We start from the raw sequence: 144179 nt of genomic DNA, 5'->3' as shown, positions 1-144179 counted from the left end.
ACATCCTGCAGCGCACATCCTGCTGCGCAAATAAATAAAAATAATATTAAAACATTTTTACAAAAAAAAATATTTAAATCAAATTAATAAAAAAATGTGCTTGCACATCCTGTGGGGCGCAAATTATGTGGGGCGCACATCCTGCATCGCACATCCTGCTGCGCACATAAATAAAAATAATATTAAAAACAAATTACAATTTTTTTTTTTTAAATCAAATTAATAAAAAACTGTCCATGCACATCCTGTGGGGCGCAAATTCTGTGGGGCGCACATCCTGCGGCGCACATCCTACTGCGCACATCCTGCTGCGCACATAAATAAAAATTATATTAAAAACAAATTAGAATTTTTTTTTTAAAATCAAATTAATAAAAAAACTGTGCTTGCACATCCTGTGGGGCGCAAATTCTGTGGGGCGCACATGCTGCAGCGCACATCCTGCTGCGCACATAAATAAAAATAATATTAAAAACAATTTACAATTTTTTTTTTTTAAATCAAATTAATAAAAAAACTGTGCTTGCACATCCTGTGGGGCGCAAATTCTGTGGGGCGCACATGCTGCAGCGCACATCCTGCTGCGCACATAAATAAAAATAATATTAAAAACAATTTACAATTTTTTTTTTTTTAAATCAAATTAATAAAAAAACTGTGCTTGCACATCCTGTGGGGCGCAAATTCTGTGGGGCGCACATGCTGCAGCGCACATCCTGCTGCGCACATAAATAAAAATAATATTAAAAACAATTTACAATTTTTTTTTTTTAAATCAAATTAATAAAAAAACTGTGCTTGCACATCCTGTGGGGCGCAAATTCTGTGGGGCGCAAATTCTGTGGGGCGCACATCCTGCGGCGCACATCCTGCTGCGCAAATAAATAAAAATAATATTAAAACATTTTTACAAAAAAAAATATTTAAATCAAATTAATAAAAAAATGTGCTTGCACATCCTCTGGGGCGCAAATTATGTGGGGCGCACATCCTGCAGCGCACATCCTGCTGCGCACATAAATCAAAATAATATTAAAAACAAATTACAATTTTTTTTTTTTAAATCAAATTAATAAAAAAACTGTGGTTGCACATTCTGTGGGGCGCAAATTCTTTAGGGCGCACATCCAGCTGCGCACATTAATAAAAATAGTATTAAAAACAATTTACAATTTTTTTTTTTTTAAATCAAATTAATAAAAAAACTGTGCTTGCACATTCTGTGGGGCGCAAATTCTGTGGGGCGCACATCCTGCGGCGCACATCCTGCTGCGCACATAAATAAAAATAATATTAAAACATTTTTACGAAAAAAAATATTTACATCAAATTATTAAAAAAACTGTGCTTGAACATCCTGTGGGGCGCAAATTCTGTGGGGCGCACATCCTGTGGCGCACATCCTGCTGCGCACATAAATAAAAATAATATTAAAACATTTTTACAAAAAAAATATTTAAATCAAATTAATAAAAAAACTGTCCTTGCACATCCTGTGGGGCGCAAATTCTGTGGGGCGCACATCCTGCGGCGCACATCCTGCTGCGCACATAAATAAAAATAAAATAAAACATTTTTACAAAAAAAAATATTTAAATCAAATTAATAAAAAAACTGTGCTTGCACATCCTGTGGGGCGCAAATTATGTGGTGCGCACATCCTGCAGCGCACATCCTGCTGCGCAAATAAATAAAAATAATATTAAAACATTTTTACAAAAAAAAATATTTAAATCAAATTAATAAAAAAATGTGCTTGCACATCCTGTGGGGCGCAAATTATGTGGGGCGCACATCCTGCATCGCACATCCTGCTGCGCACATAAATAAAAATAATATTAAAAACAAATTACAATTTTTTTTTTTTAAATCAAATTAATAAAAAACTGTCCATGCACATCCTGTGGGGCGCAAATTCTGTGGGGCGCACATCCTGCGGCGCACATCCTACTGCGCACATCCTGCTGCGCACATAAATAAAAATTATATTAAAAACAAATTAGAATTTTTTTTTTAAAATCAAATTAATAAAAAAACTGTGCTTGCACATCCTGTGGGGCGCAAATTCTGTGGGGCGCACATGCTGCAGCGCACATCCTGCTGCGCACATAAATAAAAATAATATTAAAAACAATTTACAATTTTTTTTTTTTAAATCAAATTAATAAAAAAACTGTGCTTGCACATCCTGTGGGGCGCAAATTCTGTGGGGCGCACATGCTGCAGCGCACATCCTGCTGCGCACATAAATAAAAATAATATTAAAAACAATTTACAATTTTTTTTTTTTTAAATCAAATTAATAAAAAAACTGTGCTTGCACATCCTGTGGGGCGCAAATTCTGTGGGGCGCACATGCTGCAGCGCACATCCTGCTGCGCACATAAATAAAAATAATATTAAAAACAATTTACAATTTTTTTTTTTTAAATCAAATTAATAAAAAAACTGTGCTTGCACATCCTGTGGGGCGCAAATTCTGTGGGGCGCAAATTCTGTGGGGCGCACATCCTGCGGCGCACATCCTGCTGCGCAAATAAATAAAAATAATATTAAAACATTTTTACAAAAAAAAATATTTAAATCAAATTAATAAAAAAATGTGCTTGCACATCCTGTGGGGCGCAAATTATGTGGGGCGCACATCCTGCAGCGCACATCCTGCTGCGCACATAAATCAAAATAATATTAAAAACAAATTACAATTTTTTTTTTTTAAATCAAATTAATAAAAAAACTGTGGTTGCACATTCTGTGGGGCGCAAATTCTTTGGGGCGCACATCCAGCTGCGCACATTAATAAAAATAGTATTAAAAACAATTTACAATTTTTTTTTTTAAATCAAATTAATAAAAAACTGTCCATGCACATCCTGTGGGGCGCAAATTATGTGGTGCGCACATCCTGCAGCGCACATCCTGCTGCGCAAATAAATAAAAATAATATTAAAACATTTTTACAAAAAAAAATATTTAAATCAAATTAATAAAAAAATGTGCTTGCACATCCTGTGGGGCGCAAATTATGTGGGGCGCACATCCTGCATCGCACATCCTGCTGCGCACATAAATAAAAATAATATTAAAAACAAATTACAATTTTTTTTTTTTAAATCAAATTAATAAAAAACTGTCCATGCACATCCTGTGGGGCGCAAATTCTGTGGGGCGCACATCCTGCGGCGCACATCCTACTGCGCACATCCTGCTGCGCACATAAATAAAAATTATATTAAAAACAAATTAGAATTTTTTTTTTAAAATCAAATTAATAAAAAAACTGTGCTTGCACATCCTGTGGGGCGCAAATTCTGTGGGGCGCACATGCTGCAGCGCACATCCTGCTGCGCACATAAATAAAAATAATATTAAAAACAATTTACAATTTTTTTTTTTTAAATCAAATTAATAAAAAAACTGTGCTTGCACATCCTGTGGGGCGCAAATTCTGTGGGGCGCACATGCTGCAGCGCACATCCTGCTGCGCACATAAATAAAAATAATATTAAAAACAATTTACAATTTTTTTTTTTTTAAATCAAATTAATAAAAAAACTGTGCTTGCACATCCTGTGGGGCGCAAATTCTGTGGGGCGCACATGCTGCAGCGCACATCCTGCTGCGCACATAAATAAAAATAATATTAAAAACAATTTACAATTTTTTTTTTTTAAATCAAATTAATAAAAAAACTGTGCTTGCACATCCTGTGGGGCGCAAATTCTATGGGGCGCAAATTCTGTGGGGCGCACATCCTGCGGCGCACATCCTGCTGCGCAAATAAATAAAAATAATATTAAAACATTTTTACAAAAAAAAATATTTAAATCAAATTAATAAAAAAATGTGCTTGCACATCCTGTGGGGCGCAAATTATGTGGGGCGCACATCCTGCAGCGCACATCCTGCTGCGCACATAAATCAAAATAATATTAAAAACAAATTACAATTTTTTTTTTTTAAATCAAATTAATAAAAAAACTGTGGTTGCACATTCTGTGGGGCGCAAATTCTTTGGGGCGCACATCCAGCTGCGCACATTAATAAAAATAGTATTAAAAACAATTTACAATTTTTTTTTTTTTAAATCAAATTAATAAAAAAACTGTGCTTGCACATTCTGTGGGGCGCAAATTCTGTGGGGCGCACATCCTGCGGCGCACATCCTGCTGCGCACATAAATAAAAATAATATTAAAACATTTTTACAAAAAAAAATATTTACATCAAATTATTAAAAAAACTGTGCTTGAACATCCTGTGGGGCGCAAATTCTGTGGGGCGCACATCCTGCGGCGCACATCCTGCTGCGCACATAAATAAAAATAATATTAAAACATTTTTACAAAAAAAAATATTTAAATCAAATTAATAAAAAAACTGTGCTTGCACATCCTGTGGGGCGCAAATTATGTGGGGCGCACATCCTGCGGCGCACATCCTGCTGCGCACATAAATAAAAATAATATTAAAAACAATTTACAATTTTTTTTTTTAAATCAAATTAATAAAAAAACTGTCCTTGCACATCCTGTGGGGCGCAAATTCTGTGGGGCGCACATCCTGCGGCGCACATCCTGCTGTGCACATGAATAAAAATAATATTAAAACATTTTTACAAAAAAATATATGTAAATCAAATAAATAAAAAAACTGTGCTTGCACTTCCTGTCGGGCGCAAATTCTGTGGGGCGCACATCCTGCGGCGCACATCCTGCTGCGCACATAAATAAAAATAATATTAAAACATTTTGACAAAAAAAAATATTTAAATATAACTAATAAGAAACCTTGCTTGCACATCCTGTGGGGCGCAAATTCTGTGGGGCGCACATCCTGCGGCGCACATCCTGCTGCGCACATAAATACAAATAATATTAAAACATTTTTACAAAAAAAAATATTTAAATATAACTAATAAAAAACCTTGCTTGCACATCCTGTGGGGCGCAAATTTTGTGGGGCGCACATCCTTCAGCGCACATCCAGCTGCGCACATCCTGCTGCGCACATAGATAAAAATAATATTAAAAACAAATTACAATTTTTTTAAAAAATCAAATTAATAAAAAAACTGTCCTTGCACATCCTGTGGGGCGCAAATTATGTGGGGCACACATCCTGCGGCGCACATCCTGCTGCGCACATAAATAAAAATAATATTAAAAACAAATTACAATTTTTTTTTTTTAAATCAAATTAATAAAAAAACTGTGGTTGCACATCCTGTGGGGCGCAAATTCTGTGGGGCGCACATCCAGCTGCGCAAATTAATAAAAATAATATTAAAAACAATTTACAATTTTTTTTTTTTTTAAATCAAATTATTAAAAAAACTGTGCTTGCACATCCTGTGGGGCGCAAATTCTGTGGGGCGCACATCCTGCGGCGCACATCCTCTTGTGCACATGAATAAAAATAATATTAAAACATTTTTACAAAAAAAAATATTTAAATATAACTAATAAAAAACCTTGCTTGCACATCCTTTGGGGCGCAAATTATGTGGGGCGCACATCCTGCAGCGCACATCCTGCTGCGCACATAAATAAAAATAATATTAAAAACAAATTACAATTTTTTTTTTTAAATCAAATTAATAAAAAAACTGTGCTTGGACATCCTGCGGCGCACATCCTGCTGCGCACATAAATAAAAATAATATTAAAACATTTTTACGAAAAAAAATATTTACATCAAATTATTAAAAAAACTGTGCTTGAACATCCTGTGGGGCGCAAATTCTGTGGGGCGCACATCCTGTGGCGCACATCCTGCTGCGCACATAAATAAAAATAATATTAAAACATTTTTACAAAAAAAATATTTAAATCAAATTAATAAAAAAACTGTCCTTGCACATCCTGTGGGGCGCACATCCTGTGGCGCACATCCTGCAGCGCACATCCTGCTGCGCAAATAAATAAAAATAAAATTAAAAAAAATTTACAATATTTTTTTTTTAAATCAAATTAATAAAAATACTGTCCATGCACATCCTGTGGGGCGCAAATTCTGTGGGGCGCACATCCTGCTGCGCAAATAAATAAAAATAAAATTAAAAAAAATTTACAATATTTTTTTTTTAAATCAAATTAATAAAAAAACTGTCCTTTCACGTCCTGTGGGGCGCAAATTATGTGGGGCGCAAATTCTGTGGGGCGCACATCCAGCTGCGCACATTAATAAAAATAATATTAAAACATTTTTACAAAAAAAAATATTTAAATCAAATTAATAAAAAAATGTGCTTGCACATCCTGTGGGGCGCAAATTCTGTGGGGCGCACATCCTGCGGCGCATATCCTGCTGCGCACATAAATAAAAATAATATTAAAACATTTTTACAAAAAAAATATTTAAATCAAATTAATAAAAAAACTGTCCTTGCACATCCTGTGGGGCGCAAAATCTGGTGGCCGCACATCCTGCGGCGCAAATCCTGCTGCGCACATAAATAAAAATAATATTAAAAACAATTTACAATTTTTTTTTTTTAAATCAAATTAATAAAAAAACTGTGCTTGCACATCCTGTGGGGCGCAAATTCTGTGGGGCGCACATCCTGCGGCGCACATCCTGCGGCGCACATCCTGCTGCGCACATAAATAAAAATAATATTAAAACATTTTTACAAAAAAAATATTTAAATCAAATTAATAAAAAAACTGTCCTTGCACATCCTGTGGGGCGCAAATTCTGTGGGGCGCACATCCTGCGGCGCACATCCTGCTGCGCACATAAATAAAAATAAAATTAAAAAAAATTTACAATTTTTTTTTTTTAAATCAAATTAATAAAAAAACTGTGCTTGCACTTCCTGTGGTGCGCAAATTATGTGGGGCGCAAATTCTGTGGGGCGCACATCCTGCGGCGCACATCCTGCTGCGCACATAAATAAAAATAATATTAAAAACAAATTACAATTTTTTTTCTGAATCAAATTAATAAAAAAACTGTCCTTGCACATCCTGTGGGGCGCAAATTCTGTGGGGCGCACATCCTGCGGCGCACATCCTGCTGCGCAGATAAATAAAAATAATATTAAAACATTTTTACAAAAAAAAATATTTAAATCAAATTAATAGAAAAACTGTGCTTGCACATCCTGTGGGGCGCAAATTCTGTGGGGCGCACATCCTGCGGCGCACATCCTGCTGTGCATATAAATAAAAATAATATTAAAATCAAATTACAATTTTTTTTTAAAAATCAAATTAATAAAAAAACTGTCCTTGCACATCCTGTGGGGCGCAAATTCTGTGGGGCGCACATCCTGCGGCGCACATCCTGCTGCGCACATAAATAAAAATAATATTAAAACATTTTTACAAAAAAAAATATTTAAATCAAATTAATAAAAAAACTGTGCTTGCACATCCTGTGGGTTGCAAATTCTGTGGGGCGCACATCCTGCGGCGCACATCCTGCTGCGCATATAAATAAAAATAATATTAAAAACAAATTACAATTTTTTTTTTTAAATCAAATTAATAAAAAAACTGTGGTTGCACATCCTGTGGGGCGCAAATTCTGTGGGGCGCACATCCAGCTGCGCACATTAATAAAAATAATATTAAAAACAATTTACAATTTTTCTTTTTTTTAAATCAAATTAATAAAAAAACTGTGCTTGCACATTCTGTGGGGCGCAAATTCTGTGGGGCGCAAATCCTGCGGCGCACATCCTGCTGCGCATATAAATAAAAATAATGTTAAAACATTTTTATAAAAAAAAATATATACATCAAATTAATAAAAAAACTGTGCTTGCACATCCTGTGGGGCGCAAATTATGTGGGGCGCACATGCTGCGGCGCACATCCTGCTGCGCACATAAATAAAAATAATATTAAAAACAAATTACAATTTTTTTTTTTAAATCAAATTAATAAAAAAACTGTCCTTGCACATCCTGTGGGGCGCAAATTCTGTGGGGCGCACATCCTGCGGCGCAAATCCTGCTGCGCACATGAATAAAAATAATATTAAAACATTTTTACAAAAAAAAATATTTAAATCAAATTAATAAAAAAACTGTGCTTGCACATCCTGTGGGGCGCAAATTCTGTGGGAAGCACATCCTGCGGCGCACATCCAGCTGCGCACATTAATACAAATAATATTAAAACATTTTTACAAAAAAAAATATTTAAATATAACTAATAAAAAAACTGTGCTTGCACATCCTGTGGGGCGCAAATTATGTGGGGCGCACATCCTGCGGCGCACATCCTGCTGTGCACATGAATAAAAATAATATTAAAAACAAATTACAATTTTTTTTTTAAAATCAAATTAATACAAAAACTGTGCTTGCACATCCTGTGGGGCGCAAATTCTGTGGGGCGCACATCCTGCGGCGCACATCCTGCTGTGCACATGAATATAAATAATATTAAAACATTTTTACAAAAAAAAATATTTAAATATAACTAATAAAAAACCTTGCTTGCACATCCTGTGGGGCGCAAATTCTGTGGGGCGCACATCCTGTGGCGCACATCCTGCAGCGCACATCCTGCTAAGCAAATAAATAAAAATAAAATTAAAAAAAATTTACAATATTTTTTTTTTAAATCAAATTAATAAAAATACTGTCCATGCACATCCTGTGGGGCGCAAATTCTGTGGGGCGCACATCCTGCTGCGCACATAAATAAAAATAATATTAAAAACAAATTACAATTTTTTTTCTGAATCAAATTAATAAAAAAACTGTCCTTGCACATCCTGTGGGGCGCAAATTCTGTGGGGCGCACATCCTGCGGCGCACATCCTGCTGCGCAGATAAATAAAAATAATATTAAAACATTTTTACAAAAAAAAATATTTAAATCAAATTAATAGAAAAACTGTGCTTGCACATCCTGTGGGGCGCAAATTCTGTGGGGCGCACATCCTGCGGCGCACATCCTGCTGTGCATATAAATAAAAATAATATTAAAATCAAATTACAATTTTTTTTTAAAAATCAAATTAATAAAAAAACTGTGCTTGCACATCCTGTGGGTCGCATATCCTGCGGCGCACATCCTGCTGCGCAAATAAATAAAAATAATATTAAAACATTTTTACAAAAAAAAATATTTAAATCAAATTAATAAAAAAATGTGCTTGCACATCCTGTGGGGCGCAAATTCTGTGGGGCGCACATCCTGCGGCGCATATCCTGCTGCGCACATAAATAAAAATAATATTAAAACATTTTTACAAAAAAAATATTTAAATCAAATTAATAAAAAAACTGTCCTTGCACATCCTGTGGGGCGCAAAATCTGGTGGCCGCACATCCTGCGGCGCAAATCCTGCTGCGCACATAAATAAAAATAATATTAAAAACAAATTACAATTTTTTTTTTTAAATCAAATTAATAAAAAAACTGTCCTTGCACATCCTGTGGGGCGCAAATTCTGTGGGGCGCACATCCTGCGGCGCACATCCTGCTGCGCACATAAATAAAAATAATATTAAAACATTTTTACAAAAAAAAATATTTAAATCAAATTAATAAAAAAACTGTGCTTGCACATCCTGTGGGTTGCAAATTCTGTGGGGCGCACATCCTGCGGCGCACATCCTGCTGCGCATATAAATAAAAATAATATTAAAAACAAATTACAATTTTTTTTTTTAAATCAAATTAATAAAAAAACTGTGGTTGCACATCCTGTGGGGCGCAAATTCTGTGGGGCGCACATCCAGCTGCGCACATTAATAAAAATAATATTAAAAACAATTTACAATTTTTCTTTTTTTTAAATCAAATTAATAAAAAAACTGTGCTTGCACATTCTGTGGGGCGCAAATTCTGTGGGGCGCAAATCCTGCGGCGCACATCCTGCTGCGCATATAAATAAAAATAATGTTAAAACATTTTTATAAAAAAAAATATATAAATCAAATTAATAAAAAAACTGTGCTTGCACATCCTGTGGGGCGCAAATTATGTGGGGCGCACATGCTGCGGCGCACATCCTGCTGCGCACATAAATAAAAATAATATTAAAAACAAATTACAATTTTTTTTTTTAAATCAAATTAATAAAAAAACTGTCCTTGCACATCCTGTGGGGCGCAAATTCTGTGGGGCGCACATCCTGCGGCGCAAATCCTGCTGCGCACATGAATAAAAATAATATTAAAACATTTTTACAAAAAAAAATATTTAAATCAAATTAATAAAAAAACTGTGCTTGCACATCCTGTGGGGCGCAAATTCTGTGGGAAGCACATCCTGCGGCGCACATCCAGCTGCGCACATTAATACAAATAATATTAAAACATTTTTACAAAAAAAAATATTTAAATATAACTAATAAAAAAACTGTGCTTGCACATCCTGTGGGGCGCAAATTATGTGGGGCGCACATCCTGCGGCGCACATCCTGCTGTGCACATGAATAAAAATAATATTAAAAACAAATTACAATTTTTTTTTTAAAATCAAATTAATACAAAAACTGTGCTTGCACATCCTGTGGGGCGCAAATTCTGTGGGGCGCACATCCTGCGGCGCACATCCTGCAGCGCACATCCTGCTGCGCAAATAAATAAAAATACAATTAAAAAAAATTTACAATATTTTTTTTTTAAATCAAATTAATAAAAATACTGTCCATGCACATCCTGTGGGGCGCAAATTCTGTGGGGCGCACATCCTGCTGCGCAAATAAATAAAAATAAAATTAAAAAAAATTTACAATATTTTTTTTTTAAATCAAATTAATAAAAAAACTGTCCTTTCACGTCCTGTGGGGCGCAAATTATGTGGGGCGCAAATTCTGTGGGGCGCACATCCTGCGGCGCACATCCTGCTGCGCACATAAATAAAAATGAAATAAAACATTTTTACAAAAAAAAATATTTAAATCAAATTAATAAAAAAAATGTGCTTGCACATCCTGTGGGGCGCAAATTCTGTGGGTCGCACATCCTGCGGTGCACATCCTGCTGCGCACATAAATAAAAATAATATTAAAACATTTTTACAAAAAAAAATATTTAAATCAAATTAATAAAAAAACTGTCCTTGCACATCCTGTGGGGCGCAAATTCTGTGGGGCGCACATCCTGTGGTGCACATCCTGCTGCGCACATAAATAAAAATAATATTAAAAACAATTTACAATTTTTTTTTTTTAAATCAAATTAATAAAAAAACTGTGCTTGCACATCCTGTGGGGCGCAAATTCTGTGGGGCGCACATCCTGCGGCGCACATCCTGCTGCGCACATAAATAAAAATAATATTAAAAACAAATTACAATTTTTTTTTTAAATCAAATTAATAAAAAAACTGTCCTTGCACATCCTGTGGGGCGCAAATTATGTGGGGCGCACATCCTGCGGCGCACATCCTGCTGCGCACATAAATAAAAATAATATTAAAAACAATTTACAATTTTTTTTTTTTAAATCAAATTAATAAAAAAACTGTGCTTGCACATCCTGTGGGGCGCAAATTCTGTGGGAAGCACATCCTGCGGCGCACATCCAGCTGCGCACATTAATACAAATAATATTAAAACATTTTTACAAAAAAAAATATTTAAATATAACTAATAAAAAAACTGTGCTTGCACATCCTGTGGGGCGCAAATTATGTGGGGCGCACATCCTGCGGCGCACATCCTGCTGCGCACATAAATAAAAATAATATTAAAAACAATTTACAATTTTTTTTTTTTAAATCAAATTAATAAAAAAACTGTGCTTGCACATCCTGTGGGGCGCAAATTCTGTGGGGCGCACATCCTGCGGCGCACATCCTGCGGCGCACATCCTGCTGCGCACATAAATAAAAATAATATTAAAACATTTTTACAAAAAAAATATTTAAATCAAATTAATAAAAAAACTGTCCTTGCACATCCTGTGGGGCGCAAATTCTGTGGGGCGCACATCCTGCGGCGCACATCCTGCTGCGCACATAAATACAAATAAAATTAAAAAAAATTTACAATTTTTTTTTTTTAAATCAAATTAATAAAAAAACTGTGCTTGCACTTCCTGTGGTGCGCAAATTATGTGGGGCGCAAATTCTGTGGGGCGCACATCCTGCGGCGCACATCCTGCTGCGCACATAAATAAAAATAATATTAAAAACAAATTACAATTTTTTTTCTGAATCAAATTAATAAAAAAACTGTCCTTGCACATCCTGTGGGGCGCAAATTCTGTGGGGCGCACATCCTGCGGCGCACATCCTGCTGCGCAGATAAATAAAAATAATATTAAAACATTTTTACAAAAAAAAATATTTAAATCAAATTAATAGAAAAACTGTGCTTGCACATCCTGTGGGGCGCAAATTCTGTGGGGCGCACATCCTGCGGCGCACATCCTGCTGTGCATATAAATAAAAATAATATTAAAATCAAATTACAATTTTTTTTTAAAAATCAAATTAATAAAAAAACTGTCCTTGCACATCCTGTGGGGCGCAAATTCTGTGGGGCGCACATCCTGCGGCGCACATCCTGCTGCGCACATAAATAAAAATAATATTAAAACATTTTTACAAAAAAAAATATTTAAATCAAATTAATAAAAAAACTGTGCTTGCACATCCTGTGGGTTGCAAATTCTGTGGGGCGCACATCCTGCGGCGCACATCCTGCTGCGCATATAAATAAAAATAATATTAAAAACAAATTACAATTTTTTTTTTTAAATCAAATTAATAAAAAAACTGTGGTTGCACATCCTGTGGGGCGCAAATTCTGTGGGGCGCACATCCAGCTGCGCACATTAATAAAAATAATATTAAAAACAATTTACAATTTTTCTTTTTTTTAAATCAAATTAATAAAAAAACTGTGCTTGCACATTCTGTGGGGCGCAAATTCTGTGGGGCGCAAATCCTGCGGCGCACATCCTGCTGCGCATATAAATAAAAATAATGTTAAAACATTTTTATAAAAAAAAATATATACATCAAATTAATAAAAAAACTGTGCTTGCACATCCTGTGGGGCGCAAATTATGTGGGGCGCACATGCTGCGGCGCACATCCTGCTGCGCACATAAATAAAAATAATATTAAAAACAAATTACAATTTTTTTTTTTAAATCAAATTAATAAAAAAACTGTCCTTGCACATCCTGTGGGGCGCAAATTCTGTGGGGCGCACATCCTGCGGCGCAAATCCTGCTGCGCACATGAATAAAAATAATATTAAAACATTTTTACAAAAAAAAATATTTAAATCAAATTAATAAAAAAACTGTGCTTGCACATCCTGTGGGGCGCAAATTCTGTGGGAAGCACATCCTGCGGCGCACATCCAGCTGCGCACATTAATACAAATAATATTAAAACATTTTTACAAAAAAAAATATTTAAATATAACTAATAAAAAAACTGTGCTTGCACATCCTGTGGGGCGCAAATTATGTGGGGCGCACATCCTGCGGCGCACATCCTGCTGTGCACATGAATAAAAATAATATTAAAAACAAATTACAATTTTTTTTTTAAAATCAAATTAATACAAAAACTGTGCTTGCACATCCTGTGGGGCGCAAATTCTGTGGGGCGCACATCCTGCGGCGCACATCCTGCTGTGCACATGAATATAAATAATATTAAAACATTTTTACAAAAAAAAATATTTAAATATAACTAATAAAAAACCTTGCTTGCACATTCTGTGGGGCGCAAATTCTGTGGGGCGCAAATCCTGCGGCGCACATCCTGCTGCGCATATAAATAAAAATAATGTTAAAACATTTTTATAAAAAAAAATATATACATCAAATTAATAAAAAAACTGTGCTTGCACATCCTGTGGGGCGCAAATTATGTGGGGCGCACATGCTGCGGCGCACATCCTGCTGCGCACATAAATAAAAATAATATTAAAAACAAATTACAATTTTTTTTTTTAAATCAAATTAATAAAAAAACTGTCCTTGCACATCCTGTGGGGCGCAAATTCTGTGGGGCGCACATCCTGCGGCGCAAATCCTGCTGCGCACATGAATAAAAATAATATTAAAACATTTTTACAAAAAAAAATATTTAAATCAAATTAATAAAAAAACTGTGCTTGCACATCCTGTGGGGCGCAAATTCTGTGGGAAGCACATCCTGCGGCGCACATCCAGCTGCGCACATTAATACAAATAATATTAAAACATTTTTACAAAAAAAAATATTTAAATATAACTAATAAAAAAACTGTGCTTGCACATCCTGTGGGGCGCAAATTATGTGGGGCGCACATCCTGCGGCGCACATCCTGCTGTGCACATGAATAAAAATAATATTAAAAACAAATTACAATTTTTTTTTTAAAATCAAATTAATACAAAAACTGTGCTTGCACATCCTGTGGGGCGCAAATTCTGTGGGGCGCACATCCTGCGGCGCACATCCTGCTGTGCACATGAATATAAATAATATTAAAACATTTTTACAAAAAAAAATATTTAAATATAACTAATAAAAAACCTTGCTTGCACATCCTGTGGGGCGCAAATTCTGTGGGGCGCACATCCTGTGGCGCACATCCTGCAGCGCACATCCTGCTGCGCAAATAAATAAAAATAAAATTAAAAAAAATTTACAATATTTTTTTTTTAAATCAAATTAATAAAAATACTGTCCATGCACATCCTGTGGGGCGCAAATTCTGTGGGGCGCACATCCTGCTGCGCACATAAATAAAAATAATATTAAAAACAAATTACAATTTTTTTTCTGAATCAAATTAATAAAAAAACTGTCCTTGCACATCCTGTGGGGCGCAAATTCTGTGGGGCGCACATCCTGCGGCGCACATCCTGCTGCGCAGATAAATAAAAATAATATTAAAACATTTTTACAAAAAAAAATATTTAAATCAAATTAATAGAAAAACTGTGCTTGCACATCCTGTGGGGCGCAAATTCTGTGGGGCGCACATCCTGCGGCGCACATCCTGCTGTGCATATAAATAAAAATAATATTAAAATCAAATTACAATTTTTTTTTAAAAATCAAATTAATAAAAAAACTGTCCTTGCACATCCTGTGGGGCGCAAATTCTGTGGGGCGCACATCCTGCGGCGCACATCCTGCTGCGCACATAAATAAAAATAATATTAAAACATTTTTACAAAAAAAAATATTTAAATCAAATTAATAAAAAAACTGTGCTTGCACATCCTGTGGGTTGCAAATTCTGTGGGGCGCACATCCTGCGGCGCACATCCTGCTGCGCAAATAAATAAAAATAAAATTAAAAAAAATTTACAATATTTTTTTTTTAAATCAAATTAATAAAAATACTGTCCATGCACATCCTGTGGGGCGCAAATTCTGTGGGGCGCACATCCTGCTGCGCAAATAAATAAAAATAAAATTAAAAAAAATTTACAATATTTTTTTTTTAAATCAAATTAATAAAAAAACTGTCCTTTCACGTCCTGTGGGGCGCAAATTATGTGGGGCGCACATTCTGTGGGGCGCACATCCTGCGGCGCACATCCTGCTGCGCACATAAATAAAAATGAAATAAAACATTTTTACAAAAAAAAATATTTAAATCAAATTAATAAAAAAAATGTGCTTGCACATCCTGTGGGGCGCAAATTCTGTGGGTCGCACATCCTGCGGTGCACATCCTGCTGCGCACATAAATAAAAATAATATTAAAAACAAATTACAATTTTTTTTTTTAAATCAAATTTTTAAAAAAACTGTCCATGCACATCCTGTGGGGCGCAAATTCTGTGGGGCGCACATCCTGCTGCGCACATCCTGCTGCGCAGATAAATAAAAATAATATTAAAAACAATTTACAATTTTTTTTTTTTAAATCAAATTAATAAAAAAACTGTGCTTGCACATCCTGTGAGGCGCAAATTATGTAGGGCGCACATCCTGCAGCGCATATAAATAAAAATAATATTAAAACATTTTTACAAAAAAAAAATATTTAAATCAAATTAATAAAAAAACTGTGCTTGCACATCCTGTGGGGCGCAAATTCTGTGGGGCGCACATCCTGCGGCGCAAATCCTGCTGCGCACATACATAAAAATAATATTAAAAACAAATTACAATTTTTTTTTTTAAATCAAATTAATAAAAAAACTGTGCTTGCACTTCCTGTGGGGCGCAAATTATGTGGGGCGCAAATTCTGTGGGGCGCACATCCTGTGGCGCACATCCTGCTGCGCACATAAATAAAAATAATATTAAAACATTTTTACAAAAAAAATATTTAAATCAAATTAATAAAAAAACTGTCCTTGCACATCCTGTGGGGCGCAAATTCTGTGGGGCGCACATCCTGCGGCGCACATCCTGCTGCTCACATAAATAAAAATAATATTAAAACATTTTTACAAAAAAAAATATTTAAATCAAATTAATAGAAAAACTGTGCTTGCACATCCTGTGGGGCGCAAATTCTGTGGGGCGCACATGAATAAAAATAATATTAAAACATTTTTACAAAAAAAAATATTTAAATCAAATTAATAAAAAAACTGTCCTTGCACATCCTGTGGGGCGCAAATTCTGTGGGGCGCACATCCTGCGGCGCACATCCTGCTGCGCACATAAATCAAAATAATATTAAAAACAAATTACAATTTTTTTTTAAAAATCAAATTAATAAAAAAACTGTCCTTGCACATCCTGTGGGGCGCAAATTCTGTGGGGCGCACATCCTGCGGCGCAAATCCTGCTGCGCACATAAATAAAAATAAAATAAAACATTTTTACAAAAAAAAATATTTAATTCAAATTAATAAAAAAACTGTGCTTGCACATCCTGTGGGGCGCAAATTATGTGGGGCGCACATCCTGCGGCGCAAATCCTGCTGCGCACATAAATAAAAATAAAATAAAACATTTTTACAAAAAAAAATATTTAAATCAAATTAATAAAAAAACTGTGCTTGCACATCCTGTGGGGCGCAAATTATGTGGGGCGCACATCCTGCTGCGCACATAAATAAAAATAATATTAAAACATTTTTACAAAAAAAAATATTTAAATATAACTAATAAAAACCCTTGCTTGCACATACCTGTGGGGCGCAAATTATGTGGGGCGCACATCCTGTGGCGCACAAGAATAAAAATAATATTAAAACATTTTTACAAAAAAAAATATTTAAATCAAATTAATAAAAAAACTGTGCTTGCACATCCTTTGGGGCATAAATGCTGTGGGGCGCACATCCTGCGGCGCACATCCTGCTGCGCACATAAATAAAAATAATATTAAAAAGAAATTACAATTTTTTTTTTTAAATCAAATTAATAAAAAAACTGTCCATGCACATCCTGTGGGGCGCAAATTCTGTGGGGCGCATATGAATAAAAATAATATTAAAACATTTTTACAAAAAAAAATATTTAAATCAAATTAATAAAAAAACTGTGCTTGCACATCCTGTGGGGCATAAATGCTGTGGGGCGCACATCCTGCGGCGCACATCCTGCTGCGCACATAAATAAAAATAATATTAAAAACAAATTACAATTTTTTTTTTAAATCAAATTAATAAAAAAACTGTCCTTGCACATCCTATGGGGCGCAAATTATGTGGGGCGCACACATCCTGCTGCGCACATAAATAAAAATAATATTAAAACATTTTTACAAAAAAAAATATTTAAATCAAATTAATAAAAAAACTGTGCTTGCACATCCTGTGGGGCATAAATTCTCTGGGGCGCACATCCTGCTGCGCATATAAATAAAAATAATATTAAAAACAATTTACAATTTTTTTTTTTAAATCAAATTAATAAAAAAACTGTGCTTGCACATCCTGTGGGGCGCAAATTCTGTGGGGCGCACATCCTGCGGCGCACATCCTGCTGCGCACATAAATAAAAATAATATTAAAACATTTTTACAAAAAAAAATATTTAAATCAAATTAATAAAAAAACTGTGCTTGCACATCCTGTGGGGCATGAATTCTCAGGGGCGCACATCCTGCGGCGCACATCCTGCTGCGCATATAAATAAAAATAATATTAAAAACAAATTACAATTTTTTTTTTAAATCAAATTAATAAAAAAACTGTCCTTGCACATCCTGTGGGGCGCAAATTCTGTGGGGCGCACATGAATAAAAATAATATTAAAACATTTTTACAAAAAAAAATATTTAAATCAAATTAATAAAAAAACTGTGCTTGCACATCTTGTGGGGCGCACATCCTGCGGCGCACATCCTGCTGCGCACATAAATAAAAATAATATTAAAAACAAATTACAATTTTTTTTTTTAAATCAAATTAATAAAAAAACTGTCCTTGCACATCCTGCGGCGCACAACCTGCTGCGCACATAAATAAAAATAATAAAACATTTTTACAAAAAAAATATTTAAATCAAATTAATAAAAAAACTGTGCTTGCACATCCTGTGGGGCGCAAATTCTGTGGGGCGCACATCCTGCGGCGCAAATCCTGCTGCGCACATAAATAAAAATAAAATAAAACATTTTTACAAAAAAAAATATTTAAATCAAATTAATAAAAAAACTGTGCTTGCACATCCTGTGGGTCGCATATCCTGCGGCGCACATCCTGCTGCGCAAATAAATAAAAATAATATTAAAACATTTTTACAAAAAAAAATATTTAAATCAAATTAATAAAAAAATGTGCTTGCACATCCTGTGGGGCGCAAATTATGTGGGTCGCACATCCTGCGGCGCACATCCTGCTGTGCACATGAATAAAAATAATATTAAAACATTTTTACAAAAAAATATATTTAAATCAAATAAATAAAAAAACTGTGCTTGCACATCCTGTGGGGCGCAAATTCTGTGGGGCGCACATCCAGCTGCGCACATTAATAAAAATAATATTAAAAACAAATTACAATTTTTTTTTTTTAAATCAAATTAATAAAAAAACTGTCCTTGCACATCCTGTGGGGCGCAAATTCTCTGGGGCGCACATCCTGCGGCGCACATCCTGCTGCGCACATAAATAAAAATAATATTAAAAACAAATTACAATTTTTTTTTTAAATCAAATTAATAAAAAAACTGTGCTTGCACATCCTGTGGAGCGCAAATTATGTGGGGCGCACATCCTGCGGCGCACATCCTGCTGCGCACATAAATAAAAATAATATTAAAACATTTTTACAAAAAAAAATATTTAAATATAACTAATAAAAAACCTTGCTTGCACATACCTGTGGGGCGCAAATTATGTGGGGCGCACATCCTGCGGCGCACATCCTGCTGCGCACATAAATAAAAATAATATTAAAAACAAATTACAAATTTTTTTTTTTAAATCAAATTAATAAAAAAACTGTCCTTGCACATCCTGTGGGGCGCAAATTCTGTGGGGCGCACATCCTGCGGCGCACATCCTGCTGCGCACATAAATAAAAATAATATTAAAACATTTTTACAAAAAAAAATATTTAAATCAAATTAATAAAAAAACTGTGCTTGCACATCCTGTGGGGCGCAAATTCTGTGGGGCGCACATGAATAAAAATAATATTAAAACATTTTTACAAAAAAAATATTTAAATCAAATTAATAAAAAAACTGTCCTTGCACATCCTGTGGGGCGCAAATTCTGTGGGGCGCACATCCTGCGGCGCACATCCTGCTGCGCACATGAATAAAAATAATACTAAAAACAAATTACAATTTTTTTTTTTAAATCAAATTAATAAAAAAACTGTCCTTGCACATCCTTTGGAGCGCAAATTCTGTGGGGCGCACATCCTGTGGCGCACAAGAATAAAAATAATATTAAAACATTTTTACAAAAAAAAATATTTAAATCAAATTAATAAAAAAACTGTGCTTGCACATCCTGTGGGGCATAAATGCTGTGGGGCGCACATCCTGCGGCGCACATCCTGCTGCGCACATAAATAAAAATAATATTAAAAACAAATTACAATTTTTTTTTTAAATCAAATTAATAAAAAAACTGTCCTTGCACATCCTATGGGGCGCAAATTATGTGGGGCGCACACATCCTGCTGCGCACATAAATAAAAATAATATTAAAACATTTTTACAAAAAAAAATATTTAAATCAAATTAATAAAAAAACTGTGCTTGCACATCCTGTGGGGCATAAATTCTCTGGGGCGCACATCCTGCGGCGCACATCCTGCTGCGCATATAAATAAAAATAATATTAAAAACAATTTACAATTTTTTTTTTTAAATCAAATTAATAAAAAAACTGTGCTTGCACATCCTGTGGGGCGCAAATTCTGTGGGGCGCACATCCTGCGGCGCACATCCTGCTGCGCACATAAATAAAAATAATATTAAAACATTTTTACAAAAAAAAATATTTAAATCAAATTAATAAAAAAACTGTGCTTGCACATCCTGTGGGGCATAAATTCTCAGGGGCGCACATCCTGCGGCGCACATCCTGCTGCGCATATAAATAAAAATAATATTAAAAACAAATTACAATTTTTTTTTTAAATCAAATTAATAAAAAAACTGTCCTTGCACATCCTGTGGGGCGCAAATTCTGTGGGGCGCACATGAATAAAAATAATATTAAAACATTTTTACAAAAAAAAATATTTAAATCAAATTAATAAAAAAACTGTGCTTGCACATCCTGTGGGGCGCACATCCTGCGGCGCACAACCTGCTGCGCACATAAATAAAAATAATAAAACATTTTTACAAAAAAAATATTTAAATCAAATTAATAAAAAAACTGTGCTTGCACATCCTGTGGGGCGCAAATTCTGTGGGGCGCACATCCTGCGGCGCAAATCCTGCTGCGCACATAAATAAAAATAAAATAAAACATTTTTACAAAAAAAAATATTTAAATCAAATTAATAAAAAAACTGTGCTTGCACATCCTGTGGGGCGCAAATTATGTGGGGCGCACATCCTGCGGCGCAAATCCTGCTGCGCACATAAATAAAAATAAAATAAAACATTTTTACAAAAAAAAATATTTAAATCAAATTAATAAAAAAACTGTGCTTGCACATCCTGTGGGGCGCAAATTCTGTGGGGCGCACATCCTGCGGCGCACATCCTGCTGCGCACATAAATACAAATAATATTAAAAACAAATTACAATTTTTTTTAAATCAAATTAATAAAAAAACTGTCCTTGCACATTCTGTGGGGCGCACATCCTGCGGCGCATATCCTGCTGCGCACATAAATAAAAATAATATTAAAACATTTTTACAAAAAAAAATATTTAAATATAACTAAAAAAAAACCTTGCTTGCACATCATGTGGGGCACAAATTCTGTGGGGCGCACATCCTGCAGCGCAAATAAATAAAAATAAAATAAAAAAAAAATTTACAATTTTTTTTTTTTAAATCAAATTAATAAAAAAACTGTGCTTGCACATCCTGTGGGGCGCAAATTATGTGGGGCGCAAATTCTGTGGGGCGCACATCCTGCGGCGCACATCCTGCTGCGCACATAAATAAAAATAATATTAAAACATTTTTACAAAAAAAAATATTTAAATCAAATTAATAAAAAAACTGTGCTTGCACATCCTGTGGGGCGCAAATTCTGTGGGGCGCACATCCTGCAGCACACATCCTGCTGCGCAAATAAATAAAAATAAAATTAAAAAAAATTTACAATTTTTTTTTTTAAATCAAATTAATAAAAAAACTGTGCTTGCACATCCTGTGGGGCGCAATTATGTGGGGCGCAAATTCTGTGGGGCGCACATCTTGCGGCGCACATCCTGCTGCGCACATAAATAAAAATAATATTAAAACATTTTTACAAAAAAAAATATTTAAATCAAATTAATAAAAAAACTGTGCTTGCACATCCTGTGGGGCGCAAATTCTGTGGGGCGCACATCCTTCGGCGCACATCCTGCTGCGCACATAAATAAAAATAATATTAAAAACAAATTACAATTTTTTTTTTAAATCAAATTAATAAAAAAACTGTGCTTGCACATCCTGTGGGGCGCAAATTCTGTGGGGCGCACATCCTTCGGCGCACATCCTGCTGCGCACATAAATAAAAATAATATTAAAAACAAATTACAATTTTTTTTTTTAAATCAAATTAATAAAAAAACTGTGCTTGCACATCCTGTGGGGCGCAATTATGTGGGGCGCAAATTCTGTGGGGCGCACATCTTGCGGCGCACATCCTGCTGCGCACATAAATAAAAATAATATTAAAACATTTTTACAAAAAAAAATATTTAAATCAAATTAATAAAAAAACTGTGCTTGCACATCCTGTGGGGCGCAAATTCTGTGGGGCGCACATCCTGCGGCGCACATCCTGCTGCGCACATAAATAAAAATAATATTAAAAACAAATTACAATTTTTTTTTAAAATCAAATTAATAAAAAAACTGTGCTTGCACATCCTGTGGGGCATAAATGCTGTGGGGCGCACATCCTGCGGCGCACATCCTGCTGCGCACATAAATAAAAATAATATTAAAAACAAATTACAATTTTTTTTTTAAATCAAATTAATAAAAAAACTGTCCTTGCACATCCTATGGGGCGCAAATTATGTGGGGCGCACACATCCTGCTGCGCACATAAATAAAAATAATATTAAAACATTTTTACAAAAAAAAATATTTAAATCAAATTAATAAAAAAACTGTGCTTGCACATCCTGTGGGGCATAAATTCTCTGGGGCGCACATCCTGCGGCGCACATCCTGCTGCGCATATAAATAAAAATAATATTAAAAACAATTTACAATTTTTTTTTTTAAATCAAATTAATAAAAAAACTGTGCTTGCACATCCTGTGGGGCGCAAATTCTGTGGGGCGCACATCCTGCGGCGCACATCCTGCTGCGCACATAAATAAAAATAATATTAAAACATTTTTACAAAAAAAAATATTTAAATCAAATTAATAAAAAAACTGTGCTTGCACATCCTGTGGGGCATAAATTCTCAGGGGCGCACATCCTGCGGCGCACATCCTGCTGCGCATATAAATAAAAATAATATTAAAAACAAATTACAATTTTTTTTTTAAATCAAATTAATAAAAAAACTGTCCTTGCACATCCTGTGGGGCGCAAATTCTGTGGGGCGCACATGAATAAAAATAATATTAAAACATTTTTACAAAAAAAAATATTTAAATCAAATTAATAAAAAAACTGTGCTTGCACATCCTGTGGGGCGCACATCCTGCGGCGCACAACCTGCTGCGCACATAAATAAAAATAATAAAACATTTTTACAAAAAAAATATTTAAATCAAATTAATAAAAAAACTGTGCTTGCACATCCTGTGGGGCGCAAATTCTGTGGGGCGCACATCCTGCGGCGCAAATCCTGCTGCGCACATAAATAAAAATAAAATAAAACATTTTTACAAAAAAAAATATTTAAATCAAATTAATAAAAAAACTGTGCTTGCACATCCTGTGGGGCGCAAATTATGTGGGGCGCACATCCTGCGGCGCAAATCCTGCTGCGCACATAAATAAAAATAAAATAAAACATTTTTACAAAAAAAAATATTTAAATCAAATTAATAAAAAAACTGTGCTTGCACATCCTGTGGGGCGCAAATTCTGTGGGGCGCACATCCTGCGGCGCACATCCTGCTGCGCACATAAATACAAATAATATTAAAAACAAATTACAATTTTTTTTAAATCAAATTAATAAAAAAACTGTCCTTGCACATTCTGTGGGGCGCACATCCTGCGGCGCATATCCTGCTGCGCACATAAATAAAAATAATATTAAAACATTTTTACAAAAAAAAATATTTAAATATAACTAAAAAAAAACCTTGCTTGCACATCATGTGGGGCACAAATTCTGTGGGGCGCACATCCTGCAGCGCAAATAAATAAAAATAAAATAAAAAAAAAATTTACAATTTTTTTTTTTTAAATCAAATTAATAAAAAAACTGTGCTTGCACATCCTGTGGGGCGCAAATTATGTGGGGCGCAAATTCTGTGGGGCGCACATCCTGCGGCGCACATCCTGCTGCGCACATAAATAAAAATAATATTAAAACATTTTTACAAAAAAAAATATTTAAATCAAATTAATAAAAAAACTGTGCTTGCACATCCTGTGGGGCGCAAATTCTGTGGGGCGCACATCCTGCAGCACACATCCTGCTGCGCAAATAAATAAAAATAAAATTAAAAAAAATTTACAATTTTTTTTTTTAAATCAAATTAATAAAAAAACTGTGCTTGCACATCCTGTGGGGCGCAATTATGTGGGGCGCAAATTCTGTGGGGCGCACATCTTGCGGCGCACATCCTGCTGCGCACATAAATAAAAATAATATTAAAACATTTTTACAAAAAAAAATATTTAAATCAAATTAATAAAAAAACTGTGCTTGCACATCCTGTGGGGCGCAAATTCTGTGGGGCGCACATCCTTCGGCGCACATCCTGCTGCGCACATAAATAAAAATAATATTAAAAACAAATTACAATTTTTTTTTAAATCAAATTAATAAAAAAACTGTGCTTGCACATCCTGTGGGGCGCAAATTCTGTGGGGCGCACATCCTTCGGCGCACATCCTGCTGCGCACATAAATAAAAATAATATTAAAAACAAATTACAATTTTTTTTTTTAAATCAAATTAATAAAAAAACTGTGCTTGCACATCCTGTGGGGCGCAATTATGTGGGGCGCAAATTCTGTGGGGCGCACATCTTGCGGCGCACATCCTGCTGCGCACATAAATAAAAATAATATTAAAACATTTTTACAAAAAAAAATATTTAAATCAAATTAATAAAAAAACTGTGCTTGCACATCCTGTGGGGCGCAAATTCTGTGGGGCGCACATCCTGCGGCGCACATCCTGCTGCGCACATAAATAAAAATAATATTAAAAACAAATTACAATTTTTTTTTAAAATCAAATTAATAAAAAAACTGTCCTTGCACATCCTGTGGGGCGCAAATTCTGTGGGGCGCACATCCTGCGGCGCACATCCTGCTGCGCACATAAATAAAAATAATATTAAAACATTTTTACAAAAAAAAATATTTAAATCAAATGAATAAAAAAACTGTGCTTGCACATCCTGTGGGGCGCAAATTCTGTGGGGCGCACATCCTGCAGCGCACATCCTGCTGCGCAAATAAATAAAAATAAAATTAAAAAAAATTTACAATTTTTTTTTTTAAATCAAATTAATAAAAAAACTGTGCTTGCACATCCTGTGGGGCGCAATTATGTGGGGCGCAAATTCTGTGGGGCGCACATCTTGCGGCGCACATCCTGCTGCGCACATAAATAAAAATAATATTAAAACATTTTTACAAAAAAAAATATTTAAATCAAATTAATAAAAAAACTGTGCTTGCACATCCTGTGGGGCGCAAATTCTGTGGGGCGCACATCCTTCGGCGCACATCCTGCTGCGCACATAAATAAAAATAATATTAAAAACAAATTACAATTTTTTTTTTAAATCAAATTAATAAAAAAACTGTGCTTGCACATCCTGTGGGGCGCAAATTCTGTGGGGCGCACATCCTTCGGCGCACATCCTGCTGCGCACATAAATAAAAATAATATTAAAAACAAATTACAATTTTTTTTTTTAAATCAAATTAATAAAAAAACTGTGCTTGCACATCCTGTGGGGCGCAATTATGTGGGGCGCAAATTCTGTGGGGCGCACATCTTGCGGCGCACATCCTGCTGCGCACATAAATAAAAATAATATTAAAACATTTTTACAAAAAAAAATATTTAAATCAAATTAATAAAAAAACTGTGCTTGCACATCCTGTGGGGCGCAAATTCTGTGGGGCGCACATCCTGCGGCGCACATCCTGCTGCGCACATAAATAAAAATAATATTAAAAACAAATTACAATTTTTTTTTAAAATCAAATTAATAAAAAAACTGTCCTTGCACATCCTGTGGGGCGCAAATTCTGTGGGGCGCACATCCTGCGGCGCACATCCTGCTGCGCACATAAATAAAAATAATATTAAAACATTTTTACAAAAAAAAATATTTAAATCAAATGAATAAAAAAACTGTGCTTGCACATCCTGTGGGGCGCAAATTCTGTGGGGCGCACATCCTGCAGCGCACATCCTGCTGCGCAAATAAATAAAAATAAAATTAAAAAAAATTTACAATTTTTTTTTTTAAATCAAATTAATAAAAAAACTGTGCTTGCACATCCTGTGGGGCGCAATTATGTGGGGCGCAAATTCTGTGGGGCGCACATCTTGCGGCGCACATCCTGCTGCGCACATAAATAAAAATAATATTAAAACATTTTTACAAAAAAAAATATTTAAATCAAATTAATAAAAAAACTGTGCTTGCACATCCTGTGGGGCGCAAATTCTGTGGGGCGCACATCCTTCGGCGCACATCCTGCTGCGCACATAAATAAAAATAATATTAAAAACAAATTACAATTTTTTTTTTAAATCAAATTAATAAAAAAACTGTGCTTGCACATCCTGTGGGGCGCAAATTCTGTGGGGCGCACATCCTTCGGCGCACATCCTGCTGCGCACATAAATAAAAATAATATTAAAAACAAATTACTATTTTTTTTTTTAAATCAAATTAATAAAAAAACTGTGCTTGCACATCCTGTGGGGCGCAATTATGTGGGGCGCAAATTCTGTGGGGCGCACATCTTGCGGCGCACATCCTGCTGCGCACATAAATAAAAATAATATTAAAACATTTTTACAAAAAAAAATATTTAAATCAAATTAATAAAAAAACTGTGCTTGCACATCCTGTGGGGCGCAAATTCTGTGGGGCGCACATCCTGCGGCGCACATCCTGCTGCGCACATAAATAAAAATAATATTAAAAACAAATTACAATTTTTTTTTAAAATCAAATTAATAAAAAAACTGTGCTTGCACATCCTGTGGGGCGCAATTATGTGGGGCGCAAATTCTGTGGGGCGCACATCCTGCGGCGCACATCCTGCTGCGCACATAAATAAAAATAATATTAAAACATTTTTACAAAAAAAAATATTTAAATCAAATTAATAAAAAAACTGTGCTTGCACATCCTGTGGGGCGCAATTATGTGGGGCGCAAATTCTGTGGGGCGCACATCCTGCGGCGCACATCCTGCTGCGCACATAAATAAAAATTAAATAAAACATTTTTACAAAAAAAAATATTTAAATCAAATTAATAGAAAAACTGTGCTTGCACATCCTGTGGGGCGCAAATTATGTGGGGCGCACATCCTGCGGCGCACATCCTGCTGTGCATATAAATAAAAATAATATTAAAAACAAATTACAATTTTTTTTTAAAAATCAAATGAATAAAAAAACTGTGCTTGCACATCCTGTGGGGCGCAAATTCTGTGGGGCGCACATCCTGCAGCGCACATCCTGCTGCGCAAATAAATAAAAATAAAATTAAAAAAAATTTACAATTTTTTTTTTTAAATCAAATTAATAAAAAAACTGTGCTTGCACATCCTGTGGGGCGCAATTATGTGGGGCGCAAATTCTGTGGGGCGCACATCCTGCGGCGCACATCCTGCTGCGCACATAAATAAAAATAATATTAAAACATTTTTACAAAAAAAAATATTTAAATCAAATTAATAAAAAAACTGTGCTTGCACATCCTGTGGGGCGCAAATTCTGTGGGGCGCACATCCTTCGGCGCACATCCTGCTGCGCACATAAATAAAAATAATATTAAAAACAAATTACAATTTTTTTTTTAAATCAAATTAATAAAAAAACTGTGCTTGCACATCCTGTGGGGCGCAAATTCTGTGGGGCGCACATCCTGCAGCGCACATCCTGCTGCGCAAATAAATAAAAATAAAATTAAAAAAAATTTACAATTTTTTTTTTTAAATCAAATTAATAAAAAAACTGTGCTTGCACATCCTGTGGGGCGCAATTATGTGGGGCGCAAATTCTGTGGGGTGCACATCCTGCGGCGCACATCCTGCTGCGCACATAAATAAAAATAATATTAAAACATTTTTACAAAAAAAATATTTAAATCAAATTAATAAAAAAACTGTGCTTGCACATCCTGTGCGGCGCAAATTCTGTGGGGCGCACATCCTGCGGCGCACATCCTGCTGCGCACATGAATAAAAATAATATTAAAAACAAATTACAATTTTTTTTTTTAATCAAATTAATAAAAAAACTGTCCTTGCACATCCTGTGGGGCGCAAATTCTGTGGGGCGCACATCCTGCGGCGCACATCCTGCTGCGCACATAAATAAAAATAATATTAAAACATTTTTACAAAAAAAAATATTTAAATCAAATGAATAAAAAAACTGTGCTTGCACATCCTGTGGGGCTCAATTATGTGGGGCGCAAATTCTGTGGGGCGCACATCCTGCGGCGCACATCCTGCTGCGCACATAAATAAAAATAATATTAAAAACAAATTACAATTTTTTTTTTGAATCAAATTAATAAAAAAACTGTCCTTGCACATCCTGTGGGGCGCAAATTATGTGGGGCGCACAACCTGCGGCGCACATCCAGCTGCGCACATTAATACAAATAATATTAAAACATTTTTACAAAAAAAAATATTTAAATATAACTAATAAAAAACCTAAATACAAATATTATTAAAAACAATTTACAATTTTTTTTTTTTAAATCAAATTAATAAAAAAACTGTGCTTGCACATCCTGTGGGGCGCAAATTCTGTGGGGCGCACATCCTGCGGCGCACATCCTGCTGCGCACATAAATAAAAATAATATTAAAACATTTTTACCAAAAAATATTTAAATCAAATTAATAAAAAAACTGTGCTTGCACATCCTGTGGGGCGCAAATTCTGTGGGGCGCATATCCTGCGGCACACATCCTGCTGCGCATATAAATAAAAATAATATTGAAACAAATTTACAAGTTTTTTTTTTTAAATCAAATTAATAAAAAAACTGTGCTTGCACATCCTGTGGGGCGCAAATTCTGTGGGGCGCACATCCTGCGGCGCACATCCTGCTGCGCACATAAATAAAAATAATATTAAAAACAAATTACAATTTTTTTTTTAAATCAAATTAATAAAAAAACTGTCCTTGCACATCCTGTGGGGCGCAAATTATGTGGGGCGCACATCCTGCGGCGCACATCCTGCTGCGCACATAAATAAAAATAATATTAAAAACAATTTACAATTTTTTTTTTTTAAATCAAATTAATAAAAAAACTGTGCTTGCACATCCTGTGGGGCGCAAATTCTGTGGGGCGCACATCCTGCGGCGCAAATCCTTCGGCGCACATCCTGCTGCGCACATAAATAAAAATAATATTAAAACATTTTTACAAAAAAAATATTTAAATCAAATTAATAAAAAAACTGTGCTTGCACATCCTGTGGGGCGCAAATTCTGTGGGGCGCACATCCTTCGGCGCACATCCTGCTGCGCACATAAATAAAAATAATATTAAAAACAAATTACAATTTTTTTTTTAAATCAAATTAATAAAAAAACTGTGCTTGCACATCCTGTGGGGCGCAAATTCTGTGGGGCGCACATCCTGCAGCGCACATCCTGCTGCGCAAATAAATAAAAATAAAATTAAAAAAAATTTACAATTTTTTTTTTTAAATCAAATTAATAAAAAAACTGTGCTTGCACATCCTGTGGGGCGCAATTATGTGGGGCGCAAATTCTGTGGGGTGCACATCCTGCGGCGCACATCCTGCTGCGCACATAAATAAAAATAATATTAAAACATTTTTACAAAAAAAATATTTAAATCAAATTAATAAAAAAACTGTGCTTGCACATCCTGTGCGGCGCAAATTCTGTGGGGCGCACATCCTGCGGCGCACATCCTGCTGCGCACATAAATAAAAATAATATTAAAAACAAATTACAATTTTTTTTTTTAATCAAATTAATAAAAAAACTGTCCTTGCACATCCTGTGGGGCGCAAATTCTGTGGGGCGCACATCCTGCGGCGCACATCCTGCTGCGCACATAAATAAAAATAATATTAAAACATTTTTACAAAAAAAAATATTTAAATCAAATGAATAAAAAAACTGTGCTTGCACATCCTGTGGGGCGCAATTATGTGGGGCGCAAATTCTGTGGGGCGCACATCCTGCGGCGCACATCCTGCTGCGCACATAAATAAAAATAATATTAAAAACAAATTACAATTTTTTTTTTGAATCAAATTAATAAAAAAACTGTCCTTGCACATCCTGTGGGGCGCAAATTATGTGGGGCGCACAACCTGCGGCGCACATCCAGCTGCGCACATTAATACAAATAATATTAAAACATTTTTACAAAAAAAAATATTTAAATATAACTAATAAAAAACCTAAATACAAATATTATTAAAAACAATTTACAATTTTTTTTTTTTAAATCAAATTAATAAAAAAACTGTGCTTGCACATCCTGTGGGGCGCAAATTCTGTGGGGCGCATATCCTGCGGCACACATCCTGCTGCGCATATAAATAAAAATAATATTGAAACAAATTTACAAGTTTTTTTTTTTAAATCAAATTAATAAAAAAACTGTGCTTGCACATCCTGTGGGGCGCAAATTCTGTGGGGCGCACATCCTGCGGCGCACATCCTGCTGCGCACATCCTGCTGCGCACATAAATAAAAATAATATTAAAAACAAATTACAATTTTTTTTTTAAATCAAATTAATAAAAAAACTGTCCTTGCACATCCTGTGGGGCGCAAATTATGTGGGGCGCACATCCTGCGGCGCACATCCTGCTGCGCACATAAATAAAAATAATATTAAAAACAATTTACAATTTTTTTTTTTTAAATCAAATTAATAAAAAAACTGTGCTTGCACATCCTGTGGGGCGCAAATTCTGTGGGGCGCACATCCTGCGGCGCAAATCCTTCGGCGCACATCCTGCTGCGCACATACATAAAAATAATATTAAAAACAAATTACAATTTTTTTTTAAAAATCAATTTAATAAAAAAACTGTCCTTGCACATCCTGTGGGGCGCAAATTCTGTGGGGCGCACATCCTGCGGCGCACATCCTGCTGCGCACATAAATAAAAATAATATTAAAACATTTTTACAAAAAAAATATTTAAATCAAATTAATAAAAAAACTGTGCTTGCACATCCTGTGGGGCGCAAATTCTGTGGGGCGCACATCCTGCGGCGCACATCCTGCTGCGCACATAAATAAAAATAATATTAAAACATTTTTACAAAAAAAAATATTTAAATCAAATTAATAAACAAACTGTGCTTGCACATCCTGTGGGGCGCAAATTATGTGGGGCACAAATTCTGTGGGGCGCACATCCTGCGGCGCACATCCTGCTGCGCACATAAATAAAAATAATATTAAAACATTTTTAAAAAAAAAAAATATTTAAATCAAATTAATAAAAAAACTGTGCTTGCACATCCTGTGGGGCGCAAATTCTGTGGGGCGCACATCCTGCGGCGCACATCCTGCTGCGCACATAAATAAAAAATAATATTAAAAACAAATTACAATTTTTTTTTTAAATCAAATTAATAAAAAAACTGTCCTTGCACATCCTGTGGGGCGCAAATTCTGTGGGGCGCACATCCAGCTGCGCACATTAATAAAAATAATATTAAAACATTTTTACAAAAAAAAATATTTAAATCAAATTAATAAACAAACTGTGCTTGCACATCCTGTGGGGCGCAAATTCTGTGGGGCGCACATCCTGCGTTGCACATCCTGCTGCGCACATAAATAAAAATAATATTAAAAACAAATTACAATTTTTTTTTTAAATCAAATTAATAAAAAAACTGTGGTTGCACATCCTGTGGGGCGCAAATTCTGTGGGGCGCACATCCAGCTGCGCACATTAATAAAAATAATATTAAAAACAAATTACAATTTTTTTTTTTGAATCAAATTAATAAAAAAACTGTCCTTGCACATCCTGTGGGGCGCAAATTCTGTGGGGCGCACATCCTGCAGCGCACATCCTGCTGCGCAAATAAATAAAAATAAAATTAAAAAAAATTTACAATTTTTTTTTTTAAATCAAATTAATAAAAAAACTGTGCTTGCACATCCTGTGGGGCGCAATTATGTGGGGCGCAAATTCTGTGGGGTGCACATCCTGCGGCGCACATCCTGCTGCGCACATAAATAAAAATAATATTAAAACATTTTTACAAAAAAAATATTTAAATCAAATTAATAAAAAAACTGTGCTTGCACATCCTGTGCGGCGCAAATTCTGTGGGGCGCACATCCTGCGGCGCACATCCTGCTGCGCACATAAATAAAAATAATATTAAAAACAAATTACAATTTTTTTTTTTAATCAAATTAATAAAAAAACTGTCCTTGCACATCCTGTGGGGCGCAAATTCTGTGGGGCGCACATCCTGCGGCGCACATCCTGCTGCGCACATAAATAAAAATAATATTAAAACATTTTTACAAAAAAAAATATTTAAATCAAATGAATAAAAAAACTGTGCTTGCACATCCTGTGGGGCGCAATTATGTGGGGCGCAAATTCTGTGGGGCGCACATCCTGCGGCGCACATCCTGCTGCGCACATAAATAAAAATAATATTAAAAACAAATTACAATTTTTTTTTTGAATCAAATTAATAAAAAAACTGTCCTTGCACATCCTGTGGGGCGCAAATTATGTGGGGCGCACAACCTGCGGCGCACATCCAGCTGCGCACATTAATACAAATAATATTAAAACATTTTTACAAAAAAAAATATTTAAATATAACTAATAAAAAACCTAAATACAAATATTATTAAAAACAATTTACAATTTTTTTTTTTTAAATCAAATTAATAAAAAAACTGTGCTTGCACATCCTGTGGGGCGCAAATTCTGTGGGGCGCACATCCTGCGGCGCACATCCTGCTGCGCACATAAATAAAAATAATATTAAAACATTTTTACCAAAAAATATTTAAATCAAATTAATAAAAAAACTGTGCTTGCACATCCTGTGGGGCGCAAATTCTGTGGGGCGCATATCCTGCGGCACACATCCTGCTGCGCATATAAATAAAAATAATATTGAAACAAATTTACAAGTTTTTTTTTTTAAATCAAATTAATAAAAAAACTGTGCTTGCACATCCTGTGGGGCGCAAATTCTGTGGGGCGCACATCCTGCGGCGCACATCCTGCTGCGCACATAAATAAAAATAATATTAAAAACAAATTACAATTTTTTTTTTAAATCAAATTAATAAAAAAACTGTCCTTGCACATCCTGTGGGGCGCAAATTATGTGGGGCGCACATCCTGCGGCGCACATCCTGCTGCGCACATAAATAAAAATAATATTAAAAACAATTTACAATTTTTTTTTTTTAAATCAAATTAATAAAAAAACTGTGCTTGCACATCCTGTGGGGCGCAAATTCTGTGGGGCGCACATCCTGCGGCGCAAATCCTTCGGCGCACATCCTGCTGCGCACATACATAAAAATAATATTAAAAACAAATTACAATTTTTTTTTAAAAATCAATTTAATAAAAAAACTGTCCTTGCACATCCTGTGGGGCGCAAATTCTGTGGGGCGCACATCCTGCGGCGCACATCCTGCTGCGCACATAAATAAAAATAATATTAAAACATTTTTACAAAAAAAATATTTAAATCAAATTAATAAAAAAACTGTGCTTGCACATCCTGTGGGGCGCAAATTCTGTGGGGCGCACATCCTGCGGCGCACATCCTGCTGCGCACATAAATAAAAATAATATTAAAACATTTTTACAAAAAAAAATATTTAAATCAAATTAATAAACAAACTGTGCTTGCACATCCTGTGGGGCGCAAATTATGTGGGGCACAAATTCTGTGGGGCGCACATCCTGCGGCGCACATCCTGCTGCGCACATAAATAAAAATAATATTAAAACATTTTTAAAAAAAAAAAATATTTAAATCAAATTAATAAAAAAACTGTGCTTGCACATCCTGTGGGGCGCAAATTCTGTGGGGCGCACATCCTGCGGCGCACATCCTGCTGCGCACATAAATAAAAAATAATATTAAAAACAAATTACAATTTTTTTTTTAAATCAAATTAATAAAAAAACTGTCCTTGCACATCCTGTGGGGCGCAAATTCTGTGGGGCGCACATCCAGCTGCGCACATTAATAAAAATAATATTAAAACATTTTTACAAAAAAAAATATTTAAATCAAATTAATAAACAAACTGTGCTTGCACATCCTGTGGGGCGCAAATTCTGTGGGGCGCACATCCTGCGTTGCACATCCTGCTGCGCACATAAATAAAAATAATATTAAAAACAAATTACAATTTTTTTTTTAAATCAAATTAATAAAAAAACTGTGGTTGCACATCCTGTGGGGCGCAAATTCTGTGGGGCGCACATCCAGCTGCGCACATTAATAAAAATAATATTAAAAACAAATTACAATTTTTTTTTTTGAATCAAATTAATAAAAAAACTGTCCTTGCACATCCTGTGGGGCGCAAATTCTGTGGGGCGCACATCCTGCGGCGCAAATCCTGCTGCGCACATAAATAAAAATAATATTATAACATTTTTTGAAAAAAAATATTTAAATCAAATTAATAAAAAAACTGTCCTTGCACATCCTGTGGGGCGCAAATTCTGTGGGGCGCACATCCTGCGGCGCACATCCTGCTGCGCAGATAAATAAAAATAATATTAAAACATTTTTACAAAAAAAAATATTTAAATCAAATTAATAGAAAAACTGTGCTTGCACATCCTGTGGGGCGCAAATTCTGTGGGGCGCACATCCTGCGGCGCACATCCTGCTGTGCATATAAATAAAAATAATATTAAAAACAAATTACAATTTTTTTTTAAAAATCAAATTAATAAAAAAACTGTCCTTGCACATCCTGTGGGGCGCAAATTCTGTGGGGCGCACATCCAGCTGCGCACATTAATAAAAATAATATTAAAAACAATTTACAATTTTTTTTTTTTTTAATCAAATTAATAAAAAAACTGTGCTTGCACATTCTGTGGGGCGCAAATTCTGTGGGGCGCAAATCCTGCGGCGCACATCCTGCTGCGCATATAAATAAAAATAATGTTAAAACATTTTTATAAAAAAAAATATATACATCAAATTAATAAAAAAACTGTGCTTGCACATCCTGTGGGGCGCAAATTATGTGGGGCGCACATCATGCGGCGCACATCCTGCTGTTCACATAAATAAAAACAATATTAAAAACAAATTAAATTTTTTTTTTTTAAATCAAATTAATAAAAAACCTGTCCATGCACATCCTGTGGGGCGCAAATTCTGTGGGGCGCACATCCTGCGGCGCACATCCTGCTGCGCACATAAATAAAAATCAAATAAAACTTTTTTACAAAAAAAAATATTTAAATCAAATTAATAAAAAAACTGTGCTTGCACATCCTGTGGGGCGCAAATTCTGTGGGGCGCACATCCTGCGGCGCACATCCTGCTGCGCACATAAATAAAAATAATATTAAAAACAAATTACAATTTTTTTTTTTAAATCAAATTAATAAAAAAAATGTGCTTGCACATCCTGTGGAGCGCAAATTCTGTGGGGCGCACATCCTGCGGCGCACATCCTGCTGCGCACATAAATAGAAATAATATTAAAACATTTTTACAAAAAAAAATATTTAAATATAACTAATAAAAAACCTTGCTTGCACTTCCTGTGGGGCGCAAATTATGTGGGTCGCAAATTCTGTGGGGCGCACATCCTGCGGCGCACATCCTGCTGCGCACATAAATAAAAATAATATTAAAAACAAATTACAATTTTTTTTTTTAAATCAAATTAATAAAAAAAATGTGCTTGCACATCCTGTGGAGCGCAAATTATGTGGGGCGCACATCCTGCGGCGCACATCCTGCTGCGCACATAAATAAAAATAATATTAAAAACAAATTACAATTTTTTTTTTTAAATCAAATTAATAAAAAAAATGTGCTTGCACATCCTGTGGAGCGCAAATTCTGTGGGGCGCACATCCTGCGGCGCACATCCTGCTGCGCACATAAATAGAAATAATATTAAAACATTTTTACAAAAAAAAATATTTAAATATAACTAATAAAAAACCTTGCTTGCACTTCCTGTGGGGCGCAAATTATGTGGGGCGCACATCCTGCGGCGCACATCCTGCTGCGCACATAAATAAAAATAATATTAAAAACAAATTACAATTTTTTTTTTTAAATCAAATTAATAAAAAAACTGTGCTTGCACATCCTGTGGGGCGCAAATTCTGTGGGGCGCACATCCTGTGGCGCACATCCTGCTGCGCACATAAATAAAAATAATATTAAAAACGTTTTTACAAAAAAAAATATTTAAATCAAATTAATAAAAAAACTGTGCTTGCACTTCCTGTGGGGCGCAAATTATGTGGGGCGCAAATTCTGTGGGGCGCACATCCTGCGGCGCACATCCTGCTGCGCACATAAATAAAAATTAAATAAAACATTTTTACAAAAAAAAATATTTAAATCAAATTAATAGAAAAACTGTGCTTGCACATCCTGTGGGGCGCAAATTATGTGGGGCGAAAATTCTGTGGGGCGCACATCCTGCGGCGCACATCCTGCTGCGCACATACATAAAAATAATATTAAAAACAATTTACAATTTTTTTTTTTTTTAATCAAATTAATAAAAAAACTGTGCTTGCACATTCTGTGGGGCGCAAATTCTGTGGGGCGCAAATCCTGCGGCGCACATCCTGCTGCGCATATAAATAAAAATAATGTTAAAACATTTTTATAAAAAAAAATATATACATCAAATTAATAAAAAAACTGTGCTTGCACATCCTGTGGGGCGCAAATTATGTGGGGCGCACATCATGCGGCGCACATCCTGCTGTTCACATAAATAAAAACAATATTAAAAACAAATTAAATTTTTTTTTTTTAAATCAAATTAATAAAAAACCTGTCCATGCACATCCTGTGGGGCGCAAATTCTGTGGGGCGCACATCCTGCGGCGCACATCCTGCTGCGCACATAAATAAAAATCAAATAAAACTTTTTTACAAAAAAAAATATTTAAATCAAATTAATAAAAAAACTGTGCTTGCACATCCTGTGGGGCGCAAATTCTGTGGGGCGCACATCCTGCGGCGCACATCCTGCTGCGCACATAAATAAAAATAATATTAAAAACAAATTACAATTTTTTTTTTTAAATCAAATTAATAAAAAAACTGTGCTTGCACATCCTGTGGGGCGCAAATTATGTGGGGCGAAAATTCTGTGGGGCGCACATCCTGCGGCGCACATCCTGCTGCGCACATACATAAAAATAATATTAAAAACAAATTACAATGTTTTTTTAAAAATCAAATTAATAAAAAAACTGTCCTTGCATATCCTGTGGGGCGCAAATTCTGTGGGGCGCACATCCTGCGGCGCACATAAATAAAAATAATATTAAAACATTTTTACAAAAAAAAATATTTAAATCAAATTAATAAAAAAACTGTGCTTGCACATCCTGTGGGGCGCAAATTCTGTGGGGCGCACATCCTGCTGCGCACATAAATAAAAATAATATTAAAAACAAATTACAATTTTTTTTTTTTAAATCAAATTAATAAAAAAACTGTGCTTGCACATCCTGTGGGGTGCAAATTCTGTGGGGCGCACATCCTGCGGCGCACATCCTGCTGCGCACATAAATAAAAATAATATTAAAAACAATTTACAATTTTTTTTTTTTAAATCAAATTAATAAACAAACTGCTTGCACATCCTGTGGGGCGCAAATTCTGTGGGGCGCACATCCTGCGGCGCACATCCTGCTGCGCACATAAATAAAAATAATATTAAAACATTTTTACAAAAAAAATATTTAAATCAAATTAATAAAAAAACTGTCCTTGCACATCCTGTGGGGCGCAAATTCTGTCGGGCGCACATCCTTCTCACGCACATCCTGCTGCGCACATAAATAAAAATAATATTAAAACATTTTTACAAAAAAAAATATTTAAATCAAATTAATAAAAAAACTGTGCTTGCAAATCCTGTGGGGCGCAAATTCTGTGGGGCGCACATCCTGCGGCGCACATCCTGCTGCGCACATAAATAAAAATAATATTAAAACATTTTTACAAAAAAAAATATTTAAATCAAATTAATAAAAAAACTGTGCTTGCACATCCTGTGGGACGCAAATTATGTGGGGCGCACATCCTGCTGTGCAAATAAATAAAAATAAAATTAAAAAAAATTTACAATTTTTTTTTTTTAAATCAAATTAATAAAAAAAATGTGCTTGCACATCCTGTGGGGTGCAAATTATGTGGGGCGCACATCCTGCGGCGCACATCCTGCTGCGCACATAAATAAAAATAATATTAAAACATTATTACAAAAAAAAAATATTTAAATATAACTAATAAAAAAACTGTGCTTGCACATCCTGTGGGGCAAAAATTATGTGGGGCGCACATCCTGCGGCGCACATCCTGCTGCGCACATAAATAAAAATAATATTAAAAACAATTTACAATTTTTTTTTTTTAAATCAAATTAATAAACAAACTGCTTGCACATCCTGTGGGGCGCAAATTCTGTGGGGCGCACATCCTGCGGCGCACATCCTGCTGCGCACATAAATAAAAATAATATTAAAACATTTTTACAAAAAAAATATTTAAATCAAATTAATAAAAAAACTGTCCTTGCACATCCTGTGGGGCGCAAATTCTGTCGGGCGCACATCCTTCTCACGCACATCCTGCTGCGCACATAAATAAAAATAATATTAAAACATTTTTACAAAAAAAAATATTTAAATCAAATTAATAAAAAAACTGTGCTTGCAAATCCTGTGGGGCGCAAATTCTGTGGGGCGCACATCCTGCGGCGCACATCCTGCTGCGCACATAAATAAAAATAATATTAAAACATTATTACAAAAAAAAAATATTTAAATATAACTAATAAAAAAACTGTGCTTGCACATCCTGTGGGGCAAAAATTATGTGGGGCGCACATCCTGCGGCGCACATCCTGCTGCGCACATAAATAAAAATGATATTAAAAACAAATTACAATTGTTTTTTTAAAAATCAAATTAATAAAAAAACTGTCCTTGCACATCCTGTGGGGCGCAAATTATGTGGGGCGCACATCCTGCGGCGCACATCCTGCTGCGCACATAAATAAAAATAATATTAAAACATTTTTACAAAAAAAATATTTAAATCAAATTAATAAAAAAACTGTCCTTGCACATCCTGTGGGGCGCAAATTCTGTCGGGCGCACATCCTTCTCACGCACATCCTGATGCGCACATAAATAAAAATAATATTAAAACATTTTTACAAAAAAAAATATTTAAATCAAATTAATAAAAAAACTGTGCTTGCACATCCTGTGGGGCGCAAATTCTGTGGGGCGCACATCCTGCGGCGCACATCCTGCTGCGCACATAAATAAAAATAATATTAAAACATTTTTACAAAAAAAAATATTTAAATCAAATTAATAAAACATTTTTACAAAAAATTTTTTTTAAATCAAATTAATAAAAAAACTGTGCTTGCACATCCTGTGGGGCGCAAATTCTGTGGGGCGCACATCCAGCTGGGCAAATTAATAAAAATAATATTAAATTTTTTTTACAATTTTCTTTTTTTAAATCAAATTAATAAAAAAACTGTGCTTGCACATCCTGTGGGGCGCCAATTCTGTGGGGCGCACATCCTGCTGCGCACATAAATCAAAATAATATTAAAACATTTTTACAACAATTTTTTTTTAAATCAAATTAATAAAAAAACTGTGCTTGCACATCCTGTGGGGCGCAAATTCTGTGGGGCGCACATCCTGCGGCGCACATCCTGCTGCGCACATGAATAAAAATAATATTAAAACATTTTTACAAAAAAATATTTAAATCAAATTAATAAAAAAACTGTCCTTGCACATCCTGTGGGGGACAAATTCTGTGGGGCGCACATCCTGCAGCACACATCCTGCTGCGCACATAAGTAAAAATAATATTAAAAACAAACTACAAAAATTTTTTTTTAAATCAAATTAATAAAAAAACTGTGCTTGCACATCCTGTGGGGCGCAAATTCTGTGGGGCGCACATCCTGCTGCGCACATGAATAAAAATAATATTAAAACATTTTTACAAAAAAATATGTTTAAATCAAATTATTAAAAAAACTGTGCTTGCACATCCTGTGGGGCGCTCATCCTGCGGCGCACATCCTGCTGCGCACATGAATAAAAATAATATTACAACATTTTTACAAAAAAATATATTTAAATCAAATTAATAAAAAAACTGTCCTTGCACATCCTGTGGGGGACAAATTCTGTGGGGCGCACATCCTGCAGCACACATCCTGCTGCGCACATAAGTAAAAATAATATTAAAAACAAACTACAAAAAAATTTTTTTAAATCAAATTAATAAAAAAACTGTGCTTGCACATCCTGTGGGGCGCAAATTATGTGGGGCGCACATCCACCAGCGCACATCCTGCTGCGCACATTAATCAAAATAATATTAAAACATTTTTACAACAATTTTTTTTTAAATCAAATTAATAAAAAAACTGTGCTTGCACATCCTGTGGGGCGCAAATTCTGTGGGGCGCACATCCTGCTGCGCACATGAATAAAAATAATATTAAAACATTTTTACAAAAAAATATGTTTAAATCAAATTATTAAAAAAACTGTGCTTGCACATCCTGTGGGGCGCAAATTCTGTGGGGCGCACATCCTGCGGCGCACATCCTGCTGCGCACATGAATAAAAATAATATTAAAACATTTTTACAAAAAAATATTTAAATCAAATTAATAAAAAAACTGTCCTTGCACATCCTGTGGGGGACAAATTCTGTGGGGCGCACATCCTGCAGCACACATCCTGCTGCGCACATAAGTAAAAATAATATTAAAAACAAACTACAAAAATTTTTTTTTAAATCAAATTAATAAAAAAACTGTGCTTGCACATCCTGTGGGGCGCAAATTCTGTGGGGCGCACATCCTGCTGCGCACATGAATAAAAATAATATTAAAACATTTTTACAAAAAAATATGTTTAAATCAAATTATTAAAAAAACTGTGCTTGCACATCCTGTGGGGCGCTCATCCTGCGGCGCACATCCTGCTGCGCACATGAATAAAAATAATATTACAACATTTTTACAAAAAAATATATTTAAATCAAATTAATAAAAAAACTGTCCTTGCACATCCTGTGGGGGACAAATTCTGTGGGGCGCACATCCTGCAGCACACATCCTGCTGCGCACATAAGTAAAAATAATATTAAAAACAAACTACAAAAAAATTTTTTTAAATCAAATTAATAAAAAAACTGTGCTTGCACATCCTGTGGGGCGCAAATTATGTGGGGCGCACATCCACCAGCGCACATCCTGCTGCGCACATTAATCAAAATAATATTAAAACATTTTTACAACAATTTTTTTTTAAATCAAATTAATAAAAAAACTGTGCTTGCACATCCTGTGGGGCGCAAATTCTGTGGGGCGCACATCCTGCTGCGCACATGAATAAAAATAATATTAAAACATTTTTACAAAAAAATATGTTTAAATCAAATTATTAAAAAAACTGTGCTTGCACATCCTGTGGGGCGCAAATTCTGTGGGGCGCACATCCTGCGGCGCACATCCTGCTGCGCACATAAATAAAAATAATATTAAAAAAAAATTACAATTTTTTTTTTTTAAATCAAATTAATAAAAAAACTGTCCTTGCACATCCTGTGGGGCGCACATTCTGCGGCGCACATCCTGCTGCGCACATAAATAAAAATAATATTAAAAACAAATTACAATTTTTTTTTTAAAATCAAATTAATAAAAAAACTGTCCTTTCACATCCTGTGGGGCGCAAATTCTGAGGGGCGCACATCCTGCGGCGCACATCCTGCTGCGCACATAAATCATAATAATATTAAAACATTTTTACAAAAAATTTTTTTTACATCAAATTAATAAAAAAACTGTGCTTGCATATCCTGTGGGGGACAAATTCTGTAGGGCGCACATCCTGCAGCACACATCCTGCTGCGCACATAAGTAAAAATAATATTAAAAACAAACTACAAAAAATTTTTTTTAAATCAAATTAATAAAAAAACTGTGCTTGCACATCCTGTGGGGCGCAAATTCTGTGGGGCGCACATCCTGCGGCGCACATCCTGCTGCGCACATGAATAAAAATAATATTAAAACATTTTTACAAAAAAAATATTTAAATCAAATTAATAAAAAAACTGTGCTTGCACATCCTGTGGGGCGCAAATTCTGTGGGGCGCACATCCAGCTGGGCAAATTAATAAAAATAATATTAAATTTTTTTTACAATTTTCTTTTTTTAAATCAAATTAATAAAAAAACTGTGCTTGCACATCCTGTGGGGCGCCAATTCTGTGGGGCGCACATCCTGCGGCGCACATCCTGCTGCGCACATAAATAAAAATAATATTAAAAACAAACTACACTGTTTTTTTTTTAAATCAAATTAATAAAAAAACTGTCCTTGCACATCCTGTGGGGCGCAAATTCTGTGGGGCGCACATCCTGCGGCGCACATCCTGCTGCGCACATGAATAAAAATAATATTAAAACATTTTTACAAAAAAATATATTTAAATCAAATTAATAAAAAAACTGTGCTTGCACATCCTGTGGGGCGCAAATTCTGTGGGGCGCATATCCTGCGGCGCAAATCCTGCTGCGCACATGAATAAAAATAATATTAAAAACATTTTTACAATTTTTTTTTTAAATCAAATTAATAAAAAAACTGTGCTTGCACATCCTGCTGCGCACATAAATCAAAATAATATTAAAACATTTTTACAAAAAATTTTTTTTAAATCAAATTAATAAAAAAACTGTGCTTGCACATCCTGTGGGGGACAAATTCTGTGGGGCGCACATCATGCGGCGAACATCCTGCTGCGCACATAAATAAAAATAATATTAAAACATTTTGACAAAAAAAAATATTTAAATATAACTAATAAGAAACCTTGCTTGCACATCCTGTGGGGCGCAAATTCTGTGGGGCGCACATCCTGCGGCGCACATCCTGCTGCGCACATAAATACAAATAATATTAAAACATTTTTACAAAAAAAAATATTTAAATATAACTAATAAAAAACCTTGCTTGCACATCCTGTGGGGCGCAAATTTTGTGGGGCGCACATCCTTCAGCGCACATCCAGCTGCGCACATCCTGCTGCGCACATGAATAAAAATAATAGTAAAACATTTTTACAAAAAAAAATATTTAAATCAAATTAATAAAAAAACTGTGCTTGCACATCCTGTGGGGCGCAAATTCTGTGGGGCGCACATCCTGCTGCGCACATAGATAAAAATAATATTAAAAACAAATTATAATTTTTTTTAAAAATCAAATTAATAAAAAAACTGTCCTTGCACATCCTGTGGGGCGCAAATTATGTGGGGCACAATCCTGCTGCGCACATAAATAAAAATAATATTAAAAACAAATTACAATTTTTTTTTTTTAAATCAAATTAATAAAAAAACTGTGGTTGCACATCCTGTGGGAAGCAAATTCTGTGGGGCGCACATCCAGCTGCGCAAATTAATAAAAATAATATTAAAAACAATTTACAATTTTTTTTTTTTTTAAATCAAATTATTAAAAAAACTGTGCTTGCACATCCTGTGGGGCGCAAATTCTGTGGGGCGCACATCCTGCGGCGCACATCCTCTTGTGCACATGAATAAAAATAATATTAAAACATTTTTACAAAAAAAAATATTTAAATATAACTAATAAAAAACCTTGCTTGCACATCCTTTGGGGCGCAAATTATATGGGGCGCACATCCTGCAGCGCACATCCTGCTGCGCACATAAATAAAAATAATATTAAAAACAAATTACAATTTTTTTTTTTAAATCAAATTAATAAAAAAACTGTGCTTGGACATCCTGCGGCGCACATCCTGCTGCGCACATAAATAAAAATAATATTAAAACATTTTTACGAAAAAAAATATTTACATCAAATTATTAAAAAAACTGTGCTTGAACATCCTGTGGGGCGCAAATTCTGTGGGGCGCACATCCTGTGGCGCACATCCTGCTGCGCACATAAATAAAAATAATATTAAAACATTTTTACAAAAAAAATATTTAAATCAAATTAATAAAAAAACTGTCCTTGCACATCCTGTGGGGCGCAAATTCTGTGGGGCGCACATCCTGCGGCGCACATCCTGCTGCGCACATAAATAAAAATAAAATAAAACATTTTTACAAAAAAAAATATTTAAATCAAATTAATAAAAAAACTGTGCTTGCACATCCTGTGGGGCGCAAATTATGTGGTGCGCACATCCTGCAGCGCACATCCTGCTGCGCAAATAAATAAAAATAATATTAAAACATTTTTACAAAAAAAAATATTTAAATCAAATTAATAAAAAAATGTGCTTGCACATCCTGTGGGGCGCAAATTATGTGGGGCGCACATCCTGCATCGCACATCCTGCTGCGCACATAAATAAAAATAATATTAAAAACAAATTACAATTTTTTTTTTTTAAATCAAATTAATAAAAAACTGTCCATGCACATCCTGTGGGGCGCAAATTCTGTGGGGCGCACATCCTGCGGCGCACATCCTGCTGCGCACATCCTGCTGCGCACATAAATAAAAATTATATTAAAAACAAATTAGAATTTTTTTTTTAAAATCAAATTAATAAAAAAACTGTGCTTGCACATCCTGTGGGGCGCAAATTCTGTGGGGCGCACATGCTGCAGCGCACATCCTGCTGCGCACATAAATAAAAATAATATTAAAAACAATTTACAATTTTTTTTTTTTAAATCAAATTAATAAAAAAACTGTGCTTGCACATCCTGTGGGGCGCAAATTCTGTGGGGCGCACATGCTGCAGCGCACATCCTGCTGCGCACATAAATAAAAATAATATTAAAAACAATTTACAATTTTTTTTTTTTAAATCAAATTAATAAAAAAACTGTGCTTGCACATCCTGTGGGGCGCAAATTCTGTGGGGCGCACATGCTGCAGCGCACATCCTGCTGCGCACATAAATAAAAATAATATTAAAAACAATTTACAATTTTTTTTTTTTAAATCAAATTAATAAAAAAACTGTGCTTGCACATCCTGTGGGGCGCAAATTCTGTGGGGCGCAAATTCTGTGGGGCGCACATCCTGCGGCGCACATCCTGCTGCGCAAATAAATAAAAATAATATTAAAACATTTTTACAAAAAAAAATATTTAAATCAAATTAATAAAAAAATGTGCTTGCACATCCTGTGGGGCGCAAATTATGTGGGGCGCACATCCTGCAGCGCACATCCTGCTGCGCACATAAATCAAAATAATATTAAAAACAAATTACAATTTTTTTTTTTTAAATCAAATTAATAAAAAAACTGTGGTTGCACATTCTGTGGGGCGCAAATTCTTTGGGGCGCACATCCAGCTGCGCACATTAATAAAAATAGTATTAAAAACAATTTACAATTTTTTTTTTTTTAAATCAAATTAATAAAAAAACTGTGCTTGCACATTCTGTGGGGCGCAAATTCTGTGGGGCGCACATCCTGCGGCGCACATCCTGCTGCGCACATAAATAAAAATAATATTAAAACATTTTTACAAAAAAAAATATTTACATCAAATTATTAAAAAAACTGTGCTTGAACATCCTGTGGGGCGCAAATTCTGTGGGGCGCACATCCTGTGGCGCACATCCTGCTGCGCACATAAATAAAAATAATATTAAAACATTTTTACATTTAAAATCAAATAAATAAAAAAACTGTGCTTGCACATCCTGTGGGGCACAAATTCTGTGGGGCGCACATCCTGCGGCGCACATCCTGCTGCGCACATAAATAAAAATAAAATAAAAAAAAAATTTACAATTTTTTTTTTTTAAATCAAATTAATAAAAAAACTGTCCTTGCACGTCCTGTGGGGCGCAAATTATGTGGGGCGCACATGCTGCGGCGCACATCCAGCTGTGCACATTAATAAAAATAATATTAAAAACAATTTACAATTTTTTTTTTTTTTAAATCAAATTAATAAAAAAACTGTGCTTGCACATCCTGTGGGGCGCAAATTCTTTGGGGCGCACATCCTGCGGCACATATCCTGCTGCGCACATAAATAAAAATAATATTAAAACATTTTTACAAAAAAAAATATTTAAATCAAATTATTAAAAAAACTGTGCTTGAACATCCTGTGGGGCGCAAATTCTGTGGGGCGCACATCCTGTGGCGCACATCCTGCTGCGCACATAAATAAAAATAATATTAAAACATTTTTACAAAAAAAATATTTAAATCAAATTAATAAAAAAACTGTCCTTGCACATCCTGTGGGGCGCAAATTCTGTGGGGCGCACATCCTGCGGCGCATATCCTGCTGCGCACATAAATAAAAATAAAATAAAACATTTTTACAAAAAAAAATATTTAAATCAAATTAATAAAAAAACTGTGCTTGCACATCCTGTGGGGCATAAATGCTGTGGGGCGCACATCCTGCGGCGCACATCCTGCTGCGCACATAAATAAAAATAATATTAAAAACAAATTACAATTTTTTTTTTAAATCAAATTAATAAAAAAACTGTCCTTGCACATCCTATGGGGCGCAAATTATGTGGGGCGCACACATCCTGCTGCGCACATAAATAAAAATAATATTAAAACATTTTTACAAAAAAAAATATTTAAATCAAATTAATAAAAAAACTGTGCTTGCACATCCTGTGGGGCATAAATTCTCTGGGGCGCACATCCTGCGGCGCACATCCTGCTGCGCATATAAATAAAAATAATATTAAAAACAATTTACAATTTTTTTTTTTAAATCAAATTAATAAAAAAACTGTGCTTGCACATCCTGTGGGGCGCAAATTCTGTGGGGCGCACATCCTGCGGCGCACATCCTGCTGCGCACATAAATAAAAATAATATTAAAACATTTTTACAAAAAAAAATATTTAAATCAAATTAATAAAAAAACTGTGCTTGCACATCCTGTGGGGCATAAATTCTCAGGGGCGCACATCCTGCGGCGCACATCCTGCTGCGCATATAAATAAAAATAATATTAAAAACAAATTACAATTTTTTTTTTAAATCAAATTAATAAAAAAACTGTCCTTGCACATCCTGTGGGGCGCAAATTCTGTGGGGCGCACATGAATAAAAATAATATTAAAACATTTTTACAAAAAAAAATATTTAAATCAAATTAATAAAAAAACTGTGCTTGCACATCCTGTGGGGCGCACATCCTGCGGCGCACAACCTGCTGCGCACATAAATAAAAATAATAAAACATTTTTACAAAAAAAATATTTAAATCAAATTAATAAAAAAACTGTGCTTGCACATCCTGTGGGGCGCAAATTCTGTGGGGCGCACATCCTGCGGCGCAAATCCTGCTGCGCACATAAATAAAAATAAAATAAAACATTTTTACAAAAAAAAATATTTAAATCAAATTAATAAAAAAACTGTGCTTGCACATCCTGTGGGGCGCAAATTATGTGGGGCGCACATCCTGCGGCGCAAATCCTGCTGCGCACATAAATAAAAATAAAATAAAACATTTTTACAAAAAAAAATATTTAAATCAAATTAATAAAAAAACTGTGCTTGCACATCCTGTGGGGCGCAAATTCTGTGGGGCGCACATCCTGCGGCGCACATCCTGCTGCGCACATAAATACAAATAATATTAAAAACAAATTACAATTTTTTTTAAATCAAATTAATAAAAAAACTGTCCTTGCACATTCTGTGGGGCGCACATCCTGCGGCGCATATCCTGCTGCGCACATAAATAAAAATAATATTAAAACATTTTTACAAAAAAAAATATTTAAATATAACTAAAAAAAAACCTTGCTTGCACATCATGTGGGGCACAAATTCTGTGGGGCGCACATCCTGCAGCGCAAATAAATAAAAATAAAATAAAAAAAAAATTTACAATTTTTTTTTTTAAATCAAATTAATAAAAAAACTGTGCTTGCACATCCTGTGGGGCGCAATTATGTGGGGCGCAAATTCTGTGGGGCGCACATCTTGCGGCGCACATCCTGCTGCGCAAATAAATAAAAATAATATTAAAACATTTTTACAAAAAAAAATATTTAAATCAAATTAATAAAAAAACTGTGCTTGCACATCCTGTGGGGCGCAAATTCTGTGGGGCGCACATCCTTCGGCGCACATCCTGCTGCGCACATAAATAAAAATAATATTAAAAACAAATTACAATTTTTTTTTTAAATCAAATTAATAAAAAAACTGTGCTTGCACATCCTGTGGGGCGCAAATTCTGTGGGGCGCACATCCTTCGGCGCACATCCTGCTGCGCACATAAATAAAAATAATATTAAAAACAAATTACAATTTTTTTTTTTAAATCAAATTAATAAAAAAACTGTGCTTGCACATCCTGTGGGGCGCAATTATGTGGGGCGCAAATTCTGTGGGGCGCACATCTTGCGGCGCACATCCTGCTGCGCACATAAATAAAAATAATATTAAAACATTTTTACAAAAAAAAATATTTAAATCAAATTAATAAAAAAACTGTGCTTGCACATCCTGTGGGGCGCAAATTCTGTGGGGCGCACATCCTTCGGCGCACATCCTGCTGCGCACATAAATAAAAATAATATTAAAAACAAATTACAATTTTTTTTTTAAATCAAATTAATAAAAAAACTGTGCTTGCACATCCTGTGGGGCGCAAATGCTGTGGTGCGCACATCCTGCAGCGCACATCCTGCTGCGCAAATAAATAAAAATGAAATTAAAAAAAATTTACAATTTTTTTTTTTAAATCAAATTAATAAAAAAACTGTGCTTGCACATCCTGTGGGGCGCAATTATGTGGGGCGCAAATTCTGTGGGGCGCACATCCTGCGGCGCACATCCTGCTGCGCACATAAATAAAAATAATATTAAAAACAAATTACAATTTTTTTTTAAAATCAAATTAATAAAAAAACTGTCCTTGCACATCCTGTGGGGCGCAAATTCTGTGGGGCGCACATCCTGCGGCGCACATCCTGCTGCGCACATAAATAAAAATAATATTAAAACATTTTTACAAAAAAAAATATTTAAATCAAATGAATAAAAAAACTGTGCTTGCACATCCTGTGGGGCGCAAATTCTGTGGGGCGCACATCCTGCAGCGCACATCCTGCTGCGGAAATAAATAAAAATAAAATTAAAAAAAATTTACAATTTTTTTTTTTAAATCAAATTAATAAAAAAACTGTGCTTGCACATCCTGTGGGGCGCAATTATGTGGGGCGCAAATTCTGTGGGGCGCACATCCTGCGGCGCACATCCTGCTGCGCACATAAATAAAAATAATATTAAAACATTTTTACAAAAAAAAATATTTAAATCAAATTAATAAAAAAACTGTGCTTGCACATCCTGTGGGGCGCAAATTCTGTGGGGCGCACATCCTTCGGCGCACATCCTGCTGCGCACATAAATAAAAATAATATTAAAAACAAATTACAATTTTTTTTTTAAATCAAATTAATAAAAAAACTGTGCTTGCACATCCTGTGGGGCGCAAATTCTGTGGGGCGCACATCCTGCAGCGCACATCCTGCTGCGCAAATAAATAAAAATAAAATTAAAAAAAATTTACAATTTTTTTTTTTAAATCAAATTAATAAAAAAACTGTGCTTGCACATCCTGTGGGGCGCAATTATGTGGGGCGCAAATTCTGTGGGGCGCACATCCTGCGGCGCACATCCTGCTGCGCACATAAATAAAAATAATATTAAAACATTTTTACAAAAAAAATATTTAAATCAAATTAATAAAAAAACTGTGCTTGCACATCCTGTGCGGCGCAAATTCTGTGGGGCGCACATCCTGCGGCGCACATCCTGCTGCGCACATAAATAAAAATAATATTAAAAACAAATTACAATTTTTTTTTTTAATCAAATTAATAAAAAAACTGTCCTTGCACATCCTGTGGGGCGCAAATTCTGTGGGGCGCACATCCTGCGGCGCACATCCTGCTGCGCACATAAATAAAAATAATATTAAAAACAAATTACAATTTTTTTTTAAAATCAAATTAATAAAAAAACTGTCCTTGCACATCCTGTGGGGCGCAAATTCTGTGGGGCGCACATCCTGCGGCGCACATCCTGCTGCGCACATAAATAAAAATAATATTAAAACATTTTTACAAAAAAAAATATTTAAATCAAATGAATAAAAAAACTGTGCTTGCACATCCTGTGGGGCGCAAATTCTGTGGGGCGCACATCCTGCAGCGCACATCCTGCTGCGGAAATAAATAAAAATAAAATTAAAAAAAATTTACAATTTTTTTTTTTAAATCAAATTAATAAAAAAACTGTGCTTGCACATCCTGTGGGGCGCAATTATGTGGGGCGCAAATTCTGTGGGGCGCACATCCTGCGGCGCACATCCTGCTGCGCACATAAATAAAAATAATATTAAAACATTTTTACAAAAAAAAATATTTAAATCAAATTAATAAAAAAACTGTGCTTGCACATCCTGTGGGGCGCAAATTCTGTGGGGCGCACATCCTTCGGCGCACATCCTGCTGCGCACATAAATAAAAATAATATTAAAAACAAATTACAATTTTTTTTTTAAATCAAATTAATAAAAAAACTGTGCTTGCACATCCTGTGGGGCGCAAATTCTGTGGGGCGCACATCCTGCAGCGCACATCCTGCTGCGCAAATAAATAAAAATAAAATTAAAAAAAATTTACAATTTTTTTTTTTAAATCAAATTAATAAAAAAACTGTGCTTGCACATCCTGTGGGGCGCAATTATGTGGGGCGCAAATTCTGTGGGGCGCACATCCTGCGGCGCACATCCTGCTGCGCACATAAATAAAAATAATATTAAAACATTTTTACAAAAAAAATATTTAAATCAAATTAATAAAAAAACTGTGCTTGCACATCCTGTGCGGCGCAAATTCTGTGGGGCGCACATCCTGCGGCGCACATCCTGCTGCGCACATAAATAAAAATAATATTAAAAACAAATTACAATTTTTTTTTTTAATCAAATTAATAAAAAAACTGTCCTTGCACATCCTGTGGGGCGCAAATTCTGTGGGGCGCACATCCTGCGGCGCACATCCTGCTGCGCACATAAATAAAAATAATATTAAAACATTTTTACAAAAAAAAATATTTAAATCAAATGAATAAAAAAACTGTGCTTGCACATCCTGTGGGGCGCAATTATGTGGGGCGCAAATTCTGTGGGGCGCACATCCTGCGGCGCATATCCTGCTGCCCACATAAATGAAAATAATATTAAAACATTTTTACAAAAAAAAATATTTAACTCAAATTAATAAAAAACTGTGCTTGCACATCCTGTGGGGCGCAAATTCTGTGGGGCGCACATCCTGCAGCGCACATCCTGCTGCGCACATAAATAAAAATATGTTACAAAAAAAAATATTTAAATCAAATTAATAAAAAAACTGTCCTTGCACATCCTGTGGGGCGCAAATTTTGTGGGACGCACATCCTGCGGCCCACATCCTGCTGCGCACATAAATAAAAATAATATTAAAAAGACATTACAATTTTTTTTTTTTAAATCAAATTAATAACAAAAACTGTGCTTGCACATCCTCTGGGGCGCAAATTCTGTGGGGCGCACATCCTGAAGCGCACAATCTGCAGCGCACATCCTGATGCGAACATAAATAAAAATAATATTAAAAGCAAATTACAATTATTTTTTTTTAAATCAAATTAATAAAAAAACTGTCCTTGCACATCCTGTGGGGCGCAAATTCTCTAAAGCGCACATCCTGCAGCGCACATCCTGCTGCGCACATAAATAAAAATAATATTAAAAGCAAATTACAATTATTTTTTTTTAAATCAAATTAATAAAAAAACTGTGCTTGTACATCCTGTGGGGCGCAAATTCTGTGGGGCGCACATCCTGCGGCACACATCCTGCTGCGCACATAAATAAAAATAATATTAAAACATTTTTACAAAAAAAAATATTTAAATCAAATTAATAAAAAAACTGTGCTTGAACATCCTGTGGGGCGCAAATTATGTGGGGTGCACATCCTGCAGCGCACATCCTGCTGCGTTTTTAAATAAAAATAATATTAAAACATTTTTACAAAAAAAAATATTTAAATCAAATTAATAAAAAATCTGTCCTTGCACATCCTGTGGGGCGCAAATTCTGTGGGGCGCACATCCTGCGGCGCATATCCTGCTGCACACATAATTAAATATAATATTAAAATATTTTTACAAAAAAACATTTTTTAAATCAAATTAATAAAAAAACTGTGCTTGCACATCCTGTGGGGCGCAAATTATGTGGGGCGCACATCCTGCGGCCCACATCCTGCTGCGCACATAAATAAAAATAATATTAAAAAAAAAATTACAATTTTTTTTTTTTAAATCAAATTAATAAAAAAACTGTCCTTGCACATCCTGTGGGGCGCAAATTCTGTGGGGCGCACATCCTGCGGAGCACATCCTGCTGCGCACATAAATAAAAAGAATATTAAAACATTTTTACAAAAAAAAAAATTTAAATCAAATTAATAAAAAAACTTTTCTTGCACATCCTGTGGGGCGCAAATTCTGTGTGGCGCACATCCTGCTGCGCACATAAATAAAAAGAATATTAAAAACAAATTACAATTATTTTTTAAATTTAAATCGAATTTATAAAAAAACTGTCCTTGCAAATTCTGTGGGGCGCACATCCTGCGGCGCACATCCTGCTACGCACATAAATTTAAATAATATTAAAACATTTTTACAAAAAAAAATATTTAAATCAAACGAATAAAAAAACGGTGCTTGCACATCCTGTGGGGCGCAAATTCTGTGGGGCGCACATCCTGTGGCGCACATCCTGCTGCGCACAATGATAAAAATAATATAAAAATAAATTTACAATTTTTTTTTTTAAATCAAATTAATAAAAAAACTGTGCTTGCACATCCTGTGGGGCGCAATTATGTGGGGCGCAAATTCTGTGGGGCGCACATCTTGCGGCGCACATCCTGCTGCGCACATAAATAAAAATAATATTAAAACATTTTTACAAAAAAAAATATTTAAATCAAATTAATAAAAAAACTGTGCTTGCACATCCTGTGGGGCGCAAATTCTGTGGGGCGCACATCCTTCGGCGCACATCCTGCTGCGCACATAAATAAAAATAATATTAAAAACAAATTACAATTTTTTTTTTAAATCAAATTAATAAAAAAACTGTGCTTGCACATCCTGTGGGGCGCAAATTCTGTGGGGCGCACATCCTTCGGCACACATCCTGCTGCGCTAATAAATAAAAATAATATTAAAAACAAATTACAATTTTTTTTTTAAATCAAATTAATAAAAAAACTGTGCTTGCACATCCTGTGGGGCGCAAATTCTGTGGGGCGCACATCCTGCAGCGCACATCCTGCTGCGCACATAAATAAAAATAATATTAAAAACAAATTACAATTTTTTTTTAAAATCAAATTAATAAAAAAACTGTCCTTGCACATCCTGTGGGGCGCAAATTCTGTGGGGCGCACATCCTGCGGCGCACATCCTGCTGCGCACATAAATAAAAATAATATTAAAACATTTTTACAAAAAAAAATATTTAAATCAAATGAATAAAAAAACTGTGCTTGCACATCCTGTGGGGCGCAAATTCTGTGGGGCGCACATCCTGCGGCGCACATCCTGCTGCGCACATAAATAAAAATAATATTAAAACATTTTTACAAAAAAAAATATTTAAATCAAATTAATAAAAAAACTGTGCTTGCACATCCTGTGGGGCGCAAATTCTGTGGGGCGCACATCCTGCAGCGCACATCCTGCTGCGCAAATAAATAAAAATAAAATTAAAAAAAATTTACAATTTTTTTTTTTAAATCAAATTAATAAAAAAACTGTGCTTGCACATCCTGTGGGGCGCAATTATGTGGGGCGCAAATTCTGTGGGGCGCACATCTTGCGGCGCACATCCTGCTGCGCACATAAATAAAAATAATATTAAAACATTTTTACAAAAAAAAATATTTAAATCAAATTAATAAAAAAACTGTGCTTGCACATCCTGTGGGGCGCAAATTCTGTGGGGCGCACATCCTTCGGCGCACATCCTGCTGCGCACATAAATAAAAATAATATTAAAAACAAATTACAATTTTTTTTTTAAATCAAATTAATAAAAAAACTGTGCTTGCACATCCTGTGGGGCGCAAATTCTGTGGGGCGCACATCCTGCGGCGCACATCCTGCTGCGCAAATAAATAAAAATATGTTACAAAAAAAAATATTTAAATCAAATTAATAAAAAAACTGTCCTTGCACATCCTGTGGGGCGCAAATTTTGTGGGACGCACATCCTGCGGCCCACATCCTGCTGCGCACATAAATAAAAATAATATTAAAAAGAAATTACAATTTTTTTTTTTTAAATCAAATTAATAACAAAAACTGTGCTTGCACATCCTCTGGGGCGCAAATTCTGTGGGGCGCACATCCTGAAGCGCACAATCTGCAGCGCACATCCTGATGCGAACATAAATAAAAATAATATTAAAAGCAAATTACAATTATTTTTTTTTAAATCAAATTAATAAAAAAACTGTCCTTGCACATCCTGTGGGGCGCAAATTCTCTAAAGCGCACATCCTGCAGCGCACATCCTGCTGCGCACATAAATAAAAATAATATTAAAAGCAAATTACAATTATTTTTTTTTAAATCAAATTAATAAAAAAACTGTGCTTGTACATCCTGTGGGGCGCACATCCTGCGGCGCATATCCTGCTGCGCACATAATTAAATATAATATTAAAATATTTTTACAAAAAAACATTTTTTAAATCAAATTAATAAAAAAACTGTGCTTGCACATCCTGTGGGGCGCAAATTATGTGGGGCGCACATCCTGCGGCCCACATCCTGCTGCGCACATAAATAAAAATAATATTAAAAAAAAAATTACAATTTTTTTTTTTTAAATCAAATTAATAAAAAAACTGTCCTTGCACATCCTGTGGGGCGCAAATTCTGTGGGAAGCACATCCTGCGGAGCACATCCTGCTGCGCACATAAATAAAAATAATATTAAAAACAAATTACAATTTTTTTTTTTAAATCAAATTAATAAAAAAACTGTCCTTGCACATCCTGTGGGGCGCAAATTCTGTGGGGCGCACATCCTGCTGCGCACATAAATAAAAAGAATATTAAAACATTTTTACAAAAAAAAAAATTTAAATCAAATTAATAAAAAAACTTTTCTTGCACATCCTGTGGGGCGCAAATTCTGTGTGGCGCACATCCTGCTGCGCACATAAATAAAAAGAATATTAAAAACAAATTACAATTATTTTTTAAATTTAAATCGAATTTATAAAAAAACTGTCCTTGCAAATTCTGTGGGGCGCACATCCTGCGGCGCACATCCTGCTACGCACATAAATTTAAATAATATTAAAACATTTTTACAAAAAAAAATATTTAAATCAAACGAATAAAAAAACTGTGCTTGCACATCCTGTGGGGCGCAAATTCTGTGGGGCGCACATCCTGTGGCGCACATCCTGCTGCGCACAATGATAAAAATAATATAAAAATAAATTTACATTTTTTTTTTTTAAATCAAATTAATAAAAAAACTGTGCTTGCACATCCTGTGGGGCGAAAATTCTGTGGGGTGCACATCCTGCTGCGCACATGAATAAAAATAATATTAAAACATTTTTACAAAAAAAAATATTTTAATCAAATTAATAAAAAAACTGTGCTTACACATCCTGTGGAGCGCAAATTCTGTGGGGCGCACATACTGCAGCGCACATCCTGCTGCGCACATAAATAAGAATAATTTTAAAAACATTTTACCAAAAAAAATATTTAAATAAAATTAATAAAAAAACTGTGCTTGCACATCCTGTGGGGCGCAAATTATGTGGGGCGCACATCCTGCAGCGCACATCCTGCTGCGCACATAAATAAAAATAATATTAAAAACAAATTACAATTTTTTTTTTTTAAATCAAATTAATACAAAAACTGTGCATATATTTTTTGTTTTGTTTTTACCTAACACAAAGAGTGAGACATTTCTAGGCATTTTTCATCACTCAGGTTGGTCCTTCAGAGTTGGTTCCCGGGCTTGGCGCTGGAGAATTTTTTCTCCAATGTATTGTATTTTTACCTTGTAAAACATGTGGGATATTTCAAGGCATTTTTGCTACACTGTAAAGTGCCTCCAAGTGTCCCATGTATTTTTTGTTTTGTTTTTACCTAACACAAAGAGTTAGACATTTCTAGGCATTTTTAAGCACTCAGGGTGGGGCTTTAGAGTGGGTCCCCGGGCTTGGCTGGTGCTGGAGAATTTTTTCTACCATGTATTGTGTTTATCCCTAACAAAACATTTGGGACATTTCTAGACATTCTTGCTACAATGTAAAGTGCCTACAAGTGTCCCATGTCCTTTTTTTACCTAACACAAAGAGTGAGACATTTCTAGACATTTTTCAGCACTCAGGTTGGGGCTTTAGAGTGGGTCCCCGGGCTTGGCTGGTGCTGGAGAATTTTTTCTACCATGTATTGTGTTTATCCCTAACAAAACATTTGGGACATTTCGAGGCATTCTTGCTACAATGTAAAGTGCCGACAAGTGTCCCATGTCATTTTTTTTACATAACAGAAATAGTGAGACATTTCTAAGCATTTTTCAGCACTCAGGGTGGGGTTTTAGAGTGGGTCCCCGGGCTTGGCTGGTGCTGGAGATTTTTTTCTCCAATATATTGTATTTTTCCCTAATAAAACGTGTGGGACATTTCGAGGCATTTTTGCTTAACTGTAAAGTGCCTACAAGTGTCCCATGTATTTTTCATATTTTTTTTAACCTAACACAAAGAGTGAGACATTTCTAGGCATTTTTCATCACTCAGGGTGGGCCTTCAGAGTGGGTTCCCGGGATTGGCTGGTGCTGGAGAATTTTATCTCCAATGTATTGTATTTTTCCTTTGTAAAACGTGTGGGACATTTCGAGGCATTTTTGCTGCACTGTAAAGTGCCTACAAGTGTCCCATGTATTTGTTTACCTAACACAAAGAGTGAGACATTTCTAGACATTTTTCAGCACTCAGGTTGGGGCTTTAGAGTGGGTCCCCGGGCTTGGCTGGTGCTGGGGAATTTTTTCTACCATGTATTGTGTTTATCCCTAACAAAACATTTGGGACATTTCTAGACATTCTTGCTATAATGTAAAGTGCCTACAAGTGTCCCACGTCATTTTTTTTAACCTAACACAAAGTGTGAGACATTTCTAGGCATTTTTCATCACTCAGGGTGGGCCTTCAGAGTGGGTTCCCGGGATTGGCTGGTGCTGGAGAATTTTATCTCCAATGTATTGTATTTTTCCTTTGTAAAACGTGTGGGACATTTCGAGGCATTTTTGCTGCACTGTAAAGTGCCTACAAGTGTCCCATGTATTTGTTTACCTAACACAAAGAGTAGGACATTTCTAGGCATCTTTGCTATAATGTAAAGCGCCTACAAATGTCCCAGGTATTGTATTTTTCCCTAACACAAAGAGTGGAACATTTCTAGTCATTTTCAGCACTCAGGGTGAAGGCTTTAGAGTGGGTCCCCGGGCTCAGCCATATTTGGAGGTTTTTTCTCCCATGTTTTGTATTTTTCCCCATGAAAACGTGTGGGACATTTCTAGGCATTTTTGCTGTAATGTAAAGTGCCTAGAAGTGTCCCAAGTATTGTTTCTTTCCCTAACACAAAGAGTGAGACATTTCTAGGCATTTTCAGCACTCAGGACGGGGGCCTAAGTGTGGGTCCCCGGGCACGGCCGGTGCTGGTGCTTGGTCTCTCCTTGGAGGCCCTGGTCAGCGAAATCTGACTAAGTGTGGAATGGAGAACCAAGGGCGCGAGGCTCTTTAACCCAGGCCCATGGGTGATAACACTCAGGACGGGGGCTTAAGTGTGGGTCTCCGGTCACGGCCGGTGCTGGTGCTGGGTCTCTCCATGGAGGCCTGGGTCAGCGAAATCGGACTAAGTGTGGAATGGAGAACCAAGGGCGCGAGGCTCTTTAACTAAGGCCCATGGGTGATAACACTCAGGACGGGGGCTTAAGTGTGGGTCTCAGGGCACGGCCGGTGCTGGTGCTGGGTCTCTCCTTGGAGGCCCGGGTCAGCGAAATCTGACTAAGTTTGGAATGGAGAACCAAGAGCGCGAGGCTCTTTAACCCAGGCCCATGGGTGATAACACTCAGGACGGGGGCTTAAGTGTGGGTCTCAGGTCACGGCCGGTGCTGGTGCTTGGTCTCTCCTTGGAGGCCCGGGTCAGCGAAATCTGACTAAGTGTGGAATGGAAAACCAAGAGCGCGAGGCTCTTTAACCCAGGACCATGGGTGATAACACTCAGGAGGGGGACTTAAGTATGGGTCCCCGGGCACGGCCGGTGCTGGTGCTTGGTCTCTCCGTGAAGGCCCGGTTCAGTGAAATGTGACTAAGAAAGAGATCTAAACACAGGAAACTGATATACATATGTTTCCTTTGATTCCTTTGGAGATAACCATAGGAAATATGGGTAAGAACGGGAACCAAGGATCCTTTGGAGATAAGCATAGGAGTGTTTCCTTTAAAGAGGATCATAGGAATGTTTCCTTTTGAATTACTCATAGAGAGACCCAAATATTGCACTTCCGTAACCCCTAGTGTGGGACATTTCTAGGCATTTTGCTGTAATGTAAAGTGCCTACAAGTGTCCCATGTATTGTATTACCCTAACATCAAACGTGTGGGACATTTCCAGGCATTTTGCCTCAATGATAAGTGCCTAGAAGTGTCCGGCTCATTCTGATTGGTTGGGACATTTCTAGGCATCTTTGCTATAATGTAAAGCGCCTACAAATGTCCCATGTATTGTATTTTTCCCTAACACAAAGAGTGGAACATTTCTAGGCATTTTCAGCACTCAGGGTGAGGGCTTTAGAGTGGGTCCCCGGGCTCAGCCATATTTGGAGGTTTTTTCTCCCATGTTTTGTATTTTTCCCCATGAAAACGTGTGGGACATTTCCAGGCATTTTTGCTGTAATGTAAAGTGCCTAGGATGTCCCAAGTATTGTATCTTTCCCTAACACAAAGAGTGAGAAATTTCTAGGCATTTTCAGCACTCAGGACGGGGGCCTAAGTGTGGGTCCCCGGGCACGGCCGGTGCTGGTGCTGGGTCTCTCCATGGAGGCCCCGGTCAGCGAAATCTGACTAAGTGTTGAATGGAGAACCAAGGGCGCGAGGCTCTTTAACCCAGGCCCATGGGTGATAACATTAAGGACGGGGGCTTAAGTTTTGGTCTCCGGGCACGGCCGGTGCTGGTGCTGGGTCTCTCCATGGAGGCCTGGGACAGCGAAATCGGACTAAGTGTTGAATGGAGAACCAAGGGCGCGAGGCTCTTTAACCCAGGCCCATGGGTGATAACACTCAGGACGGGGGCCTAAGTGTGGGTCCCCGGGCACGGCCGGTGCTGGTGCTGGGTCTCTCCATGTATGCCCGGGTCAGCGAAAAGTGACTAAGTATGGAATGGAGAACCAAGGGCGCGAGGCTCTTTAACCCAGGCCCATGGGTGATAACACTCAGGACGGGGGCTTAAGTGTGGGTCTCAGGGCACGGCCGGTAAGGGTGCTTTGTCTCACCTTGGAGGCCCGGGTCAACGAAATCTGACTAAGTGTGGAATGGAGAACCAAGAGCACGAGGCTCTTTAACCCAGGCCCATGGTTGACAACACTAAGGAAGGGGGCTTAAGTGTGGGTCTCCGGGCATGGCCGGTGCTGGTGCTTGGTCTCTCCTTGGAGGCCCGGGTCAGCGAAATCCGACTAAGTGTGGAATGGAGAACCAAGAGCGCGAGGCTCTTTAACCCAGGCCCATGGGTGATAACACTCAGGAGGGGGACTTAAGTGTGGGTCCCCGGGCACGGCCGGTGCTGGTGCTTGGTCTCTCCTTGGTGGCCCGGATCAGTGAAATGTGACTAAGAAAGAGATCTAAACACAGGAAACTGATATACATATGTTTCCTTTGATTACTTTGCAGATAACCATAGGCAACATGGGTAAGAACGGGAACAAAGGATCCTTTGGAGATAAGCATAGGAGTGTTTCCTTTAAAGAGGATCATAGGAATGTTTCCTTTTGAATTACTCAGAGAGAGATCCAAATATTGCACTTCCATAACCCCTAGTATGGGACTATTCTAGGCATTTTGCTGTAATGTAAAGTGCCTACAAGTGTCCCATGTATTGTATTACCCTAACATAAAAAAGTGTGGGACATTTCCAGGCATTTTGCCTCAATGATAAGTGCCTAGAAGCGTCCGGCTCATTCTGATTGGTTGGGACATTTCTAGGCATCTTTGCTATAATGTAAAGCGCCTACAAATGTCCCATGTATTGTATTTTTCCCTGACACAAAGAGTGGAACATTTCTAGGCATTTTCAGCACTCAGGGTGAGGGCTTTAGAGTGGGTCCCCGGGCTCAGCCATATTTGGAGGTTTTTTCTCCCATGATTTGTATTTTTCCCCATGAAAACGTGTGGGACATTTCCAGGCATTTTTGCTGTAATGTAAAGTGCCTAGAAGTGTCCCAAGTATTGTATCTTTCCCTAACACAAAGAGTGAGACATTTCTAGTCATTTTCAGCACTCAGGACGGGGGCCTAAGTGTGGGTCCCCGGGCACGGCCGGTGCTGGTGCTGGGTCTCTCCATGGAGACCCGGGTCAGCGAAATCTGACTAAGTGTTGAATGGAGAACCAAGGGCGCGAGGCTCTTTAACCCAGGCCCATGGGTGATAACACTCAGGACGGGGGCCTAAGTGTGGGTCCCCGGGCACGGCCGGTGCTGGTGCTGGGTCTCTCCATGTATGCCCGGGTCAGCGAAAAGTGACTAAGTATGGAATGGAGAACCAAGGGCGCGAGGCTCTTTAACCCAGGCCCATGGGTGATAACACTCAGGACGGGGGCTTAAGTGTGGGTCTCAGGGCACGGCCGGTAAGGGTGCTTTGTCTCACCTTGGAGGCCCGGGTCAACGAAATCTGACTAAGTGTGGAATGGAGAACCAAGAGCACGAGGCTCTTTAACCCAGGCCCATGGTTGACAACACTAAGGAAGGGGGCTTAAGTGTGGGTCTCCGGGCATGGCCGGTGCTGGTGCTTGGTCTCTCCTTGGAGGCCCGGGTCAGCGAAATCCGACTAAGTGTGGAATGGAGAACCAAGAGCGCGAGGCTCTTTAACCCAGGCCCATGGGTGATAACACTCAGGAGGGGGACTTAAGTGTGGGTCCCCGGGCACGGCCGGTGCTGGTGCTTGGTCTCTCCTTGGTGGCCCGGATCAGTGAAATGTGACTAAGAAAGAGATCTAAACACAGGAAACTGATATACATATGTTTCCTTTGATTACTTTGCAGATAACCATAGGCAACATGGGTAAGAACGGGAACAAAGGATCCTTTGGAGATAAGCATAGGAGTGTTTCCTTTAAAGAGGATCATAGGAATGTTTCCTTTTGAATTACTCAGAGAGAGATCCAAATATTGCACTTCCATAACCCCTAGTAAGGGACAATTCTAGGCATTTTGCTGTAATGTAAAGTGCCTACAAGTGTCCCATGTATTGTATTACCCTAACATAAAAAAGTGTGGGACATTTCCAGGCATTTTGCCTCAATGATAAGTGCCTAGAAGCGTCCGGCTCATTCTGATTGGTTGGGACATTTCTAGGCATCTTTGCTATAATGTAAAGCGCCTACAAATGTCCCATGTATTGTATTTTTCCCTGACACAAAGAGTGGAACATTTCTAGGCATTTTCAGCACTCAGGGTGAGGGCTTTAGAGTGGGTCCCCGGGCTCAGCCATATTTGGAGGTTTTTTCTCCCATGATTTGTATTTTTCCCCATGAAAACGTGTGGGACATTTCCAGGCATTTTTGCTGTAATGTAAAGTGCCTAGAAGTGTCCCAAGTATTGTATCTTTCCCTAACACAAAGAGTGAGACATTTCTAGTCATTTTCAGCACTCAGGACGGGGGCCTAAGTGTGGGTCCCCGGGCACGGCCGGTGCTGGTGCTGGGTCTCTCCATGGAGACCCGGGTCAGCGAAATCTGACTAAGTGTTGAATGGAGAACCAAGGGCGCGAGGCTCTTTAACCCAGGCCCATGGGTGATAACATTCAGGACGGGGGCTTAAGTTTGGGTCTCCGGGCACGGCCGGTGCTGGTGCTGGGTCTCTCCATGGAGGCCTGGGACAGCGAAATCGGACTAAGTGTGGAATGGAGAACCAAGGGCGCGAGGCTCTTTAACCCAGGCCCATGGGTGATAACACTCAGGATGGGGGCTTAAGTGTGGGTCTCAGGGCACGGCCGGAGCTGGTGCTTTGTCTCTCCTTGGAGGCCCGGGTCAACGAAATCTGACTAAGTGTGGAATGGAGAACCAAGAGCACGAGGCTCTTTAACCCAGGCCCATGGTTGACAACACTCAGGACGGGGGCTTAAGTGTGGGTCTCCGGGCATGGCCGGTGCTGGTGCTTGGTCTCTCCTTTGAGGCCCGGGTCAGGGAAATCTGACTAAGTGTGGAATGGAGAACAAAGGGCGCGAGGCTCTTTAACCAAGGCCCATGGGTGATAACACTCAGGACGGGGGCTTAAGTGTGGGTCTCAGGGCACGGCCGGTGCTGGTGCTTGGTCTCTCCTTGGAGGCCCGGGTCAGCGAAATCTGACTAAGTGTGGAATGGAGAACCAAGGGCGCGAGGCTCTTTAACCCAGGCCCATGGGTGATAACACTCAGGACGGGGGCTTAAGTGTGGGTCTCCGGTCACGGCCGGTGCTGGTGCTGGGTCTCTCCATGGAGGCCTGGGTCAGCGAAATCGGACTAAGTGTGGAATGGAGAACCAAGAGCGCGAGGCTCTTTAACCCAGGCCCATGGGTGATAACACTCAGGACGGGGGCTTAAGTGTGGGTCTCAGGGCACGGCCGGTGCTGGTGCTTGGTCTCTCCTTGGAGGCCCGGGTCAGCGAAATCTGACTAAGTGTGGAATGGAGAACCAAGAGCGCGAGGCTCTTTAACCCAGGCCCATGGGTGATAACACTCAGGAGGGGGACTTAAGTATGGGTCCCCGGGCACGGCCGGTGCTGGTGCTTGGTCTCTCCGTGAAGGCCCGGTTCAGTGAAATGTGACTAAGAAAGAGATCTAAACACAGGAAACTGATATACATATGTTTCCTTTGATTACTTTGCAGATAACCATAGGAAATATGGGTAAGAACGGGAACCAAGGATCCTTTGGAGATAAGCATAGGAGTGTTTCCTTTAAAGAGGATCATAGGAATGTTTCCTTTTGAATTACTCATAGAGAGACCCAAATATTGCACTTCCGTAACCCCTAGTGTGGGACATTTCTAGGCATTTTGCTGTAATGTAAAGTGCCTACAAGTGTCCCATGTATTGTATTACCCTAACACCAAAGGTGTTGGACATTTCCAGGCATTTTGCCTCAATGATAAGTGCCTAGAAGTGTCCGGCTCATTCTGATTGGTTGGGACATTTCTAGGCATTTTTGCTATAATGTAAAGTGCCTACAAATGTCCCATGTATTGTATTTTTCCCTAACACAAAGAATGGAACATTTTTAGGCATTTTCAGCACTCAGGGTGTGGGCTTTAGAGTGGGTCCCTGGGCTCAGCCATATTTGGAGGTTTTTTCTCCCATGTTTTGTATTTTTCCCCATGAAAAAGTGTGGGACATTTGTAGGCATTTTTGCAAAAATGGAAAGTGCCTAGAAGTGTCCCAAGTATTGTATCTTTCCCTAACACAAAGAGTGAGACATTTCTAGGCATTTTCAGCACTCAGGACGGGGGCCTAAGTATGGGTCCCCGGGCACGGCCGGTGCTGGTGCTGGGTCTCTCCTTGGAGGCCCGGGTCAGCGAAATCTGACTAAGTTTGGAATGGAGAACCAAGAGCGTGAGGCTCTTTAACCCAGGCCCATGGGTGATAACACTCAGGACGGGGGCTTAAGTGTGGGTCTCAGGGCACGGCCGGTGCTGGTGCTGGGTCTCTCCATGGAGGCCTGGGACAGCGAAATCGGACTAAGTGTGGAATGGAGAACCAAGGGCGCGAGGCTCTTTAACCCAGGCCCATGGGTGATAACACTCAGGACGGGGGCCTAAGTGGGGGTCCCCGGGCACGGCCGGTGCTGGTGCTGGGTCTCTCCATGTATGCCCGGGTCAGCGAAAAGTGACTAAGTATGGAATGGAGAACCAAGGGCGCGAGGCTCTTTAACCCAGGCCCATGGGTGATAACACTCAGGATGGGGGCTTAAGTGTGGGTCTCAGGGCACGGCCGGAGCTGGTGCTTTGTCTCTCCTTGGAGGCCCGGGTCAACGAAATCTGACTAAGTGTGGAATGGAGAACCAAGAGCACGAGGCTCTTTAACCCAGGCCCATGGTTGACAACACTCAGGACGGGGGCTTAAGTGTGGGTCTCCGGGCATGGCCGGTGCTGGTGCTTGGTCTCTCCTTTGAGGCCCGGGTCAGGGAAATCTGACTAAGTTTGGAATGGAGAACAAAGGGCGCGAGGCTCTTTAACCAAGGCCCATGGGTGATAACACTCAGGACGGGGGCTTAAGTGTGGGTCTCAGGGCACGGCCGGTGCTGGTGCTTGGTCTCTCCTTGGAGGCCCGGGTCAGCGAAATCTGACTAAGTGTGGAATGGAGAACCAAGGGCGCGAGGCTCTTTAACCCAGGCCCATGGGTGATAACACTCAGGACGGGGGCTTAAGTGTGGGTCTCCGGTCACGGCCGGTGCTGGTGCTGGGTCTCTCCATGGAGGCCTGGGTCAGCGAAATCGGACTAAGTGTGGAATGGAGAACCAAGAGCGCGAGGCTCTTTAACCCAGGCCCATGGGTGATAACACTCAGGACGGGGGCTTAAGTATGGGTCTCAGGGCACGGCCGGTGCTGGTGCTTGGTCTCTCCTTGGAGGCCCGGGTCAGCGAAATCTGACTAAGTGTGGAATGGAGAACCAAGAGCGCGAGGCTCTTTAACCCAGGCCCATGGGTGATAACACTCAGGAGGGGGACTTAAGTATGGGTCCCCGGGCACGGCCGGTGCTGGTGCTTGGTCTCTCCGTGAAGGCCCGGTTCAGTGAAATGTGACTGAGAAAGAGATCTAAACACAGGAAACTGATATACATATGTTTCCTTTGATTCCTTTGGAGATAACCATAGGAAATATGGGTAAGAACGGGAACCAAGGATCCTTTGGAGATAAGCATAGGAGTGTTTCCTTTAAAGAGGATCATAGGAATGTTTCCTTTTGAATTACTCATAGAGAGACCCAAATATTGCACTTCCGTAACCCCTAGTGTGGGACATTTCTAGGCATTTTGCTGTAATGTAAAGTGCCTACAAGTGTCCCATGTATTGTATTACCCTAACACCAAAGGTGTTGGACATTTCCAGGCATTTTGCCTCAATGATAAGTGCCTAGAAGTGTCCGGCTCATTCTGATTGGTTGGGACATTTCTAGGCATTTTTGCTACAATGTAAAGTGCCTACAAATGTCCCATGTATTGTATTTTTCCTTAACACAAAGAATGGAACATTTTTAGGCATTTTCAGCACTCAGGGTGTGGGCTTTAGAGTGGGTCCCTGGGCTCAGCCATATTTGGAGGTTTTTTCTCCCATGTTTTGTATTTTTCCCCATGAAAAAGTGTGGGACATTTGTAGGCATTTTTGCAAAAATGTAAAGTGCCTAGACGTGTCCCAAGTATTGTATCTTTCCCTAACACAAAGAGTGAGACATTTCTAGGCATTTTCAGCACTCAGGACGGGGGCCTAAGTATGGGTCCCCGGGCACGGCCGGTGCTGGTGCTGGGTCTCTCCTTGGAGGCCCGGGTCAGCGAAATCTGACTAAGTTTGGAATGGAGAACCAAGAGCGCGAGGCTCTTTAACCCAGGCCCATGGGTGATAACACTCAGGACGGGGGCTTAAGTGTGGGTCTCAGGGCACGGCCGGTGCTGGTGCTTGGTCTCTCCTTGGAGGCCCGGGTCAGCGAAATCTGACTAAGTGTGAAATGGAGAACCAAGAGCGCGAGGCTCTTTAACCCAGGCCCATGGGTGATAACACTCAGGAGGGGGACTTAAGTGTGGGTCCCCGGGCACGGCCGGTGCTGGTGCTTGGTCTCTCCGTGAAAGCCCGGTTCAGTGAAATGTGACTAAGAAAGAGATCTAAACACAGGAAACTGATATACATATGTTTCCTTTGATTCCTTTGGAGATAACCATAGGCAACATGGGTAAGAACGGGAACCAAGGATCCTTTGGAGATAAGCATAGGAGTGTTTCCTTTAAAGAGGATCATAGGAATGTTTCCTTTTGAATTATTCAGAGAGAGACCCAAATATTGCACTCCCGTAACCCCTATTATGGGACATTTCTAGGCATTTTGCTGTAATGTAAAGTGCCTACAAGTGTCCCATGTATTGTATTACCCTCACACCAAAGGTGTGGGACATTTCCAGGCATTTTGCCTCAATGATAAGAGCCTAGAAGCGTCCGGCTCATTCTGATTGGTTGGGACATTTCTAGGCATTTTTGCTATAATGTAAAGTGCCTACAAATGTCCCATGTATTGTATTTTTCCCTAACACAAAGAATGGAACATTTCTAGGCATTTTCAGCACTCAGGGTGTGGGCTTTAGAGTGGGTCCCTGGGCTCAGCCATATTTGGAGGTTTTTTCTCCCATGTTTTTTATTTTTCCCCATGAATAAGTGTGGGACATTTCTCGGCATTTTTGCTATAATGTAAAGTGCCTAGAAATGTCCCAACTATTGTATCTTTCCCTAACACAAAGAGTGAGACTTTTCTAGGCATTTTCAGCACTCAGGACGGGGTCCTTAGTGTGGGTCCCAGAGGCACGGCCGGTGCTGGTGCTGGGTCTCTCCATGGAGGCCTGGGTCAGCGAAAAGTGACTAAGTATGGAATGGAGAACCAAGAGCGCGAGCCTCTTTAACCCAGGCCAATTGGTGATTACACTCAGGACGGGGGCTTAAGTGTGGGTCCCCGGGCACGGCCGGTGCTGGTGCTTGGTCTCTCCTGGGAGGCCCGGGTCAGCGAAATCGGACTCAGTGTGGAATGGAGAACCAAGGGCGCGAGGCTCTTTAACCAAGGCCCATGGGTGATAACACTCAGGACGGGGGCTTAAGTGTGGGTCTCAGGGCACGGCCGGTAATGGTGCTTTGTCTCACCTTGGAGGCCCGGGTCAACGAAATCTGACTAAGTGTGGAATGGAGAACCAAGAGCACGAGGCTCTTTAACCCAGGCCCATGGTTGACAACACTAAGGACGGGGGCTTAAGTGTGGGTCTCCGGGCATGGCCGGTGCTGGTGCTTGGTCTCTCCTTGGAGGCCCGGGTCAGCGAAATCCGACTAAGTGTTGAATGGAGAACCAAGAGCGCGAGGTTCTTTAACCCAGGCCCATGGGTGATAACACTCAGGAGGGGGACTTAAGTGTGGGTCCCCGGGCACGGCTGGTGCTGGTGCTTGGTCTCTCCGTGGAGGCCCGGTTCAGTGAAATGTGACTAAGAAAGACATCTAAACACAGGAAACTGATATACATATGTTTCCTTTCATTCCTTTGGAGATAACCATAGGAAATATGGGTAAGAACGGGAACCAAGGATCCTTTGGAGATAAGCATAGGAGTGTTTCCTTTAAAGAGGATCATAGGAATGTTTCCTTTTGAATTACTCAGAGAGAGATCCAAATTTTCCACTTCCATAACCCCTAGTATGGGACATTTCTAGGCATTTTGCTGTAATGTAAAGTGCCTACAAGTGTCCCATGTATTGTATTACCCTAACATAAAAAAGTGTGGGACATTTCCAGGCATTTTGCCTCAATGATAAGTGCCTAGAAGCGTCCGGCTCATTCTGATTGGTTGGGACATTTCTAGGCATCTTTGCTATAATGTAAAGCGCCTACAAATGTCCCATGTATTGTATTTTTCCCTGACACAAAGAGTGGAACATTTCTAGGCATTTTCAGCACTCAGGGTGAGGGCTTTAGAGTGGGTCCCCGGGCTCAGCCATATTTGGAGGTTTTTTCTCCCATGTTTTGTATTTTTCCCCATGAAAACGTGTGGGACATTTCTAGGCATTTTTGCTGTAATGTAAAGTGCCTAGAAGTGTCCCAAGTATTGTATCTTTCCCTAACACAAAGAGTGAGACATTTCTAGGCATTTTCAGCACTCAGGACGGGGGCCTAAGTGTGGGTCCCCGGGCACGGCCGGTGCTGGTGCTGGGTCTCTCCATGGAGGCCCGGGTCAGCGAAATCTGACTAAGTGTTGAATGGAGAACCAAGAGCACGAGGCTCTTTAACCCAGGCCCATGGTTGACAACACTCAGGACGGGGGCTTAAGTGTGGGTCTCAGGGCATGGCCGGTGCTGGTGCTTGGTCTCTCCTTTGAGGCCCGGGTCAGGGAAATCTGACTAAGTGTGGAATGGAGAACAAAGGGCGCGAGGCTCTTTAACCAAGGCCCATGGGTGATAACACTCAGGACGGGGGCTTAAGTGTGGGTCTCCGGTCACGGCCGGTGCTGGTGCTGGGTCTCTCCATGGAGGCCTGGGTCAGCGAAATCGGACTAAGTGTGGAATGGAGAACCAAGAGCGCGAGGCTCTTTAACCCAGGCCCATGGGTGATAACACTCAGGAGGGGGACTTAAGTATGGGTCCCCGGGCACGGCCGGTGCTGGTGCTTGGTCTCTCCGTGAAGGCCCGGTTCAGTGAAATGTGACTAAGAAAGAGATCTAAACACAGGAAACTGATATACATATGTTTCCTTTGATTCCTTTGGAGATAACCATAGGAGATATGGGTAAGAACGGGAACCAAGGATCCTTTGGAGATAAGCATAGGAGTGTTTCCTTTAAAGAGGATCATAGGAATGTTTCCTTTTGAATTACTCATAGAGAGACCCAAATATTGCACTTCCGTAACCCCTAGTGTGGGACATTTCTAGGCATTTTGCTGTAATGTAAAGTGCCTACAAGTGTCCCATGTATTGTATTACCCTAACACCAAAGGTGTTGGACATTTCCAGGCATTTTGCCTCAATGATAAGTGCCTAGAAGTGTCCGGCTCATTCTGATTGGTTGGGACATTTCTAGGCATTTTTGCTATAATGTAAAGTGCCTACAAATGTCCCATGTATTGTATTTTTCCCTAACACAAAGAATGGAACATTTTTAGGCATTTTCAGCACTCAGGGTGTGGGCTTTAGAGTGGGTCCCTGGGCTCAGCCATATTTGGAGGTTTTTTCTCCCATGTTTTGTATTTTTCCCCATGAAAAAGTGTGGGACATTTGTAGGCATTTTTGCAAAAATGGAAAGTGCCTAGAAGTGTCCCAAGTATTGTATCTTTCCCTAACACAAAGAGTGAGACATTTCTAGGCATTTTCAGCACTCAGGACGGGGGCCTAAGTATGGGTCCCCGGGCACGGCCGGTGCTGGTGCTGGGTCTCTCCTTGGAGGCCCGGGTCAGCGAAATCTGACTAAGTTTGGAATGGAGAACCAAGAGCGTGAGGCTCTTTAACCCAGGCCCATGGGTGATAACACTCAGGACGGGGGCTTAAGTGTGGGTCTCAGGGCACGGCCGGTGCTGGTGCTGGGTCTCTCCATGGAGGCCTGGGACAGCGAAATCGGACTAAGTGTGGAATGGAGAACCAAGGGCGCGAGGCTCTTTAACCCAGGCCCATGGGTGATAACACTCAGGACGGGGGCCTAAGTGGGGGTCCCCGGGCACGGCCGGTGCTGGTGCTGGGTCTCTCCATGTATGCCCGGGTCAGCGAAAAGTGACTAAGTATGGAATGGAGAACCAAGGGCGCGAGGCTCTTTAACCCAGGCCCATGGGTGATAACACTCAGGATGGGGGCTTAAGTGTGGGTCTCAGGGCACGGCCGGAGCTGGTGCTTTGTCTCTCCTTGGAGGCCCGGGTCAACGAAATCTGACTAAGTGTGGAATGGAGAACCAAGAGCACGAGGCTCTTTAACCCAGGCCCATGGTTGACAACACTCAGGACGGGGGCTTAAGTGTGGGTCTCCGGGCATGGCCGGTGCTGGTGCTTGGTCTCTCCTTTGAGGCCCGGGTCAGGGAAATCTGACTAAGTTTGGAATGGAGAACAAAGGGCGCGAGGCTCTTTAACCAAGGCCCATGGGTGATAACACTCAGGACGGGGGCTTAAGTGTGGGTCTCAGGGCACGGCCGGTGCTGGTGCTTGGTCTCTCCTTGGAGGCCCGGGTCAGCGAAATCTGACTAAGTGTGGAATGGAGAACCAAGGGCGCGAGGCTCTTTAACCCAGGCCCATGGGTGATAACACTCAGGACGGGGGCTTAAGTGTGGGTCTCCGGTCACGGCCGGTGCTGGTGCTGGGTCTCTCCATGGAGGCCTGGGTCAGCGAAATCGGACTAAGTGTGGAATGGAGAACCAAGAGCGCGAGGCTCTTTAACCCAGGCCCATGGGTGATAACACTCAGGACGGGGGCTTAAGTATGGGTCTCAGGGCACGGCCGGTGCTGGTGCTTGGTCTCTCCTTGGAGGCCCGGGTCAGCGAAATCTGACTAAGTGTGGAATGGAGAACCAAGAGCGCGAGGCTCTTTAACCCAGGCCCATGGGTGATAACACTCAGGAGGGGGACTTAAGTATGGGTCCCCGGGCACGGCCGGTGCTGGTGCTTGGTCTCTCCGTGAAGGCCCGGTTCAGTGAAATGTGACTGAGAAAGAGATCTAAACACAGGAAACTGATATACATATGTTTCCTTTGATTCCTTTGGAGATAACCATAGGAAATATGGGTAAGAACGGGAACCAAGGATCCTTTGGAGATAAGCATAGGAGTGTTTCCTTTAAAGAGGATCATAGGAATGTTTCCTTTTGAATTACTCATAGAGAGACCCAAATATTGCACTTCCGTAACCCCTAGTGTGGGACATTTCTAGGCATTTTGCTGTAATGTAAAGTGCCTACAAGTGTCCCATGTATTGTATTACCCTAACACCAAAGGTGTTGGACATTTCCAGGCATTTTGCCTCAATGATAAGTGCCTAGAAGTGTCCGGCTCATTCTGATTGGTTGGGACATTTCTAGGCATTTTTGCTACAATGTAAAGTGCCTACAAATGTCCCATGTATTGTATTTTTCCTTAACACAAAGAATGGAACATTTTTAGGCATTTTCAGCACTCAGGGTGTGGGCTTTAGAGTGGGTCCCTGGGCTCAGCCATATTTGGAGGTTTTTTCTCCCATGTTTTGTATTTTTCCCCATGAAAAAGTGTGGGACATTTGTAGGCATTTTTGCAAAAATGTAAAGTGCCTAGACGTGTCCCAAGTATTGTATCTTTCCCTAACACAAAGAGTGAGACATTTCTAGGCATTTTCAGCACTCAGGACGGGGGCCTAAGTATGGGTCCCCGGGCACGGCCGGTGCTGGTGCTGGGTCTCTCCTTGGAGGCCCGGGTCAGCGAAATCTGACTAAGTTTGGAATGGAGAACCAAGAGCGCGAGGCTCTTTAACCCAGGCCCATGGGTGATAACACTCAGGACGGGGGCTTAAGTGTGGGTCTCAGGGCACGGCCGGTGCTGGTGCTTGGTCTCTCCTTGGAGGCCCGGGTCAGCGAAATCTGACTAAGTGTGAAATGGAGAACCAAGAGCGCGAGGCTCTTTAACCCAGGCCCATGGGTGATAACACTCAGGAGGGGGACTTAAGTGTGGGTCCCCGGGCACGGCCGGTGCTGGTGCTTGGTCTCTCCGTGAAAGCCCGGTTCAGTGAAATGTGACTAAGAAAGAGATCTAAACACAGGAAACTGATATACATATGTTTCCTTTGATTCCTTTGGAGATAACCATAGGCAACATGGGTAAGAACGGGAACCAAGGATCCTTTGGAGATAAGCATAGGAGTGTTTCCTTTAAAGAGGATCATAGGAATGTTTCCTTTTGAATTATTCAGAGAGAGACCCAAATATTGCACTCCCGTAACCCCTATTATGGGACATTTCTAGGCATTTTGCTGTAATGTAAAGTGCCTACAAGTGTCCCATGTATTGTATTACCCTCACACCAAAGGTGTGGGACATTTCCAGGCATTTTGCCTCAATGATAAGAGCCTAGAAGCGTCCGGCTCATTCTGATTGGTTGGGACATTTCTAGGCATTTTTGCTATAATGTAAAGTGCCTACAAATGTCCCATGTATTGTATTTTTCCCTAACACAAAGAATGGAACATTTCTAGGCATTTTCAGCACTCAGGGTGTGGGCTTTAGAGTGGGTCCCTGGGCTCAGCCATATTTGGAGGTTTTTTCTCCCATGTTTTTTATTTTTCCCCATGAATAAGTGTGGGACATTTCTCGGCATTTTTGCTATAATGTAAAGTGCCTAGAAATGTCCCAACTATTGTATCTTTCCCTAACACAAAGAGTGAGACTTTTCTAGGCATTTTCAGCACTCAGGACGGGGTCCTTAGTGTGGGTCCCAGAGGCACGGCCGGTGCTGGTGCTGGGTCTCTCCATGGAGGCCTGGGTCAGCGAAAAGTGACTAAGTATGGAATGGAGAACCAAGAGCGCGAGCCTCTTTAACCCAGGCCAATTGGTGATTACACTCAGGACGGGGGCTTAAGTGTGGGTCCCCGGGCACGGCCGGTGCTGGTGCTTGGTCTCTCCTGGGAGGCCCGGGTCAGCGAAATCGGACTCAGTGTGGAATGGAGAACCAAGGGCGCGAGGCTCTTTAACCAAGGCCCATGGGTGATAACACTCAGGACGGGGGCTTAAGTGTGGGTCTCAGGGCACGGCCGGTAATGGTGCTTTGTCTCACCTTGGAGGCCCGGGTCAACGAAATCTGACTAAGTGTGGAATGGAGAACCAAGAGCACGAGGCTCTTTAACCCAGGCCCATGGTTGACAACACTAAGGACGGGGGCTTAAGTGTGGGTCTCCGGGCATGGCCGGTGCTGGTGCTTGGTCTCTCCTTGGAGGCCCGGGTCAGCGAAATCCGACTAAGTGTTGAATGGAGAACCAAGAGCGCGAGGTTCTTTAACCCAGGCCCATGGGTGATAACACTCAGGAGGGGGACTTAAGTGTGGGTCCCCGGGCACGGCTGGTGCTGGTGCTTGGTCTCTCCGTGGAGGCCCGGTTCAGTGAAATGTGACTAAGAAAGACATCTAAACACAGGAAACTGATATACATATGTTTCCTTTCATTCCTTTGGAGATAACCATAGGAAATATGGGTAAGAACGGGAACCAAGGATCCTTTGGAGATAAGCATAGGAGTGTTTCCTTTAAAGAGGATCATAGGAATGTTTCCTTTTGAATTACTCAGAGAGAGATCCAAATTTTCCACTTCCATAACCCCTAGTATGGGACATTTCTAGGCATTTTGCTGTAATGTAAAGTGCCTACAAGTGTCCCATGTATTGTATTACCCTAACATAAAAAAGTGTGGGACATTTCCAGGCATTTTGCCTCAATGATAAGTGCCTAGAAGCGTCCGGCTCATTCTGATTGGTTGGGACATTTCTAGGCATCTTTGCTATAATGTAAAGCGCCTACAAATGTCCCATGTATTGTATTTTTCCCTGACACAAAGAGTGGAACATTTCTAGGCATTTTCAGCACTCAGGGTGAGGGCTTTAGAGTGGGTCCCCGGGCTCAGCCATATTTGGAGGTTTTTTCTCCCATGTTTTGTATTTTTCCCCATGAAAACGTGTGGGACATTTCTAGGCATTTTTGCTGTAATGTAAAGTGCCTAGAAGTGTCCCAAGTATTGTATCTTTCCCTAACACAAAGAGTGAGACATTTCTAGGCATTTTCAGCACTCAGGACGGGGGCCTAAGTGTGGGTCCCCGGGCACGGCCGGTGCTGGTGCTGGGTCTCTCCATGGAGGCCCGGGTCAGCGAAATCTGACTAAGTGTTGAATGGAGAACCAAGAGCACGAGGCTCTTTAACCCAGGCCCATGGTTGACAACACTCAGGACGGGGGCTTAAGTGTGGGTCTCAGGGCATGGCCGGTGCTGGTGCTTGGTCTCTCCTTTGAGGCCCGGGTCAGGGAAATCTGACTAAGTGTGGAATGGAGAACAAAGGGCGCGAGGCTCTTTAACCAAGGCCCATGGGTGATAACACTCAGGACGGGGGCTTAAGTGTGGGTCTCCGGTCACGGCCGGTGCTGGTGCTGGGTCTCTCCATGGAGGCCTGGGTCAGCGAAATCGGACTAAGTGTGGAATGGAGAACCAAGAGCGCGAGGCTCTTTAACCCAGGCCCATGGGTGATAACACTCAGGAGGGGGACTTAAGTATGGGTCCCCGGGCACGGCCGGTGCTGGTGCTTGGTCTCTCCGTGAAGGCCCGGTTCAGTGAAATGTGACTAAGAAAGAGATCTAAACACAGGAAACTGATATACATATGTTTCCTTTGATTCCTTTGGAGATAACCATAGGAGATATGGGTAAGAACGGGAACCAAGGATCCTTTGGAGATAAGCATAGGAGTGTTTCCTTTAAAGAGGATCATAGGAATGTTTCCTTTTGAATTACTCATAGAGAGACCCAAATATTGCACTTCCGTAACCCCTAGTGTGGGACATTTCTAGGCATTTTGCTGTAATGTAAAGTGCCTACAAGTGTCCCATGTATTGTATTACCCTAACACCAAAGGTGTTGGACATTTCCAGGCATTTTGCCTCAATGATAAGTGCCTAGAAGTGTCCGGCTCATTCTGATTGGTTGGGACATTTCTAGGCATTTTTGCTATAATGTAAAGTGCCTACAAATGTCCCATGTATTGTATTTTTCCATAACACAAAGAATGGAACATTTTTAGGCATTTTCAGCACTCAGGGTGTGGGCTTTAGAGTGGGTCCCTGGGCTCAGCCATATTTGGAGGTTTTTTCTCCCATGTTTTGTATTTTTCCCCATGAAAAAGTGTGGGACATTTGTAGGCATTTTTGCAAAAATGTAAAGTGCCTAGAAGTGTCCCAAGTATTGTATCTTTCCCTAACACAAAGAGTGAGACATTTCTAGGCATTTTCAGCACTCAGGACGGGGGCCTAAGTATGGGTCCCCGGGCACGGCCGGTGCAGGTGCTGGGTCTCTCCTTGGAGGCCCGGGTCAGCGAAATCTGACTAAGTTTGGAATGGAGAACCAAGAGCGCGAGGCTCTTTAACCCAGGCCCATGGGTGATAACACTCAGGACGGGGGCTTAAGTGTGGGTCTCAGGGCACGGCCGGTGCTGGTGCTTGGTCTCTCCTTGGAGGCCCGGGTCAGCGAAATCTGACTAAGTGTGAAATGGAGAACCAAGAGCGCGAGGCTCTTTAACCCAGGCCCATGGGTGATAACACTCAGGAGGGGGACTTAAGTGTGGGTCCCCGGGCACGGCCGGTGCTGGTGCTTGGTCTCGCCTTGGTGGCCCGGATCAGTGAAATGTGACTAAGAAAGAGATCTAAACACAGGAAACTGATATACATATGTTTCCTTTGATTCCTTTGGAGATAACCATAGGAAACATGGGTAAGAACGGGAACAAAGGATCCTTTGGAGATAAGCATAGGAGTGTTTCCTTTAAAGAGGATCATAGGAATGTTTCCTTTTGAATTACTCAGAGAGAGATCCAAATTTTGCACTTCCATAACCCCTAGTATGGGACATTTCTAGGCATTTTGCTGTAATGTAAAGTGCCTACAAGTGTCCCATGTATTGTATTACCCTAACATAAAAAAGTGTGGGACATTTCCAGGCATTTTGCCTCAATGATAAGTGCCTAGAAGCGTCCGGCTCATTCTGATTGGTTGGGACATTTCTAGGCATTTTTGCTGTAATGTAAAGTGCCTAGAAGTGTCCCAAGTATTGTATCTTTCCCTAACACAAAGAGTGAGACATTTCTAGGCATTTTCAGCACTCAGGACAGGGGCCTAAGTGTGGGTCCCCGGGCACGGCCGGTGCTGGTGCTGGGTCTCTCCATGGAGGCCCGGGTCAGCGAAATCTGACTACGTGTTGAATGGAGAACCAAGGGCGCGAGGCTCTTTAACCCAGGCCCATGGGTGATAACATTCAGGACGGGGGCTTAAGTTTGGGTCTCCGGGCACGGCCGGTGCTGGTGCTGGGTCTCTCCATGGAGGCCTGGGACAGCGAAATCGGACTAAGTGTGGAATGGAGAACCAAGGGCGCGAGGCTCTTTAACCCAGGCCCATGGTTGACAACACTCAGGACGGGGGCTTAAGTGTGGGTCTCCGGGCATGGCCGGTGCTGGTGCTTGGTCTCTCCGTGAAGGCCCGGTTCAGTGAAATGTGACTAAGAAAGAGATCTAAACACAGGAAACTGATATACATATGTTTCCTTTGATTCCTTTGGAGATAACCATAGGAAATATGGGTAAGAACGGGAACCAAGGATCCTTTGGAGATAAGCATAGGAGTGTTTCCTTTAAAGAGGATCATAGGAATGTTTCCTTTTGAATTACTCATAGAGAGACCCAAATATTGCACTTCCGTAACCCCTAGTGTGGGACATTTCTAGGCATTTTGCTGTAATGTAAAGTGCCTACAAGTGTCCCATGTATTGTATTACCCTAACACCAAAGGTGTTGGACATTTCCAGGCATTTTGCCTCAATGATAAGTGCCTAGAAGTGTCCGGCTCATTCTGATTGGTTGGGACATTTCTAGGCATTTTTGCTATAATGTAAAGTGCCTACAAATGTCCCATGTATTGTATTTTTCCCTAACACAAAGAATGGAACATTTTTAGGCATTTTCAGCACTCAGGGTGTGGGCTTTAGAGTGGGTCCCTGGGCTCAGCCATATTTGGAGGTTTTTTCTCCCATGTTTTGTATTTTTCCCCATGAAAAAGTGTGGGACATTTGTAGGCATTTTTGCAAAAATGTAAAGTGCCTAGAAGTGTCCCAAGTATTGTATCTTTCCCTAACACAAAGAGTGAGCATTTTCTAGGCATTTTCAGCACTCAGGACGGGGGCCTAAGTATGGGTCCCCGGGCACGGCCGGTGCTGGTGCTGGGTCTCTCCTTGGAGGCCCGGGTCAGCGAAATCTGACTAAGTGTGGAATGGAGAACCAAGAGCACGAGGCTCTTTAACCCAGGCCCATGGTTGACAACACTCAGGACGGGGGCTTAAGTGTGGGTCTCCGGGCATGGCCGGTGCTGGTGCTTGGTCTCTCCTTTGAGGCCCGGGTCAGGGAAATCTGACTAAGTTTGGAATGGAGAACAAAGGGCGCGAGGCTCTTTAACCAAGGCCCATGGGTGATAACACTCAGGACGGGGGCTTAAGTGTGGGTCTCAGGGCACGGCCGGTGCTGGTGCTTGGTCTCTCCTTGGAGGCCCGGGTCAGCGAAATCTGACTAAGTGTGGAATGGAGAACCAAGGGCGCGAGGCTCTTTAACCCAGGCCCATGGGTGATAACACTCAGGACGGGGGCTTAAGTGTGGGTCTCCGGTCACGGCCGGTGCTGGTGCTGGGTCTCTCCATGGAGGCCTGGGTCAGCGAAATCGGACTAAGTGTGGAATGGAGAACCAAGAGCGCGAGGCTCTTTAACCCAGGCCCATGGGTGATAACACTCAGGACGGGGGCTTAAGTGTGGGTCTCAGGGCACGGCCGGTGCTGGTGCTTGGTCTCTCCTTGGAGGCCCGGGTCAGCGAAATCTGACTAAGTGTGGAATGGAGAACCAAGAGCGCGAGGCTCTTTAACCCAGGCCCATGGGTGATAACACTCAGGAGGGGGACTTAAGTATGGGTCCCCGGGCACGGCCGGTGCTGGTGCTTGGTCTCTCCGTGAAGGCCCGGTTCAGTGAAATGTGACTGAGAAAGAGATCTAAACACAGGAAACTGATATACATATGTTTCCTTTGATTCCTTTGGAGATAACCATAGGAAATATGGGTAAGAACGGGAACCAAGGATCCTTTGGAGATAAGCATAGGAGTGTTTCCTTTAAAGAGGATCATAGGAATGTTTCCTTTTGAATTACTCATAGAGAGACCCAAATATTGCACTTCCGTAACCCCTAGTGTGGGACATTTCTAGGCATTTTGCTGTAATGTAAAGTGCCTACAAGTGTCCCATGTATTGTATTACCCTAACACCAAAGGTGTTGGACATTTCCAGGCATTTTGCCTCAATGATAAGTGCCTAGAAGTGTCCGGCTCATTCTGATTGGTTGGGACATTTCTAGGCATTTTTGCTATAATGTAAAGTGCCTACAAATGTCCCATGTATTGTATTTTTCCTTAACACAAAGAATGGAACATTTTTAGGCATTTTCAGCACTCAGGGTGTGGGCTTTAGAGTGGGTCCCTGGGCTCAGCCATATTTGGAGGTTTTTTCTCCCATGTTTTGTATTTTTCCCCATGAAAAAGTGTGGGACATTTGTAGGCATTTTTGCAAAAATGTAAAGTGCCTAGAAGTGTCCCAAGTATTGTATCTTTCCCTAACACAAAGAGTGAGACATTTCTAGGCATTTTCAGCACTCAGGACGGGGGCCTAAGTATGGGTCCCCGGGCACGGCCGGTGCTGGTGCTGGGTCTCTCCTTGGAGGCCCGGGTCAGCGAAATCTGACTAAGTTTGGAATGGAGAACCAAGAGCGCGAGGCTCTTTAACCCAGGCCCATGGGTGATAACACTCAGGACGGGGGCTTAAGTGTGGGTCTCAGGGCACGGCCGGTGCTGGTGCTTGGTCTCTCCTTGGAGGCCCGGGTCAGCGAAATCTGACTAAGTGTGAAATGGAGAACCAAGAGCGCGAGGCTCTTTAACCCAGGCCCATGGGTGATAACACTCAGGAGGGGGACTTAAGTTTGGGTCCCCGGGCACGGCCGGTGCTGGTGCTTGGTCTCTCCGTGAAAGCCCGGTTCAGTGAAATGTGACTAAGAAAGAGATCTAAACACAGGAAACTGATATACATATGTTTCCTTTGATTCCTTTGGAGATAACCATAGGCAACTTGGGTAAGAACGGGAACCAAGGATCCTTTGTTGATAAGCATAGGAGTGTTTCCTTTAAAGAGGATCATAGGAATGTTTCCTTTTGAATTATTCAGAGAGAGACCCAAATATTGCACTCCCGTAACCCCTATTATGGGACATTTCTAGGCATTTTGCTGTAATGTAAAGTGCCTACAAGTGTCCCATGTATTGTATTACCCTCACACCAAAGGTGTGGGACATTTCCAGGCATTTTGCCTCAATGATAAGAGCCTAGAAGCGTCCGGCTCATTCTGATTGGTTGGGACATTTCTAGGCATTTTTGCTATAATGTAAAGTGCCTACAAATGTCCCATGTATTGTATTTTTCCCTAACACAAAGAATGGAACATTTCTAGGCATTTTCAGCACTCAGGGTGTGGGCTTTAGAGTGGGTCCCTGGGCTCAGCCATATTTGGAGGTTTTTTCTCCCATGTTTTTTATTTTTCCCCATGAATAAGTGTGGGACATTTCTCGGCATTTTTGCTATAATGTAAAGTGCCTAGAAATGTCCCAACTATTGTATCTTTCCCTAACACAAAGAGTGAGACTTTTCTAGGCATTTTCAGCACTCAGGACGGGGTCCTTAGTGTGGGTCCCAGAGGCACGGCCGGTGCTGGTGCTGGGTCTCTCCATGGAGGCCCGGGTCAGCGAAAAGTGACTAAGTATGGAATGGAGAACCAAGAGCGCGAGCCTCTTTAACCCAGGCCAATTGGTGATTACACTCAGGACGGGGGCTTAAGTGTGGGTCCCCGGGCACGGCCGGTGCTGGTGCTTGGTCTCTCCTGGGAGGCCCGGGTCAGCGAAATCGGACTCAGTGTGGAATGGAGAACCAAGGGCGCGAGGCTCTTTAACCAAGGCCCATGGGTGATAACACTCAGGACGGGGGCTTAAGTGTGGGTCTCAGGGCACGGCCGGTAATGGTGCTTTGTCTCACCTTGGAGGCCCGGGTCAACGAAATCTGACTAAGTGTGGAATGGAGAACCAAGAGCACGAGGCTCTTTAACCCAGGCCCATGGTTGACAACACTAAGGACGGGGGCTTAAGTGTGGGTCTCCGGGCATGGCCGGTGCTGGTGCTTGGTCTCTCCTTGGAGGCCCGGGTCAGCGAAATCCGACTAAGTGTTGAATGGAGAACCAAGAGCGCGAGGCTCTTTAACCCAGGCCCATGGGTGATAACACTCAGGAGGGGGACTTAAGTGTGGGTCCCCGGGCACGGCCGGTGCTGGTGCTTGGTCTCTCCGTGGAGGCCCGGTTCAGTGAAATGTGACTAAGAAAGACATCTAAACACAGGAAACTGATATACATATGTTTCCTTTCATTCCTTTGGAGATAACCATAGGAAATATGGGTAAGAACGGGAACCAAGGATCCTTTGGAGATAAGCATAGGAGTGTTTCCTTTAAAGAGGATCATAGGAATGTTTCCTTTTGAATTACTCAGAGAGAGATCCAAATTTTCCACTTCCATAACCCCTAGTATGGGACATTTCTAGGCATTTTGCTGTAATGTAAAGTGCCTACAAGTGTCCCATGTATTGTATTACCCTAACATAAAAAAGTGTGGGACATTTCCAGGCATTTTGCCTCAATGATAAGTGCCTAGAAGCGTCCGGCTCATTCTGATTGGTTGGGACATTTCTAGGCATCTTTGCTATAATGTAAAGCGCCTACAAATGTCCCATGTATTGTATTTTTCCCTGACACAAAGAGTGGAACATTTCTAGGCATTTTCAGCACTCAGGGTGAGGGCTTTAGAGTGGGTCCCCGGGCTCAGCCATATTTGGAGGTTTTTTCTCCCATGTTTTGTATTTTTCCCCATGAAAACGTGTGGGACATTTCTAGGCATTTTTGCTGTAATGTAAAGTGCCTAGAAGTGTCCCAAGTATTGTATCTTTCCCTAACACAAAGAGTGAGACATTTCTAGGCATTTTCAGCACTCAGGACGGGGGCCTAAGTGTGGGTCCCCGGGCACGGCCGGTGCTGGTGCTGGGTCTCTCCATGGTGGCCCGGGTCAGCGAAATCTGACTAAGTGTTGAATGGAGAACCAAGAGCACGAGGCTCTTTAACCCAGGCCCATGGTTGACAACACTCAGGACGGGGGCTTAAGTGTGGGTCTCCGGGCATGGCCGGTGCTGGTGCTTGGTCTCTCCTTTGAGGCCCGGGTCAGGGAAATCTGACTAAGTGTGGAATGGAGAACAAAGGGCGCGAGGCTCTTTAACCAAGGCCCATGGGTGATAACACTCAGGACGGGGGCTTAAGTGTGGGTCTCAGGGCACGGCCGGTGCTGGTGCTTGGTCTCTCCTTGGAGGCCCGGGTCAGCGAAATCTGACTAAGTGTGGAATGGAGAACCAAGGGCGCGAGGCTCTTTAACCCAGGCCCATGGGTGATAACACTCAGGACGGGGGCTTAAGTGTGGGTCTCCGGTCACGGCCGGTGCTGGTGCTGGGTCTCTCCATGGAGGCCTGGGTCAGCGAAATCGGACTAAGTGTGGAATGGAGAACCAAGAGCGCGAGGCTCTTTAACCCAGGCCCATGGGTGATAACACTCAGGAGGGGGACTTAAGTATGGGTCCCCGGGCACGGCCGGTGCTGGTGCTTGGTCTCTCCGTGAAGGCCCGGTTCAGTGAAATGTGACTAAGAAAGAGATCTAAACACAGGAAACTGATATACATATGTTTCCTTTGATTCCTTTGGAGATAACCATAGGAGATATGGGTAAGAACGGGAACCAAGGATCCTTTGGAGATAAGCATAGGAGTGTTTCCTTTAAAGAGGATCATAGGAATGTTTCCTTTTGAATTACTCATAGAGAGACCCAAATATTGCACTTCCGTAACCCCTAGTGTGGGACATTTCTAGGCATTTTGCTGTAATGTAAAGTGCCTACAAGTGTCCCATGTATTGTATTACCCTAACACCAAAGGTGTTGGACATTTCCAGGCATTTTGCCTCAATGATAAGTGCCTAGAAGTGTCCGGCTCATTCTGATTGGTTGGGACATTTCTAGGCATTTTTGCTATAATGTAAAGTGCCTACAAATGTCCCATGTATTGTATTTTTCCATAACACAAATAATGGAACATTTTTAGGCATTTTCAGCACTCAGGGTGTGGGCTTTAGAGTGGGTCCCTGGGCTCAGCCATATTTGGAGGTTTTTTCTCCCATGTTTTGTATTTTTCCCCATGAAAAAGTGTGGGACATTTGTAGGCATTTTTGCAAAAATGTAAAGTGCCTAGAAGTGTCCCAAGTATTGTATCTTTCCCTAACACAAAGAGTGAGACATTTCTAGGCATTTTCAGCACTCAGGACGGGGGCCTAAGTATGGGTCCCCGGGCACGGCCGGTGCAGGTGCTGGGTCTCTCCTTGGAGGCCCGGGTCAGCGAAATCTGACTAAGTTTGGAATGGAGAACCAAGAGCGTGAGGCTCTTTAACCCAGGCCCATGGGTGATAACACTCAGGACGGGGGCTTAAGTGTGGGTCTCAGGGCACGGCCGGTGCTGGTGCTGGGTCTCTCCATGGAGGCCTGGGACAGCGAAATCGGACTAAGTGTGGAATGGAGAACCAAGGGCGCGAGGCTCTTTAACCCAGGCCCATGGGTGATAACACTCAGGACGGGGGCCTAAGTGGGGGTCCCCGGGCACGGCCGGTGCTGGTGCTGGGTCTCTCCATGTATGCCCGGGTCAGCGAAAAGTGACTAAGTATGGAATGGAGAACCAAGGGCGCGAGGCTCTTTAACCCAGGCCCATGGGTGATAACACTCAGGATGGGGGCTTAAGTGTGGGTCTCAGGGCACGGCCGGAGCTGGTGCTTTGTCTCTCCTTGGAGGCCCGGGTCAACGAAATCTGACTAAGTGTGGAATGGAGAACCAAGAGCACGAGGCTCTTTAACCCAGGCCCATGGTTGACAACACTCAGGACGGGGGCTTAAGTGTGGGTCTCCGGGCATGGCCGGTGCTGGTGCTTGGTCTCTCCTTTGAGGCCCGGGTCAGGGAAATCTGACTAAGTTTGGAATGGAGAACAAAGGGCGCGAGGCTCTTTAACCAAGGCCCATGGGTGATAACACTCAGGACGGGGGCTTAAGTGTGGGTCTCAGGGCACGGCCGGTGCTGGTGCTTGGTCTCTCCTTGGAGGCCCGGGTCAGCGAAATCTGACTAAGTGTGGAATGGAGAACCAAGGGCGCGAGGCTCTTTAACCCAGGCCCATGGGTGATAACACTCAGGACGGGGGCTTAAGTGTGGGTCTCCGGTCACGGCCGGTGCTGGTGCTGGGTCTCTCCATGGAGGCCTGGGTCAGCGAAATCGGACTAAGTGTGGAATGGAGAACCAAGAGCGCGAGGCTCTTTAACCCAGGCCCATGGGTGATAACACTCAGGACGGGGGCTTAAGTATGGGTCTCAGGGCACGGCCGGTGCTGGTGCTTGGTCTCTCCTTGGAGGCCCGGGTCAGCGAAATCTGACTAAGTGTGGAATGGAGAACCAAGAGCGCGAGGCTCTTTAACCCAGGCCCATGGGTGATAACACTCAGGAGGGGGACTTAAGTATGGGTCCCCGGGCACGGCCGGTGCTGGTGCTTGGTCTCTCCGTGAAGGCCCGGTTCAGTGAAATGTGACTGAGAAAGAGATCTAAACACAGGAAACTGATATACATATGTTTCCTTTGATTCCTTTGGAGATAACCATAGGAAATATGGGTAAGAACGGGAACCAAGGATCCTTTGGAGATAAGCATAGGAGTGTTTCCTTTAAAGAGGATCATAGGAATGTTTCCTTTTGAATTACTCATAGAGAGACCCAAATATTGCACTTCCGTAACCCCTAGTGTGGGACATTTCTAGGCATTTTGCTGTAATGTAAAGTGCCTACAAGTGTCCCATGTATTGTATTACCCTAACACCAAAGGTGTTGGACATTTCCAGGCATTTTGCCTCAATGATAAGTGCCTAGAAGTGTCCGGCTCATTCTGATTGGTTGGGACATTTCTAGGCATTTTTGCTACAATGTAAAGTGCCTACAAATGTCCCATGTATTGTATTTTTCCTTAACACAAAGAATGGAACATTTTTAGGCATTTTCAGCACTCAGGGTGTGGGCTTTAGAGTGGGTCCCTGGGCTCAGCCATATTTGGAGGTTTTTTCTCCCATGTTTTGTATTTTTCCCCATGAAAAAGTGTGGGACATTTGTAGGCATTTTTGCAAAAATGTAAAGTGCCTAGACGTGTCCCAAGTATTGTATCTTTCCCTAACACAAAGAGTGAGACATTTCTAGGCATTTTCAGCACTCAGGACGGGGGCCTAAGTATGGGTCCCCGGGCACGGCCGGTGCTGGTGCTGGGTCTCTCCTTGGAGGCCCGGGTCAGCGAAATCTGACTAAGTTTGGAATGGAGAACCAAGAGCGCGAGGCTCTTTAACCCAGGCCCATGGGTGATAACACTCAGGACGGGGGCTTAAGTGTGGGTCTCAGGGCACGGCCGGTGCTGGTGCTTGGTCTCTCCTTGGAGGCCCGGGTCAGCGAAATCTGACTAAGTGTGAAATGGAGAACCAAGAGCGCGAGGCTCTTTAACCCAGGCCCATGGGTGATAACACTCAGGAGGGGGACTTAAGTGTGGGTCCCCGGGCACGGCCGGTGCTGGTGCTTGGTCTCTCCGTGAAAGCCCGGTTCAGTGAAATGTGACTAAGAAAGAGATCTAAACACAGGAAACTGATATACATATGTTTCCTTTGATTCCTTTGGAGATAACCATAGGCAACATGGGTAAGAACGGGAACCAAGGATCCTTTGGAGATAAGCATAGGAGTGTTTCCTTTAAAGAGGATCATAGGAATGTTTCCTTTTGAATTATTCAGAGAGAGACCCAAATATTGCACTCCCGTAACCCCTATTATGGGACATTTCTAGGCATTTTGCTGTAATGTAAAGTGCCTACAAGTGTCCCATGTATTGTATTACCCTCACACCAAAGGTGTGGGACATTTCCAGGCATTTTGCCTCAATGATAAGAGCCTAGAAGCGTCCGGCTCATTCTGATTGGTTGGGACATTTCTAGGCATTTTTGCTATAATGTAAAGTGCCTACAAATGTCCCATGTATTGTATTTTTCCCTAACACAAAGAATGGAACATTTCTAGGCATTTTCAGCACTCAGGGTGTGGGCTTTAGAGTGGGTCCCTGGGCTCAGCCATATTTGGAGGTTTTTTCTCCCATGTTTTTTATTTTTCCCCATGAATAAGTGTGGGACATTTCTCGGCATTTTTGCTATAATGTAAAGTGCCTAGAAATGTCCCAACTATTGTATCTTTCCCTAACACAAAGAGTGAGACTTTTCTAGGCATTTTCAGCACTCAGGACGGGGTCCTTAGTGTGGGTCCCAGAGGCACGGCCGGTGCTGGTGCTGGGTCTCTCCATGGAGGCCTGGGTCAGCGAAAAGTGACTAAGTATGGAATGGAGAACCAAGAGCGCGAGCCTCTTTAACCCAGGCCAATTGGTGATTACACTCAGGACGGGGGCTTAAGTGTGGGTCCCCGGGCACGGCCGGTGCTGGTGCTTGGTCTCTCCTGGGAGGCCCGGGTCAGCGAAATCGGACTCAGTGTGGAATGGAGAACCAAGGGCGCGAGGCTCTTTAACCAAGGCCCATGGGTGATAACACTCAGGACGGGGGCTTAAGTGTGGGTCTCAGGGCACGGCCGGTAATGGTGCTTTGTCTCACCTTGGAGGCCCGGGTCAACGAAATCTGACTAAGTGTGGAATGGAGAACCAAGAGCACGAGGCTCTTTAACCCAGGCCCATGGTTGACAACACTAAGGACGGGGGCTTAAGTGTGGGTCTCCGGGCATGGCCGGTGCTGGTGCTTGGTCTCTCCTTGGAGGCCCGGGTCAGCGAAATCCGACTAAGTGTTGAATGGAGAACCAAGAGCGCGAGGTTCTTTAACCCAGGCCCATGGGTGATAACACTCAGGAGGGGGACTTAAGTGTGGGTCCCCGGGCACGGCTGGTGCTGGTGCTTGGTCTCTCCGTGGAGGCCCGGTTCAGTGAAATGTGACTAAGAAAGACATCTAAACACAGGAAACTGATATACATATGTTTCCTTTCATTCCTTTGGAGATAACCATAGGAAATATGGGTAAGAACGGGAACCAAGGATCCTTTGGAGATAAGCATAGGAGTGTTTCCTTTAAAGAGGATCATAGGAATGTTTCCTTTTGAATTACTCAGAGAGAGATCCAAATTTTCCACTTCCATAACCCCTAGTATGGGACATTTCTAGGCATTTTGCTGTAATGTAAAGTGCCTACAAGTGTCCCATGTATTGTATTACCCTAACATAAAAAAGTGTGGGACATTTCCAGGCATTTTGCCTCAATGATAAGTGCCTAGAAGCGTCCGGCTCATTCTGATTGGTTGGGACATTTCTAGGCATCTTTGCTATAATGTAAAGCGCCTACAAATGTCCCATGTATTGTATTTTTCCCTGACACAAAGAGTGGAACATTTCTAGGCATTTTCAGCACTCAGGGTGAGGGCTTTAGAGTGGGTCCCCGGGCTCAGCCATATTTGGAGGTTTTTTCTCCCATGTTTTGTATTTTTCCCCATGAAAACGTGTGGGACATTTCTAGGCATTTTTGCTGTAATGTAAAGTGCCTAGAAGTGTCCCAAGTATTGTATCTTTCCCTAACACAAAGAGTGAGACATTTCTAGGCATTTTCAGCACTCAGGACGGGGGCCTAAGTGTGGGTCCCCGGGCACGGCCGGTGCTGGTGCTGGGTCTCTCCATGGAGGCCCGGGTCAGCGAAATCTGACTAAGTGTTGAATGGAGAACCAAGAGCACGAGGCTCTTTAACCCAGGCCCATGGTTGACAACACTCAGGACGGGGGCTTAAGTGTGGGTCTCAGGGCATGGCCGGTGCTGGTGCTTGGTCTCTCCTTTGAGGCCCGGGTCAGGGAAATCTGACTAAGTGTGGAATGGAGAACAAAGGGCGCGAGGCTCTTTAACCAAGGCCCATGGGTGATAACACTCAGGACGGGGGCTTAAGTGTGGGTCTCCGGTCACGGCCGGTGCTGGTGCTGGGTCTCTCCATGGAGGCCTGGGTCAGCGAAATCGGACTAAGTGTGGAATGGAGAACCAAGAGCGCGAGGCTCTTTAACCCAGGCCCATGGGTGATAACACTCAGGAGGGGGACTTAAGTATGGGTCCCCGGGCACGGCCGGTGCTGGTGCTTGGTCTCTCCGTGAAGGCCCGGTTCAGTGAAATGTGACTAAGAAAGAGATCTAAACACAGGAAACTGATATACATATGTTTCCTTTGATTCCTTTGGAGATAACCATAGGAGATATGGGTAAGAACGGGAACCAAGGATCCTTTGGAGATAAGCATAGGAGTGTTTCCTTTAAAGAGGATCATAGGAATGTTTCCTTTTGAATTACTCATAGAGAGACCCAAATATTGCACTTCCGTAACCCCTAGTGTGGGACATTTCTAGGCATTTTGCTGTAATGTAAAGTGCCTACAAGTGTCCCATGTATTGTATTACCCTAACACCAAAGGTGTTGGACATTTCCAGGCATTTTGCCTCAATGATAAGTGCCTAGAAGTGTCCGGCTCATTCTGATTGGTTGGGACATTTCTAGGCATTTTTGCTATAATGTAAAGTGCCTACAAATGTCCCATGTATTGTATTTTTCCATAACACAAAGAATGGAACATTTTTAGGCATTTTCAGCACTCAGGGTGTGGGCTTTAGAGTGGGTCCCTGGGCTCAGCCATATTTGGAGGTTTTTTCTCCCATGTTTTGTATTTTTCCCCATGAAAAAGTGTGGGACATTTGTAGGCATTTTTGCAAAAATGTAAAGTGCCTAGAAGTGTCCCAAGTATTGTATCTTTCCCTAACACAAAGAGTGAGACATTTCTAGGCATTTTCAGCACTCAGGACGGGGGCCTAAGTATGGGTCCCCGGGCACGGCCGGTGCAGGTGCTGGGTCTCTCCTTGGAGGCCCGGGTCAGCGAAATCTGACTAAGTTTGGAATGGAGAACCAAGAGCGCGAGGCTCTTTAACCCAGGCCCATGGGTGATAACACTCAGGACGGGGGCTTAAGTGTGGGTCTCAGGGCACGGCCGGTGCTGGTGCTTGGTCTCTCCTTGGAGGCCCGGGTCAGCGAAATCTGACTAAGTGTGAAATGGAGAACCAAGAGCGCGAGGCTCTTTAACCCAGGCCCATGGGTGATAACACTCAGGAGGGGGACTTAAGTGTGGGTCCCCGGGCACGGCCGGTGCTGGTGCTTGGTCTCGCCTTGGTGGCCCGGATCAGTGAAATGTGACTAAGAAAGAGATCTAAACACAGGAAACTGATATACATATGTTTCCTTTGATTCCTTTGGAGATAACCATAGGAAACATGGGTAAGAACGGGAACAAAGGATCCTTTGGAGATAAGCATAGGAGTGTTTCCTTTAAAGAGGATCATAGGAATGTTTCCTTTTGAATTACTCAGAGAGAGATCCAAATTTTGCACTTCCATAACCCCTAGTATGGGACATTTCTAGGCATTTTGCTGTAATGTAAAGTGCCTACAAGTGTCCCATGTATTGTATTACCCTAACATAAAAAAGTGTGGGACATTTCCAGGCATTTTGCCTCAATGATAAGTGCCTAGAAGCGTCCGGCTCATTCTGATTGGTTGGGACATTTCTAGGCATTTTTGCTGTAATGTAAAGTGCCTAGAAGTGTCCCAAGTATTGTATCTTTCCCTAACACAAAGAGTGAGACATTTCTAGGCATTTTCAGCACTCAGGACAGGGGCCTAAGTGTGGGTCCCCGGGCACGGCCGGTGCTGGTGCTGGGTCTCTCCATGGAGGCCCGGGTCAGCGAAATCTGACTACGTGTTGAATGGAGAACCAAGGGCGCGAGGCTCTTTAACCCAGGCCCATGGGTGATAACATTCAGGACGGGGGCTTAAGTTTGGGTCTCCGGGCACGGCCGGTGCTGGTGCTGGGTCTCTCCATGGAGGCCTGGGACAGCGAAATCGGACTAAGTGTGGAATGGAGAACCAAGGGCGCGAGGCTCTTTAACCCAGGCCCATGGTTGACAACACTCAGGACGGGGGCTTAAGTGTGGGTCTCCGGGCATGGCCGGTGCTGGTGCTTGGTCTCTCCGTGAAGGCCCGGTTCAGTGAAATGTGACTAAGAAAGAGATCTAAACACAGGAAACTGATATACATATGTTTCCTTTGATTCCTTTGGAGATAACCATAGGAAATATGGGTAAGAACGGGAACCAAGGATCCTTTGGAGATAAGCATAGGAGTGTTTCCTTTAAAGAGGATCATAGGAATGTTTCCTTTTGAATTACTCATAGAGAGACCCAAATATTGCACTTCCGTAACCCCTAGTGTGGGACATTTCTAGGCATTTTGCTGTAATGTAAAGTGCCTACAAGTGTCCCATGTATTGTATTACCCTAACACCAAAGGTGTTGGACATTTCCAGGCATTTTGCCTCAATGATAAGTGCCTAGAAGTGTCCGGCTCATTCTGATTGGTTGGGACATTTCTAGGCATTTTTGCTATAATGTAAAGTGCCTACAAATGTCCCATGTATTGTATTTTTCCCTAACACAAAGAATGGAACATTTTTAGGCATTTTCAGCACTCAGGGTGTGGGCTTTAGAGTGGGTCCCTGGGCTCAGCCATATTTGGAGGTTTTTTCTCCCATGTTTTGTATTTTTCCCCATGAAAAAGTGTGGGACATTTGTAGGCATTTTTGCAAAAATGTAAAGTGCCTAGAAGTGTCCCAAGTATTGTATCTTTCCCTAACACAAAGAGTGAGCATTTTCTAGGCATTTTCAGCACTCAGGACGGGGGCCTAAGTATGGGTCCCCGGGCACGGCCGGTGCTGGTGCTGGGTCTCTCCTTGGAGGCCCGGGTCAGCGAAATCTGACTAAGTGTGGAATGGAGAACCAAGAGCACGAGGCTCTTTAACCCAGGCCCATGGTTGACAACACTCAGGACGGGGGCTTAAGTGTGGGTCTCCGGGCATGGCCGGTGCTGGTGCTTGGTCTCTCCTTTGAGGCCCGGGTCAGGGAAATCTGACTAAGTTTGGAATGGAGAACAAAGGGCGCGAGGCTCTTTAACCAAGGCCCATGGGTGATAACACTCAGGACGGGGGCTTAAGTGTGGGTCTCAGGGCACGGCCGGTGCTGGTGCTTGGTCTCTCCTTGGAGGCCCGGGTCAGCGAAATCTGACTAAGTGTGGAATGGAGAACCAAGGGCGCGAGGCTCTTTAACCCAGGCCCATGGGTGATAACACTCAGGACGGGGGCTTAAGTGTGGGTCTCCGGTCACGGCCGGTGCTGGTGCTGGGTCTCTCCATGGAGGCCTGGGTCAGCGAAATCGGACTAAGTGTGGAATGGAGAACCAAGAGCGCGAGGCTCTTTAACCCAGGCCCATGGGTGATAACACTCAGGACGGGGGCTTAAGTGTGGGTCTCAGGGCACGGCCGGTGCTGGTGCTTGGTCTCTCCTTGGAGGCCCGGGTCAGCGAAATCTGACTAAGTGTGGAATGGAGAACCAAGAGCGCGAGGCTCTTTAACCCAGGCCCATGGGTGATAACACTCAGGAGGGGGACTTAAGTATGGGTCCCCGGGCACGGCCGGTGCTGGTGCTTGGTCTCTCCGTGAAGGCCCGGTTCAGTGAAATGTGACTGAGAAAGAGATCTAAACACAGGAAACTGATATACATATGTTTCCTTTGATTCCTTTGGAGATAACCATAGGAAATATGGGTAAGAACGGGAACCAAGGATCCTTTGGAGATAAGCATAGGAGTGTTTCCTTTAAAGAGGATCATAGGAATGTTTCCTTTTGAATTACTCATAGAGAGACCCAAATATTGCACTTCCGTAACCCCTAGTGTGGGACATTTCTAGGCATTTTGCTGTAATGTAAAGTGCCTACAAGTGTCCCATGTATTGTATTACCCTAACACCAAAGGTGTTGGACATTTCCAGGCATTTTGCCTCAATGATAAGTGCCTAGAAGTGTCCGGCTCATTCTGATTGGTTGGGACATTTCTAGGCATTTTTGCTATAATGTAAAGTGCCTACAAATGTCCCATGTATTGTATTTTTCCTTAACACAAAGAATGGAACATTTTTAGGCATTTTCAGCACTCAGGGTGTGGGCTTTAGAGTGGGTCCCTGGGCTCAGCCATATTTGGAGGTTTTTTCTCCCATGTTTTGTATTTTTCCCCATGAAAAAGTGTGGGACATTTGTAGGCATTTTTGCAAAAATGTAAAGTGCCTAGAAGTGTCCCAAGTATTGTATCTTTCCCTAACACAAAGAGTGAGACATTTCTAGGCATTTTCAGCACTCAGGACGGGGGCCTAAGTATGGGTCCCCGGGCACGGCCGGTGCTGGTGCTGGGTCTCTCCTTGGAGGCCCGGGTCAGCGAAATCTGACTAAGTTTGGAATGGAGAACCAAGAGCGCGAGGCTCTTTAACCCAGGCCCATGGGTGATAACACTCAGGACGGGGGCTTAAGTGTGGGTCTCAGGGCACGGCCGGTGCTGGTGCTTGGTCTCTCCTTGGAGGCCCGGGTCAGCGAAATCTGACTAAGTGTGAAATGGAGAACCAAGAGCGCGAGGCTCTTTAACCCAGGCCCATGGGTGATAACACTCAGGAGGGGGACTTAAGTTTGGGTCCCCGGGCACGGCCGGTGCTGGTGCTTGGTCTCTCCGTGAAAGCCCGGTTCAGTGAAATGTGACTAAGAAAGAGATCTAAACACAGGAAACTGATATACATATGTTTCCTTTGATTCCTTTGGAGATAACCATAGGCAACATGGGTAAGAACGGGAACCAAGGATCCTTTGTTGATAAGCATAGGAGTGTTTCCTTTAAAGAGGATCATAGGAATGTTTCCTTTTGAATTATTCAGAGAGAGACCCAAATATTGCACTCCCGTAACCCCTATTATGGGACATTTCTAGGCATTTTGCTGTAATGTAAAGTGCCTACAAGTGTCCCATGTATTGTATTACCCTCACACCAAAGGTGTGGGACATTTCCAGGCATTTTGCCTCAATGATAAGAGCCTAGAAGCGTCCGGCTCATTCTGATTGGTTGGGACATTTCTAGGCATTTTTGCTATAATGTAAAGTGCCTACAAATGTCCCATGTATTGTATTTTTCCCTAACACAAAGAATGGAACATTTCTAGGCATTTTCAGCACTCAGGGTGTGGGCTTTAGAGTGGGTCCCTGGGCTCAGCCATATTTGGAGGTTTTTTCTCCCATGTTTTTTATTTTTCCCCATGAATAAGTGTGGGACATTTCTCGGCATTTTTGCTATAATGTAAAGTGCCTAGAAATGTCCCAACTATTGTATCTTTCCCTAACACAAAGAGTGAGACTTTTCTAGGCATTTTCAGCACTCAGGACGGGGTCCTTAGTGTGGGTCCCAGAGGCACGGCCGGTGCTGGTGCTGGGTCTCTCCATGGAGGCCCGGGTCAGCGAAAAGTGACTAAGTATGGAATGGAGAACCAAGAGCGCGAGCCTCTTTAACCCAGGCCAATTGGTGATTACACTCAGGACGGGGGCTTAAGTGTGGGTCCCCGGGCACGGCCGGTGCTGGTGCTTGGTCTCTCCTGGGAGGCCCGGGTCAGCGAAATCGGACTCAGTGTGGAATGGAGAACCAAGGGCGCGAGGCTCTTTAACCAAGGCCCATGGGTGATAACACTCAGGACGGGGGCTTAAGTGTGGGTCTCAGGGCACGGCCGGTAATGGTGCTTTGTCTCACCTTGGAGGCCCGGGTCAACGAAATCTGACTAAGTGTGGAATGGAGAACCAAGAGCACGAGGCTCTTTAACCCAGGCCCATGGTTGACAACACTAAGGACGGGGGCTTAAGTGTGGGTCTCCGGGCATGGCCGGTGCTGGTGCTTGGTCTCTCCTTGGAGGCCCGGGTCAGCGAAATCCGACTAAGTGTTGAATGGAGAACCAAGAGCGCGAGGCTCTTTAACCCAGGCCCATGGGTGATAACACTCAGGAGGGGGACTTAAGTGTGGGTCCCCGGGCACGGCCGGTGCTGGTGCTTGGTCTCTCCGTGGAGGCCCGGTTCAGTGAAATGTGACTAAGAAAGACATCTAAACACAGGAAACTGATATACATATGTTTCCTTTCATTCCTTTGGAGATAACCATAGGAAATATGGGTAAGAACGGGAACCAAGGATCCTTTGGAGATAAGCATAGGAGTGTTTCCTTTAAAGAGGATCATAGGAATGTTTCCTTTTGAATTACTCAGAGAGAGATCCAAATTTTCCACTTCCATAACCCCTAGTATGGGACATTTCTAGGCATTTTGCTGTAATGTAAAGTGCCTACAAGTGTCCCATGTATTGTATTACCCTAACATAAAAAAGTGTGGGACATTTCCAGGCATTTTGCCTCAATGATAAGTGCCTAGAAGCGTCCGGCTCATTCTGATTGGTTGGGACATTTCTAGGCATCTTTGCTATAATGTAAAGCGCCTACAAATGTCCCATGTATTGTATTTTTCCCTGACACAAAGAGTGGAACATTTCTAGGCATTTTCAGCACTCAGGGTGAGGGCTTTAGAGTGGGTCCCCGGGCTCAGCCATATTTGGAGGTTTTTTCTCCCATGTTTTGTATTTTTCCCCATGAAAACGTGTGGGACATTTCTAGGCATTTTTGCTGTAATGTAAAGTGCCTAGAAGTGTCCCAAGTATTGTATCTTTCCCTAACACAAAGAGTGAGACATTTCTAGGCATTTTCAGCACTCAGGACGGGGGCCTAAGTGTGGGTCCCCGGGCACGGCCGGTGCTGGTGCTGGGTCTCTCCATGGTGGCCCGGGTCAGCGAAATCTGACTAAGTGTTGAATGGAGAACCAAGAGCACGAGGCTCTTTAACCCAGGCCCATGGTTGACAACACTCAGGACGGGGGCTTAAGTGTGGGTCTCCGGGCATGGCCGGTGCTGGTGCTTGGTCTCTCCTTTGAGGCCCGGGTCAGGGAAATCTGACTAAGTGTGGAATGGAGAACAAAGGGCGCGAGGCTCTTTAACCAAGGCCCATGGGTGATAACACTCAGGACGGGGGCTTAAGTGTGGGTCTCAGGGCACGGCCGGTGCTGGTGCTTGGTCTCTCCTTGGAGGCCCGGGTCAGCGAAATCTGACTAAGTGTGGAATGGAGAACCAAGGGCGCGAGGCTCTTTAACCCAGGCCCATGGGTGATAACACTCAGGACGGGGGCTTAAGTGTGGGTCTCCGGTCACGGCCGGTGCTGGTGCTGGGTCTCTCCATGGAGGCCTGGGTCAGCGAAATCGGACTAAGTGTGGAATGGAGAACCAAGAGCGCGAGGCTCTTTAACCCAGGCCCATGGGTGATAACACTCAGGAGGGGGACTTAAGTATGGGTCCCCGGGCACGGCCGGTGCTGGTGCTTGGTCTCTCCGTGAAGGCCCGGTTCAGTGAAATGTGACTAAGAAAGAGATCTAAACACAGGAAACTGATATACATATGTTTCCTTTGATTCCTTTGGAGATAACCATAGGAGATATGGGTAAGAACGGGAACCAAGGATCCTTTGGAGATAAGCATAGGAGTGTTTCCTTTAAAGAGGATCATAGGAATGTTTCCTTTTGAATTACTCATAGAGAGACCCAAATATTGCACTTCCGTAACCCCTAGTGTGGGACATTTCTAGGCATTTTGCTGTAATGTAAAGTGCCTACAAGTGTCCCATGTATTGTATTACCCTAACACCAAAGGTGTTGGACATTTCCAGGCATTTTGCCTCAATGATAAGTGCCTAGAAGTGTCCGGCTCATTCTGATTGGTTGGGACATTTCTAGGCATTTTTGCTATAATGTAAAGTGCCTACAAATGTCCCATGTATTGTATTTTTCCATAACACAAATAATGGAACATTTTTAGGCATTTTCAGCACTCAGGGTGTGGGCTTTAGAGTGGGTCCCTGGGCTCAGCCATATTTGGAGGTTTTTTCTCCCATGTTTTGTATTTTTCCCCATGAAAAAGTGTGGGACATTTGTAGGCATTTTTGCAAAAATGTAAAGTGCCTAGAAGTGTCCCAAGTATTGTATCTTTCCCTAACACAAAGAGTGAGACATTTCTAGGCATTTTCAGCACTCAGGACGGGGGCCTAAGTATGGGTCCCCGGGCACGGCCGGTGCAGGTGCTGGGTCTCTCCTTGGAGGCCCGGGTCAGCGAAATCTGACTAAGTTTGGAATGGAGAACCAAGAGCGCGAGGCTCTTTAACCCAGGCCCATGGGTGATAACACTCAGGACGGGGGCTTAAGTGTGGGTCTCAGGGCACGGCCGGTGCTGGTGCTTGGTCTCTCCTTGGAGGCCCGGGTCAGCGAAATCTGACTAAGTGTGAAATGGAGAACCAAGAGCGCGAGGCTCTTTAACCCAGGCCCATGGGTGATAACACTCAGGAGGGGGACTTAAGTGTGGGTCCCCGGGCACGGCCGGTTCTGGTGCTTGGTCTCGCCTTGGTGGCCCGGATCAGTGAAATGTGACTAAGAAAGAGATCTAAACACAGGAAACTGATATACATATGTTTCCTTTGATTCCTTTGGAGATAACCATAGGAAACATGGGTAAGAACGGGAACAAAGGATCCTTTGGAGATAAGCATAGGAGTGTTTCCTTTAAAGAGGATCATAGGAATGTTTCCTTTTGAATTACTCAGAGAGAGATCCAAATTTTGCACTTCCATAACCCCTAGTATGGGACATTTCTAGGCATTTTGCTGTAATGTAAAGTGCCTACAAGTGTCCCATGTATTGTATTACCCTAACATAAAAAAGTGTGGGACATTTCCAGGCATTTTGCCTCAATGATGAGTGCCTAGAAGCGTCCGGCTCATTCTGATTGGTTGGGACATTTCTAGGCATCTTTGCTATAATGTAAAGCGCCTACAAATGTCCCATGTATTGTATTTTTCCCTGACACAAAGATTGGAACATTTCTAGGCATTTTCAGCACTCAGGGTGAGGGCTTTAGAGTGGGTCCCCGGGCTCAGCCATATTTGGAGGTTTTTTCTCCCATGTTTTGTATTTTTCCCCATGAAAACGTGTGGGACATTTCTAGGCATTTTTGCTGTAATGTAAAGTGCCTAGAAGTGTCCCAAGTATTGTATCTTTCCCTAACACAAAGAGTGAGACATTTCTAGGCATTTTCAGCACTCAGGACAGGGGCCTAAGTGTGGGTCCCCGGGCACGGCCGGTGCTGGTGCTGGGTCTCTCCATGGAGGCCCGGGTCAGCGAAATCTGACTACGTGTTGAATGGAGAACCAAGGGCGCGAGGCTCTTTAACCCAGGCCCATGGTTGACAACACTCAGGACGGGGGCTTAAGTGTGGGTCTCCGGGCATGGCCGGTGCTGGTGCTTGGTCTCTCCTTTGAGGCCCGGGTCAGGGAAATCTGACTAAGTGTGGAATGGAGAACAAAGGGCGCGAGGCTCTTTAACCAAGGCCCATGGGTGATAACACTCAGGACGGGGGCTTAAGTGTGGGTCTCAGGGCACGGCCGGTGCTGGTGCTTGGTCTCTCCTTGGAGGCCCGGGTCAGCGAAATCTGACTAAGTGTGGAATGGAGAACCAAGGGCGCGAGGCTCTTTAACCCAGGCCCATGGGTGATAACACTCAGGACGGGGGCTTAAGTGTGGGTCTCCGGTCACGGCCGGTGCTGGTGCTGGGTCTCTCCATGGAGGCCTGGGTCAGCGAAATCGGACTAAGTGTGGAATGGAGAACCAAGAGCGCGAGGCTCTTTAACCCAGGCCCATGGGTGATAACACTCAGGAGGGGGACTTAAGTATGGGTCCCCGGGCACGGCCGGTGCTGGTGCTTGGTCTCTCCGTGAAGGCCCGGTTCAGTGAAATGTGACTAAGAAAGAGATCTAAACACAGGAAACTGATATACATATGTTTCCTTTGATTCCTTTGGAGATAACCATAGGAGATATGGGTAAGAACGGGAACCAAGGATCCTTTGGAGATAAGCATAGGAGTGTTTCCTTTAAAGAGGATCATAGGAATGTTTCCTTTTGAATTACTCATAGAGAGACCCAAATATTGCACTTCCGTAACCCCTAGTGTGGGACATTTCTAGGCATTTTGCTGTAATGTAAAGTGCCTACAAGTGTCCCATGTATTGTATTACCCTAACACCAAAGGTGTTGGACATTTCCAGGCATTTTGCCTCAATGATAAGTGCCTAGAAGTGTCCGGCTCATTCTGATTGGTTGGGACATTTCTAGGCATTTTTGCTATAATGTAAAGTGCCTACAAATGTCCCATGTATTGTATTTTTCCATAACACAAAGAATGGAACATTTTTAGGCATTTTCAGCACTCAGTGTGTGGGCTTTAGAGTGGGTCCCTGGGCTCAGCCATATTTGGAGGTTTTTTCTCCCATGTTTTGTATTTTTCCCCATGAAAAAGTGTGGGACATTTGTAGGCATTTTTGCAAAAATGTAAAGTGCCTAGAAGTGTCCCAAGTATTGTATCTTTCCCTAACACAAAGAGTGAGACATTTCTAGGCATTTTCAGCACTCAGGACGGGGGCCTAAGTATGGGTCCCCGGGCACGGCCGGTGCAGGTGCTGGGTCTCTCCTTGGAGGCCCGGGTCAGCGAAATCTGACTAAGTTTGGAATGGAGAACCAAGAGCGCGAGGCTCTTTAACCCAGGCCCATGGGTGATAACACTCAGGACGGGGGCTTAAGTGTGGGTCTCAGGGCACGGCCGGTGCTGGTGCTTGGTCTCTCCTTGGAGGCCCGGGTCAGCGAAATCTGACTAAGTGTGAAATGGAGAACCAAGAGCGCGAGGCTCTTTAACCCAGGCCCATGGGTGATAACACTCAGGAGGGGGACTTAAGTGTGGGTCCCCGGGCACGGCCGGTGCTGGTGCTTGGTCTCGCCTTGGTGGCCCGGATCAGTGAAATGTGACTAAGAAAGAGATCTAAACACAGGAAACTGATATACATATGTTTCCTTTGATTCCTTTGGAGATAACCATAGGAAACATGGGTAAGAACGGGAACAAAGGATCCTTTGGAGATAAGCATAGGAGTGTTTCCTTTAAAGAGGATCATAGGAATGTTTCCTTTTGAATTACTCAGAGAGAGATCCAAATTTTGCACTTCCATAACCCCTAGTATGGGACATTTCTAGGCATTTTGCTGTAATGTAAAGTGCCTACAAGTGTCCCATGTATTGTATTACCCTAACATAAAAAAGTGTGGGACATTTCCAGGCATTTTGCCTCAATGATAAGTGCCTAGAAGCGTCCGGCTCATTCTGATTGGTTGGGACATTTCTAGGCATCTTTGCTATAATGTAAAGCGCCTACAAATGTCCCATGTATTGTATTTTTCCCTGACACAAAGATTGGAACATTTCTAGGCATTTTCAGCACTCAGGGTGAGGGCTTTAGAGTGGGTCCCCGGGCTCAGCCATATTTGGAGGTTTTTTCTCCCATGTTTTGTATTTTTCCCCATGAAAACGTGTGGGACATTTCTAGGCATTTTTGCTGTAATGTAAAGTGCCTAGAAGTGTCCCAAGTATTGTATCTTTCCCTAACACAAAGAGTGAGACATTTCTAGGCATTTTCAGCACTCAGGACAGGGGCCTAAGTGTGGGTCCCCGGGCACGGCCGGTGCTGGTGCTGGGTCTCTCCATGGAGGCCCGGGTCAGCGAAATCTGACTACGTGTTGAATGGAGAACCAAGGGCGCGAGGCTCTTTAACCCAGGCCCATGGGTGATAACATTCAGGACGGGGGCTTAAGTTTGGGTCTCCGGGCACGGCCGGTGCTGGTGCTGGGTCTCTCCATGGAGGCCTGGGACAGCGAAATCGGACTAAGTGTGGAATGGAGAACCAAGGGCGCGAGGCTCTTTAACCCAGGCCCATGGTTGACAACACTCAGGACGGGGGCTTAAGTGTGGGTCTCCGGGCATGGCCGGTGCTGGTGCTTGGTCTCTCCGTGAAGGCCCGGTTCAGTGAAATGTGACTAAGAAAGAGATCTAAACACAGGAAACTGATATACATATGTTTCCTTTGATTCCTTTGGAGATAACCATAGGAAATATGGGTAAGAACGGGAACCAAGGATCCTTTGGAGATAAGCATAGGAGTGTTTCCTTTAAAGAGGATCATAGGAATGTTTCCTTTTGAATTACTCATAGAGAGACCCAAATATTGCACTTCCGTAACCCCTAGTGTGGGACATTTCTAGGCATTTTGCTGTAATGTAAAGTGCCTACAAGTGTCCCATTTATTGTATTACCCTAACACCAAAGGTGTTGGACATTTCCAGGCATTTTGCCTCAATGATAAGTGCCTAGAAGTGTCCGGCTCATTCTGATTGGTTGGGACATTTCTAGGCATTTTTGCTATAATGTAAAGTGCCTACAAATGTCCCATGTATTGTATTTTTCCCTAACACAAAGAATGGAACATTTTTAGGCATTTTCAGCACTCAGGGTGTGGGCTTTAGAGTGGGTCCCTGGGCTCAGCCATATTTGGAGGTTTTTTCTCCCATGTTTTGTATTTTTCCCCATGAAAAAGTGTGGGACATTTGTAGGCATTTTTGCAAAAATGTAAAGTGCCTAGAAGTGTCCCAAGTATTGTATCTTTCCCTAACACAAAGAGTGAGCATTTTCTAGGCATTTTCAGCACTCAGGACGGGGGCCTAAGTATGGGTCCCCGGGCACGGCCGGTGCTGGTGCTGGGTCTCTCCTTGGAGGCCCGGGTCAGCGAAATCTGACTAAGTTTGGAATGGAGAACCAAGAGCGCGAGGCTCTTTAACCCAGGCCCATGGGTGATAACACTCAGGACGGGGGCCTGGTCTCAGGGCACGGCCGGAGCTGGTGCTTTGTCTCTCCTTGGAGGCCCGGGTCAACGAAATCTGACTAAGTGTGGAATGGAGAACCAAGAGCACGAGGCTCTTTAACCCAGGCCCATGGTTGACAACACTCAGGACGGGGGCTTAAGTGTGGGTCTCCGGGCATGGCCGGTGCTGGTGCTTGGTCTCTCCTTTGAGGCCCGGGTCAGCGAAATCTGACTAAGTGTGGAATGGAGAACCAAGGGCGCGAGGCTCTTTAACCAAGGCCCATGGGTGATAACACTCAGGACGGGGGCTTAAGTGTGGGTCTCAGGGCACGGCCGGTGCTGGTGCTTGGTCTCTCCTTGGAGGCCCGGGTCAGCGAAATCTGACTAAGTGTGGAATGGAGAACCAAGGGCGCGAGGCTCTTTAACCCAGGCCCATGGGTGATAACACTCAGGACGGGGGCTTAAGTGTGGGTCTCCGGTCACGGCCGGTGCTGGTGCTGGGTCTCTCCATGGAGGCCTGGGTCAGCGAAATCGGACTAAGTGTGGAATGGAGAACCAAGGGCGCGAGGCTCTTTAACTAAGGCCCATGGGTGATAACACACAGGACGGGGGCTTAAGTGTGGGTCTCAGGGCACGGCCGGTGCTGGTGCTGGGTCTCTCCTTGGAGGCCCGGGTCAGCGAAATCTGACTAAGTTTGGAATGGAGAACCAAGAGCGCGAGGCTCTTTAACCCAGGCCCATGGGTGATAACACTCAGGACGGGGGCTTAAGTGTGGGTCTCAGGGCACGGCCGGTGCTGGTGCTTGGTCTCTCCTTGGAGGCCCGGGTCAGCGAAATCTGACTAAGTGTGGAATGGAGAACCAAGAGCGCGAGGCTCTTTAACCCAGGACCATGGGTGATAACACTCAGGAGGGGGACTTAAGTATGGGTCCCCGGGCACGGCCGGTGCTGGTGCTTGGTCTCTCCATGAAGGCCCGGTTCAGTGAAATGTGACTAAGAAAGAGATCTAAACACAGGAAACTGATATACATATGTTTCCTTTAATTCCTTTGGAGATAACCATAGGAAATATGGGTAAGAACGGGAACCAAGGATCCTTTGGAGATAAGCATAGGAGTGTTTCCTTTAAAGAGGATCATAGGAATGTTTCCTTTTGAATTACTCATAGAGAGACCCAAATATTGCACTTCCGTAACCCCTAGTGTGGGACATTTCTAGGCATTTTGCTGTAATGTAAAGTGCCTACAAGTGTCCCATGTATTGTATTACCCTAACATCAAACGTGTGGGACATTTCCAGGCATTTTGCCTCAATGATAAGTGCCTAGAAGTGTCCGGCTCATTCTGATTGGTTGGGACATTTCTAGGCATCTTTGCTATAATGTAAAGCGCCTACAAATGTCCCATGTATTGTATATTTCCCTAACACAAAGAGTGGAACATTTCTAGGCATTTTCAGCACTCAGGGTGAGGGCTTTAGAGTGGGTCCCCGGGCTCAGCCATATTTGGAGGTTTTTTCTCCCATGTTTTGTATTTTTCCCCATGAAAACGTGTGGGACATTTCTAGGCATTTTTGCTGTAATGTAAAGTGCCTAGAAGTGTCCCAAGTATTGTATCTTTCCCTAACACAAAGAGTGAGACATTTCTAGGCATTTTCAGCACTCAGGACGGGGTCCTTAGTGTGGGTCCCCGGGCACGGCCGGTGCTGGTGCTGGGTCTCTCCATGGAGGCCCGGGTCAGCGAAAAGTGACTAATTATGGAATGGAGAACCCAGAGCGCGAGCCTCTTTAACCCAGGCCAATTGGTGATTACACTCAGGACGGGGGCTTAAGTGTGGGTCCCCGGGCACGGCCGGTGCTGGTGCTTGGTCTCTCCGTGGAGGCCCGGTTCAGTGAAATGTGACTAAGAAAGAGATCTAAACACAGGAAACTGATATACATATGTTTCCTTTCATTCCTTTGGAGATAACCATAGGAAATATGGGTAAGAACGGGAACCAAGGATCCTTTGGAGATAAGCATAGGAGTGTTTCCTTTAGGGAGGATCATAGGAATGTTTTCTTTTGAATTACTCAGAGAGAGACCCAAATATTGCACTTCCGTAACCCCTAGTGTTGGACATATCTAGGCATTTTGCTGTAATGTAAAGTGCCTACAAGTGTCCCATGTATTGTATTACCCTAACATAAAAAAGTGTGGGACATTTCCAGGCTTTTTGCCTCAATGATAAGTGCCTAGAAGCGTCCGGCTCATTCTGATTGGTTGGGACATTTCTAGGCATTTTTGCTATAATGTAAAGCGCATACAAATGTCCCATGTATTGTATTTATCCCTAACACAAAGAGTGGAACATTTCTAGGCATTTTCAGCACTCAGGGTGTGGGCTTTAGAGTGTGTCCACGGGCTCAGACATATTTGGAGGTTTTTTTCCCATGTTTTGTATTTTTCCCCATGAAAACGTGTGGGACATTTCTAGGCATTTTTGCTATAATGTAAAGTGCCTAGAAGTGTCCCAAGTATTGTATCTTTCCCTAACACAAAGAGTGAGACATTTCTAGGCATTTTCAGCACTCAGGACGGGGGCCTAAGTGTGGGTCCCCGGGCACGGCAGGTGCTGGTGCTGGGTCTCTCCATGGAGGCCCGGGACAGTGAAATCTGACTAAGTTTGGAATGGAGAACCAAGAGCGCGAGGCTCTTTAACCCAGGCCCATGGGTGATAACACTCAGGACGGGGGCTTAAGTGTGGGTCTCAGGGCACGGCCGTTGCTGGTGCTTGGACTCTCCTTGGAGGCCCGGGTCAGCGAAATCTGACTAAGTGTGGATTGGAGAACCAAGAGCGCAAGGCTCTTTAACCAAGGCCCATGGGTGATAACACTCAGGAGGGGGACTTAAGTGTGGGTCCCCGGGCACGGCCGGTGCTGGTGCTTGGTCTCTCCGTGAAGGCCCGGTTCAGTGAAATGTGACTAAGTGTGGAATGGAGAGCCAAGACCACGAGGCTCTTTAACCCAGGCCCATGGTTGACAACACTCAGGACGGGGGCTTAAGTGTGGGTCTCCGGGCATGGCCGGTGCTGGTGCTTGGTCTCTCCTTTGAGGCCCGGGTCAGCGAAATCTGACTAAGTGTGGAATGGAGAACCAAGGGCGCGAGGCTCTTTAACCAAGGCCCATGGGTGATAACACTCAGGACGGGGGCTTAAGTGTGGGTCTCAGGGCATGGCCGGTGCTGGTGCTTGGTCTCTCCTTTGAGGCCCGGGTCAGCGAAATCTGACTAAGTGTGGAATGGAGAACCAAGGGCGCGAGGCTCTTTAACCCAGGCCCATGGGTGATAACACTCAGGACGGGGGCTTAAGTGTGGGTCTCCGGTCACGGCCGGTGCTGGTGCTGGGTCTCTCCATGGAGGCCTGGGTCAGCGAAATCGGACTAAGTGTGGAATGGAGAACCAAGGGCGCGAGGCTCTTTAACTAAGGCCCATGGGTGATAACACTCAGGAGGGGGACTTAAGTGTGGGTCCCCGGGCACGGCCAGTGCTGGTGCTTGGTCTCTCCGTGAAAGCCCGGTTCAGTGAAATGTGACTAAGAAAGAGATCTAAACACAGGAAACTGATATAAATATGTTTCCTTTGATTCCTTTGGAGATAACCATAGGCAACATGGGTAAGAACGGGAACCAAGGATCCTTTGGAGATAAGCATAGGAGTGTTTCCTTTAAAGAGGATCATAGGAATGTTTCCTTTTGAATTATTCAGAGAGAGACCCAAATATTGCACTCCCGTAACCCCTATTATGGGACATTTCTAGGCATTTTGCTGTAATGTAAAGTGCCTACAAGTGTCCCATGTATTGTATTACCCTAACACCAAAGGTGTGGGACATTTCCAGGCATTTTGCCTCAATGATAAGTGCCTAGAAGCGTCCGGCTCATTCTGATTGGTTGGGACATTTCTAGGCATTTTTGCTATAATGTAAAGTGCCTACAAATGTCCCATGTATTGTATTTTTCCCTAACACAAAGAATGGAACATTTCTAGGCATTTTCAGCACTCAGGGTGTGGGCTTTAGAGTGGGTCCCTGGGCTCAGCCATATTTGGAGGTTTTTTCTCCCATGTTTTTTATTTTTCCCCATGAATAAGTGTGGGACATTTCTCTGCATTTTTGCTATAATGTAAAGTGCCTAGAAATGTCCCAACTATTGTATCTTTCCCTAACACAAAGAGTGAGACTTTTCTAGGCATTTTCAGCACTCAGGACGGGGTCCTTAGTGTGGGTCCCCGGGCACGGCCGGTGCTGGTGCTGGGTCTCTCCATGGAGGCCCGGGTCAGCGAAAAGTGACTAAGTATGGAATGGAGAACCAAGAGCGCGAGCCTCTTTAACCCAGGCCAATTGGTGATTACACTCAGGACGGGGGCTTAAGTGTGGGTCCCCGGGCACGGCCGGTGCTGGTGCTTGGTCTCTCCTGGGAGGCCCGGGTCAGCGAAATCGGACTCAGTGTGGAATGGAGAACCAAGGGCGCGAGGCTCTTTAACCAAGGCCCATGGGTGATAACACTCAGGACGGGGGCTTAAGTGTGGGTCTCAGGGCACGGCCGGTAATGGTGCTTTGTCTCACCTTGGAGGCCCGGGTCAACGAAATCTGACTAAGTGTGGAATGGAGAACCAAGAGCACGAGGCTCTTTAACCCAGGCCCATGGTTGACAACACTAAGGACGGGGGCTTAAGTGTGGGTCTCCGGGCATGGCTGGTGCTGGTGCTTGGTCTCTCCTTGGAGGCCCGGGTCAGCGAAATCCGACTAAGTGTGGAATGGAGAACCAAGAGCGCGAGGCTCTTTAACCCAGGCCCATGGGTGATAACACTCAGGAGGGGGACTTAAGTGTGGGTCCCCGGGCACGGCCGGTGCTGGTGCTTGGTCTCTCCGTGGAGGCCCGGTTCAGTGAAATGTGACTAAGAAAGAGATCTAAACACAGGAAACTGATAAACATATGTTTCCTTTCATTCCTTTGGAGATAACCATAGGAAATATGGGTAAGAACGGGAACCAAGGATCCTTTGGAGATAAGCATAGGAGTGTTTCCTTTAGGGAGGATCATAGGAATGTTTTCTTTTGAATTACTCAGAGAGAGACCCAAATATTGCACTTCCGTAACCCCTAGTGTTGGACATATCTAGGCATTTTGCTGTAATGTAAAGTGCCTACAAGTGTCCCATGTATTGTATTACCCTAACATCAAACGTGTGGGACATTTCCAGGCATTTTGCCTCAATGATAAGTGCCTAGAAGTGTCCGGCTCATTCTGATTGGTTGGGACATTTCTAGGCATCTTTGCTATAATGTAAAGCGCCTACAAATGTCCCATGTATTGTATTTTTCCCTAACACAAAGAGTGGAACATTTCTAGGCATTTTCAGTACTCAGGGTGAGGGCTTTAGAGTGGGTCCCCGGGCTCAGCCATATTTGGAGGTTTTTTCTCCCATGATTTGTATTTTTCCCCATGAAAACGTGTGGGACATTTCTAGGCATTTTTGCTGTAATGTAAAGTGCCTAGAAGTGTCCCAAGTATTGTATCTTTCCCTAACACAAAGAGTGAGACATTTCTAGGCATTTTCAGCACTCAGGACGGGGGCCTAAGTGTGGGTCCCCGGGCACGGCCGGTGCTGGTGCTGGGTCTCTCCATGGAGGCCCGGGTCAGCGAAATCTGACTAAGTGTTGAATGGAGAACCAAGGGCGCGAGGCTCTTTAACCCAGGCCCATGGGTGATAACATTAAGGACGGGGGCTTAAGTTTGGGTCTCCGGGCACGGCCGGTGCTGGTGCTGGGTCTCTCCATGGAGGCCTGGGACAGCGAAATCGGACTAAGTGTGGAATGGAGAACCAAGGGCGCGAGGCTCTTTAACCCAGGCCCATGGGTGATAACACTCAGGACGGGGGCCTAAGTGTGGGTCCCCGGGCACGGCCGGTGCTGGTGCTGGGTCTCTCCTTGGAGGCCCGAGTCAGCGAAAAGTGACTAAGTATGGAATGGAGAACCAAGGGCACGAGGCTCTTTAACCCAGGCCAATGGGTGATAACACTCAGGACGGGGGCTTAAGTGTGGGTCTCAGGGCACGGCCGGAGCTGGTGCTGGGTCTCTCCATGGAGGCCTGGGTCAGCGAAATCGGACTAAGTGTGGAATGGAGAACCAAGGGCGCGAGGCTCTTTAACTAAGGCCCATGGGTGATAACACTCAGGACGGGGGCTTAAGTGTGGGTCTCAGGGCACGGCCGGTGCTGGTGCTGGGTCTCTCCTTGGAGTCCCGGGTCAGCGAAATCTGACTAAGTTTGGAATGGAGAACCAAGAGCGCGAGGCTCTTTAACCCAGGCCCATGGGTGATAACACTCAGGACGGGGGCTTAAGTGTGGGTCTCAGGGCACGGCCGGTGCTGGTGCTTGGTCTCTCCTTGGAGGCCCGGGTCAGCGAAATCTGACTAAGTTTGGAATGGAGAACCAAGAGCGCGAGGCTCTTTAACCCAGGACCATGGGTGATAACACTCAGGAGGGGGACTTAAGTATGGGTCCCCGGGCACGGCCGGTGCTGGTGCTTGGTCTCTCCGTGAAGGCCCGGTTCAGTGAAATGTGACTAAGAAAGAGATCTAAACACAGGAAACTGATATACATATGTTTCCTTTGATTCCTTTGGAGATAACCATAGGAAATATGGGTAAGAACGGGAACCAAGGATCCTTTGGAGATAAGCATAGGAGTGTTTCCTTTAAAGAGGATCATAGGAATGTTTCCTTTTGAATTACTCATAGAGAGACCCAAATATTGCACTTCCGTAACCCCTAGTGTGGGACATTTCTAGGCATTTTGCTGTAATGTAAAGTGCCTACAAGTGTCCCATGTATTGTATTACCCTAACATCAAACGTGTGGGACATTTCCAGGCATTTTGCCTCAATGATAAGTGCCTAGAAGTGTCCGGCTCATTCTGATTGGTTGGGACATTTCTAGGCATCTTTGCTATAATGTAAAGCGCCTACAAATGTCCCATGTATTGTATTTTTCCCTAACATAAAGAGTGGAACATTTCTAGGCATTTTCAGCACTCAGGGTGAGGGCTTTAGAGTGGGTCCCCGGGCTCAGCCATATTTGGAGGTTTTTTCTCCCATGTTTTGTATTTTTCCCCATGAAAACGTGTGGGAAATTTCTAGGCATTTTTGCTGTAATGTAAAGTGCCTAGAAGTGTCCCGAGTATTGTATCTTTCCCTAACACAAAGAGTGAGACATTTCTAGGCATTTTCAGCACTCAGGACGGGGGCCTAAGTGTGGGTCCCCGGGCACGGCCGGTGCTGGTGCTGGGTCTCTCCATGGAGGCCCGGGTCAGCGAAATCTGACTAAGTGTTGAATGGAGAACCAAGGGCGCGAGGCTCTTTAACCCAGGCCCATGGGTGATAACATTAAGGACGGGGGCGTAAGTTTGGGTCTCCGGGCACGGCCGGTGCTGGTGCTGGGTCTCTCCATGGAGGCCTGGGACAGCGAAATCGGACTAAGTGTGGAATGGAGAACCAAGGGCGCGAGGCTCTTTAACTAAGGCCCATGGGTGATAACACTCAGGACGGGGGCTTAAGTGTGGGTCTCAGGGCACGGCCGGTGCTGGTGCTGGGTCTCTCCTTGGAGGCCCGGGTCAGCGAAATCTGACTAAGTTTGGAATGGAGAACCAAGAGCGCGAGGCTCTTTAACCCAGGCCCATGGGTGATAACACTCAGGACGGGGGCTTAAGTGTGGGTCATAGGGCACGGCCGGTGCTGGTGCTTGGTCTCTCCTTGGAGGCCCGGGTCAGCGAAATCTGACTAAGTGTGGAATGGAGAACCAAGAACGCGAGGCTCTTTAACCCAGGACCATGGATGATAACACTCAGGAGGGGGACTTAAGTATGGGTCCCCGGGCACGGCCGGTGCTGGTGCTTGGTCTCTCCGTGAAGGCCCGGTTCAGTGAAATGTGACTAAGAAAGAGATCTAAACACAGGAAACTGATATACATATGTTTCCTTTGATTCCTTTGGAGATAACCATAGGAAATATGGGTAAGAACGGGAACCAAGGATCCTTTGGAGATAAGCATAGGAGTGTTTCCTTTAAAGAGGATCATAGGAATGTTTCCTTTTGAATTACTCATAGAGAGACCCAAATATTGCACTTCCGTAACCCCTAGTGTGGGACATTTCTAGGCATTTTGCTGTAATGTAAAGTGCCTACAAGTGTCCCATGTATTGTATTACCCTAACATCAAACGTGTGGGACATTTCCAGGCATTTTGCCTCAATGATAAGTGCCTAGAAGCGTCCGGCTCATTCTGATTGGTTGGGACATTTCTCGGCATCTTTGCTATAATGTAAAGCGCCTACAAATGTCCCATGTATTGTATTTTTCCCTGACACAAAGAGTGGAACATTTCTAGGCATTTTCAGCACTCAGGGTGAGGGCTTTAGAGTGGGTCCCCGGGCTCAGCCATATTTGGAGGTTTTTTCTCCCATGTTTTGTATTTTTCCCCATGAAAACGTGTGGGACATTTCTAGGCATTTTTGCTGTAATGTAAAGTGCCTAGAAGTGTCCCAAGTATTGTATCTTTCCCTAACACAAAGAGTGAGACATTTCTAGGCATTTTCAGCACTCAGGACGGGGGCCTAAGTATGGGTCCCCGGGCACGGCCGGTGCTGGTGCTGGGTCTCTCCTTGGAGGCCCGGGTCAGCGAAATCTGACTAAGTTTGGAATGGAGAACCAAGAGCGCGAGGCTCTTTAACCCAGGCCCATGGGTGATAACACTCAGGATGGGGGCTTAAGTGTGGGTCTCAGGGCACGGCCGGTGCTGGTGCTGGGTCTCTCCATGGAGGCCTGGGACAGCGAAATCGGACTAAGTGTGGAATGGAGAACCAAGGGCGCGAGGCTCTTTAACCCAGGCCCATGGGTGATAACACTCAGGACGGGGGCCTAAGTGTGGGTCCCCGGGCACGGCCGGTGCTGGTGCTGGGTCTCTCCATGTATGCCCGGGTCAGCGAAAAGTGACTAAGTATGGAATGGAGAACCAAGGGCGCGAGGCTCTTTAACCCAGGCCCATGGGTGATAACACTCAGGATGGGGGCTTAAGTGTGGGTCTCAGGGCACGGCCGGAGCTGGTGCTTTGTCTCTCCTTGGAGGCCCGGGTCAACGAAATCTGACTAAGTGTGGAATGGAGAACCAAGAGCACGAGGCTCTTTAACCCAGGCCCATGGTTGACAACACTCAGGACGGGGGCTTAAGTGTGGGTCTCCGGGCATGGCCGGTGCTGGTGCTTGGTCTCTCCTTTGAGGCCCGGGTCAGGGAAATCTGACTAAGTTTGGAATGGAGAACAAAGGGCGCGAGGCTCTTTAACAAAGGCCCATGGGTGATAACACTCAGGACGGGGGCTTAAGTGTGGGTCTCAGGGCACGGCCGGTGCTGGTGCTTGGTCTCTCCTTGGAGGCCCGGGTCAGCGAAATCTGACTAAGTGTGGAATGGAGAACCAAGGGCGCGAGGCTCTTTAACCCAGGCCCATGGGTGATAACACTCAGGACGGGGGCTTAAGTGTGGGTCTCCGGTCACGGCCGGTGCTGGTGCTGGGTCTCTCCATGGAGGCCTGGGTCAGCGAAATCGGACTAAGTGTGGAATGGAGAACCACGAGCGCGAGGCTCTTTAACCCAGGCCCATGGGTGATAACACTCAGGACGGGGGCTTAAGTGTGGGTCTCAGGGCACGGCCGGTGCTGGTGCTTGGTCTCTCCTTGGAGGCCCGGGTCAGTGAAATGTGACTAAGAAAGAGATCTAAACACAGGAAACTGATATACATATGTTTCCTTTGATTCCTTTGGAGATAACAATAGGAAATATGGGTAAGAACGGGAACCAAGGATCCTTTGGAGATAAGCATAGGAGTGTTTCCTTTAAAGAGGATCATAGGAATGTTTCCTTTTGAATTACTCATAGAGAGACCCAAATATTGCACTTCCGTAACCCCTAGTGTGGGACATTTCTAGGCATTTTGCTGTAATGTAAAGTGCCTACAAGTGTCCCATGTATTGTATTACCCTAACACCAAAGGTGTTGGACATTTCCAGGCATTTTGCCTCAATGATAAGTGCCTAGAAGTGTCCGGCTCATTCTGATTGGTTGGGACATTTCTAGGCATTTTTGCTATAATGTAAAGTGCCTACAAATGTCCCATGTATTGTATTTTTCCCTAACACAAAGAATGGAACATTTTTAGGCATTTTCAGCACTCAGGGTGTGGGCTTTAGAGTGGGTCCCTGGGCTCAGCCATATTTGGAGGTTTTTTCTCCCATGTTTTGTATTTTTCCCCATGAAAAAGTGTGGGACATTTGTAGGCATTTTTGCAAAAATGTAAAGTGCCTAGAAGTGTCCCAAGTATTGTATCTTTCCCTAACACAAAGAGTGAGCATTTTCTAGGCATTTTCAGCACTCAGGACGGGGGCCTAAGTATGGGTCCCCGGGCACGGCCGGTGCTGGTGCTGGGTCTCTCCTTGGAGGCCCGGGTCAGCGAAATCTGACTAAGTTTGGAATGGAGAACCAAGAGCGCGAGGCTCTTTAACCCAGGCCCATGGGTGATAACACTCAGGACGGGGGCTTAAGTGTGGGTCATAGGGCACGGCCGGTGCTGGTGCTTGGTCTCTCCTTGGAGGCCCGGGTCAGCGAAATCTGACTAAGTGTGGAATGGAGAACCAAGACCGCGAGGCTCTTTAACCCAGGACCATGGATGATAACACTCAGGAGGGGGACTTAAGTATGGGTCCCCGGGCACGGCCGGTGCTGGTGCTTGGTCTCTCCGTGAAGGCCCGGTTCAGTGAAATGTGACTAAGAAAGAGATCTAAACACAGGAAACTGATATACATATGTTTCCTTTGATTCCTTTGGAGATAACCATAGGAAATATGGGTAAGAACGGGAACCAAGGATCCTTTGGAGATAAGCATAGGAGTGTTTCCTTTAAAGAGGATCATAGGAATGTTTCCTTTTGAATTACTCATAGAGAGACCCAAATATTGCACTTCCGTAACCCCTAGTGTGGGACATTTCTAGGCATTTTGCTGTAATGTAAAGTGCCTACAAGTGTCCCATGTATTGTATTACCCTAACATCAAACGTGTGGGACATTTCCAGGCATTTTGCCTCAATGATAAGTGCCTAGAAGCGTCCGGCTCATTCTGATTGGTTGGGACATTTCTCGGCATCTTTGCTATAATGTAAAGCGCCTACAAATGTCCCATGTATTGTATTTTTCCCTGACACAAAGAGTGGAACATTTCTAGGCATTTTCAGCACTCAGGGTGAGGGCTTTAGAGTGGGTCCCCGGGCTCAGCCATATTTGGAGGTTTTTTCTCCCATGTTTTGTATTTTTCCCCATGAAAACGTGTGGGACATTTCTAGGCATTTTTGCTGTAATGTAAAGTGCCTAGAAGTGTCCCAAGTATTGTATCTTTCCCTAACACAAAGAGTGAGACATTTCTAGGCATTTTCAGCACTCAGGACGGGGGCCTAAGTATGGGTCCCCGGGCACGGCCGGTGCTGGTGCTGGGTCTCTCCTTGGAGGCCCGGGTCAGCGAAATCTGACTAAGTTTGGAATGGAGAACCAAGAGCGCGAGGCTCTTTAACCCAGGCCCATGGGTGATAACACTCAGGATGGGGGCTTAAGTGTGGGTCTCAGGGCACGGCCGGTGCTGGTGCTGGGTCTCTCCATGGAGGCCTGGGACAGCGAAATCGGACTAAGTGTGGAATGGAGAACCAAGGGCGCGAGGCTCTTTAACCCAGGCCCATGGGTGATAACACTCAGGACGGGGGCCTAAGTGTGGGTCCCCGGGCACGGCCGGTGCTGGTGCTGGGTCTCTCCATGTATGCCCGGGTCAGCGAAAAGTGACTAAGTATGGAATGGAGAACCAAGGGCGCGAGGCTCTTTAACCCAGGCCCATGGGTGATAACACTCAGGATGGGGGCTTAAGTGTGGGTCTCAGGGCACGGCCGGAGCTGGTGCTTTGTCTCTCCTTGGAGGCCCGGGTCAACGAAATCTGACTAAGTGTGGAATGGAGAACCAAGAGCACGAGGCTCTTTAACCCAGGCCCATGGTTGACAACACTCAGGACGGGGGCTTAAGTGTGGGTCTCCGGGCATGGCCGGTGCTGGTGCTTGGTCTCTCCTTTGAGGCCCGGGTCAGGGAAATCTGACTAAGTTTGGAATGGAGAACAAAGGGCGCGAGGCTCTTTAACAAAGGCCCATGGGTGATAACACTCAGGACGGGGGCTTAAGTGTGGGTCTCAGGGCACGGCCGGTGCTGGTGCTTGGTCTCTCCTTGGAGGCCCGGGTCAGCGAAATCTGACTAAGTGTGGAATGGAGAACCAAGGGCGCGAGGCTCTTTAACCCAGGCCCATGGGTGATAACACTCAGGACGGGGGCTTAAGTGTGGGTCTCCGGTCACGGCCGGTGCTGGTGCTGGGTCTCTCCATGGAGGCCTGGGTCAGCGAAATCGGACTAAGTGTGGAATGGAGAACCACGAGCGCGAGGCTCTTTAACCCAGGCCCATGGGTGATAACACTCAGGACGGGGGCTTAAGTGTGGGTCTCAGGGCACGGCCGGTGCTGGTGCTTGGTCTCTCCTTGGAGGCCCGGGTCAGTGAAATGTGACTAAGAAAGAGATCTAAACACAGGAAACTGATATACATATGTTTCCTTTGATTCCTTTGGAGATAACAATAGGAAATATGGGTAAGAACGGGAACCAAGGATCCTTTGGAGATAAGCATAGGAGTGTTTCCTTTAAAGAGGATCATAGGAATGTTTCCTTTTGAATTACTCATAGAGAGACCCAAATATTGCACTTCCGTAACCCCTAGTGTGGGACATTTCTAGGCATTTTGCTGTAATGTAAAGTGCCTACAAGTGTCCCATGTATTGTATTACCCTAACACCAAAGGTGTTGGACATTTCCAGGCATTTTGCCTCAATGATAAGTGCCTAGAAGTGTCCGGCTCATTCTGATTGGTTGGGACATTTCTAGGCATTTTTGCTATAATGTAAAGTGCCTACAAATGTCCCATGTATTGTATTTTTCCCTAACACAAAGAATGGAACATTTTTAGGCATTTTCAGCACTCAGGGTGTGGGCTTTAGAGTGGGTCCCTGGGCTCAGCCATATTTGGAGGTTTTTTCTCCCATGTTTTGTATTTTTCCCCATGAAAAAGTGTGGGACATTTGTAGGCATTTTTGCAAAAATGTAAAGTGCCTAGAAGTGTCCCAAGTATTGTATCTTTCCCTAACACAAAGAGTGAGCATTTTCTAGGCATTTTCAGCACTCAGGACGGGGGCCTAAGTATGGGTCCCCGGGCACGGCCGGTGCTGGTGCTGGGTCTCTCCTTGGAGGCCCGGGTCAGCGAAATCTGACTAAGTTTGGAATGGAGAACCAAGAGCGCGAGGCTCTTTAACCCAGGCCCATGGGTGATAACACTCAGGACGGGGGCTTAAGTGTGGGTCTCAGGGCACGGCCGGTGCTGGTGCTTGGTCTCTCCTTGGAGGCCCGGGTCAGCGAAATCTGACTAAGTGTGAAATGGAGAACCAAGAGCGCGAGGCTCTTTAACCCAGGCCCATGGGTGATAACACTCAGGAGGGGGACTTAAGTGTGGGTCCCCGGGCACGGCCGGTGCTGGTGCTTGGTCTCTCCGTGAAAGCCCGGTTCAGTGAAATGTGACTAAGAAAGAGATCTAAACACAGGAAACTGATATACATATGTTTCCTTTGATTCCTTTGGAGATAACCATAGGCAACATGGGTAAGAACGGGAACCAAGGATCCTTTGGAGATAAGCATAGGAGTGTTTCCTTTAAAGAGGATCATAGGAATGTTTCCTTTTGAATTATTCAGAGAGAGACCCAAATATTGCACTCCCGTAACCCCTATTATGGGACATTTCTAGGCATTTTGCTGTAATGTAAAGTGCCTACAAGTGTCCCATGTATTGTATTACCCTAACACCAAAGGTGTGGGACATTTCCAGGCATTTTGCCTCAATGATAAGAGCCTACAAGCGTCCGGCTCATTCTGATTGGTTGGGACATTTCTAGGCATTTTTGCTATAATGTAAAGTGCCTACAAATGTCCCATGTATTGTATATTTCCCTAACACAAAGAATGGAACATTTCTAGGCATTTTCAGCACTCAGGGTGTGGGCTTTAGAGTGGGTCCCTGGGCTCAGCCATATTTGGAGGTTTTTTCTCCCATGTTTTTTATTTTTCCCCATGAATAAGTGTGGGACATTTCTCGGCATTTTTGCTATAATGTAAAGTGCCTAGAAATGTCCCAACTATTGTATCTTTCCCTAACACAAAGAGTGAGACTTTTCTAGGCATTTTCAGCACTCAGGACGGGGTCCTTAGTGTGGGTCCCCGGGCACGGCCGGTGCTGGTGCTGGGTCTCTCCATGGAGGCCCGGGTCAGCGAAAAGTGACTAAGTATGGAATGGAGAACCAAGAGCGCGAGCCTCTTTAACCCAGGCCAATTGGTGATTACACTCAGGACGGGGGCTTAAGTGTGGGTCCCCGGGCACGGCCGGTGCTGGTGCTTGGTCTCTCCTGGGAGGCCCGGGTCAGCGAAATCGGACTCAGTGTGGAATGGAGAACCAAGGGCGCGAGGCTCTTTAACCAAGGCCCATGGGTGATAACACTCAGGACGGGGGCTTAAGTGTGGGTCTCAGGGCACGGCCGGTAATGGTGCTTTGTCTCACCTTGGAGGCCCGGGTCAACTAAATCTGACTAAGTGTGGAATGGAGAACCAAGAGCACGAGGCTCTTTAACCCAGGCCCATGGTTGACAACACTAAGGACGGGGGATTAAGTGTGGGTCTCCGGGCATGGCCGGTGCTGGTGCTTGGTCTCTCCTTGGAGGCCCGGGTCAGCGAAATCCGACTAAGTGTGGAATGGAGAACCAAGAGCGCGAGGCTCTTTAACCCAGGCCCATGGGTGATAACACTCAGGAGGGGGACTTAAGTGTGGGTCCCCGGGCACGGCCGGTGCTGGTGCTTGGTCTCTCCGTGGAGGCCCGGTTCAGTGAAATGTGACTAAGAAAGAGATCTAAACACAGGAAACTGATATACATATGTTTCCTTTCATTCCTTTGGAGATAACCATAGGAAATATGGGTAAGAACGGGAACCAAGGATCCTTTGGAGATAAGCATAGGAGTGTTTCCTTTAGGGAGGATCATAGGAATGTTTTCTTTTGAATTACTCAGAGAGAGACCCAAATATTGCACTTCCGAAACCCCTAGTGTTGGACATATCTAGGCATTTTGCTGTAATGTAAAGTGCCTACAAGTGTCCCATGTATTGTATTACCCTAACATAAAAAAGTGTGGGACATTTCCAGGCTTTTTGCCTCAATGATAAGTGCCTAGAAGCGTCCGGCTCATTCTGATTGGTTGGGACATTTCTAGGCATTTTTGCTATAATGTAAAGCGCATACAAATGTCCCATGTATTGTATTTATCCCTAACACAAAGAGTGGAACATTTCTAGGCATTTTCAGCACTCAGGGTGTGGGCTTTAGAGTGTGTCCACGGGCTCAGACATATTTGGAGGTTTTTTTCCCATGTTTTGTATTTTTCCCCATGAAAACGTGTGGGACATTTCTAGGCATTTTTGCTATAATGTAAAGTGCCTAGAAGTGTCCCAAGTATTGTATCTTTCCCTAACACAAAGAGTGAGACATTTCTAGGCATTTTCAGCACTCAGGACGGGGGCCTAAGTGTGGGTCCCCGGGCACGGCAGGTGCTGGTGCTGGGTCTCTCCATGGAGGCCCGGGACAGTGAAATCTGACTAAGTTTGGAATGGAGAACCAAGAGCGCGAGGCTCTTTAACCCAGGCCCATGGGTGATAACACTCAGGACGGGGGCTTAAGTGTGGGTCTCAGGGCACGGCCGTTGCTGGTGCTTGGACTCTCCTTGGAGGCCCGGGTCAGCGAAATCTGACTAAGTGTGGATTGGAGAACCAAGAGCGCAAGGCTCTTTAACCAAGGCCCATGGGTGATAACACTCAGGAGGGGGACTTAAGTGTGGGTCATAGGGCACGGCCGGTGCTGGTGCTTGGTCTCTCCTTGGAGGCCCGGGTCAGCGAAATCTGACTAAGTGTGGAATGGAGAACCAAGAACGCGAGGCTCTTTAACCCAGGACCATGGATGATAACACTCAGGAGGGGGACTTAAGTATGGGTCCCCGGGCACGGCCGGTGCTGGTGCTTGGTCTCTCCGTGAAGGCCCGGTTCAGTGAAATGTGACTAAGAAAGAGATCTAAACACAGGAAACTGATATACATATGTTTCCTTTGATTCCTTTGGAGATAACCATAGGAAATATGGGTAAGAACGGGAACCAAGGATCCTTTGGAGATAAGCATAGGAGTGTTTCCTTTAAAGAGGATCATAGGAATGTTTCCTTTTGAATTACTCATAGAGAGACCCAAATATTGCACTTCCGTAACCCCTAGTAAGGGACATTTCTAGGCATTTTGCTGTAATGTAAAGTGCCTACAAGTGTCCCATGTATTGTATTACCCTAACATCAAACGTGTGGGACATTTCCAGGCATTTTGCCTCAATGATAAGTGCCTAGAAGCGTCCGGCTCATTATGATTGGTTGGGACATTTCTCGGCATCTTTGCTATAATGTAAAGCGCCTACAAATGTCCCATGTATTGTATTTTTCCCTGACACAAAGAGTGGAACATTTCTAGGCATTTTCAGCACTCAGGGTGAGGGCTTTAGAGTGGGTCCCCGGGCTCAGCCATATTTGGAGGTTTTTTCTCCCATGTTTTGTATTTTTCCCCATGAAAACGTGTGGGACATTTCTAGGCATTTTTGCTGTAATGTAAAGTGCCTAGAAGTGTCCCAAGTATTGTATCTTTCCCTAACACAAAGAGTGAGACATTTCTAGGCATTTTCAGCACTCAGGACGGGGGCCTAAGTATGGGTCCCCGGGCACGGCCGGTGCTGGTGCTGGGTCTCTCCTTGGAGGCCCGGGTCAGCGAAATCTGACTAAGTTTGGAATGGAGAACCAAGAGCGCGAGGCTCTTTATCCCAGGCCCATGGGTGATAACACTCAGGATGGGGGCTTAAGTGTGGGTCTCAGGGCACGGCCGGTGCTGGTGCTGGGTCTCTCCATGGAGGCCTGGGACAGCGAAATCGGACTAAGTGTGGAATGGAGAACCAAGGGCGCGAGGCTCTTTAACCCAGGCCCATGGGTGATAACACTCAGGACGGGGGCCTAAGTGTGGGCCCCGGGCACGGCCGGTGCTGGTGCTGGGTCTCTCCATGTATGCCCGGGTCAGCGAAAAGTGACTAAGTATGGAATGGAGAACCAAGGGCGCGAGGCTCTTTAACCCAGGCCCATGGGTGATAACACTCAGGATGGGGGCTTAAGTGTGGGTCTCAGGGCACGGCCGGAGCTGGTGCTTTGTCTCTCCTTGGAGGCCCGGGTCAACGAAATCTGACTAAGTGTGGAATGGAGAACCAAGAGCACGAGGCTCTTTAACCCAGGCCCATGGTTGACAACACTCAGGACGGGGGCTTAAGTGTGGGTCTCCGGGCATGGCCGGTGCTGGTGCTTGGTCTCTCCTTTGAGGCCCGGGTCAGGGAAATCTGACTAAGTTTGGAATGGAGAACAAAGGGCGCGAGGCTCTTTAACAAAGGCCCATGGGTGATAACAATCAGGACGGGGGCTTAAGTGTGGGTCTCAGGGCACGGCCGGTGCTGGTGCTTGGTCTCTCCTTGGAGGCCCGGGTCAGCGAAATCTGACTAAGTGTGGAATGGAGAACCAAGGGCGCGAGGCTCTTTAACCCAGGCCCATGGGTGATAACACTCAGGACGGGGGCTTAAGTGTGGGTCTCCGGTCACGGCCGGTGCTGGTGCTGGGTCTCTCCATGGAGGCCTGGGTCAGCGAAATCGGACTAAGTGTGGAATGGAGAACCACGAGCGCGAGGCTCTTTAACCCAGGCCCATGGGTGATAACACTCAGGACGGGGGCTTAAGTGTGGGTCTCAGGGCACGGCCGGTGCTGGTGCTTGGTCTCTCCTTGGAGGCCCGGGTCAGTGAAATGTGACTAAGAAAGAGATCTAAACACAGGAAACTGATATACATATGTTTCCTTTGATTCCTTTGGAGATAACCATAGGCAACATGGGTAAGAACGGGAACCAAGGATCCTTTGGAGATAAGCATAGGAGTGTTTCCTTTAAAGAGGATCATAGGAATGTTTCCTTTTGAATTATTCAGAGAGAGACCCAAATATTGCACTCCCGTAACCCCTATTATGGGACATTTCTAGGCATTTTGCTGTAATGTAAAGTGCCTACAAGTGTCCCATGTATTGTATTACCCTAACACCAAAGGTGTGGGACATTTCCAGGCATTTTGCCTCAATGATAAGAGCCTACAAGCGTCCGGCTCATTCTGATTGGTTGGGACATTTCTAGGCATTTTTGCTATAATGTAAAGTGCCTACAAATGTCCCATGTATTGTATATTTCCCTAACACAAAGAATGGAACATTTCTAGGCATTTTCAGCACTCAGGGTGTGGGCTTTAGAGTGGGTCCCTGGGCTCAGCCATATTTGGAGGTTTTTTCTCCCATGTTTTTTATTTTTCCCCATGAATAAGTGTGGGATATTTCTCGGCATTTTTGCTATAATGTAAAGTGCCTAGAAATGTCCCAACTATTGTATCTTTCCCTAACACAAAGAGTGAGACTTTTCTAGGCATTTTCAGCACTCAGGACGGGGTCCTTAGTGTGGGTCCCCGGGCACGGCCGGTGCTGGTGCTGGGTCTCTCCATGGAGGCCCGGGTCAGCGAAAAGTGACTAAGTATGGAATGGAGAACCAAGAGCGCGAGCCTCTTTAACCCAGGCCAATTGGTGATTACACTCAGGACGGGGGCTTAAGTGTGGGTCCCCGGGCACGGCCGGTGCTGGTGCTTGGTCTCTCCTGGGAGGCCCGGGTCAGCGAAATCGGACTCAGTGTGGAATGGAGAACCAAGGGCGCGAGGCTCTTTAACCAAGGCCCATGGGTGATAACACTCAGGACGGGGGCTTAAGTGTGGGTCTCAGGGCACGGCCGGTAATGGTGCTTTGTCTCACCTTGGAGGCCCGGGTCAACTAAATCTGACTAAGTGTGGAATGGAGAACCAAGAGCACGAGGCTCTTTAACCCAGGCCCATGGTTGACAACACTAAGGACGGGGGCTTAAGTGTGGGTCTCCGGGCATGGCCGGTGCTGGTGCTTGGTCTCTCCTTGGAGGCCCGGGTCAGCGAAATCCGACTAAGTGTGGAATGGAGAACCAAGAGCGCGAGGCTCTTTAACCCAGGCCCATGGGTGATAACACTCAGGAGGGGGACTTAAGTGTGGGTCCCCGGGCACGGCCGGTGCTGGTGCTTGGTCTCTCCGTGGAGGCCCGGTTCAGTGAAATGTGACTAAGAAAGAGATCTAAACACAGGAAACTGATATACATATGTTTCCTTTCATTCCTTTGGAGATAACCATAGGAAATATGGGTAAGAACGGGAACCAAGGATCCTTTGGAGATAAGCATAGGAGTGTTTCCTTTAGGGAGGATCATAGGAATGTTTTCTTTTGAATTACTCAGAGAGAGACCCAAATATTGCACTTCCGAAACCCCTAGTGTTGGACATATCTAGGCATTTTGCTGTAATGTAAAGTGCCTACAAGTGTCCCATGTATTGTATTACCCTAACATAAAAAAGTGTGGGACATTTCCAGGCTTTTTGCCTCAATGATAAGTGCCTAGAAGCGTCCGGCTCATTCTGATTGGTTGGGACATTTCTAGGCATTTTTGCTATAATGTAAAGCGCATACAAATGTCCCATGTATTGTATTTATCCCTAACACAAAGAGTGGAACATTTCTAGGCATTTTCAGCACTCAGGGTGTGGGCTTTAGAGTGTGTCCACGGGCTCAGACATATTTGGAGGTTTTTTTCCCATGTTTTGTATTTTTCCCCATGAAAACGTGTGGGACATTTCTAGGCATTTTTGCTATAATGTAAAGTGCCTAGAAGTGTCCCAAGTATTGTATCTTTCCCTAACACAAAGAGTGAGACATTTCTAGGCATTTTCAGCACTCAGGACGGGGGCCTAAGTGTGGGTCCCCGGGCACGGCAGGTGCTGGTGCTGGGTCTCTCCATGGAGGCCCGGGACAGTGAAATCTGACTAAGTTTGGAATGGAGAACCAAGAGCGCGAGGCTCTTTAACCCAGGCCCATGGGTGATAACACTCAGGACGGGGGCTTAAGTGTGGGTCTCAGGGCACGGCCGTTGCTGGTGCTTGGACTCTCCTTGGAGGCCCGGGTCAGCGAAATCTGACTAAGTGTGGATTGGAGAACCAAGAGCGCAAGGCTCTTTAACCAAGGCCCATGGGTGATAACACTCAGGAGGGGGACTTAAGTGTGGGTCCCCGGGCACGGCCGGTGCTGGTGCTTGGTCTCTCCTTGGTGGCCCGGATCAGTGAAATGTGACTAAGAAAGAGATCTAAACACAGGAAACTGATATACATATGTTTCCTTTGATTCCTTTGGAGATAACCATAGGAAATATGGGTAAGAACGGGAACCAAGGATCCTTTGGAGATAAGCATAGGAGTGTTTCCTTTAAAGAGGATCATAGGAATGTTTCCTTTTGAATTACTCATAGAGAGACCCAAATATTGCACTTCCGTAACCCCTAGTGTGGGACATTTCTAGGCATTTTGCTGTAATGTAAAGTGCCTACAAGTGTCCCATGTATTGTATTACCCTAACACCAAAGGTGTGGGACATTTCCAGGCATTTTGCCTCAATGATAAGTGCCTAGAAGTGTCCGGCTCATTCTGATTGGTTGGGACATTTCTAGGCATCTTTGCTATAATGTAAAGCGCCTACAAATGTCCCATGTATTGTATTTTTCCCTAACACAAAGAGTGGAACATTTCTAGGCATTTTCAGCACTCAGGGTGAGGGCTTTAGAGTGGGTCCCTGGGCTCAGCCATATTTGGAGGTTTTTTCTCCCATGTTTTGTATTTTTCCCCATGAAAACGTGTGGGACATTTCTAGGCATTTTTGCTGTAATGTAAAGTGCCTAGAAGTGTCCCAAGTATTGTATCTTTCCCTAACACAAAGAGTGAGACATTTCTAGGCATTTTCAGCACTCAGGACGGGGGCCTAAGTGTAGGTCCCCGGGCACGGCCGGTGCTGGTGCTGGGTCTCTCCATGGAGGCCCGGGTCAGCAAAAAGTGACTAAGTATGGAATGGAGAACCAAGGGCGCAAGGCTCTTTAACCCAGGCCCATGGGTGATAACACTCAGGACGGGGGCTTAAGTGTGGTTCTCAGGGCACGGCCGGAGCTGGTGCTTTGTCTCTCCTTGGAGGCCCGGGTCAACGAAATCTGACTAAGTGTGGAATGGAGAACCAAGAGCACGAGGCACTTTAACCCAGGCCCATGGTTGACAACACTCAGGACGGGGGCTTAAGTGTGGGTCTCCGGGCATGGCCGGTGCTGGTGCTTGGTCTCCCCTTTGAGGCCCGGGTCAGCGAAATCTGACTAAGTGTGGAATGGAGAACCAAGGGCGCGAGGCTTTTTAACCAAGGCCCATGGGTGATAACACTCAGGACGGGGGCTTAAGTGTGGGTCTCAGGGCACGGCCGGTGCTGGTGCTTGGTCTCTCCATGGAGGCCCGGGTCAGCGAAATCTGACTAAGTGTGGAATGGAGAACCAAGGGCGCGAGGCTCTTTAACCCAGGCCCATGGGTGATAACACTCAGGACGGGGGCTTAAGTGTGGGTCTCCGGTCACGGCCGGTGCTGGTGCTGGGTCTCTCCATGGAGGCCCGGGTCAGCGAAATCGGACTAAGTGTGGAATGGAGAACCAAGGGCGCGAGGCTCTTTAACTAAGGCCCATGGGTGATAACACTCAGGACGGGGGCTTAAGTGTGGGTCTCAGGGCACGGCCGGTGCTGGTGCTGGGTCTCTCCTTGGAGGCCCGGGTCAGCGAAATCTGACTAAGTTTGGAATGGAGAACCAAGAGCGCGAGGCTCTTTAACCCAGGCCCATGGGTGATAACACTCAGGACGGGGGCTTAAGTGTGGGTCTCAGGGCACGGCCGGTGCTGGTGCTTGGTCTCTCCTTGGAAGCCCGGGTCAGCGAAATCTGACTAAGTGTGGAATGGAGAACCAAGAGCGCGAGGCTCTTTAACCCAGGCCCATGGGTGATAACACTCAGGAGGGGGACTTAAGTATGGGTCCCCGGGCACGGCCGGTGCTGGTGCTTGGTCTCTCCGTGAAGGCCCGGTTCAGTGAAATGTGACTAAGAAAGAGATCTAAACACAGGAAACTGATATACATATGTTTCCTTTGATTCCTTTGGAGATAACCATAGGAAATATGGGTAAGAACGGGAACCAAGGATCCTTTGGAGATAAGCATAGGAGTGTTTCCTTTAAAGAGGATCATAGGAATGTTTCCTTTTGAATTACTCATAGAGAGACCCAAATATTGCACTTCCGTAACCCCTAGTGTGGGACATTTCTAGGCATTTTGCTGTAATGTAAAGTGCCTACAAGTGTCCCATGTATTGTATTACCCTAACACCAAAGGTGTGGGACATTTCCAGGCATTTTGCCTCAATGATAAGTGCCTAGAAGTGTCCGGCTCATTCTGATTGGTTGGGACATTTCTAGGCATCTTTGCTATAATGTAAAGCGCCTACAAATGTCCCATGTATTGTATTTTTCCCTAACACAAAGAGTGGAACATTTATAGGCATTTTCAGCACTCAGGGTGAGGGCTTTAGAGTGGGTCCCCGGGCTCAGCCATATTTGGAGGTTTTTTCTCCCATGTTTTGTATTTTTCCCCATGAAAACGTGTGGGACATTTCTAGGCATTTTTGCTGTAATGTAAAGTGCCTAGAAGTGTCCCAAGTATTGTATCTTTCCCTAACACAAAGAGTGAGACATTTCTAGGCATTTTCAGCACTCAGGACGGGGGCCTAAGTGTAGGTCCCCGGGCACGGCCGGTGCTGGTGCTGGGTCTCTCCATGGAGGCCCGGGTCAGCAAAAAGTGACTAAGTATGGAATGGAGAACCAAGGGCGCAAGGCTCTTTAACCCAGGCCCATGGGTGATAACACTCAGGACGGGGGCTTAAGTGTGGTTCTCAGGGCACGGCCGGAGCTGGTGCTTTGTCTCTCCTTGGAGGCCCGGGTCAACGAAATCTGACTAAGTGTGGAATGGAGAACCAAGAGCACGAGGCACTTTAACCCAGGCCCATGGTTGACAACACTCAGGACGGGGGCTTAAGTGTGGGTCTCCGGGCATGGCCGGTGCTGGTGCTTGGTCTCTCCTTTGAGGCCCGGGTCAGCGAAATCTGACTAAGTGTGGAATGGAGAACCAAGGGCGCGAGGCTTTTTAACCAAGGCCCATGGGTGATAACACTCAGGACGGGGGCTTAAGTGTGGGTCTCAGGGCACGGCCGGTGCTGGTGCTTGGTCTCTCCATGGAGGCCCGGGTCAGCGAAATCTGACTAAGTGTGGAATGGAGAACCAAGGGCGCGAGGCTCTTTAACCCAGGCCCATGGGTGATAACACTCAGGACGGGGGCTTAAGTGTGGGTCTCTGGTCACGGCCGGTGCTGGTGCTGGGTCTCTCCATGGAGGCCTGGGTCAGCGAAATCGGACTAAGTGTGGAATGGAGAACCAAGGGCGCGAGGCTCTTTAACTAAGGCCCATGGGTGATAACACTCAGGACGGGGGCTTAAGTGTGGGTCTCAGGGCACGGCCGGTGCTGGTGCTGGGTCTCTCCTTGGAGGCCCGGGTCAGCGAAATCTGACTAAGTTTGGAATGGAGAACCAAGAGCGCGAGGCTCTTTAACCCAGGCCCATGGGTGATAACACTCAGGAGGGGGACTTAAGTGTGGGTCCCCGGGCACGGCCGGTGCTGGTGCTTGGTCTCTCCGTGAAAGCCCGGTTCAGTGAAATGTGACTAAGAAAGAGATCTAAACACAGGAAACTGATATACATATGTTTCCTTTGATTCCTTTGGAGATAACCATAGGCAACATGGGTAAGAACGGGAACCAAGGATCCTTTGGAGATAAGCATAGGAGTGTTTCCTTTAAAGAGGATCATAGGAATGTTTCCTTTTGAATTATTCAGAGAGAGACCCAAATATTGCACTCCCGTAACCCCTATTATGGGACATTTCTAGGCATTTTGCTGTAATGTAAAGTGCCTACAAGTGTCCCATGTATTGTATTACCCTAACACCAAAGGTGTGGGACATTTCCAGGCATTTTGCCTCAATGATAAGAGCCTACAAGCGTCCGGCTCATTCTGATTGGTTGGGACATTTCTAGGCATTTTTGCTATAATGTAAAGTGCCTACAAATGTCCCATGTATTGTATATTTCCCTAACACAAAGAATGGAACATTTCTAGGCATTTTCAGCACTCAGGGTGTGGGCTTTAGAGTGGGTCCCTGGGCTCAGCCATATTTGGAGGTTTTTTCTCCCATGTTTTTTATTTTTCCCCATGAATAAGTGTGGGACATTTCTCGGCATTTTTGCTATAATGTAAAGTGCCTAGAAATGTCCCAACTATTGTATCTTTCCCTAACACAAAGAGTGAGACTTTTCTAGGCATTTTCAGCACTCAGGACGGGGTCCTTAGTGTGGGTCCCCGGGCACGGCCGGTGCTGGTGCTGGGTCTCTCCTGGGAGGCCCGGGTCAGCGAAATCGGACTCAGTGTGGAATGGAGAACCAAGGGCGCGAGGCTCTTTAACCAAGGCCCATGGGTGATAAAATTCAGGACGGGGGCTTAAGTGTGGGTCTCAGGGCACGGCCGGTAATGGTGCTTTGTCTCACCTTGGAGGCCCGGGTCAACGAAATCTGACTAAGTGTGGAATGGAGAACCAAGAGCACGAGGCTCTTTAACCCAGGCCCATGGTTGACAACACTAAGGACGGGGGCTTAAGTGTGGGTCTCCGGGCATGGCTGATGCTGGTGCTTGGTCTCTCCTTGGAGGCCCGGGTCAGCGAAATCCGACTAAGTGTGGAATGGAGAACCAAGAGCGCGAGGCTCTTTAACCCAGGCCCATGGGTGATAACACTCAGGAGGGGGACTTAAGTGTGGGTCCCCGGGCACGGCCGGTGCTGGTGCTTGGTCTCTCCGTGGAGGCCCGGTTCAGTGAAATGTGACTAAGAAAGAGATCTAAACACAGGAAACTGATATACATATGTTTCCTTTCATTCCTTTGGAGATAACCATAGGAAATATGGGTAAGAACGGGAACCAAGGATCCTTTGGAGATAAGCATAGGAGTGTTTCCTTTAGGGAGGATCATAGGAATGTTTTCTTTTGAATTACTCAGAGAGAGACCCAAATATTGCACTTCCGTAACCCCTAGTGTTGGACATATCTAGGCATTTTGCTGTAATGTAAAGTGCCTACAAGTGTCCCATGTATTGTATGACCCTAACATAAAAAAGTGTGGGACATTTCCAGGCTTTTTGCCTCAATGATAAGTGCCTAGAAGCGTCCGGCTCATTCTGATTGGTTGGGACATTTCTAGGCATCTTTGCTATAATGTAAAGCGCCTACAAATGTCCCATGTATTGTATTTTTCCCTAACACAAAGAGTGGAACATTTCTAGGCATTTTCAGCACTCAGGGTAAGGGCTTTAGAGTGGGTCCCCGGGCTCAGCCATATTTGGAGGTTTTTTCTCCCATGTTTTGTATTTTTCCCCATGAAAACGTGTGGGACATTTCTAGGCATTTTTGCTGTGATGTAAAGTGCCTAGAAGTGTCCCAAGTATTGTATCTTTCCCTAACACAAAGAGTGAGACATTTCTAGGCATTTTCAGCACTCAGGACGGGGGCCTAAGTGTGGGTCCCCGGGCACGGCCGATGCTGGTGCTGGGTCTCTCCATGTATGCCCGGGTCAGCGAAAAGTGACTAAGTATGGAATGGAGAACCAAGGGCGCGAGGCTCTTTAACCCAGGCCCATGGGTGATAACACTCAGGACGGGGGCTTAAGTGTGGGTCTCAGGGCACGGCCGGAGCTGGTGCTTTGTCTCTCCTTGGAGGCCCGGGTCAACGAAATCTGACTAAGTATGGAATGGAGAACCAAGAGCACGAGGCTCTTTAACCCAGGCCCATGGTTGACAACACTCAGGACGGGGGCTTAAGTGTGGGTCACCGGGCATGGCCGGTGCTGGTGCTTGGTCTCTCCTTTGAGGCCCGGGTCAGCGAAATCTGACTAAGTGTGGAATGGAGAACCAAGGGCTCTTTAACCCAGGCCCATGGGTGATAACACTCAGGACGGGGGCCTAAGTGTGGGTCCCCGGGCACGGCCGGTGCTGGTGCTGGGTCTCTCCAAGTATGCCCGTGTCAGCGAAAAGTGACTAAGTATGGAATGGAGAACCAAGGGCGCGAGGCTCTTTAACCCAGGCCCATGGGTGATAACACTCAGGACGGGGGCTTAAGTGTGGGTCTCAGGGCACGGCCGGAGCTGGTGCTGGGTCTCTCCATGGAGGCCTGGGACAGCGAAATCGGACTAAGTGTGGAATGGAGAACCAAGGGCGCGAGGCTCTTTAACCCAGGCCCATGGGTGATAACACTCAGGACGGGGGCCTAAGTGTGGGTCCCCGGGCACGGCCGGTGCTGGTGCTGGGTCTCTCCATGGAGGCCCGGGTCAGCGAAAAGTGACTAATTATGGAATGGAGAACCAAGGGCGCGAGGCTCTTTAACCCAGGCCCATGGGTGATAACACTCAGGACGGGGGCTTAAGTGTGGGTCTCAGGGCACGGCCGGAGCTGGTGCTTTGTCTCTCCTTGGAGGCCCGGGTCAACGAAATCTGAGTAAGTGTGGAATGGAGAACCAAGAGCACGAGGCTCTTTAACCCAGGCCCATGGTTGACAACACTCAGGACGGGGGCTTAAGTGTGGGTCTCCGGGCATGGCCGGTGCTGGTGCTTGGTCTCTCCTTTGAGGCCCGGGTCAGCGAAATCTGACTAAGTGTGGAATGGAGAACCAAGGGCGCGAGGCTCTTTAACCAAGGCCCATGGGTGATAACACTCAGGACGGGGGCTTAAGTGTGGGTCTCAGGGCACGGCCGGTGCTGGTGCTTGGTCTCTCCTTGGAGGCCCGGGTCAGCGAAATCTGACTAAGTTTGGAATGGAGAACCAAGAGCGCGAGGCTCTTTAACCCAGGCCCATGGGTGATAACACTCAGGACGGGGGCTTAAGTGTGGGTCTCAGGGCACGGCCGGTGCTGGTGCTTGGTCTCTCCTTGGAGGCCCGGGTCAGCGAAATCTGACTAAGTGTGGAATGGAGAACCAAGAGCGCGAGGCTCTTTAACCCAGGCCCATGGGTGATAACACTCAGGAGGGGGACTTAAGTATGGGTCCCCGGGCACGGCCGGTGCTGGTGCTTGGTCTCTCCGTGAAGGCCCGGTTCAGTGAAATGTGACTAAGAAAGAGATCTAAACACAGGAAACTGATATACATATGTTTCCTTTGATTCCTTTGGAGATAACCATAGGAAATATGGGTAAGAACGGGAACCAAGGATCCTTTGGAGATAAGCATAGGAGTGTTTCCTTTAAAGAGGATCATAGGAATGTTTCCTTTTGAATTACTCATAGAGAGACCCAAATATTGCACTTCCGTAACCCCGGGTGTGGGACATTTCTAGGCATTTTGCTGTAATGTAAAGTGCCTACAAGTGTCCCATGTATTGTATTACCCTAACACCAAAGGTGTGGGACATTTCCAGGCATTTTGCCTCAATGATAAGTGCCTAGAAGTGTCCGGCTCATTCTGATTGGTTGGGACATTTCTAGGCATCTTTGCTATAATGTAAAGCGCCTACAAATGTCCCATGTATTGTATTTTTCCCTAACACAAAGAGTGGAACATTTCTAGGCATTTTCAGCACTCAGGGTGAGGGCTTTAGAGTGGGTCCCCGGGCTCAGCCATATTTGGAGGTTTTTTCTCCCATGTTTTGTATTTTTCCCCATGAAAACGTGTGGGACATTTCTAGGCATTTTTGCTGTAATGTAAAGTGCCTAGAAGTGTCCCAAGTATTGTATCTTTCCCTAACACAAAGAGTGAGACATTTCTAGGCATTTTCAGCACTCAGGACGGGGGCCTAAGTGTGGGTCCCCGGGCACGGCCGATGCTGGTGCTGGGTCTCTCCATGGAGGCCTGGGTCAGCGAAATCGGACTAAGTGTGGAATGGAGAACCAAGGGCGCGAGGCTCTTTAACTAAGGCCCATGGGTGATAACACTCAGGACGGGGGCTTAAGTGTGGGTCTCAGGGCACGGCCGGTGCTGGTGCTGGGTCTCTCCTTGGAGGCCCGGGTCAGCGAAATCTGACTAAGTTTGGAATGGAGAACCAAGAGCGCGAGGCTCTTTAACCCAGGCCCATGGGTGATAACACTCAGGAGGGGGACTTAAGTGTGGGTCCCCGGGCACGGCCGGTGCTGGTGCTTGGTCTCTCCGTGAAAGCCCGGTTCAGTGAAATGTGACTAAGAAAGAGATCTAAACACAGGAAACTGATATACATATGTTTCCTTTGATTCCTTTGGAGATAACCATAGGCAACATGGGTAAGAACGGGAACCAAGGATCCTTTGGAGATAAGCATAGGAGTGTTTCCTTTAAAGAGGATCATAGGAATGTTTCCTTTTGAATTATTCAGAGAGAGACCCAAATATTGCACTCCCGTAACCCCTATTATGGGACATTTCTAGGCATTTTGCTGTAATGTAAAGTGCCTACAAGTGTCCCATGTATTGTATTACCCTAACACCAAAGGTGTGGGACATTTCCAGGCATTTTGCCTCAATGATAAGAGCCTACAAGCGTCCGGCTCATTCTGATTGGTTGGGACATTTCTAGGCATTTTTGCTATAATGTAAAGTGCCTACAAATGTCCCATGTATTGTATATTTCCCTAACACAAAGAATGGAACATTTCTAGGCATTTTCAGCACTCAGGGTGTGGGCTTTAGAGTGGGTCCCTGGGCTCAGCCATATTTGGAGGTTTTTTCTCCCATGTTTTTTATTTTTCCCCATGAATAAGTGTGGGACATTTCTCGGCATTTTTGCTATAATGTAAAGTGCCTAGAAATGTCCCAACTATTGTATCTTTCCCTAACACAAAGAGTGAGACTTTTCTAGGCATTTTCAGCACTCAGGACGGGGTCCTTAGTGTGGGTCCCCGGGCACGGCCGGTGCTGGTGCTGGGTCTCTCCTGGGAGGCCCGGGTCAGCGAAATCGGACTCAGTGTGGAATGGAGAACCAAGGGCGCGAGGCTCTTTAACCAAGGCCCATGGGTGATAAAACTCAGGACGGGGGCTTAAGTGTGGGTCTCAGGGCACGGCCGGTAATGGTGCTTTGTCTCACCTTGGAGGCCCGGGTCAACGAAATCTGACTAAGTGTGGAATGGAGAACCAAGAGCACGAGGCTCTTTAACCCAGGCCCATGGTTGACAACACTAAGGACGGGGGCTTAAGTGTGGGTCTCCGGGCATGGCTGGTGCTGGTGCTTGGTCTCTCCTTGGAGGCCCGGGTCAGCGAAATCCGACTAAGTGTGGAATGGAGAACCAAGAGCGCGAGGCTCTTTAACCCAGGCCCATGGGTGATAACACTCAGGAGGGGGACTTAAGTGTGGGTCCCCGGGCACGGCCGGTGCTGGTGCTTGGTCTCTCCGTGGAGGCCCGGTTCAGTGAAATGTGACTAAGAAAGAGATCTAAACACAGGAAACTGATATACATATGTTTCCTTTCATTCCTTTGGAGATAACCATAGGAAATATGGGTAAGAACGGGAACCAAGGATCCTTTGGAGATAAGCATAGGAGTGTTTCCTTTAGGGAGGATCATAGGAATGTTTTCTTTTGAATTACTCAGAGAGAGACCCAAATATTGCACTTCCGTAACCCCTAGTGTTGGACATATCTAGGCATTTTGCTGTAATGTAAAGTGCCTACAAGTGTCCCATGTATTGTATTACCCTAACATAAAAAAGTGTGGGACATTTCCAGGCTTTTTGCCTCAATGATAAGTGCCTAGAAGCGTCCGGCTCATTCTGATTGGTTGGGACATTTCTAGGCATCTTTGCTATAATGTAAAGCGCCTACAAATGTCCCATGTATTGTATTTTTCCCTAACACAAAGAGTGGAACATTTCTAGGCATTTTCAGCACTCAGGGTAAGGGCTTTAGAGTGGGTCCCCGGGCTCAGCCATATTTGGAGGTTTTTTCTCCCATGTTTTGTATTTTTCCCCATGAAAACGTGTGGGACATTTCTAGGCATTTTTGCTGTAATGTAAAGTGCCTAGAAGTGTCCCAAGTATTGTATCTTTCCCTAACACAAAGAGTGAGACATTTCTAGGCATTTTCAGCACTCAGGACGGGGGCCTAAGTGTGGGTCCCCGGGCACGGCCGATGCTGGTGCTGGGTCTCTCCATGTATGCCCGGGTCAGCGAAAAGTGACTAAGTATGGAATGGAGAACCAAGGGCGCGAGGCTCTTTAACCCAGGCCCATGGGTGATAACACTCAGGACGGGGGCTTAAGTGTGGGTCTCAGGGCACGGCCGGAGCTGGTGCTTTGTCTCTCCTTGGAGGCCCGGGTCAACGAAATCTGACTAAGTATGGAATGGAGAACCAAGAGCACGAGGCTCTTTAACCCAGGCCCATGGTTGACAACACTCAGGACGGGGGCTTAAGTGTGGGTCACCGGGCATGGCCGGTGCTGGTGCTTGGTCTCTCCTTTGAGGCCCGGGTCAGCGAAATCTGACTAAGTGTGGAATGGAGAACCAAGGGCTCTTTAACCCAGGCCCATGGGTGATAACACTCAGGACGGGGGCCTAAGTGTGGGTCCCCGGGCACGGCCGGTGCTGGTGCTGGGTCTCTCCAAGTATGCCCGTGTCAGCGAAAAGTGACTAAGTATGGAATGGAGAACCAAGGGCGCGAGGCTCTTTAACCCAGGCCCATGGGTGATAACACTCAGGACGGGGGCTTAAGTGTGGGTCTCAGGGCACGGCCGGAGCTGGTGCTGGGTCTCTCCATGGAGGCCTGGGACAGCGAAATCGGACTAAGTGTGGAATGGAGAACCAAGGGCGCGAGGCTCTTTAACCCAGGCCCATGGGTGATAACACTCAGGACGGGGGCCTAAGTGTGGGTCCCCGGGCACGGCCGGTGCTGGTGCTGGGTCTCTCCATGGAGGCCCGGGTCAGCGAAAAGTGACTAATTATGGAATGGAGAACCAAGGGCGCGAGGCTCTTTAACCCAGGCCCATGGGTGATAACACTCAGGACGGGGGCTTAAGTGTGGGTCTCAGGGCACGGCCGGAGCTGGTGCTTTGTCTCTCCTTGGAGGCCCGGGTCAACGAAATCTGAGTAAGTGTGGAATGGAGAACCAAGAGCACGAGGCTCTTTAACCCAGGCCCATGGTTGACAACACTCAGGACGGGGGCTTAAGTGTGGGTCTCCGGGCATGGCCGGTGCTGGTGCTTGGTCTCTCCTTTGAGGCCCGGGTCAGCGAAATCTGACTAAGTGTGGAATGGAGAACCAAGGGCGCGAGGCTCTTTAACCAAGGCCCATGGGTGATAACACTCAGGACGGGGGCTTAAGTGTGGGTCTCAGGGCACGGCCGGTGCTGGTGCTTGGTCTCTCCTTGGAGGCCCGGGTCAGCGAAATCTGACTAAGTTTGGAATGGAGAACCAAGAGCGCGAGGCTCTTTAACCCAGGCCCATGGGTGATAACACTCAGGACGGGGGCTTAAGTGTGGGTCTCAGGGCACGGCCGGTGCTGGTGCTTGGTCTCTCCTTGGAGGCCCGGGTCAGCGAAATCTGACTAAGTGTGGAATGGAGAACCAAGAGCGCGAGGCTCTTTAACCCAGGCCCATGGGTGATAACACTCAGGAGGGGGACTTAAGTATGGGTCCCCGGGCACGGCCGGTGCTGGTGCTTGGTCTCTCCGTGAAGGCCCGGTTCAGTGAAATGTGACTAAGAAAGAGATCTAAACACAGGAAACTGATATACATATGTTTCCTTTGATTCCTTTGGAGATAACCATAGGAAATATGGGTAAGAACGGGAACCAAGGATCCTTTGGAGATAAGCATAGGAGTGTTTCCTTTAAAGAGGATCATAGGAATGTTTCCTTTTGAATTACTCATAGAGAGACCCAAATATTGCACTTCCGTAACCCCGGGTGTGGGACATTTCTAGGCATTTTGCTGTAATGTAAAGTGCCTACAAGTGTCCCATGTATTGTATTACCCTAACACCAAAGGTGTGGGACATTTCCAGGCATTTTGCCTCAATGATAAGTGCCTAGAAGTGTCCGGCTCATTCTGATTGGTTGGGACATTTCTAGGCATCTTTGCTATAATGTAAAGCGCCTACAAATGTCCCATGTATTGTATTTTTCCCTAACACAAAGAGTGGAACATTTCTAGGCATTTTCAGCACTCAGGGTGAGGGCTTTAGAGTGGGTCCCCGGGCTCAGCCATATTTGGAGGTTTTTTCTCCCATGTTTTGTATTTTTCCCCATGAAAACGTGTGGGACATTTCTAGGCATTTTTGCTGTAATGTAAAGTGCCTAGAAGTGTCCCAAGTATTGTATCTTTCCCTAACACAAAGAGTGAGACATTTCTAGGCATTTTCAGCACTCAGGACGGGGGCCTAAGTGTGGGTCCCCGGGCACGGCCGGTGCTGGTGCTGGGTCTCTCCATGTATGCCCGGGTCAGCGAAAAGTGACTAAGTATGGAATGGAGAACCAAGGGCGCGAGGCTCTTTAACCCAGGCCCATGGGTGATAACACTCAGGACGGGGGCTTAAGTGTGGGTCTCAGGGCACGGCCGGAGCTGGTGCTTTGTCTCTCCTTGGAGGCCCGGGTCAACGAAATCTGACTAAGTGTGGAATGGAGAACCAAGAGCACGAGGCTCTTTAACCCAGGCCCATGGTTGACAACACTCAGGACGGGGGCTTAAGTGTGGGTCTCCGGGCATGGCCGGTGCTGGTGCTTGGTCTCTCCTTTGAGGCCCGGGTCAGCGAAATCTGACTAAGTGTGGAATGGAGAACCAAGGGCGCGAGGCTCTTTAACCAAGGCCCATGGGTGATAACACTCAGGACGGGGGCTTAAGTGTGGGTCTCAGGGCACGGCCGGTGCTGGTGCTTGGTCTCTCCTTGGAGGCCCGGGTCAGCGAAATCTGACTAAGTGTGGAATGGAGAACCAAGAGCGCGAGGCTCTTTAACCCAGGCCCATGGGTGATAACACTCAGGACGGGGGCTTAAGTGTGGGTCTCCGGTCACGGCCGGTGCTGGTGCTGGGTCTCTCCATGGAGGCCTGGGTCAGCGAAATCGGACTAAGTGTGGAATGGAGAACCAAGGGCGCGAGGCTCTTTAACTAAGGCCCATGGGTGATAACACTCAGGACAGGGGCTTAAGTGTGGGTCTCAGGGCACGGCCGGTGCTGGTGCTGGGTCTCTCCTTGGAGGCCCGGGTCAGCGAAATCTGAGTAAGTTTGGAATGGAGAACCAAGAGCGCGAGGCTCTTTAACCCAGGCCCATGGGTGATACCACTCAGGACGGGGGATTAAGTGTGGGTCTCAGGGCACGGCCGGTGCTGGTGCTTGGTCTCTCCGTGAAGGCCCGGTTCAGTGAAATGTGACTAAGAAAGAGATCTAAACACAGGAAACTGATATACATATGTTTCCTTTGATTCCTTTGGAGATAACCATAGGAAATATGGGTAAGAACGGGAACCAAGGATCCTTTGGAGATAAGCATAGGAGTGTTTCCTTTAAAGAGGATCATAGGAATGTTTCCTTTTGAATTACTCATAGAGAGACCCAAATATTGCACTTCCGTAACCCCTAGTGTGGGACATTTCTAGGCATTTTGCTGTAATGTAAAGTGCCTACAAGTGTCCCATGTATTGTATTACCCTAACACCAAAGGTGTGGGACATTTCCAGGCATTTTGCCTCAATGATAAGTGCCTAGAAGTGTCCGGCTCATTCTGATTGGTTGGGACATTTCTAGGCATCTTTGCTATAATGTAAAGCGCCTACAAATGTCCCATGTATTGTATTTTTCCCTAACACAAAGAGTGGAACATTTCTAGGCATTTTCAGCACTCAGGGTGAGGGCTTTAGAGTGGGTCCCCGGGCTCAGCCATATTTGGAGGTTTTTTCTCCCATGTTTTGTATTTTTCCCCATGAAAACGTGTGGGACATTTCTAGGCATTTTTGCTGTAATGTAAAGTGCCTAGAAGTGTCCCAAGTATTGTATCTTTCCCTAACACAAAGAGTGAGACATTTCTAGGCATTTTCAGCACTCAGGACGGGGGCCTAAGTGTGGGTCCCCGGGCACGGCCAGTGCTGGTGCTGGGTCTCTCCATGGAGGCCCGGGTCAGCGAAAAGTGACTAAGTATGGAATGGAGAACCAAGGGCGCGAGGCTCTTTAACCCAGGCCCATGGGTGATAACACTCAAGACGGGGCTTAAGTGTGGGTCTCAGGGCACGGCCGGAGCTGGTGCTTTGTCTCTCCTTGGAGGCCCGGGTCAACGAAATCTGACTAAGTGTGGAATGGAGAACCAAGGGCGCGAGGCTCTTTAACTAAGGCCCATGGGTGATAACACTCAGGACGGGGGCTTAAGTGTGGGTCTCAGGGCACGGCCGGTGCTGGTGCTGGGTCTCTCCTTGGAGGCCCGGGTCAGCGAAATCTGACTAAGTTTGGAATGGAGAACCAAGAGCGCGAGGCTCTTTAACCCAGGCCCATGGGTGATAACACTCAGGACGGGGGCTTAAGTGTGGGTCTCAGGGCACGGCCGGTGCTGGTGCTTGGTCTCTCCTTGGGAGCCCGGGTCAGCGAAATCTGACTAAGTGTGGAATGGAGAACCAAGAGCGCGAGGCTCTTTAACCCAGGCCCATGGGTGATAACACTCAGGAGGGGGACTTAAGTATGGGTCCCCGGGCACGGCCGGTGCTGGTGCTTGGTCTCTCCGTGAAGGCCCGGTTCAGTGAAATGTGACTAAGAAAGAGATCTAAACACAGGAAACTGATATACATATGTTTCCTTTGATTACTTTGGAGATAACAATAGGAAATATGGGTAAGAACGGGAACCAAGGATCCTTTGGAGATAAGCATAGGAGTGTTTCCTTTAAAGAGGATCATAGGAATGTTTCCTTTTGAATTACTCATAGAGAGACCCAAATATTGCACTTCCGTAACCCCTAGTGTGGGACATTTCTAGGCATTTTGCTGTAATGTAAAGTGCCTACAAGTGTCCCATGTATTGTATTACCCTAACACCAAAGGTGTGGGACATTTCCAGGCATTTTGCCTCAATGATAAGTGCCTAGAAGTGTCCGGCTCATTCTGATTGGTTGGGACATTTCTAGGCATCTTTGCTATAATGTAAAGCGCCTACAAATGTCCCATGTATTGTATTTTTCCCTAACACAAAGAGTGGAACATTTCTAGGCATTTTCAGCACTCAGGGTAAGGGCTTTAGAGTGGGTCCCCGGGCTCAGCCATATTTGGAGGTTTTTTCTCCCATGTTTTGTATTTTTCCCCATGAAAACGTGTGGGACATTTCTAGGCATTTTTGCTGTAATGTAAAGTGCCTAGAAGTGTCCCAAGTATTTCATCTTTCCCTAACACAAAGAGTGAGACATTTCTAGGCATTTTCAGCACTCAGGACGGGGGCCTAAGTGTGGGTCCCCGGGCACGGCCGGTGCTGGTGCTGGGTCTCTCCATGGAGGCCCGGGTCAGCGAAAAGTGACTAAGTGTTGAATGGAGAACCAAGGGCGCGAGGCTCTTTAACCATAGGCCCATGGGTGATAACATTCAGGACGGGGGCTTAAGTTTGGGTCTCCGGGCACGGCCGGTGCTGGTGCTGGGTCTCTCCATGGAGGCCTGGGACAGCGAAATCGGACTAAGTGTGGAATGGAGAACCAAGGGCGCGAGGCTCTTTAACCCAGGCCCATGGGTGATAACACTCAGGACGGGGGCCTAAGTGTGGGTCCCCGGGCACGGCCGGTGCTGGTGCTGGGTCTCTCCATGTATGCCCGGGTCAGCGAAAAGTGACTAAGTATGGAATGGAGAACTAAGGGCGCGAGGCTCTTTAACCCAGGCCCATGGGTGATAACACTCAGGACGGGGGCTTAAGTGTGGGTCTCAGGGCACGGCAGGAGCTGGTGCTTTGTCTCTCCTTGGAGGCCCGGGTCAACGAAATCTGACTAAGTGTGGAATGGAGAACCAAGAGCACGAGGCTCTTTAACCCAGGCCCATGGTTGACAACACTCAGGACGGGGGCTTAAGTGTGGGTCTCCGGGCATGGCCGGTGCTGGTGCTGGGTCTCTCCATGGAGGCCTGGGTCAGCGAAATCGGACTAAGTGTGGAATGGAGAACCAAGGGCGCGAGGCTCTTTAACTAAGGCCCATGGGTGATAACACTCAGGACAGGGGCTTAAGTGTGGGTCTCAGGGCACGGCCGGTGCTGGTGCTGGGTCTCTCCTTGGAGGCCCGGGTCAGCGAAATCTGAGTAAGTTTGGAATGGAGAACCAAGAGCGCGAGGCTCTTTAACCCAGGCCCATGGGTGATACCACTCAGGACGGGGGATTAAGTGTGGGTCTCAGGGCACGGCCGGTGCTGGTGCTTGGTCTCTCCGTGAAGGCCCTGTTCAGTGAAATGTGACTAAGAAAGAGATCTAAACACAGGAAACTGATATACATATGTTTCCTTTGATTCCTTTGGAGATAACCATAGGAAATATGGGTAAGAACGGGAACCAAGGATCCTTTGGAGATAAGCATAGGAGTGTTTCCTTTAAAGAGGATCATAGGAATGTTTCCTTTTGAATTACTCATAGAGAGACCCAAATATTGCACTTCCGTAACCCCTAGTGTGGGACATTTCTAGGCATTTTGCTGTAATGTAAAGTGCCTACAAGTGTCCCATGTATTGTATTACCCTAACACCAAAGGTGTGGGACATTTCCAGGCATTTTGCCTCAATGATAAGTGCCTAGAAGTGTCCGGCTCATCCTGATTGGTTGGGACATTTCTAGGCATCTTTGCTATAATGTAAACCGCCTACAAATGTCCCATGTATTGTATTTTTCCCTAACACAAAGAGTGGAACATTTCTAGGCATTTTCAGCACTCAGGGTGAGGGCTTTAGAGTGGGTCCCCGGGCTCAGCCATATTTGGAGGTTTTTTCTCCCATGTTTTGTATTTTTCCCCATGAAAACGTGTGGGACATTTCTAGGCATTTTTGCTGTAATGTAAAGTGCCTAGAAGTGTCCCAAGTATTGTATCTTTCCCTAACACAAAGAGTGAGACATTTCTAGGCATTTTCAGCACTCAGGACGGGGGCCTAAGTGTGGGTCCCCGGGCACGGCCAGTGCTGGTGCTGGGTCTCTCCATGGAGGCCCGGGTCAGCGAAAAGTGACTAAGTATGGAATGGAGAACCAAGGGCGCGAGGCTCTTTAACCCAGGCCCATGGGTGATAACACTCAGGACGGGGGCTTAAGTGTGGGTCTCAGGGCACGGCCGGAGCTGGTGCTTTGTCTCTCCTTGGAGGCCCGGGTCAACGAAATCTGACTAAGTGTGGAATGGAGAACCAAGAGCACGAGGCACTTTAACCCAGGCCCATGGGTGATAACACTCAGGACGGGGGCTTAAGTGTGGGTCTCCGGTCACGGCCGGTGCTGGTGCTGGGTCTCTCCATGGAGGCCTGGGTCAGCGAAATCGGACTAAGTGTGGAATGGAGAACCAAGGGCGCGAGGCTCTTTAACTAAGGCCCATGGGTGATAACACTCAGGACGGGGGCTTAAGTGTGGGTCTCAGGGCACGGCCGGTGCTGGTGCTGGGTCTCTCCTTGGAGGCCCGGGTCAGCGAAATCTGACTAAGTTTGGAATGGAGAACCAAGAGCGCGAGGCTCTTTAACCCAGGCCCATGGGTGATAACACTCAGGACGGGGGCTTAAGTGTGGGTCTCAGGGCACGGCCGGTGCTGGTGCTTGGTCTCTCCTTGGGAGCCCGGGTCAGCGAAATCTGACTAAGTGTGGAATGGAGAACCAAGAGCGCGAGGCTCTTTAACCCAGGCCCATGGGTGATAACACTCAGGAGGGGGACTTAAGTATGGGTCCCCGGGCACGGCCGGTGCTGGTGCTTGGTCTCTCCGTGAAGGCCCGGTTCAGTGAAATGTGACTAAGAAAGAGATCTAAACACAGGAAACTGATATACATATGTTTCCTTTGATTACTTTGGAGATAACCATAGGAAATATGGGTAAGAACGGGAACCAAGGATCCTTTGGAGATAAGCATAGGAGTGTTTCCTTTAAAGAGGATCATAGGAATGTTTCCTTTTGAATTACTCATAGAGAGACCCAAATATTGCACTTCCGTAACCCCTAGTGTGGGACATTTCTAGGCATTTTGCTGTAATGTAAAGTGCCTACAAGTGTCCCATGTATTGTATTACCCTAACACCAAAGGTGTGGGACATTTCCAGGCATTTTGCCTCAATGATAAGTGCCTAGAAGTGTCCGGCTCATTCTGATTGGTTGGGACATTTCTAGGCATCTTTGCTATAATGTAAAGCGCCTACAAATGTCCCATGTATTGTATTTTTCCCTAACACGAAGAGTGGAACATTTCTAGGCATTTTCAGCACTCAGGGTAAGGGCTTTAGAGTGGGTCCCCGGGCTCAGCCATATTTGGAGGTTTTTTCTCCCATGTTTTGTATTTTTCCCCATGAAAACGTGTGGGACATTTCTAGGCATTTTTGCTGTAATGAAAAGTGCCTAGAAGTGTCCCAAGTATTTCATCTTTCCCTAACACAAAGAGTGAGACATTTCTAGGCATTTTCAGCACTCAGGACGGGGGCCTAAGTGTGGGTCCCCGGGCACGGCCGGTGCTGGTGCTGGGTCTCTCCATGGAGGCCCGGGTCAGCGAAAAGTGACTAAGTGTTGAATGGAGAACCAAGGGCGCGAGGCTCTTTAACCATAGGCCCATGGGTGATAACATTCAGGACGGGGGCTTAAGTTTGGGTCTCCGGGCACGGCCGGTGCTGGTGCTGGGTCTCTCCATGGAGGCCTGGGACAGCGAAATCGGACTAAGTGTGGAATGGAGAACCAAGGGCGCGAGGCTCTTTAACCCAGGCCCATGGGTGATAACACTCAGGACGGGGGCCTAAGTGTGGGTCCCCGGGCACGGCCGGTGCTGGTGCTGGGTCTCTCCATGTATGCCCGGGTCAGCGAAAAGTGACTAAGTATGGAATGGAGAACTAAGGGCGCGAGGCTCTTTAACCCAGGCCCATGGGTGATAACACTCAGGACGGGGGCTTAAGTGTGGGTCTCAGGGCACGGCAGGAGCTGGTGCTTTGTCTCTCCTTGGAGGCCCGGGTCAACGAAATCTGACTAAGTGTGGAATGGAGAACCAAGAGCACGAGGCTCTTTAACCCAGGCCCATGGTTGACAACACTCAGGACGGGGGCTTAAGTGTGGGTCTCCGGGCATGGCCGGTGCTGGTGCTGGGTCTCTCCATGGAGGCCTGGGTCAGCGAAATCGGACTAAGTGTGGAATGGAGAACCAAGGGCGCGAGGCTCTTTAACTAAGGCCCATGGGTGATAACACTCAGGACGGGGGCTTAAGTGTGGGTCTCAGGGCACGGCCGGTGCTGGTGCTGGGTCTCTCCTTGGAGGCCCGGGTCAGCGAAATCTGACTAAGTTTGGAATGGAGAACCAAGAGCGCGAGGCTCTTTAACCCAGGCCCATGGGTGATAACACTCAGGACGGGGGCTTAAGTGTGGGTCTCAGGGCACGGCCGGTGCTGGTGCTTGGTCTCTCCTTGGGAGCCCGGGTCAGCGAAATCTGACTAAGTGTGGAATGGAGAACCAAGAGCGCGAGGCTCTTTAACCCAGGCCCATGGGTGATAACACTCAGGAGGGGGACTTAAGTATGGGTCCCCGGGCACGGCCGGTGCTGGTGCTTGGTCTCTCCGTGAAGGCCCGGTTCAGTGAAATGTGACTAAGAAAGAGATCTAAACACAGGAAACTGATATACATATGTTTCCTTTGATTACTTTGGAGATAACCATAGGAAATATGGGTAAGAACGGGAACCAAGGATCCTTTGGAGATAAGCATAGGAGTGTTTCCTTTAAAGAGGATCATAGGAATGTTTCCTTTTGAATTACTCATAGAGAGACCCAAATATTGCACTTCCGTAACCCCTAGTGTGGGACATTTCTAGGCATTTTGCTGTAATGTAAAGTGCCTACAAGTGTCCCATGTATTGTATTACCCTAACACCAAAGGTGTGGGACATTTCCAGGCATTTTGCCTCAATGATAAGTGCCTAGAAGTGTCCGGCTCATTCTGATTGGTTGGGACATTTCTAGGCATCTTTGCTATAATGTAAAGCGCCTACAAATGTCCCATGTATTGTATTTTTCCCTAACACAAAGAGTGGAACATTTCTAGGCATTTTCAGCACTCAGGGTAAGGGCTTTAGAGTGGGTCCCCGGGCTCAGCCATATTTGGAGGTTTTTTCTCCCATGTTTTGTATTTTTCCCCATGAAAACGTGTGGGACATTTCTAGGCATTTTTGCTGTAATGTAAAGTGCCTAGAAGTGTCCCAAGTATTTCATCTTTCCCTAACACAAAGAGTGAGACATTTCTAGGCATTTTCAGCACTCAGGACGGGGGCCTAAGTGTGGGTCCCCGGGCACGGCCGGTGCTGGTGCTGGGTCTCTCCATGGAGGCCCGGGTCAGCGAAAAGTGACTAAGTGTTGAATGGAGAACCAAGGGCGCGAGGCTCTTTAACCATAGGCCCATGGGTGATAACATTCAGGACGGGGGCTTAAGTTTGGGTCTCCGGGCACGGCCGGTGCTGGTGCTGGGTCTCTCCATGGAGGCCTGGGACAGCGAAATCGGACTAAGTGTGGAATGGAGAACCAAGGGCGCGAGGCTCTTTAACCCAGGCCCATGGGTGATAACACTCAGGACGGGGGCCTAAGTGTGGGTCCCCGGGCACGGCCGGTGCTGGTGCTGGGTCTCTCCATGTATGCCCGGGTCAGCGAAAAGTGACTAAGTATGGAATGGAGAACTAAGGGCGCGAGGCTCTTTAACCCAGGCCCATGGGTGATAACACTCAGGACGGGGGCTTAAGTGTGGGTCTCAGGGCACGGCAGGAGCTGGTGCTTTGTCTCTCCTTGGAGGCCCGGGTCAACGAAATCTGACTAAGTGTGGAATGGAGAACCAAGAGCACGAGGCTCTTTAACCCAGGCCCATGGTTGACAACACTCAGGACGGGGGCTTAAGTGTGGGTCTCCGGGCATGGCCGGTGCTGGTGCTGGGTCTCTCCATGGAGGCCTGGGTCAGCGAAATCGGACTAAGTGTGGAATGGAGAACCAAGGGCGCGAGGCTCTTTAACTAAGGCCCATGGGTGATAACACTCAGGACAGGGGCTTAAGTGTGGGTCTCAGGGCACGGCCGGTGCTGGTGCTGGGTCTCTCCTTGGAGGCCCGGGTCAGCGAAATCTGAGTAAGTTTGGAATGGAGAACCAAGAGCGCGAGGCTCTTTAACCCAGGCCCATGGGTGATACCACTCAGGACGGGGGATTAAGTGTGGGTCTCAGGGCACGGCCGGTGCTGGTGCTTGGTCTCTCCGTGAAGGCCCGGTTCAGTGAAATGTGACTAAGAAAGAGATCTAAACACAGGAAACTGATATACATATGTTTCCTTTGATTCCTTTGGAGATAACCATAGGAAATATGGTTAAGAACGGGAACCAAGGATCCTTTGGAGATAAGCATAGGAGTGTTTCCTTTAAAGAGGATCATAGGAATGTTTCCTTTTGAATTACTCATAGAGAGACCCAAATATTGCACTTCCGTAACCCCTAGTGTGGGACATTTCTAGGCATTTTGCTGTAATGTAAAGTGCCTACAAGTGTCCCATGTATTGTATTACCCTAACACCAAAGGTGTGGGACATTTCCAGGCATTTTGCCTCAATGATAAGTGCCTAGAAGTGTCCGGCTCATCCTGATTGGTTGGGACATTTCTAGGCATCTTTGCTATAATGTAAACCGCCTACAAATGTCCCATGTATTGTATTTTTCCCTAACACAAAGAGTGGAACATTTCTAGGCATTTTCAGCACTCAGGGTGAGGGCTTTAGAGTGGGTCCCCGGGCTCAGCCATATTTGGAGGTTTTTTCTCCCATGTTTTGTATTTTTCCCCATGAAAACGTGTGGGACATTTCTAGGCATTTTTGCTGTAATGTAAAGTGCCTAGAAGTGTCCCAAGTATTGTATCTTTCCCTAACACAAAGAGTGAGACATTTCTAGGCATTTTCAGCACTCAGGACGGGGGCCTAAGTGTGGGTCCCCGGGCACGGCCAGTGCTGGTGCTGGGTCTCTCCATGGAGGCCCGGGTCAGCGAAAAGTGACTAAGTATGGAATGGAGAACCAAGGGCGCGAGGCTCTTTAACCCAGGCCCATGGGTGATAACACTCAGGACGGGGGCTTAAGTGTGGGTCTCAGGGCACGGCCGGAGCTGGTGCTTTGTCTCTCCTTGGAGGCCCGGGTCAACGAAATCTGACTAAGTGTGGAATGGAGAACCAAGAGCACGAGGCACTTTAACCCAGGCCCATGGGTGATAACACTCAGGACGGGGGCTTAAGTGTGGGTCTCCGGTCACGGCCGGTGCTGGTGCTGGGTCTCTCCATGGAGGCCTGGGTCAGCGAAATCGGACTAAGTGTGGAATGGAGAACCAAGGGCGCGAGGCTCTTTAACTAAGGCCCATGGGTGATAACACTCAGGACGGGGGCTTAAGTGTGGGTCTCAGGGCACGGCCGGTGCTGGTGCTGGGTCTCTCCTTGGAGGCCCGGGTCAGCGAAATCTGACTAAGTTTGGAATGGAGAACCAAGAGCGCGAGGCTCTTTAACCCAGGCCCATGGGTGATAACACTCAGGACGGGGGCTTAAGTGTGGGTCTCAGGGCACGGCCGGTGCTGGTGCTTGGTCTCTCCTTGGGAGCCCGGGTCAGCGAAATCTGACTAAGTGTGGAATGGAGAACCAAGAGCGCGAGGCTCTTTAACCCAGGCCCATGGGTGATAACACTCAGGAGGGGGACTTAAGTATGGGTCCCCGGGCACGGCCGGTGCTGGTGCTTGGTCTCTCCGTGAAGGCCCGGTTCAGTGAAATGTGACTAAGAAAGAGATCTAAACACAGGAAACTGATATACATATGTTTCCTTTGATTACTTTGGAGATAACCATAGGAAATATGGGTAAGAACGGGAACCAAGGATCCTTTGGAGATAAGCATAGGAGTGTTTCCTTTAAAGAGGATCATAGGAATGTTTCCTTTTGAATTACTCATAGAGAGACCCAAATATTGCACTTCCGTAACCCCTAGTGTGGGACATTTCTAGGCATTTTGCTGTAATGTAAAGTGCCTACAAGTGTCCCATGTATTGTATTACCCTAACACCAAAGGTGTGGGACATTTCCAGGCATTTTGCCTCAATGATAAGTGCCTAGAAGTGTCCGGCTCATTCTGATTGGTTGGGACATTTCTAGGCATCTTTGCTATAATGTAAAGCGCCTACAAATGTCCCATGTATTGTATTTTTCCCTAACACGAAGAGTGGAACATTTCTAGGCATTTTCAGCACTCAGGGTAAGGGCTTTAGAGTGGGTCCCCGGGCTCAGCCATATTTGGAGGTTTTTTCTCCCATGTTTTGTATTTTTCCCCATGAAAACGTGTGGGACATTTCTAGGCATTTTTGCTGTAATGAAAAGTGCCTAGAAGTGTCCCAAGTATTTCATCTTTCCCTAACACAAAGAGTGAGACATTTCTAGGCATTTTCAGCACTCAGGACGGGGGCCTAAGTGTGGGTCCCCGGGCACGGCCGGTGCTGGTGCTGGGTCTCTCCATGGAGGCCCGGGTCAGCGAAAAGTGACTAAGTGTTGAATGGAGAACCAAGGGCGCGAGGCTCTTTAACCATAGGCCCATGGGTGATAACATTCAGGACGGGGGCTTAAGTTTGGGTCTCCGGGCACGGCCGGTGCTGGTGCTGGGTCTCTCCATGGAGGCCTGGGACAGCGAAATCGGACTAAGTGTGGAA

This window comes from Pleuronectes platessa, chromosome 23 (assembly GCF_947347685.1).
Source record: "Pleuronectes platessa chromosome 23, fPlePla1.1, whole genome shotgun sequence".
Lineage (NCBI taxonomy): Eukaryota > Metazoa > Chordata > Actinopteri > Pleuronectiformes > Pleuronectidae > Pleuronectes > Pleuronectes platessa.
This window is presented reverse-complemented; position numbering follows the sequence as displayed.